Source organism: Stenella coeruleoalba, assembly GCF_951394435.1.
Source record: "Stenella coeruleoalba genome assembly, chromosome: 6".
NCBI lineage: Eukaryota > Metazoa > Chordata > Mammalia > Artiodactyla > Delphinidae > Stenella > Stenella coeruleoalba.
Window position 1 is genome coordinate 112,197,454 of NC_137151.1, and position 144,179 is coordinate 112,341,632.

The window sequence follows — 144,179 nt, forward strand, 5'->3', positions numbered from 1 at the left end:
TGCACCGTCCGGACACCTAAGCAGTGTGTTACGACATATGGAACAAACGGCACACCTGAGTAAGCTTACAGTCGCGAAAACACTATTATCTTTAATCACAAGGATATGTCAAAATGATTGCTCTATTTCTGTGCAGGCTTAAACCACCTGCTCCAAAACCACATTGTAGGTATTTGCTCACTCTTTTTTAGGATGCTGGGGACCTTGAAAGTGATTTTTTACTCATAAGTTAGTTCGAGAACATACCCACTAGAGTTTGGTCCAGATTCACAACTTCCGAATCAGGGACTTCCTCTGCCCAAGGAGACCCAAGGCTAAGAATCTTTGACCTCACCACCAAGTGTTCCTCTTTGCAGGCATGAGGTGGAAATTTCATATGAATCCTTTCACCACTGAGCAAACTTTCAGCTTTTTTACATAGAAATAATACAGAAATATCTAAAAATATAAGCATTTCAGAGGCTGGTGGATAATGGCTGTTCTTTTTTCATTAGTGACCACAAGCCCCTTGACAGTAGAGTATTCATTGAATAGTCGGTGATCATCCTCTAGAAATTTTCTGAACGCTTTGCTGAAGTCAATCAACTTAGAAATAATAACTAATTTCTAGAGCCATCTTGCCGATGTGGAGAAGTTTATTATTCATATGTGTTAGTTTACTAGAAGTAAATCTGGCGTAAGGACCAAGTCCAAATTCAGGGTATTTGTTTTTCTTGAAAGCAATTCTCCCTCTCCTTTAGAAAACGTTTATCAATTTACTCAGCCCCTCCATGCCTCAGGTTTCCTTCCACTCATTAATTAGCAAGTATTTGTTGAGTCTCCCATGTGCCAGACCGTAAGCTTTATAGATAAAATGGCAAAGAAATGGACCAAAAAAAAAAAACTTGCCTCACAGAGCTTACATTCAAGTGGAGGAAAGTGTACAATGAACAAACAAATATGTAAGTGTAATATATAGAATGTCAGATAGTGATAAATTCTATGAAAAATAAAACAGTAAAGAAAATAGAGAGTCCTAGTGTAGAAGGGCATGAAAGACATTATAATTTTAAATGGGGCTGTTCAAGACTTTTCCTAAGAAGGTGACATTTGAGCCAAGTTCTGAAGGAGTGAGAATGAGCCATGTGGATATCTGGAGGAAAGCATTCCAGAGGAAAAAGGAAATGCAAAGGCCCTGGGCTGCGAGGACACCCGGTGCATTCCAAAAATGGCAAGGTGACCAGTGGGGCTGGAGCTGAGTGAGCAAAGGGGAGGCATCAGGAGGCCAGATCTTGTCAGGCCTTTTAGGACCTTATAAGGACGTGGGTTTAAAGCACCAGACTTAGAGCATCAGAGTTTAGAGTGTTTGTTTTCAGCAGAGTGGCATGATGTGACTTGCACTTTAAAAGGATTATGCTAATTCCTGTGTGGGGATTAGATTATAGGGGAACATGAATGCAACTGCTTACTCAACAAAGGACATCAAGTAGCAGCCATTGCAATAATCAAGGCACAAGACAACTATGGCTTGGACTGAAATAAGACCGGTAAATATTGTTGAATTCTAGATATATTTTTGAGGTAGAGTCAACAGAATGTCAATGGAATGAATGTGGGATATGAAAGAAACAAAGGATGACTGCAAGATTTTGGCTCAAGGAAATAGAAGGATGGAGTTTCCCTTTCCTGAGATGAGGGAGATAGTGTGAAAAGCAGGTTGGCTAGGCAGCAGTGTGGGAGGAAACACTGTGGAAATCAGGAGTTCCAGTTGGGAAATGATGGGTATGGTCAGACATCCAAGTAGACATGATAAGTAGTTGGTTATATGACTCTGGAGGGCAGGGGACAGATCTGCACTGAGAATAGAACTCTGAGAGTCATCAGCATAGAGGTGACATTTTTAACTCTGAGACTAGATGAGGTCATCAAGGGGTAAGCCTCTAAAATTCAATCATCTATGCAATAATGAGGAAGCAGAGAAGGAGACTGAGGAAGAATTGCCAGTGATGTGGGAGCACTTTGAGCACTGATGACAGGGTGTCCAGGAGGAGGAACTGAAAAGCTCTGTCAAGCTCTGCTGAGGTCTCATGACATGAGGATGGAACTGACCACCAGGATCACAATGCTGAGATCACTGATGACCTTGGTGAGCGTCTTTTCTTCCAAAGAGAATAAGAAGAATTGAAAAGAGTACAGACAGTTCTTTCAAGAAGTTTTGCTCTGAATGGTCCCCAAGGAAAAGGACAATAGACAAAGAGGGATATGAAGTCAAGACAATTTTTTTTAAAATCAGCTTAATTGAGGTGTGACTTACATACAATGCAACTCATCAACTTCGGGTGTATAGTTCAATGAGTTTTGACAAATGTGTACATCTGTGTGAGTGTCACCACAATCCAGATGCAGAACAGTTTCATCACCTCAAAAACCTCTTAGGTGCCGCGTCCCATCAATCGGCCTCTCATCCCCAGACCCGGGAAGCCACTGATCTGTTTTCTGTCACTATAAATGAAATTTGTCTTTTTGAGTTTCACATAAATGGGATCATCCAGTGTGTCACCTTTCATGTCCAACTTGTTTTGCTCAGTATATTGTTTCTGAGAATTATCCATGTTGATCTGTGGATTGGTACGTACTTCCTTTCCATTGCTGAGTAGTATTCCACTGCATGGATATACGACAGCCTTTTTATCTATTTACCTATTGATGGACATGTAAGTTGTTTCTAGTCTGCGCTCTTATGAATAAAGCTGCTATAAACATTCATGTTTAAGTCTTTTGTGGATTTGTTTTTCATTCAAGCAGATGTTTTTGCTTAAGATCAAAGAAATTTGGGAATTACAATTTCAGTTATGGCAGTGTTGAGATTTTGAGTTTGTCATAAAATCTTAGTACTGGGATGATATAGCTCCTTGGACAATAAATAAGCATCCTTCACCCATAGTCATTTATTCAGTATTGTACTCTAGCAACTCATGAGGATATTGACTTTGCCCTCAAGTAACACATAATCTAGTGAAAAAAACGAAAGTGTAAATAAATTGAATGAGGGTAGGCCTATGAACAGAATGGGCAGTAAACTCAAGGGACTCATTCTCCAGAAAGACAAAACTGGCCACAACTATAACTTGGCTTAAGAAAATGTTTGTAGATAGTGATATCATGAGTTATCATATAAAGAATGGATATACCAATGTTAAGTAAAGTCAGGTATGCTTATGATACATTCCTAACCCTGAAGACCATCATCATCTTCCTCACCAACTGCACCCAGCATGATTTCTCAGAAAGCCACCATGGATGCATTATTAGCAAAGGGCAGCCTTCCCGTGATTTGATGACCAACCACTAGTGTGTGATCAGAGAAGCTTAGCATGTGTTGTTTCTAGTCCTGCCTGATTCACCTTTAGCATGATCTAGGATAACCCTCCTAAATCTCTACGCCCTTATTTCTTTTCTTGCGAGGTGTAAATACAACATCTGAGTGGGATTAATGGAGAAGTGTTATGGGATGTGTTGCCCGACAACAAAGTGAAGTGTGAGAACTGACAGCAAAATATTAGTGTGGGGACATGAGTTTCTCTGTGTTCCCAAAACTCTAACTATCAAAAATATACATATTAAACCTACTCCTTGCAACCTACTAGGAGCAGATGGGTCAAAGTAGACTGTCATCTGAGAACTGACCTGGCATGTACAACTAGGTTTAGGCATCGTTGAGAGCCGGCCTGATGCTCACAGCTGGGCATGGGGTTTCCTGTTTGACAATCTCCCAGAACACTGGCCTCAGACACAGTCACTCTGAGGCCATGAATAAGTGAGGCAAAAGAAAAGCACTTCCTAATTTTATCTAAGAACAGACAGAAATACAGTCATTATGCAATCCACAAAATACCAAACAATCCAGTTGCTCATAGCTAATATGATTGACTGCTCTTCCTTTACTAATTACAGTTTTGTGCTTGCTCTAGACTCTTCTCCCTATAGATAAGACTTATTGAGATGCCTAATCATTGAATTGTCCCTGCTTTCTAACAGAAGCCACTCTAGGCCCTCCCCCAAAGTCACCCAACCAAAGTCAAGAGCCTGTAATAAGTCATTTCTAATACCTTCTCACCAAGACATCCCACAGACCCCCATGCGGTGTGTTCTCCCTTATTGCAATGAGTAATCAATTCAGCATGTTAATTACATGTATGCCCCTGACGGTCTTTCACCAGAAGGCATTGACAACACATTTGCTCCAGAATTTTCAGTACAGGAAAAGGGAAGCAGGGCTTAAGATGTCACATCTCTCAGAAATATTAACACTTAGCAAATCTTACTCTTGTTTAAAAACCTTTCTGGGACAAAGAAGTGATTTCCTACCTGTAAATATCATGTTCCAGTAAGGAATGGGACGGAGGTGGCAATATTGGGACTGAGAATGTCGACACGAGTTCCTCCTCTGATTCCTCCCTCATGACCCCTGCCTTCCCAGTCCTGGGCAGTTATAGACACAGCCCTGCCCAGACTCTGATTCAATCAGCCCTGACCAGGGAAGGGATTAACACCAGTGTGTAGAGTCTGGAATTCATCTTGCTGCTGCAGGCCTGGTATCTGATGAGCCCCGAGCACCAGGCTGCAGCCCTGTTCTCTCACCAGATTTCAGCCTCAATTTCCTGCTTATTATTCCAGTCTACTGCTGGGTCTGGAGCTCTGCCTGGAACCTTCAGAGCCCACTGGGAAGGGATCCAACACCTTGTGGCACCCTTGCCCTTATCCCTCCCCTGGAGGTTGTAGCTTGTTCCCTCTATTCCCAGTTGCTGGCAGGGGTACCATTCCAAATGTGTTTATCCTCAGGAGCCAGGACGTGGCTGACCTTTCTGACACTGCAAATTGTACCACTGGCTCTGGAGCCCTTCAGCTGAGAAAGTTCCCCAGCCCTGGGCCCATCTGGTCCGAGGTTTCTCCAGCACTTCCTCTTGGCCAGTCGCAGCATTCCTGACCGTTAAGCCCACCCAAGTTATAACAGCCCCAGCTCACCAGACACAGTTTATTCATATGCAACAGGACACCTTCCTTGGCCATCACCCAACAGAGAAAGTTGCTACAAGAACCAGTCTGCTGAGTCTTTAGGGCTTCCAGACATAATTTTAGATTCAAGAAAACAGCAGGAGACAGGAGGGGGTTGCCTCTTACCACATGAAGGAGTGCAGAGCAAGAAGTAGAGTCATTATTCTATGTGCCTAAATCACTTTCCGGGAGCAAATAAATGCAACTTCAAAAACCCGATGACTTAAAAATACATAAGGACTTGATCAACACTTGACTATTGGGTACTAACTAGATATCGAACGACCTCATAAGTATTCCATAAATATTTGTTCAACTAATGAATAGATTTGACAGAGGGGAAAACTGAAGCCCAGTTTCCACTGCTTTTGCTCGGTATTGCTCAGCTAGAGAGCATAGAATTGGAACAGAACCAAGGTCTCTTAGCTCCAACTCAACACTCTACTAGAGTAAGGTCCTCATTAAATAGATATTGGTTAATGCATAACAGCACTAACTTCAAACCCTATTTTTACTGGTCTTTTGTCTCTAAAATCATTGAAGCTTTCCTAGCTTTTGGAAGCTAATATTGTCTGCCCAAGCTCTTGGTCAAGAAATAGGCCACATATGCACCTAAATTCTGTGGCAAACTTGGGATAGGAACCCATTCATTACCAAAAGTTTACAAACATTTTTATCATCCAAAGATATTTAAAGATTAAAAAATATTATAAAAACGTGTAGCATTTTCTTGTCCTTGAACCACAGAGTAGAAAGGGGGTATAGGAAACAACGCGCCACGGATGGAAGAGGTGGCGGTGGGCACAGAAAAGGGATGGAAAGTCAGAGAAACACCTTTGCAAATTTCCTAGTATTAACCCTATCCTCCCCCACATCACTTCAGAAAAGGAGCCTTAAAAGGAGGAGTACACGTCACACCACTGCTCTTCCTGATGTAATCAAGGGTTGCTGGAAAGAACACAACTCTTATTAAAACACAAACACCAGCTGTGTTAGACCTAACTCATTTACACTTCATTAGAAGTAACCCCTCTAATCAGATGATTTGATTGCCTTGCTACTCAAAGTGTGGTCCTCAAAGGACCAGCAGCTTCGGCATCACCCGGAAGTTTGTAAGAAACGCAGACTCTCAGGCACACCCCACTCCCCCCCGAAGCAGAATCTTCAGTCCGCCAAGATCCCCAGGTGATTCACATGCACTGTGATGTTTGAGAGGCTCTCTCGCAACACTTCTAAAGATGCAAACAAACTTGACTGGTTCAGGCAAGAGGTCATGTGGTTCCTAGACGTCTTTAAGGTGGGAAAGACTGCAGAGGATGGAGAAGGTGCCAAAGACAAACTGGCCTTCTTAGTATGTTCCATAAGGACCTGGTGGCCTGAAAATAGCTGCTTCCACTGGAAATCACCTGGTTGTATAATGGATTGCTAAGACCTGTGAGATTCAACTGATGGTGTTGACGTAAGAACCATATATGTTACATATGTACAAGAATTAACTCAGACCCTCGTGACTGGCCTGTCAGCTGCAGTATTGGGCAAGAGAGGTTATGGAACTCCCCAAGGCACCTGAATTACAGCGAAGGTACACCCAGGTATTAGGAGACCCTTATCATCATGCTCCTATGATCTGAGTCAGAGCTCTGATTCATGTGCAAAACCCTCCGAACTATGTAAAATGCAGACGTGTGCAATTAACTAGAGAATGAGAATCAAGAGCTGCTACTCTAATGAAATAAACCACTTGTTTTTGCTTATTCCACTGAAACCAAATCACCTAAGCAGTATATTTTTCAACATAATTACTTATGTTTAAGATGCAAATCAAAACAAGAACAGTACTCCAGCCTCTATAATACGTCTCTCTTCCTTTTTTTTAACCAACTTTCTACTCGGAAGGCTCACTGCACAAACATCTGAAAGTTTTAATTATCTGTTTTCTCTGGGGTGGAGTCTAAACCTCAAGAATTAACAAAAGTTACCTCTTTGGCCAGTAGGGAGCAGTGAAGGGCAGCAGAAGAGGAATTGGCTGCAGGCAACAGGCTTCTCCCTGCGGCAGATATAAGCAAACCAATCACAATTAGAGACCAAAAAATCAGCTGTTGGGCCTTGTAGGGAGGTAGAGTGCCCTAATTAAGGAGGGAGTGCCTCAGAAAGAGCAGAAAGCACCTATATGACCCCAGAAGAGGGAAGCTGCAGGAAGCAGGTAGAAAGGAAGACAAGAGGGAAACCAGCTGATTGCATCCTGGAGGGGACAGTTCTTGAAGTCCAAGCCCAGGCTGCAGGCTTGGCCTCATGGAGCTTCTTCAAACAGAGCTAGAATTCATTCCATTTGAGAGAATCACTCAGCAAGTAGCCACTACCTCCCACATCATTCTTGCAGATGAAGCCCCTATGTCCCCCAGAGGAATGCAGTGAGGGTTGAGGTCTTAAATTGCCAATTACCTACCCCACAATGACAAGAGCTGATGGAGTTTGGAGAGAGAGAAAGGGGTGGGGGGGCGAGGAGGAAATCACTCCTCAACCAATCAGAAAGCTTAAAAGCATGATGTCCATAATATATGCATTTAACCAACCCCCTCCTTTGTAAGACAACACACCCTTTAAATGTAGGAGTAAATTTGGACCCAGGCAGATCCACAGGGACCGGTCCCAGGGCACTACTTTTGTAAAGATGACAGGAGCCCAAGTACTTAAATTTGAATCTGGTTTTCCAAATACTGTTTAAGAATAAACTCCCCTCCCATTTAACTCCTCCCAACAAGTCTGTGCCTACAGTACCAAACTTTCTCAATTTTAAATATTCAGTCCTGCTGTACCATTAATACACACACACTTTTCAGGTAACTGAGTCAGTGGGAAAAATCTGGTCCCTATAAACACGCCTGTCTTCTAGAGAGATCCGATACCTCACAAGCAGTATATATGTGGTTTTTCATGTATACATGAAGTCAGAAAAAAAATTGAATTCTGAAGATATGCTTTTGAGGGACATTTATTATGATCTTACGAACTCCTAGTTGTTATTCCTATGTTCTCCACTGAATTTAACGTTCTTAGCCTTTTCAATGTTTTCTTTGTTTTAAGGCTTTCTGGTCAAAATATTCCAAAGTCTTTATAATAAAAATATCAACAGGGGCTTCCCTGGTGGCACAGTGGTTGAGAGTCTGCCTGCCAATGCAGGGGACACGGGTTCGAGCCCTGGTCTGGGAGGATCCCACATGCCACGGAGCGGCTGGGCCCGTGAGCCACAACTACTGAGCCTGCGTGTCTGGAGCCTGTGCTCCGCAACAAGAGAGGCCGCGATGGTGAGAGGCCCGCGCACCGTGATGAAGAGTGGCCTCCGCTTGCCACAACTAGAGAAAGCCCTCACACAGAAACGAAGACCCAACACAGCAAACATAAATAAATAAATAAACTCCTACCCCCAACATCTTAAAAAAAAAATCAACAGTACCTCAATCCAAATTTGTAACACATTTCACAATTGGCCTAGTTAATATGTGCTTAGACTCATAAGCAGTAATAATCACAATAGGTACAATTTCACGACTGCTTGCTCTGTGCCAGAAACTACAAGGTGCGTTAGCTGGTACTTCAACTACCACTCTGTCGGGCAGATACTCTCTGCATTAGAGATGAAGATAAGATTCACCAAGGTAAGTAAGTTATTTCTCTCGTAGGCCCCACGGCCTCCTTGGTTAATTCCACACGTAAACATTAAGAGAGAGGGCCACATCCACCACAGAGTTGTTGCCTGCCTACTGTGGACCAGCCTTCTTTCTAGATGTTCATAAACATTAGCTTATTTAATCCTCACAAAAACCTTGTGAGAGAAGTCTAATTTCTACAGAGATGTGGGTGAGAAAACCAAATGCCATAAATAAAATACATAGGGGTACAAAGAAAATCAATTATATTGAAAACAGCTATTTAAATGTTTTTAAAACTAAATTTATGACACGATACTATATTTGTTTCTTTATTATACCTGGCATCAGGTCTAATAATTACTATCCTTTATAAATGGTGAAGAACATATAAAATAATATGAAACTATCTGATTTCTTTTGGTGTCAAAGTTCCCAGATATTGCTAACACTACTGTGGTTTGCAGCCTACATTCTCAATTGAGGGAAATGCTAACTTTCAGATTCACAGTGCTGAAAATAAAGATGTAATTTTTTCCATCCAAGCTTGTGGATCCTTTGATTCTATTCTCTTCCTCTTGCTCAGACCTTCAGGACAGTTGTTTAACTTCAGAATTTTTTTGTATTGTTTACAGGTAAAAAAAAAAAAAACCCTCTCATTAACAGGATATTTTGAAATAGATGTGATTTTCCTCCTCAAATATCACTTGGTAGTTTTAATTCAGACAAGGTTGAAAACAGCAAAGTTCACAAATTTAAAATATGTTAAAGGGCTTGTTTGTTATCTGTGACTTTTAAGGGCTTCACTCTCTTTCCGTTTAGCCTTCATCAAAACTATTTAAAACTACTGCCGCATCACTTGATGTTCATTATGCAGTGAATAAATGGAGATATAAATTGCAGCCAGTCTTCTCTAGAAATCTATAGTTTGGCCTGATCGAACATTTCTCAGGCACTGCGGTTGCAAAAACCAGTTCTCCGTTTGCTGAAATTCTGTCTTTATCGTATAAAACCGCTAGATGGCACTGATGGTTTGATATTCATCTTTCCCCTGGCATATCACCTCCTCACCAACCTCCCCCCCCCAAAAAAAACCCTGATTTTGAAATGAAGAAGATTATGTGGCAACGTTATCCACAAACTCTAAGAGTTGACATCTTTTTCTGAAGTGAATTAAAGCTTTCTTCATTCTATTCGTATTTTATCTTTTAAAGACCATTACATCATTTAATTCCTTTGATTCTCCAGAAGCTTTTTCAAGTCCATTAGAACTTCAGTAATTCAAGATGTTTCACACCAATTAGAACTACCTTCTCTAAAACATTCTGTGTTTTTCCTGCAAAAACATAAGCCATGGGAAGCCTTGCTTCCTATCTGGGATGCTGGCAACAGAAGCATTTTTAGAGTAGTGAAACGATTCTGTGAAATGCCTTCCTGTCATAGGAGCTGAGATACTCGTCCTGCAGTGCTTGAGAGAAATCACATTTTGGGGCTGAAGCATCAGTCATGGGTCATAAATAGGACAAGGGCTGCACTTAATAAAAAATTGGACCAACACACTCTACAGTGATATGGGATTTGTGAGAAGTACTTTTAAGGGAGTAATAAAATGTAACTATGGTTTAAAACTGTCTCTCAAAATAAGCACAGTCATTATATTAGCAACTAAAGTAACATACCAGCCAGAAGCACTATCAAGATATATTCCTAGCAGTACTGAAGTCCTACTGTTGTATGCCCTTGGTGTAAAACATGATTGCTGTTAATTTTTCATAACTTTGCATACTGCATGTAAGATCACATGAAATAAATCAATGAGTGCCAGCTACTGTATTTATCATTTGGAACAAAAGGAGGAATCTGACTGGTTATCAGTGAGAAGGTGGTATTCTCATCCTCTCAGCCTCTGATAGGTACCGCCATTGGAGCCATGATTGACAAGCCCACATCTGAGTGTGTGGAATCTGGTAATTCGTTCCAAATATTTATACCTCAATTTACCATCAAAAGCCAGACTTGTGTTTAGCTTTTCCCAATTTAAAATTTCATCCCAAGACATAGCAACCTTCAAAATGTTTACTACATCTCCTAAAGTTAAGATTGCCATGAACACAAAAATAAGGGTTTTCCTTTCCAACAAGGAAGAGGAAAAGCAAAAAGGAATTAAACTCTCAAACCTGAAGAGGCCATTCTTAATGCTCGTTACCACTCCACTGCTTTGGGGCAAATACTTATGGGTCCATGCAGGGGAGGGCAGCCTTAGAAAGCAAGCTGGTATTAAATAAAACCCAAAGAAGCTTGAATGAATGAAATGAGAGTAGATCACAAAAGGAGTTTGTCTCATCTCTAGGTTTTCTTGTGGCTGCGTTTATGTGTTTACTTGAGAAGGGGTATTTATTTCCACATGGCATTCAAAATCATTTGGCTGCCATGTCTAATATTCCCAGCCAGCATGCCAGGTCCCAGAGCACCACAATTTGTACCGTTCACCATTGGTTGCAGGTAGTGACTCCAGGACTCTTCAGTATTGCTTTATGGGTTATGAGGGAGACGTTTTCTCCTGGGCAGCAAGGGGCTGAGGGGATCAGTCTAAGGATATATTGGGTGCTTTAGTAACAGTGGTTCCTTGCAGCATCTCAAGAGCAGTTTCCCCTAGAGTGAGAAGAAAGTAAGAAGCCAACCCAGTCCCTGGAATGGAATGTTAGGGAAAAAAATTATGCCTTCCGGTTCTAATACAAGTGTCTTGCTAAATGCTTCTAATTTGTACTTTTTTTTCTTTTTTCAAAATTATTACCTTTCGATCTGGATATGGGAGAACCACTTTCAAAGGTTCATTTAGTTAAGTGCTTTTTAAGCATTTGTTTTGACTTAAGTTGGCCACACTCTTTTCCTAAGATTGCCCTACAAATTAGCATGGAATTATTGCCTTTTGCCCAAAGAAAAAGAGGTGGCAAATAGTAATACTGGTAAGGCAAGTGTAGACCAGAACTCTGAATCTTGAAAGAGTTTACTTACTTTCCAGCAAAAGGGGTAGCGTATGGGCAATAGAATACACGTTCTGTATGTGTGTGTGTGTGTGTGTGTGTGTGTGTGTGTTATGCCACATAAGAATTCTTTCATGTGTCAATAATTTTGTTTCTTTGGGAAATCGACTTCATCGGAGGCAGACTCGCTTTGCCCAGTATTTTTGGACACATTCACTAGTCTCTCTGGGTTTTTTCATCTGACCTGTCTGCATGATTAGACTACAAATCAATCAATATACCTCTTGATCTTCTGCCATCTTTAACTTTGTACTTTATGATGATACAATGATCTCACCGTGGCTGGTTTCAGCCAGACCCCTGGGTCTGCCAGTTACCTTCGCATGTGCCAGGAGGTGAACATGAACTCATTTCAGGAAAAACAGACTGATTTGTTCAGGTGTGAGCAGTGGCTTTTTTAACTGCCAAAGCATTCCAGTTCAACAAGATGTTCCAAGAAAATATAATTTTGGAACCAGTCCGTTCAGCTCTAGGTAGGAGAGGCCGCTTAATTACTCTCAGGTGGTCAGAGCAGAAACAGCAAAAGCAGGGTCTTAGCTACACGGCAACCAAAGCCTGTCAGGAGCAGGTAGGTGGGCTCTGAGCCCTCCTGAAGGATCAGGTACAGAAAGTAAGGGAAGGAACTGCGCCTGGTCTCCTTCACGACAGAAGTGATTGGAAAGTGCCAAGGCCAAGTCATGGGCAGGGGGCAGAGAAGGCACAAGGTGGAGGGCATCTCGAGCCTGAATCCGATTTGTCTCAGATTCCCTGAGATCTTATCAGAGTCACTCTCTGCTGTTTTGCTGTCTGCATTCCTACGTCTCTCCTGCCACTTCTCATTACTTTATCTCCCACTTGAAAAGGTTTCATTGTTTAATAATCTGCAGCGTTTCTGCTAATGAATCCAGTCCAAATGTTTGAGCTGCAAGACAAGTCTGTCCTGAAACTGCTCTCTCCTTCATCCTGCTTCACATAAATGTGAACAAGGCAGAGAGACAGGGAAGAGAGATACCGTAAGGAAATAAATAGCACGTCAAGTTCTCTTTATTTAGACAGTGATTTTCCCCAAACTTAGTTAAATTCCAAAAATTTCACTGGGCTCCATTCTATCAAAACTCAGTTCCCTCCCAGGTGTGTTAACTAAAGTACATCCTACTCTGAAAAGGATCAAGGACCACTGATGGCTGAAGAGGAATGAAATTCAGTGCTCTGACTTGAAAGACTGGAAACCCTATTCCCATAAGCCTCAGGGGGAAGCCTAGTTTAAGTAGGTGCCAGTTTACAAGTTAACATGTTCGCATGATGGCAAAAGGGAGAAGCCACCTGACTTTATAAGCTAAGACAGCTTCACACTGAGATAATGTGAAAACACAGTTTTGGAAAGGCTGAACCTCAGACTGTCAAAAAATTTAAAATCTATGGTCTGGGGGCTTCCCTGGTGGTGCACCAGCTGAGAGTCGGTCTGCTGATGCAGGGGACATGGGTTCGAGCCCTGGTCCAGGAAGATCCCACGTGCTGTGGAGCAACTAAGCCCGTGCGCCACAACTACTGATTCTGTGCTCTAGAGCCCGCGAGCCACGACTGCTGAGCCCACGTGCCACAGCTGCTGAGGCCTGCACGCCTAGAGCCCGTGTTCTGCAACAAAGACAGGCCACCGCAATGAGAAGCCCGCACACCGCATCAAAGAGTGGCCCCCGCTCGCCGCAACTAGAGAGAGCCCGCGCAGAGCAACGAAGACCCAATGCAGCCAAAAATAAATAAAATAAATAAATTTATTTTTTTAAAAAAAGTCTATGGTCTGTGGCCAGGATTCCTCATAGAGATAAATTATAAATAAGGTTTCCTAGGGATCTGAGTTAGATCCCAATACGAAATATATCACTAAGGACAATCGGTCTGTCTGAGCTGGTGTCTGCATGCACGAACTAGTTTGGCTCTTTGATGCATATGAAAATCATTTTGGTTCTGAGAAGAGATTAAATTCACAAGTGCCTTTTCCTCCCCTACATATTGCCAGACTGGCTCAACTGATTTTTTTCCCACTATCTGGCATAGGATAAATAATCATATGTATATTCAAGACACAAAGGGAAAAGCAATAATGCCTGAAGAATTTGAGTAAGGCTAAGCCCGTGCCAGAAGCGCTGTTGCTATGAGAAAATAGTGAGAACCAGTGAGAAAATGTGACCAGTGCCATTTGCTATAACACAACAATTGGTCTAAATCATGGCACTAAGTACTAGTCATGTTATTTTCTTCATCTTTAAAACTGATTGATAGCATTTTGCATGTACCACACAGAAGCATTTTGAAGATTAAAGCGACACACTGGGTCCCTGAGTGAAAGGTGTTTTATAGTGCAAGATTTTATTATTACAACTATTTCTATATCAAGATTATTTTAACATAGTTTAGGTTTATAACCATCCTTCATCCAATGTGAAACTCCCCAAAAAAGAGGTAGAACATTTAGTCTGCTAAAAAATAAATAAATAAAAATAGCTAATTTTGCTAATAGTTATGAAATTCAAAATCAGTTTTAAAGCAAAGTAAATATTTTCACCAATTCAAATAGAAATATTCAATTCTAACAAGAGTGCAGTGAAACTGATACCGCCACGCATTATTGGGGATGCTGCAATTAGCTTCAGCCATTTGGTAAATCTATTTGGAAATATATACTGAAAGTTCTTAATAAAATAGCTTAAAATATAAAAGAAGATATTAGGACATGTTCAGCAAAGAACAATTTACAGCAATAGAAAAACTGGAGGCAATTCTAATATCTTCTAATAGTATGATTGAGCAAATTATAATACAAACTTAGAATCCTGATTATACAGTCAACATTGTGCTTACTTTCCAAGAAGCAATGGAGAAAGATACTTACAATATAATGTGAGTCTCAAAAGCAGAATACAATTCAAAGAATGCAAAATGACATATATAATACTACTCTAATGCTATTAAAAGAATATAAATAAAGAGAAAATGGAATATGTACAAATGATAATCGTTGCTCTGTTAGGAGAATGGATACTTGGCCTTTTTAAAGGAAGTTGAACTCCCAAATCAAAGAAAAAAGGAACAAAGATCTTGAACATCAGAAATAGGATAGAAGTCATTGCCTTATCAGAAACAAGTCAAAACCAAAAACAACGAGTCTTCGTGGAAAGCCCAGCTGCAAAAACACAAACCTAACTTCAAGTCTGTCGATTTATTCAGGTAAAGTCGCTGATGAATCTGGGCTGAAGTATCAGGCACTGGTTTTAGTTACTCAACTTGAAAACCACCTCCAGGTTGTAGGGAAATGAGAAAAGGGAAGCTCAGGCTTCTGAAGAAAGACTTGAAAAGTTAAATATGTTTCGTCTGGGAGGAAAGATGGAGAGGTGATCTCATTTCAGTGTTTGGATACCTGGAGCAGATATTGCAGGACCAAGGAGGTGACGTGCCCTGTTCACTCAGAAGCAGTAGGAAACGGCAGAAGGAAAGGGTTACATTAGAAAGATTTCCTCTCAAAGATAATTATATGTTTATTCCAGTTTTAGTCTGAATGACAGGATTACAGTCCCCTCCCCATCTGTAATCCAGGGAGAATAATGCTTGCCACAGAAGTTTTAATGGCTATAACATCTGTAAAATACTTTGAGCTCTTCAGATGAAACATGCCATGTGAATGGGGAGAATTATTGTTATTATTTTTGTCTCCTGCCTTCCCAATTGGTATGTTTCCTTGTGACATTTATGGGACCCCTCCAGCCAGCCAGCTGCTCTGTAACATGTCATCCCAGTGATATTTTAAATCCTTCACGTGGTTCTCATCTTACTCAGAACAAGAACAGCTGAAACGTTAATTGTTTGTCATGAAAAAGTAGAAGCCACAGTACCCCTTCAGGGCTTAGGGGTCAAAGTTTTTCCTAACATCCACTTGAAGGCCTATGTCCAGGCTTCCTAGTGAGGGTATGTTTGATGGGTTTTGTCTTTCTATTTCCTTTGAAGATCATCAACTGATGGGAGAGCCTTGGACATACAGCCTCCTTCCAAGATTTCTTTTATAAGAGTTCATTCAGATTCAACTAATGCCTATGAAATCCCTACTCAGTGTGTGCTTGGCACTGTTTGCAGACCTTTGACACACATTGTCTCATTGTTTAAAATAACCTTTTCCCCTATTGAGTAGCAATACATGCTTTTGATTGTTCAAAAAATGGAAAATGCAGGGAAGTTTAAAGAAGCAAAAATAAATAAATAAATATCCTATACTAATCCTAATACTCAGGAAGACAATCATTGTTGCTGTGTCTGTGTATTCTAAGATTGTGTGTGTGTGTGTCTGTGTGTGCATGTCTATTTACCCACTTAACGTTATTTCATAAACATTTTCCCACATTATTAAATTTTCTTCGCAAGCACAGTTGGTCAGGCTGGCACGATACTCCGACCTGTGTAGAGGCCATATGTTTTTATGCTTTACCTCACCTAATTTTCATACCATCTGCAATTCAAGTGAATTAATTGATGAAGAATTCATTCATTGATTGTTTGTATAAGTCGTTTATACTGGATCTTTTACAATATATTTGGTCTTCAAAATAACCCTAAGAGAGAGAAAGAACAGCTAGTCTTATCATTTGCTGGCTAAAAAACAACCCAGAGGGATAAAAGCTTCAGTCCAGGTTCACACATCCAGGAATCTGAAGAACAGAATCCAGGCCTCAGTGAATACCACCAAATCTTGAACTCCTAGATTATTCTATTGGTTTCCACAAAGGTTGTCCCTCTGAGATTATGCTGATAGACTGGTGGTCAAATCATAGCAGTTAAATAAGGAAGGTGGATAATTTGTAGAGTTTTTTAAAAGATGCCCTCTTGGTCGTTTCCTTGACACCTGCATTCAGACAACATATTTACTTCCCTTTATACTTACAAAGCACTTTCACACTCTCATAATTTCCCATCTGATTTTCACATTAACCTTCGGCATCAGGCAGGTCAGGAAATATGGTCCCTATTTTACTTATGATAAAACTGAGGCCCAGAAAGAGGTAGTGACTTGCTGAGGTCATGTCAATGGTCTTGAAACTCAATCTGCTGACCCCTAGCTCTTCCCATTGTATCACATTGCTTGTGACTTACATTTATTTCACTTTCCAGCATTTTGATTACTGTCCATTTTGTTTGTCCTTTCTTCTTTCCCCCTGCAATCATTTTCTGGCTCTTGCATCTACAAATATCTTCATCTCATTTCTGGCCCCAAATTCTTCCATACCTCCTAGTTACGGCACTATTGTTTCTTTTTTTAAATTTAATTTATTTTCTATACAGCAGGTTCTTATTAAAGGAACTGCTATTTTATAACTATTATAAAATAGTTATCTATTAGTGTACATGTGTCAATCCCAGTCTCCCAATTCATCCCCCCCCTCCACCCCCCACTTTCCCCCCTTGGTGTCCGTACGTTTGTGCTCTTCATCTGCAGCACTATTGGCTTGAATAGAAAAATAATTTTCCTTACTGAAAACTCTGCAGGTCACTATAAAAAGGGGTATCAGAGAAACTATAATGCTGAACAGTTTCTACGAGCCAGGTGCTGTGGTCCAGCTTGGTAGACACTATCTCATTTACTTCTCCTAACTGCTCTCAGGTACACTCTGTTATTTCACATTTCATTTTACAAATGAAACTAACAAAGCTTAGAAGGACAAATGACTTAAGGAGAAAGGAAGTTGGAACTTGAACTGAGACCATCTGACCCTACTTCTCCATAGCGCACTCACTCTTAAAATACTTCACTTGGCTTCACATAAGAAGTAAATAGAAAGAGAATTCTCATCTCACCCCCATTTTTAAAAGAAACTGAGGCAGGTCTGGATTTACAACCAAGTGGCTTTACTAAGAGAATCATGTGCCGCTATTACACGAACATGCACTTAATGATTGCAAACCAAAGGTCTAGCTGATAAAAGTGTATCACCAGGTGAAAGTAAATTCAGATTTTTGTGTCTCAGTAAAGTTATAGGACACATACAACTCTTTTCTCCCTCACCTCACCCCTTCCTCCCAGTTTCAATCACTGTAACAGTAACATTGACAGATACACATTCTCATAGTTTGTTTTAGACAAGTTCAGAAATCAGCAATAAAGAATAGAAGTGTCGGGCTTCCCTGGTGGCGCAGTGGTTGAGAGTCCGCCCGCCGATGCAGGGGACGCCGGTTCGTGCCCCGGTCCAGGACGATTCCATGTGCCGCGGAGCGGCTGGGCCCGTGAGCCACGGCCGCTGAGCCTGCGCGTCCGGAGCCTGTGCTCCACAACGGGAGAGGCCACAACGGTGAGAGGCCCGCGGACGGCAAAAAAAAAAAAAAGACTAAAACTGTACAGCTAAGGAATACAAGAATGTAGGATGTATTCTACAATGAAAAATATTTTTGATAGCCTTGCTTACTTCACAAATCAAAGTGCCTTACTTCCTGGGTTCTGCTGTAACAACTGGTATGAAACTTTAGCTGAAGTTTCTATTTTAGTTAAACAGGACTATACAAACAAAAACAATTGGAGGAGTTCAAAGAAGAGTAATTGCAAAAACAAAATTAAAAAGAAGATGAAGAAGAAGAATTCAGTCCTAAGGTAAGTGTAACGCAATTTGAAATCCGTATTTGCAAGGAGAACTAACCTTCACACCTTCTCTCCCTTCTCTTTCCAATGTTGACCCACACTGATTTAAGTCATGGACCTAAATGACTCAAAACTACCCTCCAAGTATTTCTCTGATCCAGACCTCACTCTCCTTTAATCAGTCCTGAGCATCAGGTACTAACTCATCTCCTGGTTCCTAACCTCTTGCCTGCCAAGTCATCCTTCCAGCTGTCCACAGAATTATTTTCACCAGATACAGAAGTGATTCTATCCCTCCCCAGGCTCAAAGTCTCCAATGCTTCCTCCGTTTTATAAATCCTGGCTGCCAAATGTCACCTCTGTAGGTCTCTGGCCAATCTCTCCAGACTCTTCTCCCAACAGATTGTTTCTCACAACCCTCCAACCCCCACACTTCCCCATCTTTATGAACTCCATTTTCTTTTTCTTCCTTTCTGTTTATTATTTTTTGTGAGAGTTATGTTTTATTTGGCAGCAATTTTTAGGATTTCAAGCCCTCGAGGTGGCCTCTCGGGTAACCCTGAGAGCTGCTCGGAGGAGGTGAGGGGGGGAGCTGGACGTATAGGAGTTTTGCAACAAAGGGCAGGTAGTAGGAACAAAAGATTCCTGTTAATTAAAGAAAACTAGAAATCTCAAGTTAAGGCATTTAGCGCTTTTCTATGTATGGGATGATGAAACCATTCACTGAAATCATTCCTTCGTTAGGCACCCCAAGCTATCTGGGGGCCAGTATTCTGTAGTATTTTCACATCCTGAGTTTCCGCAGGGCTTACTGTGGGGAGGGGCTGCAGTCTGATGGCTGCTAGATGGTAGGTAGTCTTTTCCTTCCTGGGTTCACTCAGGGCTCACCAGCTCACCATCAGCAGTGGCTGGGCTGTGGCTGCAATCACCGAACCCCATTTTCAAGTGTACAAATCTTACCAGGAGAAAGGAGGGAACGAAAGGAAGAGGTCCAACGCTTACAGAGCATCTCTCGTGTGCTGGAGTCCTCACTTGCCATCAGGGTCCCATTCCAGACCGTGGGCCTTGAGGCTGCATGGTTGAAACAAGCACGGAGACTGCAGATGAGAAGCCGCTCAGCCTGGTGACCACCAGTGATATGGGAAGAACTGACAAGGTAGGAAGGAGAAGCAGTGAGACTTGCAGACAGCAAGATTAGAGCCCACAGCAGGAACTGGTGAGCTCAGAGCAACACGGAACACACTGTGCTCTCCCTTCCTGGCATCCCTGGCTCCTTAACACCGCCAGGAGTGAGAATCACTGCCCTCCTTCTACTTGCTCCCCATTGCTGCTTTTAAACCATCATACAAAATCTTCACTTCGTTGAGATTTCACACATCTTCCTATTCCATCCTCTGTGCCTTTCTCCTCACAGTCACAACAGATTCCCCCCTTGAGAACTTTGAGGTCCAAATCCAGCTCTCAGCCTTTTGTCTCCATCTGACTGTCACCAGGAATGACCTTAACATCCACGGTGACAATCTATCTGACCTACTCTGCTCAACATTCTCTAATCTTCATGACTCTAACAGTCTTTTGTCACTCATCGACCACCCACTCCATGGCCACCCCCAAGACTTTGTCATTGTCCAGAGGTGTTTCTGCTTCACCTCTGACATGTTTAACTCCAACGTACCAATCCTTGACCACACTCTCTTGACCTCACGGCTCTTATATCTTCCCGTTTCTCCGTCCTTCCCTTTCATTCCATTCTGAGGCAGGAGATAGATGGGTCCCTGGCTGAGCAGCTAGAGTTTGTCCCCTGTGGACAGATAACTCCAAGATGAAGACGAGGAGGAACTGAGCCCCACCCAGATAAGAGACCACATATTTCTCACTCTCAAGGTCAATGACATCTTTCCGACTATACACTAGCAGAAAGGCTCCTTGGAAATCAAAAGGGAGTTATGTCGACCTACCCATAGGCCTCTTCACCAGAATACATCTTGGCTAAGAGATGCACATGCATACATGGGAGGACCCTGAGATAAACCAAATACAGACTCAGAACCAGGTAAAGCAAGACGAGTGGCCAAAGGAAACCCGGAAGAAATGCCACACATAAGTGATTCAAACTACCACGAGGGCGCGACTTTCTCTCTCAGCCCGCCTGTGTATCCACACGTACTATCTCTCCTCTTAATAAACGCTTTACTTGTTTCACTACTTTCCGTCTTGGTGGGAATTCATTTCTGCAAAGCCCTTTGGGCCAGGGCCTTGTCACTGGCCATTGGTCTAGTGGTTAGGATTCAGCACTCTCACTGCCACAGCCGGACCTCCATCTCTGGCTGGGAACTGAAATCCTGCTTCAAGCTGCTGCAGGCCAAGGCCACCCAAGATGAATTCCTTTACATATTCATGGACACATACTTTCCTATCCATCCCAGATCCCATGGACCCTCATTTTAACCACTTGCATTTCAATCAATTCACTCCTCTTTTTAAGAAGGTGTTTATGCCTCCAACTTTATAGAGGAAAAAACCGAAGCTGTTGGACATATACTTCCTCAGCTCTTCACCCCTACCTAAAAATCTATGTCTGCATAACCAGGATTTTCTTTTTCCCAGGTCAAATGGAGAGGTGTTCCTACTCTCAAACTAGGCTATTTTCTCCACTTAATTTCTTGATCTCACCTCTTATGTCCTTGCTCCATTGGTTATTCTTTCTTTCTCCTTTTTTTTCAGTCTTTCCCTTTCTACCGATTTCTTCCTCACAGACTATCAGTAAATTCAAGTGCCTCACATTTAAAAATTCCCTTCTGAAAAATAAATTAAAATTCCCTTCTGCTTCCCCCTGACTATCCCCTAATCCTCCCTCCTTTCATTCCCACGTAGCTTCCCACAAGGAATGGTCTAGACTCTCAACTTTCATTTATGGGCATCTTATTCAAATCAGATTATGATCCAGTAGGTCTAGGATGGAGACTGAGAGTTTGAACTTCTGATAAGCTCCTGGGTGAGGCCAGTACAAAGGGTCTCGAGACAATCCACTTCTTCAACTCAGATGTACTCTTCAATCCACTGTAATCTGGCTTCTGCCCCACCACTTCCACACCCTGGCATGGTCACCAATGACTTCTTATTTGTCAAATCAAATGAGTATGTGTCAAAATTTATGACCTCTTAGAGGGAAATCCGGTTTACTATTCCTATTGTGGAACTACAACCTTGACCTCCATGATGCCACTCTGTCTCTTTCTCCTTCTCTGATCATCCATTCTCAGGCTGCACAACTGGCTCCTTTTCTTAGTCTGCTTGGGCTGCCCCATACAAAGTTCCATAGCCTGGGTGGCTTTAACAGCAGAAAATGTTTTCTTACAGTTCTGGAGGTAGAAGCCCCAGATCAAGGTCCAACAGGGTCCGTTTCTGGTCAGAGCTCTCTTCCCCACTTGCAGATAGCAGACTCCTTGCTGTGTCCTCACATGGCCTTCTCTCAGTATTTATGTGTGGAAAGATCTCTCTCTCTCTTCCTCTTCTTATATGGCCACCAACCCCTTTGGATTAGGACCATAGCCATATGACTTCATTAACCTTAATTATCTCCTAAAAAGCCCTATTTCCCAAACAGTCATATTGAGGGTTAGCGTTTCAACATATGAATTTTATTTTATGAACAATTCAGTCCGTAGCATCTTCCTTTGTTCTATCTTCAAAAGTTCACATCCTGCAGAGTTCTGTCCTATGCCTTCTCTCTTCGTTCCTTATGCCTGGAGAGTTTCATTTACACTCTTGTCTTCAGCTACTCATACATAAGTGAGAGTGAAATCTTTATTGCAAGCCCTGTTGTGTGTATCCAGACACCTTCTGGATGTTTCCACTTGAGTGACCCTCAGAAATCTCAGACTCAATATCACCTGCCCTTCCTCTTGTTTCCTCATCTTCATAATCCATTAGTCACACCAGACAGAAGCTGGAGTACCCTCTCAGCAGCCCCATGGCTCCTGCCCACTGCCACCTCCTCTGCACTCAAGTCATTCAAGCTCCTTTATACCAGTCTGCTTTTAGACCTCAGGACCTTCCAAGCAGGAAGACAGAATGAGAAAGGATGTAGTCCTTACAGTCAGACTACCTGGATTTGAATTACAATTCCATCCCACCACTCACTAACGGTGCAACCTAAGGCAATATACTCACTGTGCCCCAGCTTCCCCATCTGTAAGATGAGGGTTATTATAATAATTCTACCTACATCATTATGTTGTTGTTATGAGGTGTAAGTGAAATAATCCATATAAAGCTCTTAGCTGGGTACGTAATGAAAATTCTACTAATTTTCTATTAATTAGTTAATATTGTAGTCGTTTGCTCATCCCTTCCAGTTTCCCTGGATTATCTTTCCCTTCCCTTGTCTCCCTATCAAATACCTATTCATCTTTCAAATTTCAGCCCAAAGGAAATGCTCTTCAACAGATGTATGTTGATACAAGTTGCACAACCTGATAAAGTTACTTTATAAACTTTGAATCGTACACTTGAAAGGGCTAAATTATATGATTGTAAAAAAATGCATCAAGTAAGTTTTATGTACACATTTTTTTTCTAGAGACTCGGGATTTACAGATGAGTAAAACCAGCAAATTGATATAACCAATTATTTATACCAAGAAATAATATTTACACACCAGAATAAAGAAATCAGGTTTATATAACGCAACAGCATAAAAACACTGTCCTACAACTAACAACTTAAGATGATTGATCAAGATCTAAGCCCTTAACACATCAGTGAGGGTCGTGAATTTGCCCAGACTCTCAGCTCCGCCTAGAGATGTGAGGGACTTAGGGATGGCATTCTGCTCCAGACGATAGCATCACATTTTGTGTTGAATCTAAAAGACTCTTTTCTGAGACAAGGAACCCAGCAGGGATTTTTCTCACTTGATTGGGAGGTGAGGTGTTAAAGTCAAATGCTCTTCATTCCACCCCCGACCCGGGCTCTGCCTTGTTGGGTCTTGTGGGTCGTGTGGCCGATGCCCCAGGTTCTGGGGCCTTTCAGGGACTCAGCCCTTCAGCGCTGCTACCCCAAGCCTAGCTCTTACTGTGAGCCGCTCCAGCCTGCTGGAGACAATGCCGCTTAAATATATCCCTTGCCAAAGGCAGGCACCGCCACTGGGCACATCGTGGCGGTCACTGGTGCAGCGGTGGATGTCCAATTTGATGAGGGACTGCCACCCATCCTAAATGCCCTGGAAGTGCAAGGCAGGGAGACCAGGTTTTGGAGGCGGCCCAGCATTTGGGTGAGAGCACAGCAAGGACCATTGCCATGGGTGGTACAGAAGGCTTGCTTAGAGGACAGAAAGTCCTGGATGCTGGTGCACCAGTCAAAATTCCTGTTGGCCCTGAGACCTTGGGCAGAATCATGAATGTCATTGGAGAATATATTGATGAGAGAGGTCCCATCAAAACCAAACGCTTTGCCAGTATTCATGCTGAGGCTCCTGGATTCGTGGAGATGAGCGCTGAGCAGCAGATTCTGGTTACTGGTATCAAGGTTGTGGATCTGCTGGTTTCCTAGGCCAAGGGTGGCAAAACTGGGCTCTTCGGTGGTGCTGGAGTTGGCAAGACAGTACTGATCGTGGAGTTAATCAACAACGATGCCAAAGCCCATGGCATCTGTGTGTGCTGGTGTTGGTGAGAGGACCCGTGAGGGCAATGACTTATACCATGAAATGATTGAGTCTGGTGTTATCAACTTAACAGATGCAACCTCTAAGGTAGTGCTGGGGTACAGTCAAATGAATGAACTGCCTGGTGTTCAGGCCTGGGTAGCTCTGACTGGATTAACTGTAGCTGAATACTTCAGAGACCAAGAAAAGGCCGAGATGCATTGCTGTTGATCAATGACGTCTTTCACTTCACCCAGGCTGGCTCAGAAGTGGCTGCTTTATTGGGCAGAATCCCTTCTGCTGTGGTTATCAGCCTACCCTGGCCACTGACGTGGGTACCATGCAGGAAAGAATCACCACCACCAAAAAGGGATCTATCATATCTGTGCAGACCATCTACATGCCTGCTGATGACGTGACTGCCCCTGCCCCTGCCACTACCTTGGCCCATTTGGATGCTGCCACTGTGCTGTCCCATGCTGTCGCTGAGCTGGGCATCTGTCCATCTATGGACTCCACCTCTCCCATCATGGATCCCAACATTGTTGGCAATGAGCATTATGATATTGCCTGTGGGGTGCAAAAGATCCTGCAGGAATACAAATCCCTCCAGGACGTCCCCGCCATCCTGGGTATGGATGAACTTTCTGAGGAAGACAAGTTAGTTGTGTTCTGTGCATGGAAAGCACAGTGCTCTTATCTCAGCTACTCCAGGTGGCTGTAAAATTAAGCTCAAGGATCAGCTCCAGCATGAATTCATTTTTTTAATTTTTCTCTCGGCCCCATGAATTAATGGTCCCTCTTTCCTCCACTATATCCAGTACCTACTTCTAACACAGTTTCTATATAATTTGTTTACATGTCTGCCTCCCTTTTTTAAATGATGATATTCTTAAGACAAGAAACTGTATCTTATGTCTTTGTATCTCTAGCTCCTAGCCCAGCAAAATGAATAAGTTAATGAATGAATGAATGGCAAGTTCTACTTGAATAATGGTCTGTGCAAGGCTCATGCATTTCATTTGATTGATATTAGTCTCTTTAAGAATTCTCCATCCTTCCCCACCATGCTATTTGTCCAAGAAACTGGACTATTTCTTCTGTAGAATTCCTACATTCTGAGTTTGCTGATTATATCCTCTTAATGTTGTTTACCCTGTCCTCTTTCCCTTATATTTCCTATAAACTCATTGTTAGATCTAGACTGTATAAAAAAATATGAAGAGTCTGAGATTTTATCCTACTTGTAAGCTAACAGGTCACTCTGCTTCAGTTCCATGAGCGCTGGGAGAAGGCACAAGACTCCTGGGACAGAGACGAAGGACAGTCATTACTCCCAACAATAACAGTAGCCAGATTATCAGCACTTGTGCTGGTGTCTGAGCCCCAATTCCCACAGAGTGACACAAGGATGGAATTTTACAAGCTCCTCGGGTGATTCTAATGTGCAACCAGATTTAAGAACCACTAAAAGGCCTGACTGGATTCAGTAAAGTCTAACTGCCCCGTTATTTATTCTTATATCCCAAATGTTTAACAGTGTGCCTGGCACCGAGTCGCTTCCCAATAAATAATAATAGCTAATATTTATTGAATATCTTTATATATTCTAAACATCTGATACATTTTACACTAAATCCTTTGAGTTACGTACTAGTGTCATGGTTCCCCCTTTACATCGAAGGTGATGAGGCACAAAGAGGCTAAGAAACTTGCCTAGAATCAGGGAGATGGCAAAGCCAGAATTCAAGCTCAGGCTCCCATGTCAGTGTTCTTATTCACTACACTCTAAGTCTAGGCAGGACTGTAGAATGAATAAGCGAGTGAATTTCCTAGTTTCCTTGAGCAAATGATTGCTTTGTTGTATTAAATAAACTCACAAGATATACGATGCTTGTTTTTCTTCCTTGATCGTTAGATCCGGAAAGACCTTAAACTACTCCAACCTTTTATTTATTTTTCACAAATAAGGAAGCTAGAGTCAAAAATTACATGAAACAAAATGACATGCCCAAGTTACACAGATAATTAGTGGCAAAGCTGGAATGCAAGTAGCAAAGTGCTACACACAGATGAGAACTTGGTAAATACTTTGATGTTGATGAAGTGTTGGAAAACAAATATAGCTTTTCTGCTTCCTTTGAAAAAAACGATTCCAACTTAACTGAAAAACACATGCTAGAGTTCAGAGAAAGGAAGACGTTTTCAGTGCAAATGACCCTTGACTCAATGTATTTTTCCCTCTTCCCCTCAGACGTGATCAGTACGTGAAAGAAAAGGCTTGGGCACCAGTCCTTGGAGATGGTCACACCACTGGCTTCTGTTGGTCAATCTCTTTGGTCCGAAAAGTAAAGGGAACTCAAGGGGAGCAGAATTTAGTCACCACCATCCAGCCTATGAGTGCTCACAGTGGGGAGACAGACGTCTCCTGCTTCCATGTATTCAAGTATAAAACATGTGCACTTTATTTTCCCAGACAATGTTCAAGAGCATTACAGGGCACGGGCCGTTTTTGAAGACATATTTTAAAAATTAAAACCTATGCTGTCTTCGTATTTGGGCTACCTGCTATTTCTTTTTTCATTTGCCCTTCCTCCATTACTTAGAATTACCCGTTGCATATGAGGCAGATTTTATTTCCTGGAGGAATATGGCTCAAAAAGGTACTTTTTCTTTTATTCATTCAGTCACTGAACAAATATTCTCTGAGCACCTAATACATCAAGTCCAACAATGAACAAAGATCTGGTATCTATCTTCATGAGGTTAGAGTTAGAGAGAAGACATTAGTTAAATAAACATACGTCTATAATTATAAATTATATGAGGTGCTATGAAAGAAAAAAAAGGGAAGAATGAGATAGTTTAATACAGGAAATCTAATGTAGATTGAAACCTAGAAAGAGGACCCTCTGACATTTACCCTGAGATCAACATTGGGGATCTTAGCCAGAGCAACTATAATAGAATGATGAGGGCAGAAATATTTGAGAGACTTCTGTGTACACTGAATTAAACTAGGTTGTCAGCAATGATAGGCAATTATGAAAATTAAGGATAACTGATAACTAAATAAGAAAGTAGGGGTAAGGTGAAAATGGAGCATGAGATTTATTCATATGACATTGGATTATTTTGAGTGAAGCAGTTAGGCATTGGGTTTGCTCTGAGGAGAGCAGTCAACCCACTGTGCCAAGCCTTGTGCTTGGTATTCAAGTACAGACTCAGAGTCCTCTGAATGGCACAGTGGCTCTGGGTCACCCGTTCAAGCATCTTGAGGGTCTTATCAGGGCGACAGCTACCCTAGGAAGACCATGTTATATGGCCAGCCCAAATTAATCCTGGGGAAACTAATGTGAATGCCAATTCTGTGCAAAATCCGGTAGTGCTCATGTAATTTCATTACATTATTCGCCACAGGAAAATAATAACAGTTTTCTGTGAAGTGTTGATTTGCGATACTAGGAAAGCATGTAACCTGAAATATTAACGTACAATTATTAAATAACTATGTTCATTCAGTCACAGATATATTCATTGATGTCAATATTCCAAAGCATACAGCATGATTAAATTGGCCATGGCTGGCTAACATGGTATTTTCAAATGTCTTCACAAGGGATTCTGTAAAGACAGACCAGCCAGTTCTTATGGTGGACATTTAATGATTAGTCTATCTAGGACTCCTCCTCTTTTCTGAAATCAGAACTTGCCATCTTTTGGAGGGGAACTGTTTCTCCCCAGTCTTTATGCCCCAGTTCCAATAATTAGCTTCAAAAGATTGCTGCCCTCTTCTTTCATGAACCCCCTCCTTGGACACAGTAATTGTCCTTAAGATTGGCCTATGACCCAATCTGAGCCAAGTCTAGTTTTTCACCCTCCTGGTCATAATAATTTGTCCAGGAATTGGACAGGTAATCCAAAACAAGGCCATCTAATGGTCCTGAGGTTTTTCAGTTGTTTCTGGGAGAAAAGTCCCTTCCTGTAGATGACAGTGCTAGTCAGATACGCTGCCAGGAGCTATTGGTAGCAGCCATGGTTCTAGCTTCATAGAGAAAGCTGGTCTATAGAAAAAAAATAAAGATGAGTCGTGAAGTCCTGAAAGCATGCTGGTCCCAGTTCCAATATCTGAATTCCCTGGAGAAGGCCTGGTTCCTGTACGCTTGAGGCTTGTGGTACAGCTGCTTTTCAATTCTGTGGACCTTCCAATCAACCAACATACACTCACAAATAAATGCTTATTTGACTTGAGTTAGAGTTGAAGTTCTGCCTCTGGAAACCAACGGGGGTCTGACTGAAACAGGATCTATCATTTCTTAAGTTGGCTGGGAATACCCCATCCAAGGTACTATACTCTCTTCTACTCACGTAGATATGAGTGACATTACACAACACTCCTGCCCTTACCAACTGCACAACAGACGTGAGAAATAGATCTCTTTCCCTGGCCCGTTTGAGCATCTTTGAAAGATTCTTTTAAGAGAAAATTGCAAAAAGGACCTCAGCACAATACAGCATGACTGCGACTACTTTAGGAGAGATGAACAGTGTCTCATGGAGCTGGGGGAGGTAACTTTTGCATCAAGAAGGATGAGTAGAAGTTTGCTAGATAGACAGCAATCTAGAGAGAGGAAAAGACATATGTAAAAACTTAAGGGTACATCATTTGTACAATTTCAAGAAAATAAACGTAAACAACATTTTTACAAACTATTTTCCATCTCCGGGTAGGTAAGTCAAAAACTGTTTAATTGATGAGAAAGTCTGCTTTACAATAAACAATGGAAATAGCAACAGTTAAAGCTGGGTCCCTTGATTATTAAAAACTATTCTGCATAAAAACAGCGTAATGAATTTGATCTAGTTCAAACCAGAAAGGATCCTTCTTAAGGCATTGTGTTCTTTCCCTACAGTAATAAAAATGTATATTAAGATTCAGTCCCTGGAGCTCACATGGAGACCATATAATGAGTACACAAATAGAGCCACACAAAGGAAGAGGTAATCCCATCTACGTGGGGAGGTCAGTTAGGATACTAGGGAGAAGAGAATTTAAGGTGGCACTTGAAATGTTGGGAGAATTTCCTCAAGTAAGAATGGATTAGAACAGAAGTTATCAAAGTGTGGCCTGGGGACCTATGGTGGTCCCTGGGACCCTTTCAGATGACCCATGAGGTAAAAAATTATTTTCCTAACAATCCTAAGACTTTATATGCCTTTTTTCTCATTCTCTCATACGGATACAGTGGAGTTTTCCACTGTAAATTTTGAAAATTTACATAATTCAGGAAACCAATATTTTTTAAATGATCATTGAGTGACGTTACAAAATCACGCACGGGTAAAAGAACTCTTCAAATTGCAAGAGATGCCAATGAATTTTGATGTAACAAGGTTTCAAAATTTTACTGCTCTGGTTTCAAATTTCACATAACAATAAACTTTACGAAACTATGATTTGTCAAGTTTCAGTATAGTATCATAGAAAATTATGCACAATTACCTTAAAAGGCTTTTAAAATAACTCTCCTTTTTCCAACTGTATTTTTGTGTGAGATCAGATTTTCTGCACATATTTCAACTAAAACAATAAACCCCAGCAAAGTGGAAAGATGCATTTAGTTATCTCCTATTAAATGAGATAGCAAAGAGATTTATAAAAATGCAAAGCAATGTCTATTTTCTCAATAAATTTTTTTATATTGGAAAATATCCTTATTTTCACAAAAAAATGTTTTTTGTTGTTGTTGTTAACTTGTGTTATGGGTTGAAATGTGTCTCCAAAAAAATCCTAACCCCCAATACCTGTGATGGTGATCTTACTTGAAAACAGGGTCGGGCTTCCCTGGTGGCGCAGTGGTTGAGAGTCCGCCTGCCGATGCAGGGGACACGGGTTCGTGCCCCGGTCCGGGAAGATCCCACATGCCGCGGAGCGGCTGGGCCCGTGAGCCGTGGCCACTGAGCCTGCGCATCCGGAGCCTGTGCTCCACAACGGGAGGGGCCACAGCAGTGAGAGGCCCGCGTACAGCAAAAAGAAAAAAAAAAAAAAAAAAAAAGAAAACAGGGTCTTTGTAGATGATCAAGTTAAGATGAAGTCATTAGGGTGAAACCAAATCCAGTGTGACTGGTGTCCTTATAAAAAGGAGAAATTTGGACACAAAGGCAGACAGATTTGCATTTCTTACATTTCCTACAGAGGTAGGAAGATGATGTGAAGATCCAGGGAGAATATCATCTGCAAGCCAAGGAACAACTGAGGCTCCCAGAAGTTAGAGAGAGACACGGAACAGAACTTCCTCACAGCCCTCGGAAGAAACCAAACTTACCTACACCTGGATTTCAGACTTCCATTCTCCAGGACTGTGAGACAACAAATTTCTGTTGTTAAACCATTCCTTCACACCAGCACCAAGGGACTAACAACCCACAATGGTTTATTATTTTTAATGAATTTATAAAAACATTCATAATTCCCCAATTTTAATTTCTAATATCATAAATACTGATACACATAATGCACACAAACAAAAGCTCTTTGTGTCCTCAATAATTTTCAAGAGTGAAAGAAAGGTCCTGAGACCATAAAGTTTGACGGCCACAAGATTAGAGGATTTCCAGGAAAGGGGCAACATAAGCCAATGCAGTGCTTCCCAAATACCGGTCTCCTGGCAGCTACATCAGAAAAGAACAACAGACTCCACGGCTGTCTCCGTACCATCGAATCAGAATCTCCAAAGTTCTGTTCCAGGAAACCATATTCTAACGAATTCCCCAGCTAATCCTTACATGTAATCGAAGGCTTCGAGGCAGAAATGCTCAAAATGAGTTCAGAAGTATTTCATCCAACTCCTCTGGTTTGCAGGGAAAGAGACACACTCAAGTTAGCTCAAGTAATAGGGGAGTTTATTGCAGAAATACCCTTGGCACCACCAGGGAATTAGATCTTTCACAAAACAGGTGCTGTAATAGGTCCCCACCTCAGAAAGAATTGGGAGATCACAATATCTCCAGGGACGCCAGCAAGCAAAAGTTCCTGGCTCTTTATGTTCTGCTAACAGTTTGACTGCTTTATGACTATAGGACTCTATACCCTCCACAGTCTGCTTCCTGCTGTCCTTCCTCCAAATATCTGCTTCTTCATACTTCTGGCTGCCCGTGACTTTCGCTTATGATGCCTAAGTTCACCTCAAAGCAACTTTTCAGCTTCTGCTTTATTGCCAACTGACAGATTCCTTTGTCTTTCTTCATTTCAGTCCCTGAGATGGAAACATCTAATTGGTCCAGTTTGTCTCCTAGCACCAGAACATGCTCAGATTTGCGAGAGAGCTTATGGTGCTGCTACCCTGGAATCAGATGCCCATATCTAGTTTAATAATCTGTGAGCACAGGGCCCAGACAAAGTATAAAACATGATAATCCATCTAACAGGCACTGTAGGCAGGGCATTTTCCCCTTAGATGGGGCTGCGAGCAAAACAGTTAAGCAATTATCATCTTCAGATAATCATCTTCAGAACAATTTTTGGTTTTGCTTTTACAATTCCAAAAACTTTGATTTAAATCTTTATCAAGATAGCCAATTATTAATATAATTGATTTGACCAACTCAAATGATTTTTTGACATAAGCATGACCGAAGCTAAACTGATGGATTGCTTGATGATAATAATGATGTTATGATGAGACTTAAAGATCCTGAAACTACTATCTATGCATTTTCCTCTGACCCTCTAATTTATTCATTATTCATTTGCTAAGTAACAATTCTAGTTCTCATTCTCTTCTTCCTGTGTCTTCAATCTTTCTTACCCTGTGAAGCCCTCTGTCTTCTTCCTCCTTTATTCTACCCCCTTGTGGTCTTACATTAAAAACAAACAAACAAACAAACAAACAAACAAAATGAAGTTCAAGGCACTTTATAATTCCATTAGTTTTACATTAGAGTTTGATTTGGTTCTTGAAAAATTTTATGAAATGGCTTTGTCCCTTGCTTTTTTAAAGAAGCAAAAAACATAAAAATATTACAGTATCATAAATTTAATAACCACTGGGTATTTCAAGTATTTGGGTTGTCACCTTAGAGCAAACTGTAATTGTTGAGATAAGGCAGATACCCTTTCTTTGTACATTGGTATCCATGGACTTCAGCATGTGAGATAGTTTAGTTTTGAGTTTAGGTAAATTATTTGTGTGTGTGTCATTGCAGAATTTCTTCTGTGTGCTTGTGTATATGTTTGTAGTTTTCTTGGTATGTGTGTGTGTGTCTCTCAATTGAACAAAATTGCATTGTTTTCTTATGTTGTACTGTATACTTTTCATTTGTTGCTCTGAACTGAAAGAAGACCGTTTCTATTTTGATTAAATTGTTGGATTGCTCAAAAAAACAAGCAGAAACATCTCCAAGATTTTGTTGAATCCAATTAGTTATATGCAACTTGTAGTACATCTGATTCTTATTATATGCTTTTGTGTTTTCTCCAGTAAATCAGTTGAAACTAAGTGACTGTGGCATTTGACCTACATAGTGAAGGTGTAGATTTAAATGTGCCTGTTTTACTGGGTTTTGTCCTTTGCATGTTAATATTCTTCTTAGGACACCTAAAAAAGTAATGTGCATTTTTGTATGTATGATAGCAAATAACAAAATAGTGTGTTAACTTCTCTTTAGGGAGTAACATTGATTCAAGTTCATTTAAATCAACTAATGTTTCCAACTCAAACAATTCATTTATTTGTAACAGAAATTACTGGCTCACAAAACTCAAAGTGGAGAGAAGCAAAAAACTTCAGGAGGTTACATCAAATTAAAAAGCTTCTGCACATCAAAGGAAACCATCAACAAAATGAAAAGGCAATCTACTGAACAGGAGATGATATTTGCAAATCACGTATCTGATAAAGGATGAATATCCAAAATGTTTAAAGAACTCGTACAACTCAATAACAAAAAAAAAATCTAATTAAAAAATGGCAGAGGATCTGAATAGACATTTTTCCAAAGAAGACATACAGAGGGCCAACAGGCACATGAAAAGATGCTCAACGTCACTAATCATCATGGAAAAGCAAATAAAAACCACAGTGAAATATCGCCTCACACTTGTCAGAATGGCTATTATCAAAAAGACAAGCAATGACAAGTGTCGCAAGACGTGGAGAAAAGGGGACCCTCACTCACTGTTAGTGGGGATGTAAATTGGTACAGCCACTATGTAAAGAGTATGCGGGTTCCTCAAAAAATTAAAAATAGAACTACCATATGATCTAGCAATTCCATTTCTACTGGTATCAATTACAAGAAAACAAAAGATTAATTCAAAAAGATATATGCACCCCATGTTCACTGCAGTATATTTTCAATAGCCAAGAGATGGAAACAACCTAAGTGTCCATCAAGGTATGAATGAATAAAGATGTGGCATATATATATATATACAATGAAGTACTACTCAGCCATAAAAGAAGAAACAAACCTTACGATTTGCAGCAAAATGGATGGAATTTGAGGGTATTGAGTGAAATAAGGCAAACAGAGAAAAACAAATATTGCATGATTTCACTTATATGTGGAATCTAAAAAACAAAACCAAAAAAATAAAACCCAGACTCATAGATATAGAGAACAAACTAGTGTTTGTCTCCTCCCTAAAAGAAGGAAAGTTGGGGGAGTACAAAAATGGGTGAAGGGGGTCAAGAAGTACAAACTTCTAGTTGTAAAATAAGTAAGTCATGTGGCTATAATGTACAGCATGGGATATTAAGTCACAAACATTGTTTTAACTTTGTATGGTAACAGATGGTGACTATACTTACTGTGGTGACCATTTCACCATGTATACAAATGTTGAATCACTATATTGTACACATGAAACTAATGTAATATTGTATGTCAAATATATTTCAATTAAAAAAACCTTCAGGAGAGGTTTGATCAAGGTGTCAGCCCCATTTTTCTACAGTTGTTCAGACTCTGCCTCCTCCGTGTGCTGAATCTGGCTTCAGGTCACCTTCCTCCACCTTCCTGAGGCAAAATGGCCTTAGATTCTCAAACCACATCACACATAGAAGTGAGAATTATGTCCTCTCAATCACTGAACAAATGTCATCATATTCTGCCTTAAGGACCAATTCTAATCCTGTGTCCACCTCTGAAGTAATCTCCGTGACCAAGAAAATAATATGCCTTGGTTGGCTTAGTCTTAGCTGGGTTGTATTCAAGCTGGCTTCCTCTCTCTTGGTAGCAAAACGGCTATAACAATTCCAGGCCTCACATCTATAGACCACCCATTTAGAAGATGCTTCTAATTCTACAACTGACCTCAACTTCACTCTATTTATAATATGTTCACCTGTGAACCATTCACTACAGCAGCCAGTGGTGCAGAATTACTCTGGGGTCAGGCCCTTCAATGTCCACCCAATAAACCAGAGCTGAAGATCAATCCTACATAAACCAAACGCAGCTCTACAGTAGGGCAGAGGTGGAGTGGATGTTAGGGAGCCAATGAGCCATGCCCTCCACACCAGGGGCCATCTCTCTGCCAGTGGATACTGCCTTCTCCCTCCTCTATCCCACGTGCACCTGTCCCAAAGATACATGCTCCCTTGAAGAAAAAACACATCCTTGCCAGATATACGGAACTATTTTTCAATCAAACCAACATGACCTTAAGTTGAGCTGACTGTAAAGAAATCTGCTGGATATGTCAATCCCAAAGAAGACATACAGAGGGCCAACAGGCACATGAAAAGATACCCCCCAGGTAACCATAAGTTTGTTTTCTACATCTGTGACTCTGTTTTGTAAAGAAGTTCATTTGCACCATTCGTTTTTTTGCGGTACGCAGGCTCAGCGGCCATGGCTCACGGGCCCAGCACTCTGCGGCATGTGGGATCTTCCCAGACCGGGGCACGAACCCACGTCCCCTGCATCGGCAGGCTGACTCCCAACCACTGTGCCACCAGGGAAGCCCTGAACCGTTCTTTTTAGATTCCACATATAAGCGATATCATATTTGTCTTTCTCTGTCTGACTTACTTAACTCAGTATGACTATCTCTAGGTCCATCCATGTTGCTACAAATGACACACTACTATATATAAAATAGATAACTAATAAGGACCTACTGTATAGCACAGGGAACTCTTCTCAATACTCTGTAATGACCTATATGGAAAAAGAATCTAAAAAAAAGTGGATATACGTATATGTACAACTGATTCACTTTGCTGTACACCTGAAACTAGAACAACATTTTAAACCAACTCTACTCCAATAAAATTAAAAAAAAAAAAAAGAATCTGCTGGAGAAACATCAGTATAAATGCATTTACTCTACTTTTCTCTTAAGCCCAGTAATTTTTTTTTTCCGAATCATAGAAGAAGACAGTCCAAGACACAATTCTCCACACATCCAATTACTTTCAACATTTTATTACTGCTTTTCAGATATTTTCTTTCTACCTATGCATGGCTCCATTTCGAACTTTTTATTTATTTGTGTGTCTAAAATGCGGGCCTTGCAAAACATAATAACACCTCAAAAACATTTCACAGTCAGGCAGTGCTCCAGCACCCATGTTTTTAAAATCAGGCTGTTGTGAATTCTCCAAGAAGTCCAAGAACAACTGTGAATTGCTTCCTTGAGCACTCTCACAGGTGCACAGGAAAGAGTCCCCGCCAGCAGAACAGGGTGCCAAATCGAGGACAAAAATTCAATCTCCAACCAAAAAGACATGCATGAGGGTGGGAGGGGCTGCTATCAGAAATGGCCTGGATAAAGCCTTCTTGACCTATACAACCAGAGAAGGCATTACCCCAATGTTTTCAGTCTCTGCTTTATTTTCCAGGGACTGAAAAGGTTTGCCAGGAGCACCGGAGAAAGAAAAATATTCTATCAGTTGCCATGTAAAATATTTATGAGAAAAGTCGAAGTTTTTGGAAACTCTTTCCATTCATACGTATCTTCATAATTGTAAGAAATGTTGAAACATTTGAAAAACAAGTGAAATTTCTGAAAATACACCTCTATTTCCAAAATGATTCCACCTTAATAAAGGTTAGACTTTTCAGGTCAACTTAAAGCTTCATGGAAAAAAATTTCTTCTAGGAGACCTTTATTAGCTGCCATTTTTCCTTAGTCGTCAAACAACCTCAGTATCACTAAAGTACAATACTGTATGGAAATTTTTTTGCCTCCGAAAGCTAACATTTAAAAGCAAAATCCATACATAGTATGGACGCTCCTGGAAGAATATTACAGAATGCCCTACACAAGCAGCTGGGCATGCAAGGATCACCTCTGAAACCCTGTCTCTCACTTGTCCGAGCCAGTTTTCTACCTATTCAATTCAACATCCACAATTCTGCGCACATCCATAGCTATTACATGCGCTCCTCCATGTTCCAGAGCCACGCTGTGTAATATCCCTTTTCGTGTTTGTTTTGAAAGCTAGAAATAGTGTTCTTTATACTCTGCATTTCCCACATGGCATGTGTGGGGTAGGATGTGTATTGAAAGTTTTCAACTAATCCCTACTGTGGTACAGGTGGGTAAGAAACAGAAAATGATTGCTGGAAAACTGCAGCCCCAAAGGACATATGTTTACTCACTTAAACATTCCTGAAAATTGAGGCTGGGTCATTATTCCTATTTCCATTTTAGGTGGAGATGATTAAATCATTCCATCCTGATGATTGTTATGTTGCTAAGTAAACTTCCCTAGCATCATTGTTATTTGTCTTAATTGATTCTGAAAGACTAATCTAGTTTCTATTTGTAAAAAGTTTCTGGAAGTTTCTTTCAGTCTAATAGAATCTTCTAAAAAGTGGAAAATGTAGGAGCAGAAGAAGCCATTCGTCTCCAAACTTAAGGGGACTGAGGGCCAAGCACCCCTCCAGAGTTCAGAGAAAACTGAAAGACACAGGAATCAGATACTTGGAGACCAATATATTAGGTTTATTACTTATGAAAAAGAAAAAGAGAAGAAGGAGGAGGAAGCAAGGCTATTTGGGAGGATGTGGCTTTAAAGTTATGACTGAAAGTGTTGATACTTCACCTTTGAATTTAACAGGATTGTGCATTTCTCTGGTCTCTGGAGCTGGGCAAATACAAACCCCCTAGCCAGCAGTAGACCAGAATGAATGCACGGTGTCTGCAGTATGATAGATGTATAAAAAGGAGAGACAGAGACAGAGAAACAGAGAGAGAGAGGAGGAAAGGGCTCTATCATGTTTTTTCTCCCAAACTAACCCATCAGAAAGCCCCTCTTTATGCCCTGGAGACCAATGAAAGTGGGACAGTGAACAATAGGGGTTTTCCTCTAACGCACAACTCCCACACCATGGAAACACGAGGCAGTGCAAAAGAAGGTTCTCATCTTAACATCTACAAGCTCATGAACATTACAAGAAATTTTCCTTGTCCTAAAGACCTGAATACAATCAACATGTCACCAAGACTACCAGTGTACTCACCGTGAGAAACTGCCAATAAAACAGAATTACAAAAACAGAAAAAGGCAAGAAGCAGTGAAACAAAATTGCCAAGCAGTCAAAGAACTGAGACGATTCCTCGATGTTCCCTAGAAAATTATTTAACTTGTCGTGCAACCTCCCATCGTGGTCTCTCTCCACCTGGATATTTAACCTCAGTGTTTCAAATAAGAGGGTGAAACTGATCCTGGGGAGCAGACATGCGTCAGAGGACGCTGATACTGGTGCTGGATCTCTTTCTCTCTTACACACAGAGAATGTGAAAACACGAATGTAGATGTTGGGAAAGTGGCCGACATGCAAGCAATCAGGAGGAAGTGGGGAAGTAACAGATTAAGTCAGGGAGCACAGGCATTTGGGGCACAGAGGTCCTCCCTTCTAATTACAGTAGGTGGGCTTTTTGGAATGGCTGAAACTAAGAGAAGTGGACTCTGGTTTCAGTAGAAGAACAGACCAACCTTGATGGTAATTAAGTCTCATAGATTACAATCCCATTTTCCTCCAACAGGAACTCAGTGTGAAGGCCATGTGGCCCCAATTTGGGAGAAATGGGAGAAGTAAACCATCTCTGGGTCCCGCTGAGAGCTGGTATAATGGGCTATCCAAAAAAAGCACAGGGAGATCAACACATATCTAAGAGTACTCTGAAATTCCTGCACGGCTTAAAAGTGTAGTGCGAGAGATAGTGAAATAATAATTTGAGGCTTTGGGTCTTTGGTTCCAAAAGATGCAATATTGAATATAAAAACGTGAAACATTTGCCAAAGTGAATTTCTTAATTATTTTTATTTACTTGGCCTTAAAGCCATTGAAAGGAACAATAACCTGGAAATAATTCTGGCATAAAAAATGTAGGGTCACAGAGCTTTCAGAACTCAAAATTCCCTTCAGACAAGAAAACTGAAGCCAGGAGAGAAGGTACGGCTTTCCTAATTTCACACAACTCCTTAACCCAGTGTCTTATTGAATATCCACGTCTACCCCCTCCCAGGATGGCGTTCTTTCTGCTGCAGGACTTCAGAAAAGCACCCACCTGTGTGGTGCCCGTATGAAGGCACAGCCTCCCCAAGGCCCCCAGTATGAAAGCCCAATTGTTTACGAGCATTGTTTCCATAATATCAGGCAGAGACCACACACTGACCATTACCACATGCCCAAGGAAGAAGTACTTGTGCAGGGAAGCAGGATATTGACTTGGTTAACCGGCGTTTTATTCATGTGTCTGCTTTTCCCGACAAATTTGTTTTGAGTAGTTGTGTTTCCTCTGATGTGGAGTTCAAGGTAATGAGACCAATTTCCAAAAGTCACATATTAAAGGTAGGCTCAGGACCTCGTTGGCCTGCCTTACACTTGCAGGTCTAATGGAAGTCGAACAGGTGGACTTTATTGTCCTTTTCAGAAAAGCCATCACAGATGGGGGCCGCATGCCAAGTCTCACAGTTTCGTGTCCATAAATGTGCATACATTCGTGTTTATGGTCCCCCTGCATGAATCAGGGATTATTTCATGCTGAAGCGCGTAACATTTCATGTGAATTCCACTTTTTTTGCGTCTTCAAATATATCATTCATAGAAGGTATATTTCTCATCTGATATCCACAGTGGAATTTATCTAGCACTTTAACAATTTTGTTACGATGGACTTTTAAAATTATTATGTTTCAGATGAGTCATAAATCAGAAGACTAGACTTTAGAGGATCCAAACGGTTGAGCCAGGATCTAATAAGACTGTACACTTCTCATCTTTATTAAGTTTGGTCTTTACAGCTGACATGATAAAAATTTGGAGAGTACTTGAAAGTAAAAAGTGCCAGTTGTCTAATTTTAAATAAAGATAAAACTTTGCAAACTCCTAATTATACCTTTTTAGTTCCGTGGACTTAGTGCATGTTAAATGTGCCGCATTCAGCACCTTCTGTGAACGGAACAGAATATGTCTGCTGGAAACCAGAGAAAACAAGCCCTGAGAATTCTGGTCATCCAAGGAGAGCGGCATCAATTTATGAAATAAACTGATGTAAAATGCGTGAAGTTTTAAAAAGTCAAGATACTTCTTCATTGCTGAAGGTCTCAGAACCATCTGCACGTCGGGGGTTGGGGGTGGGTGGGTATGTACATTGTAAATCTCCAAGATGAGTGTGTGGTGAGCAATTCCCCAAATTATCTAGAAATTTCCTTCCTACCACCTTTTTTTTTTGGAGCAACTATTAATCAGTGCCATGAAAATTCATGTAGAAAAACAGATATTTTTGAATTCAATTCAATCATAAAGGTTGTTTTCATGGTTTTAAACAATGCCCACCCAACCCTCCAGGGTTATCAACTCCTTGGGGGCAGCAGATGCACCTTATAATTCTTTGTATCCCCCGCTGTGGTTCTAGTGACCCCCCTAACCTCATTCATTTCCTCCACTCTCCCTCTCATTCACTCCCCTTAGCCCCCCTGAAGGGCACCAAGCCTACCCTTGGCTCAAGATTTTACATTTTCCATTCATGTGCTTTATACCTTCTGCCCAAAGACAGTCACATGACTATTACCCTCCTTTCATCCAAGGCTCTACTAAAATCACTCCCTCTATTATTAATATTCCCTTTCCCCTTTCCCTGTTTATTTTTTTTCTCATAGCACATAATACTACCGGACATAACATCATCTATCTACCTATCCCTTGATTGTCTCTATCCTCACACCCACCGCATGAGCACAGGGACTCTGCTTTGTTCCCTGCTGTTCTCCTTGTCCCTAAGGCCTTGCCCGTTACATACCTGGATATAAGTAAGTAGTTACTGAAGTAACAAACCAAAGAATCCTGCAAGAAAAAGAGGAAGTAGAGGAAGGCCCGATGTTTGACTGTATTATAATCAGTTCTATTAAAGGAGCTTCAGACTAAGGTCTCCCTAACCCTACTTCACAGATAAATATATAAATTTTTATCTATATAAAAATATAAATACAAAAATATATAAATTTTTAAATTAAAGATTAACCTTTGAAAACAAAAGATTATGGAAAAGAAGCATATTAGTAGAATAGCACGTACCCTACCAGCTGGATGTGAGAGGAGGTCTTTTGGAAGGCATCCTTTGTCAACTCATTGGCTGGAATTGATCATACATATTTCAACTTCATTTCTTTTCTTTTCTATTGGCTTTTGACAGTAGCTGGTGGCAACCCAAGGGAGCAGTGAAGAAAGAGGACTAGGGTGGCTGTCCAAAACTCTGTGTTCTACCCACCAACTTTGTCACTAAGTTGAACAAATCATTTAAACTCTCTGGATGTCCTTTTTCACCTTTCATCTATTAACAAGGTCCCTGGAACACAGATTGGAAAAATTCTGCTTTATAAATATGTTAATATCATTAGTCTTACTTAATTGTTGATGTGATCTAGGCTCAGGTGAGTTTAGAAGATCTTAGATTAAAGAGCTAACAGGTTGTTATTACAGAATTTCTCAGGGCCTTTAATATACTGACATATGTTATGACCTTCCAAGATGTGGGATACAGTAAATAGAGCTCTCCAAAGGAACTCTTAACCAAGGAACACTTTCAACAGCTCCTAAGACATTCCTCCCTGGAGCACCACTTTAGGAAACACTAGAAATGATCTCCAAGACCACTTAATGTATTAACATTATCTGACCATGACACCATCATTCAAGGGACAATTCTAATGCTATTGAAGAAAGCCACAAACAAAGGAACTTTTAAAATATTATACTCACTCAAAACTTAAAAAGACAAACAATCAAGTAAACATTGGGTTTTCATTCTACTAAAGAAGATATACAAATAACTAATAAGTGTATGAAAAGATGCTCAATGTCATTAATCATTAAGGAAATGAAAATTAAAACCAGAAGGAGACACTAGTACACACCCATTAGAATAGATATAATCAAAAAGATGAACAGTATACCAAGTGTTGGCAAAGATATGGAGAACTCAAAACACACAGGTTGCTGGTGTGAATGTAGAATGATGTGGCCACTTTGGAAAACAGGCAGGTTCTTAAAAAGTTAAACACACACTTACCATATACCCAGCAATTACACTACTGGTATCTACTTAAGAGAAGTGAAAATATATGTCCCCAGAAAACACTTTTACTCAAATTTTCGTAGGAGCACTATTTATAACGGCTAACTAAAACCCCAAAACAATCAAAATGTCCATCAATTAGTGAATGGATAAAAATGCAGTTTATCCACAAAATAAAAAGGAATAAACTACTGATATACGCAACAGCACAGCTGAACCCGAAAACATTGTGCCAAGTGGAAGAAACCAGACATAAAATACTACATGTAGTAAAATGTCATTTGTATGAAATTCCTAAAAAAGCAAAAGTATAGAGATACAGCAGATCAGCGGCTATCTGAGGCTAGAGGTAGAATGGGAATCCACTGTAAATGGGAATTAATAAGGACTCTTTATGGGGTGACAGAAATGCTCTAAAACTGGATGGTGGTGATGGTGTGCACTGTCTAAATTAACTAAAAATCACGGAACTGTATTTCACAATGTGTGAATTACATAGCATATAAATAATACCATAAAAAATCTGTTAAAAATAACAGTTCAAGGATGTCCATATGCAAGGACGAAATCAGAAAGATGACGGAAGATCTCGGTGAAGGACTTGTGTATTATTCTTGCCTTAGACCATTCCTCCTAGAGTGTAGATATACACACACAAACACACACGTCTCGGTGTATGACTTAATTAAAATAAGTTTTATTAGTGCTGATGACACCAGGACAGAAATGCTGCTCAATGACAAATATGCAAAACAGTAAAGTCAATTCCTATAAACAAACAACAAAGTCTTTCTACATATTTATATAACATATGCATATATAACATGTATATGTATATATAACATATTATAGCTGTAACAATCTATATCTATCTACCTAGCTTTATATCCCTGTATGTATATATGTCTGTGTGTATGTGTGTGTGTGTGTGTGTGTGTGTGTGTGTGTGTGTGTGTATTTATATTGGGTTGGCCAAAAAGTCCGTTCGAGTTTTTCTGTAAGATGTTACAGAAAAATAGGGACGAACTCTTTGGTCAACCCAATATATGTGAATTATACGTGTGTCTTATTTTCCCCTCTAGATAAAGCGAGAGGGAGCCACCAAAGACTCTCAGAAGTCTGTGAGTCTTACAGAAATCTGATTTGCTGTGTTCATAATATGGGCCATAGACCTTCTCTGAGGAGATGGCATCTAAGCTGAGATTGAAATGATAAAAAGGAGCCAGCCATACAAAGATCCAGGAGAAGAGCATCCCATGCTGCAGGAAGGGGCAGTGTGAAGACCCTAAGCATGAACAAGTGTAGGGGTTCGAGGACAGAAGGGAGGCCAAGCCAGTGCAACTGGAATGTAAGGAGCCAGCGTGAATGTGGCCTTGAACCTGAAGGGGAAAGGGGGCGGTTTAGATCATGCTGGGGCTTGCTATGGCTTTTGGATTTTATTCCAAGGGCAGTGAGAAATTAGTGGAGGAGAGAGACGTTACTTGGGTTTGTGTTTTTAAAAAACCACTCTAGCTGCCTTGTGGGAGGCAAGAGTGACCACTGAGAGAAGAGCTGGGAGACCACCGCAAGAGCCCAGATGAGATACCATAGGGATGGCACGACTGTGTTTGTCGAGTAGGACAATGGTTAAGAGCAAGGACGATGGCAACAAAATGATGGAGGTTCACATCTCAGCTCTGTCACTTCCCATCCAAGGGGCTTTGGAGAGCTTACTAAACCTCTGTGAGCCCCACTTTCTTCCTCAAATTAATAAAAACGGGTAATACTAATATTTATTCCATATGATTGCTAGGATAACTCAATGAAAGAGATTATCATACTAAGTGAAGTAAGTCAGACAAATACCACATGATATCACTTACATGTGGAATCTAAAAAAAAATGAGACAAATGAACTTATTTACAGAACAGAAACAGACTCACAGACACAGAAAACAAACGTATGGTTACCACACACTACTATATACAAAATACATAAAAAACAAGTTCCTGTGGCACGGGGAACTATATTCAATATCTTGTAATAGCTTATAATGGAAAAGAATTTGAAAAAGTATGTGTGTGTGTATGTGTGTGTGTATATATATATATATATATATATATACAGACATATGTTTATATGTATAACTGAATCACTTGGCTGTACACATGAAACTACACAACACTGTAACTCAACTATATTTCGATAAAAAGAAATACATATAAAACACTTGGAATATATTAAGTGCCCCCCAAATGATAGTGATTATGACCCTTCAAAATCCATTCTACTAAGTGTACCATCATCAACCATGTAGCAGATGCTGTTTATGCCCTGCCCCATATCTCCTGGAGACACCTGAGTTCACCAGCAGGTATGATGGACAGTTTCCAGCACAGTCAACTTCCCACCTTCAGCACCAGCATCTCTCCTCACTTCCTGAAGGGCTTCCTCTGGCATCACAAAGATTTGCTCAACAGCCAGCAGGAATTAAGTACCCAGCCAGAGGCAACCATCCACCAAGGGAGGATGGTAGTTGGTGGATAAATTAACCCGGCTCTCCAACCTCTGTCTGCACATCTCGAGGTACATTCCACGCAGTTTCTTGAGGGGTTTCCAGTGAGACTGAGCATGGGTAACTCACTCACTGACTCACCTTTTGTTGGGTTTCCTCCTGCCCTGTCACTTTTCCCATTTCCTCACATCTGCTTTCTCGGATCACTTCCCAAATCAGCTACTATGGCCAAATGCTTGTCTTAGAGTTTGTCTTAGGGGAAACCCAAACGAAGACACATCAGCTCTGTGTGTTTAGGCAATCTCACCATACCCTTTTATCTATAAAAGGGGTAACTGGGCTTCCCTGGTGGCTCAGTGGTTGAGAATCCGCCTGCCGATGCAGGGGACGTGGGTTCGTGCCCCGGTCCGGAAAGATCCCACATGCCATGGAGCGGCTGGGCCCGTGAGCCATGGCCGCTGAGCCTGCGCGTCTGGAGCCTGTGCTCCGCAACGGGAGAGGCCTCAACAGTGAGAGGCTCGCGTACCGCAGAAAAAAAAAAAAAGGGGGGGGTAATTAAGCAGTCAACTTCCATGATTCTAAACTTAGGCTACTTATTTTTGTCCACCTTTCCATCTAGCACATGATAAGTATAATATATATTAATCTATATTAAATCAGTAATTTTAAATGAACACTTAAATACGGCTACACATCTTCCTGTATAAAGAATGAATGGTTTCTGCATATTTAACAATAAGAAATGATATGCTATTTGGTTTTTGTGCTCACCAAATAGGGTATCATAAACTGAATACAGGGACTTCCCTGGTGGCGCAGTGGCTAAGAATCCGCCTGCCAATGCAGGGGACACGAGTTCAATCCCTGGTCCAGGAAAATCCCACGTGCTGAGGAGCAACTAAGCCCACGTGCTGCAACTACTAAAGCCCACGCACCTAGAGCCCATGCTCTGCAACAAGAGAAGCCACCGCAATGAGAAGCCCGTGCACCACAATGAAGAGTAGCCCCCGCTCGCTACAACTAGAGAAAGCCCACACACAGCAACGAAGACCCAACACAGCCAAAAAAAAAAAAAAAAAGGTTTGGTCAAAAAAATAAAGTATAAAAAAATTAAAATAAACTGAATACAGAAGCTTATAATGGCTGTTAAAATAAGGCTATGTTAAGCTAATTCAGCTTAAGAATGTAGCAGATTATATTTTCTAAAGATGGTCGCTCAACATCTTCCATCTCCCACATGTGTTTGCACTGGAAGTTTGTCATTCCCCCTTCCGTAGGCAGAATCTGTTTTCCCACCCCTTGAGCCTGGGTGGGTCCTGTGACTGACTTGTCCAATAGATATGATGGAAATGATGTCCCAGTCTTAGGGGAGACATTAACTAGACTTGCAGGGACAACTTCCTGTCCTTTGGAAGATAGCCAATGGGGAAGAAAGGAGAACTTCCTGAGATGTCCGTGCTGTGTGAAGCCCAAGCCATGTGGAATGACCACACACACAGAGAGAGTGGCATAAGAGTGAGTGAAGAAGCCATCTTGGAGGTGGGCCCTCCAGCCTCTGCTGCCCCAGCTGATGCCTGGTGGAGCAGAGACAAGTGACCAAGAGAGCCCGCCCTGAATTCCTGCCCCACAAAGTCACGAGCAAAATAAATGGCTGTTCTAAACCACTAACTGTTGGGGGTAGTTTATTACACAACAATAGAGAATTTTAAAGTATTTAGAATTAATAATTTGAAAATTCATAAAATGTTTTCTAGGATTAGACTGACTTCAGGAAGAAATTTGTAGATATGGTTTCCAAAAACGTGATGAAAGTTCTTGTGGGGAAACAGAAACAATGAAAGCAGAATCCTATTTGAAGTCTCACTCTTTTCATTAGCTGCAGAGTAATGAAAAACAGCCACCCTGAATATCCAATTTCCCCCAATACTTTAATTCTTTTCTTAGGCTGGAAGTTTTAACAATTCATCCTTTACTGTAAGTTGAAAAAAATACATAATGATTTTTTTAAACTTTTTCTATTTCTGGGCAGCAGATTTTGAAGGTGAAGCTTTAATCACATGCTAGTCTTATAATCACTGCTGGTTTTCAACTGAAGTATTACAAATTGGGCTTTAGTTCAATTTAAATTGCATGGGCCAAATCCAACCCTTGGTTATTACAGGCAACTCCCATTGAAATCATTAGTAGTTGTACATATGTAACTGAGGAGATAATTTGGCCACATGTGCTTTGTCTCCATGTGTCTCTACACAAGTGCAGGCACAGAGGCTGGGCTACATAGGGGAAACATCTTGCACTATTTGGAATAAGTTATCTTTTTGCCATACTGCATTCATGTCAACATGATGAAAAGAAAATGTAAATGTAAGGACAAGCAGCATTTCCTGCTGTAGCTTTCAATGTCCTGGTGGTTCCTGGCAACACTGACTCTATAAGCAGTTGCTGCTCCCATCAGTAACCATGGGAAGGGTCCTTTCTGTTCCCCTCCTCCCTCGCCCGCTCCTGGGAGACCCTGCTCCATTTACAGCTGATTGGAAGGGAAGTGCCTCAATGTCAGGTTTTGGCTCCAGCTCTGCTGTGGACAACTGCAAAATGTTCACTTTGACCAATCAAACAAATGTCCAATGCACACGTAATCTAAACCGCCGGCCAGATGACATTTTTTACAGAAGGTCCTGGGGGGATACACTTGGTTCATTCAACAGTCAACAAACTTCTTTGAGCATCTAGAACAGTGGTTCTTAATCTTCAGCATGCTTCAGAGAATTCACTTCTCTCAGTCCCCAGATGATGCTAATGCTGCTGGCCCAGGGACCGTACTCTGAGAACCACTGTGGTAGAATTTGGGTAACACTGTAGACATAGTGTCAACTAAGGTACGGTCATGCATGTACAATGCTGGATTCTAGCAGGGAAGATAAAAAGGCAAATCAACAATTGTGGTATGGTCTGATGAGTGCTATCACAGAGAAAATACGGGCCTCCTGGTAACACATGACCTGATTTCGGTTAAGAGGGAGAGGACAGCATAAAATATTTAGTGATAAGAGAAACCAGCCGTAGTGACCTTTGGCTTGTGCTTGCCAGCCAGTACCCCCTTTTCCTTCTGTATCAAAAGAGCTGTTTCCCTTTTGGAAATTGACTGTGCCTGGCTTACTATAGCCTTGTCAGCATCTGCTATCAATCACATGGCCTTACTTCTCTGCCACGGGGGACCACGTGATCCAGGCTGGCCAATCACAGCCCTTTTCTTGGGATTGACAATGAGACTGGGAGAGAGAAAGAATCTTTCTCCTTCTGAGATTCCCCAGCAATAAAGGACCATGTATGTCTGGAGCTCCTGGAACCATCTTTAGCACCATGTGGACAGAGCCAATCTGCGAATAAAGCTGCAGCAGATGTTTTTGCAAAGATGACCACAAAAATGTCTCCCATCCCACATGATCTTCTTTGACATGCCTCCTAGGAAAGAGTGGGGTCTATGTTTCCTCCTCTTCAATCTGGAAAACGGCAGAAGTGACACTGAAACTAAGACATAAAAGGCAAACCAGGATGATCTGATCCTCTTAGGACGCTTGCTCATGGAACCCAGCTATCATGCTGTGAGGAAGCCCAAGCAGCCACAGGAAGAGGATACGTGTCAGTGTTCTGGCCGACAGCTCCAGCTGAGGCCTGAGCCAACTGCTACCATCAATCACAGTTCATGAGCGTAAATGAGCCCGCAGACAATTCTGGCCCCCAGTCACCGCTCAGCTTCTTTTCAGCTGAGGCCTCAGACATTGTGTAGCAGAGAAAAGCCCTCCCTGTGCCCTCTCTGATTCCTGACCCACAGAACACCGTGAATGTACTGGGAGGTTTAGGGTGGTTTGTTTTGTGACAAGAGGAACTGGAACAGAAACCAGGCCAGAAGTAAACAAAGCTGAGACATGGAAGAGAAAAAGCGAGGAGGGAGAGAGAGAGAGAGAGAATGAACTTCAACTTCAACTTTACTTGAACCCCCTAGCTTAAACCTTGCCCGAATTAAGATGGACCTGACCTCAGCCATCCTAATTACACGAACTAACAAATTCTTACTTTTACCAAGGTTATTTTAAATTTGGGTTTCTGTCAACTCCAACCTAAACAGTCTGAGTACAACAACCTTTAACTATCATGCAGCAAAGGAAAATTAATAAAGGAATAGGAGACACAAAATATTGAGAGTTTGGTACTTGATGTCTCTTAGGATGCTATCAAAGATACTGTAATATCTTAAAATCCCTCAGAAAAGAAAATCATTAAGAGAAAAATAAATATTAGAATCAGAAAAATGTCAGGTATAGGTAAACATCTAAATCAGGCACATCTACAAATAAACCTGGACCCTGTAGTAGAATGGCTGGCCTCTTACCATAGATCCATGTTGTGTGATCCAGTCACATCTTTTCTATCTCAGTCAAACTATTGAATAAACAATAATACAAAGGATGGGATGCTTCTGAGAAAGAGCTACAAAAAAATCGAGGACAGAAAGTTTGTGAGCAAAAACGAAATAGGGCAAGGGAATTATTAAATGGATGGATAGTAAAGCAAGATTTGAGAAGTAATTACTTCCTAAGGAGTAATCTTTCCCACTTCATCCTTCTTCCTCCAGGTGCTTTCTGAGCCTAAAATATTTGAGGTTTTTTTTTTCCTTTTGAGTGTGATTATTTATTCCCAACCATAATCGACTAAGAAAGAAATACACCCAAACAAAAAGAAAGAATTTTAATTTCTTTGAGATTTTTGGCTATCATTGTATCATTCTTCTACAGGTACCCTGAGAAATAGGCAAAGAAATTATTTTTAAAGTTTACAAATGAAGATAGAAGATCTACAATGATTCTTTTCTCTATATTATGGGAAACACAAGGCTGTCAGTCTTCCTCAACATACAGCGTTAATTATTGTCATTAGTCAAAGAAAAATGCTCTGTTTCACAGTGAATTGGGCTTAAAGGACTGACTTAGTTCTCCACAAGTACAGGGTACTAGAAAGAACACCAAACTTGGAGTCATGGTACCTCCACTCAATAACAGATACATTGCTTTGGACAAACCATTTAACTTCTGAGGCAAAATGTCTTCATATGCAAAATCCTTCATTCCACCCATATGGATGCTTTGAGTCTCAAAACAAGTCATGTGAAATTTCTTTACCAACTCTAAGTGCTACATGCTGTGAAGGGCTATTCAAGTTCAACTAATACAAGGTAGGTCAAACATATTTAGATTAGGTGACCCTTAACACTGCCCACATCTGTATAACTGCTAACCTTCATCAACGGAAGAAGTATTTTAAGGTATATATTATATAAATTCCTATACCTAAAAGTCAACTTTAACAAAAATCCTAAAATAAGCTCTTGGCAGCATTAGTTCTTAGAGTCCTGACAGCATGGGAAGCACCTGGCCCAGAGTTGGAGACCCCATTAGATTTTAAGAGTTGAAGAATGAAGAACTACTGGTAAAAGAGCCCACTAATTACACTATTTTAGCCTGTTTCATCTGCAAATTATAGATATGACTGGAAATCTCTTTTTATGGCTAAAGGCACATATCTGATACAAGTGATTTGATAGAACAATTAGTGGATGTTAATTGATTGGGCAAGCAGGGTCAATAAGGAGCTTTCTCCTAAAATATGTTTGCCTTAGTTAATAAAGGAACATTGTAAGCATCAACCCAAGGGCTGGTGGCTAAGCTGGTTACACATGGAAGAACAGGAAGTGAACTAGGAGTTCTGGCTGCTTTCCCTTCTTTGAAACTAACATCCAGGAAGTGGTCAATTTTCCCAGTTATGACCATCATGACAAGACAGGACTTCCCATGATATTGATGACACCTCTTATTTACTCCATAGGCAGCAAAGGAGTCTAAGTTCCGTCGTGCTACTTTCCTCTTTCTGGAGCCACCCAAAGGACAGGGCTGTGTGTCAGGGGGAAAGTCTAGAGACAAAGGTCAAAATGGCCATTTGCCTCAATAGAGAACTTTTTCAATTAATTAAATTCCTACCTTAACTCTCCATTTACCTTTCTCAGTATACTCATAACACAGTCTACCATGATCCAGGCATTCAAGATATTTCATAGAATTATCAGATAGCCTCAACAAAACTTCCAAATGTCACACAACCCATCTCCTGTGGGCTGAATTATGCCCCCAAATATTCATATGTTTAAGTTCTAACCCCCAGTACCTCAGAATGTGACTGTATGTAGAGATAGGGTCTTTAAAGAGGTAATTAAGCTAAAATGAGGTCATTAAGGTGGGCTCTAGTCCAATATGACTGGTACATTTACAAGAAGAGGTGATCAGGACACAGACACACACAGAGGAAAAACCATGTGAAGACACAGAGAAAAGACAGCCATCTATTGGACAAGGAGAGAAGTCTCAGAAGACCTAACCCAGCCAACACTTTGATCTTGGACTTCTAGCCTCCAGAATTGTGAAAAAATAAATATCTGTCATTTAAGTCCCCCAGACTGTGGTACTTTATTATGGCAGCCCTAGCAAACTATTGCACTATCCATTTGCTTTTAGCCCAAACAATGATCTAATGGCTCAGCTGTTTTACAGATTTCTAGAGATAAAAAGCCCATATTATTCCATAAGAAATACTTCTTAAAGACTGGCCCATTTCTATGCTCACATAGATGCTTTTTATAGTCACCACGTTAATTTGATCAAAGTAGAAACCTGTTACACTCTCCTCCCCACATCCTACTCCTCCATCACTTTTCTCCTTGTTTTCAGCTTGAAAAGCATAGCCTGACCTGCTTTCCAAACAATTAAACTCTCTGTTTCCCTCTTCTAATTATGTTTCCATATGAGTGAAGACTCAAGTAAATTCAAATCAATCCTCAATATGTCAGTTGAGAATTCGACTCTGAAAGGAACTCTAAGATGAAGTTCAGTTTCAAATCTTAGTTTGGCTTTTCAACCTAACACCTACAAGCCAACATTTAGACTCAACATTGAGCATACACATCTAACTTATTCAAGATAGGTACATCACTTCCATTCTGATTTTCGTCTTCTCATTCTATTGACTCCATAGTCAAAGAGCTGAGAAAAATGCCTTCCCTCCATTCCTCCAGAGGAGAGAAATTAATTTTCCAGTCATGTAAATAGACACAGGTTTATGGCTTTCTGACTTCTAAGTCACAGATCAGAAAACAGACTAAGGATGCTATAAACTGTTATGATTATCGTTGTTGTTTAGATGTTTAGGAAATGCATTTAATTTTGCCCTTCATCTACTTCAAGCAGGGAAAATCAAAAATTCTATTTGTAATAATATGATATTTACCTCAGCTGAGTTTATTAGAATGTCATTCAACAAATTTTGTCCAGTAATTGCAATCAAATTACCTCCGATTGTGACTGAGGGCATGCAACATTTTCTCAGATTTCAGCATCCTGGTGGCAGGTGTCTTCGACTCTTGACTATTCCATGGATTTTAAAGGTAAATTAGATTAAATCATCAGTTACAGCTCTAAGTTTATTTTATCTTTCCTTGTTGAATTAAAGTCATCACCATATTTTTGTACCCTAATATGAGGTCCTTTGTTTTCCTGCTTACTTTATGGGATGTGGTGTTTGTTATTAGCATGTTGTATTTCAAATACTTCGTTCAGCCTTTAGAATCTTACAAAGGAAAAAAGAAGCCTATAATCCATTAAGGAATCCATTTCTAAAAAACACCACCATTGCATCAAAGAAATTTGCTACATTTGTTTGGAAAAGTTCTAACTACAATGCAGTCATCTTTTCTGACAAGAAGTCAGAAAACTTTGATAGTTATAAACATTGGTAGCTATTAAACCAAAGCAGACAGTGAGAGGTCTGTGGTGTACTAAGGGAATAATTTCCTCTTTGTGTGTTTTTGTTTATTACTGACCATGGGATAAATGATTCAATCCTTCTCCACACTATTACAGAGTTAATACATACTTATTCTCAGAAAGATAAATCTGTACTTTGTTTAGTTCTAGGTATGATATGTCTGTTGAGAATTAAAAATATGTTGGCACTCTTTGGGAAGAAACAAAGAAAGAGTGTTTACTGTGACTTTTAGCCTCATATTTCCTTTTGCCAATTGCCAACTCGGTCATTCTTCTGCAGCATCGCCCAGGTAGGACCGAAAGCTTTGCGCAAGTACCCTTTGCTAAATTAACAGCTCCTTCTCTTCTGTTTCTTCCAGCATTTTTTCCTAATGTGCATCGATCAAGGCTCCTCCTGTCACTGGCTGCTTTCTGGCAAAAGCTACTGCCACATGGCCCCACTTCAACTTGTAAAAATGGGTGGTTTAAAAGTCTGTAAAGTACTGAAATCTTCAGAAAAATGAGAGATTCATGTTAGAAATTTTTACTACTGTCTTGCACAGTAGCTGCCACAGTCAAAGAAATTTATGACTGCAATAGCTTCCACTGTGTGGAAAGGAATCCATCAACGGCTCTTAACTTTACATGATGACAGATATTAACGTTAATAAAAATTGTGATAGTCTGTTATCAACAAAGCAAGTATATCACCAAAATTATATTCAAGTTAAAGATAAGCCATTATCTCTATGAACTTGGTTAAATCACTTTTCTTCCATAAACCTCTATTACTTAATCTCTCTAAAGTTCATTTCCAGCATAGAATGTTAAGAGTCTATGGCCTACAGAGGAATTTTACATTTCTACACATAAACATCGCTGTTGGTATTTTAATTCTGGAATCTATCTTCTCTTTCCTTGGAAGGTAGGAGGTGCAAGCAGATCTGATCAAAATTAGTCACTGCCCAAGAACAAAGAAACAACCAGATGTGTAGCAGGGTCTGCCCTGCCAGAGTTCTTAAACTGAGACCTTATAATGAAAGGCAACCCTTAGAATGGTTTAATGCACATACCATACGCACAAGCATATAACCAAAATTTACCAAGCATTCAAATTAAGCATATACAACTCATTACAAATCTCTTATACAACCATATCTACAAATAAACTATGCATATGTGAGTTTCATTTAGATTACCCATACTTCCCCCAACTCAGAATTAGAAACAGAGTTGATACGGGTCTTTGTTCATCTCTCTGCTGTGCTCACAGGAGTCCAGCTAGTTGAATGTCAGATTCAGTCACTGAGCACTTCTTTGTGCTTAAGACACAAGCAAAGTATTTCTTTCGACAAGCCAGTTTAACAAATACGTGAGTTCACAGAACCACAAACAGCAATAATGTGGACCTGACCTCTCATTTATAAAATTGTTCAGCCTGTGAGATATGCAAAACACTTAAATTTGGGAAACATGAGTCATTCTCACAGATGCAAATTACAGACTAATTTAGAATAGCCTGGAATTTGGTGGGCCAGCAGCTAATGCTACCGAGTTTGCAACTCCCTTTCTAGACTCTGGCTTTCTTTCAATGCTAACCTCCTCAGCTCTCACCCACAGTGGGAAAGGCTGTTTAGTTAACCTCTCAGGAACCTCAGGTGTTGCCTTTGGTGGGGAAGGGCTATCCAGAAGATAATCCTCCCCCAGGAATCAAATTTTCCATCACTAGCACTTCCTAATTCCTGGCAGCAGTTCCTTCTAATAAGTTATTTTAAGCCTGAATATTGAGAATTAGTGCTGCCAATATCCTAAGCACGTCTGACACAGCCCACCCTGGAGGTTACCTGGAGCTTGGTAGACCCTTCTTGAATGTACTAGCAGCCTCTTACTTCAAACACCTACATCCATCTGTCAGAGTGCTCTGTCTGACCAAAGGAGAGCACACAGGGCAGGCTGGAAACGTCAGGAGTTAACACCCAGTTAACTACAAGCCTCAAGCCCCCAGGGATGTGAGTGGGTAAATACCCCAACCTTCGCACCTCATTAGTTGGATAATCCTGAGGTATTTCCCCATCTCTCATAGGGTCACGGGGGGCGGGGGGGGGGGGTTTGGATCTGTCTCCCACAGCAGTCATCCAATAATTAACAGACGCCTGTGTTTTCCTCTCCTCTCTGTCTCACTTTCCAACTCCCTCTCAGTGGCTCCTGAGATCACCTCCTGAGTTAATTTTGTTTCCAAATCTTTGTCTGAGATCTGCTGTGGGGTGGTTCAAGATAAGCAAAGAACAAAGATAAAACTCTAATTGATTACGGAATTATCAGAATTCAAGCAGAGGGAGGGAAGGAGGAGAAGGAGTCTGTTCCAGAACCCCAGTTGCTAAGTTAGGAGAGGGGAAAGTGGCCATTGGCAGTAAACATTTAGGCATGGTCAAACACACACGTGTGAGCACCACCAAGAAGCGAAAGAAATGGACCTTCCTACCACTTAATCAGGTGATCAAGGATCAGGACTGATGGATTTGAAGTAATTGCAGGAGACGGTTGGTCAACCACAGTTATAAGGGCCCGTTCTGAGCAGATGAGCCAGGCAGGAAAAAGCCAGAGGCAGAAGCTAATTTAGATGAGTTAATAGATCGGCTTAAGTCTACATGTCAGAAACTAATGACACTTCCAGGGAATTACAGTAGAATCTTAGCTGAAAATGGGGTCATAAAACTGGATTTTCCCTGGAAAGTCAAGCTGCACCAGAGAAACTGGATGCCTGATTCTACTTTGTCAGTGAGATGAAGCCAAGTTTCATGATTGCCCCTCTACCCAATGGGGCACGGTGGCTTCTAGGTTTAAGGAGTAGATTTAGAATCTCCGTCTCCCGATTTCTAAGTTAACGTATCTTGTTAACTTACCAGTAAATATTTGAGTCCTTTAAAATGAAAACACACACACACACACACACACACACACACACACACACACACAGAGAGAGAGAGAGAGAGAGAGAGAGAGAGAGAGAGAGACTCCTGTCATATCTTAGGTACCTAGGCACATATTTGATGATTGATTAAAATGAAATGAACAAGAAACAAGACCACTAGTGTGCATTTTCAAATCTCATTCATGTAAAAAAAAAAAATTGGCTTTTACTGCTGTAAGACTACTCTTATGTTTCTGTTATTGTTGAGTTTTGAAGATAATAAAATAAAGATCCTAATTCCAAAAGAGTGGAATCAACACATCAACTCTGCCGATTACATCATGGGTTTATTTCATCTTCCCAAGGCTTGCATTCTTTCTATTGAGTTTGATGTGCCAGGTCCCAAAATTGGGAATTGCATCAAGACAAATATTTTTCAAATAAAGTAAGTATTGTTGGTTTCAAGTATGATTGTCTCAAATATAAACAACTACACAAATTCGAAACATGTTGGATGAAATGGTAGAAGGAAAACAGAGGAAGAAGCAAAGTAAAAATAGAAGCCATGCACATAAGGGTATAGTGGATGAAGCAGAGGTTTTATTCTGGAATTGTACGAAGCCAGTGAAAAAGATACCATTTGGAACATAGTGTTGTGCAATTCTAGCCAATGTTAGAGGCAATCAAAATGTTTCAGGGGGGCTGAAATGTTTGAAACATGAGGACAAGTGTTGGCCCATTCAATACCTTAGAGAAAAGAAAACTATGGGAAAATTTTTTCCAAGGGTATCTACATGAGCCAAATTCTTCACTCACATACTTGTACGTGGGACTTAATTGTGCACTTGGATATTTGTGGCAACCCTGCATTCTGCAAACTTAGTGCTTGTGTGAAACAGGAGTTAAGCATATGGCAAACTTCAGCTTGCATGGCAATGCAATAGCTTCTGTTAGAATTAAACTGCTCATTAGTATACAATGGAACTTTTTAAAAGGAAAACAACATTAATGACTATGAGCCATTTGTAAGCTATTTTAAAAGCCATAATTCAAAATACAATTGAACATAAGGCAGATATGGGTGTAATCCACCACCTCCGTATATCAAGGTCCTCTACTAGAACCAGCCCACCTTAATCTCAGAAAATATAAACCCAATTTAGCAGCCTGTGACATGTTTCTGAGAGGCGCACCAGAGACATATGGGGAGACCCTACAACTCATAGCTATATCACCAGCCATCTTCCAGGTGGAGAGAGGAAGAGGAACTGCCTGGCGAGGTGATACTCTCAGCTTCCTACACCTTCCTAAGAAGTATTCAATAAATGCTTCCCAACCATTAGAAGAACAGCTCATTCTTATGCTACAAATCATGTCTTCTTCCTCATGTTTATACAGCCATAATCTTCAAACCACAGAACAGAGAAACAAGCTCTCACTTTAAAATCCAAAGGTTTTGAAAAGAAAGCAAACCACTTCTGTGAAGAGAACAAATGCAGTCACTGAATTTTCAGTATTACAATTTCCTAAATGGGTGGTTGTGGTGTTTCAAGCTACTGCACACCCATGGTCTCCTTCCTCTTCTTCATGTTTCACTGTACTTGACATTAACCTATAAAAACACATGTATCTGCTTGCGGGAGTTCCTTGGATCTTCCAGGTCTGTTCTTTCTTGGCAAAAATTTGATTTGACAACTATGGAGTATGCAGCAAGTGCTGGGCGGAAAAACTTAGAAGGGGAAAGCAATTAGCTTTAGCCCAAGTTCATTTGGGCTGGTATGGAACATAATGATAAAGGACAAGATGTTGAGAGAGAGAGAGAGAGGGGTTAGATTTGAAATGAAACCTAAAGAGACAACTGAAATATATTAAGGATGGAGGTTTTCACCTGTCTTTCTTTCTTTTTTTTTTTTTAACAACAGAATATAAAAGTACAGAGCATGATGCCATTCAACAGAAACATACCCCACACAGAGCGAACCAGGGAAATCACTTCATTTGGTGGAACCTCTGCCTGACTATAAATGGACAGAGTGTGAAATCAGAACAGAAGTCTGGGTCAAGGTGCTTACAGAAGGGTAGACAGGGAAAAGACAACTGTCCACTGGAGAACAATAAAACAAAACACTCTTAACTTCAGAAACTAAAGAAGAAACACATATCTACTAAGAACATGGTCCACAGAACACTGTAGCCAGAGGAAAAAAATTACCAAAGGAGTGCTAAGCTACTATAAAAGCCACGGAAAAGTTAGGTTATTTACTCAAGAAAAGAAGCTCAAGAGGGTCCACAGAAAATGCAGTGGGAACCAAGAAAGTCATTTCACATAAGCAGTAGCAATAAAATTTTAATACCCTAATTAATGGGGAAAAGAAGAAAATTATCAGTCAGCCAAGAAAAAGAATAGCTCTGCACATCTTCAGCTATTGGATTTTTGCATTCTTAAATACATGTCTGTGGTCTGTGATTCGCAAGTCCTTTTGTGAGCGTGAAAACTGACCTCCACTAACTTCTCACTAAGCCACTTTTCTCCTACCAAAATGTGGATAAGGTCTTTACTATCCTGACTCAGCTGCCGCACTCCATAGCATCATGGTATCATTGTTTACTGTGAGGTTCTTAAAGCTCTCTGATGGCTTAGTGGGCATTTTCCTTATTGCAAATAGGCCCTTCCTCTGGACTGTCAGGAGGGGAAGGAGTGAAGAAAGGAGTGAAGAAAGGAGTGAATCATTTGTCTGGGCTTTTAACTTAATCACAAAGGGAAGAACCTGGGAATAAAATGAGAGCCCCAAAAGGTATACTTCAACTTTGTCTGCAGAGTTTCATTTCAGTAAATAATATAATTTTAAAAGACTCAGCAAATGTGATTAAATATTAAGAAGTGTCAATGCTGGGTGGTGGAAACACCCATGTTTTGTAAATTATTATTCCCTTTATTTTTCTAAATACTCAGAAATTTTAAAGAAAAATTAGTCAAAAGTAAAATAAGGTAAATGGGAGATTTGTATAGTGCAAAGTTTAACAAAGAATGTCTGTGGTCTTATACTAACAAGAATTACAAAGTCTAAAAGAGAAATGCACAAAATTGCCTGATCTGTTATTCCAGTGAGCTTCAACCCCAGCTAAAAATTACCATTATGTGGGGGAAATTTTTATAAACTACTGCTCCTGTTCAATGTTCACCTCAGACCAAGGAAAAGTAAGAATCAGTGAGTGTACGGCCCATGCATCTGTATTTTTAAAAGCTTCTCTAATGGTTCTGAATGTGTAGCCAGCACAGAGGACAACTCATATCTCTTGGGACATTATTCTCTGTTCATCTGAGATGAAATCAGAAAGAGTGTGACAACAAAAAGAGCACTAGAGTATAAACCAAGAAATCCAAGTTCTAGACCCAATTTTGTTACAAGCTATGTAACCTTAAACAATTCCTTTAATCTCTTTGGAATCCATTTCCCTTTTCTGGACCATGAACGTACTGTACTACATAAATAAAAAGGTTTGTTTCTTTTCCAAGATTCTATTAATTAAATGTAAAAAGGAGAAAACTATTAGCACTGAGGTATTAACTGGAAATGTTTTCTACAACAGTATTTTCAATAGAATAATTGAGTGTGTGATCCTCATTGCAGCTAACTTGTATTTGCCTTGCTTAATTTATGAAAGATTCCTACACATGGCTAACTCTGGAGGATCTTTTTAAGCCACTGTTGGAAGACGGGATTCCATCTTTTCATTACCATGAATCAATGGACGCATGATTCAGCTGTGAATAAAGCTGCCTAACTGTGCTTAGTGGAAGTGCTTGCCTTCTATCAAATTAAAATGGATCTGGCATTTTCAAATGACAAAAGTAAAGGAATACTCTGCAGAGGGCTGAGGGAGAGCTAGAGGGGCCCTGGGAGTTATAATGGAATACCTTTTTCCATCTCCTCACTTTCAGTCTGTATGTGTCTCTAGATCTGAACTGAGTCTCTTGTAGACAGCATATATATGGGCCTTGGTTTTTTATCCATTCAGCCACTCTGTGTTTTGGTTGCAGCATTTAATCCGTTTACATTTAAGGAACTGATAATTATCGATCTGTATGTTCTTATTGCCATTGTGATAATTGTTTTGGATTTGTTTTTATAGGTCTTTTGTTCCTCTTTTTTCTTCTTTTGTTCTCTTCTCTTGTGATATGATGACTATCTTTATTGTTATGTTTGGATTCCTTTTCCTTTTTTGCTTGTATATCTATTACAGATTTTTGGTTTCTGATTACCATGAGGTTTGTGTACAGCAATCTATATATATATATATATATACATATAGTTGTTTTAAGTTGTTGATCTCTTAATTTCAAATGCATTTTAAAAACACTGCCTTTGTACTCTCACCTCCTCGCAATTGCTGTTTTGGATATTATATTTTACATCTAATTGTTTTGTCTATCCCTTAACTAACTGATCAATATGAATTTGATGATTTTACTACTTTTGTCTTTTAACTTCTCTACTGGCTTTGTTTGTGGATGATTTCCTGCCTTTAATATGTGTTTGCCTTTACTGGTGAGCTTTTTCATTTCATAATTTTCTTGTTTCTAGTAATGGCATTTCTTTTTCACCTAGAGGAGTTCCTTTAACATTTGTTGTAGAGCTGGTTTGGTGGTGCTGCACTCTTTTAGCTTTTGCTTGTCTGTAAAGCTTTTGATTTCTCCATCGAATCTGAATGAGAGCCTTGCTGGGTAGAGTATTCTTGATTGCAGGTTTTTCCCTTTCATTATTTTAAATATATTGTGATACTCCCTTCTGGCCTGCAGAGTTTCTGCTGAAAAATCAGCTGATAGCTTTATAGGAGTTCCTTTGTATGTGATTTGTTGCTTTTCCTTTGCTGCTTTTAATAGTCTTTCTTATCTTTAAATTTAAAATTTGTATGGAAACACAAAAGACATCGAATAGCCAAAGCAATCTTGAGAAAGAAGAACAGAGCTGGAAGAATCACACTCCCTAACTTCAGATTATACTACAAAGCTACAGCAATCAAGACATTATGGTACTGGCACAAAAACAGACACATAGATCAATGGAATAGGATAGAGAGCCCAGAAATAAACCCACACACTTATGGTCAATTAATCTATGATGAAGGAGGCAAGAATATACAATGGAGAAAAGACAGTCTCTTCAATAAGTGGTGCACAGAAAACTGGACAGCTACATGTAAAAGAATGAAATTAGAATATTTTTTAACACCATATACAAAAATAAACTCAAAATGGATTGAAGACCTAAATGTAAAACCGGATACTATAAAACTCCTAGAGGAAAACATAGGTAGAACACTCTTTGACATAAATTGCAGCAACATTTTTTGGATCTGTCTCCTAAAGTAAAGAAAATAAAAGCAAAAATAAACAAATGGGGAGTTTTGTTCAAGATGACGGAGTAGAATGACCTTTTTGCTAGAGCAACAGAATCACAACTAACTGCTGAACAATCACCGACAGGAAGACACTGGAACTCACCGAAAAACACACTCCACGTGCAAAGACAAAGGAGAAGCCACAATGAGACAGTAGGAGGGGCACAATCACAATAAAATCAAATCTCATTACCACTGGGTGGGTGACTAAAAAACTGGAGAACAATTATATCACAGAGGTCCACCCACTGGAGTGAAAGCTCTGAGCCCCACGTCAGGCTTCCCAACCTGGGGGTCTGGCAATGGGAGGAGGAATTCCCAGAGAATCAGACTTTAAAGGCTAGCAGGATTTGATTGCAGAACTTCTACAGGACTGGGGGAAACGAGACTCCAATCTTGGAAGGCACAAACAAATTAGTGTGCGCATCAGGACCCAGGGGAGGAGCACTGACCCCATAGGAGACTGAACCAGACCTACCTGCTAGTGTTGGAGGGTCTCTGTGGGGGCTGGCTGTGGCTCACCAGCCACAGGACAAGGACAAGGACAAGGACACTGGCAGCAGAAGCTCTGGGAAGTACTCCTTGGCATGAGCCCTCCCAGAGTCTGCCATTAGCCCCACCAAAGAGCATGTAGCCTCCAGTGCTGGGTCACCTCAGGCCAAACAACCAAAAGGGAAGTAACTCAGCCCCACCCATCAGCATACAAGCTGATTAAAGTTTTACTGAGCTCTGTCCACCAGAGCAACAGCCAGCTCTACCCACCACCACTCCCTGCCATCAGGAAACTTGCACAAGCCTCTTAGATAGCCTCATCCACCAGAGGGCAGACAGCAGAAGCAAGAAGAACTATAATCCGGCAGCCTGTGGAATGAAAACCACATTCACAGAAAGACAGACAAAATGAAAAGGTAGAGGACTCTGTGCCAGATGAAGGAACAAGATAAAACCCAAGAAAAACAACTAAATGAAGTGGAGATAGGCAACCTTCCAGAAAAAGAGTTCAGAATAATGATAGTGAAGATGATCCAGGACCTCGGATAAAGAATGGAGGCAAAGATGGAGAAAATGCAAGAAATGTTTAACAAAAACCTAGAAGAATTAAAGAACAAACAAACAGAGATGAACAATACAATAACTGAAATGAAACATACACTAGAAGGAATCAATAGCAGAATAACTGAGGCAGAAGAACGGATAAATGACCTGGAAGACAGAATGGTGGAATTCACTGCCACAGAACAAAATAAAGAAAAAGGAATGAAAAGATATGAAGACAGCCTAAGAGAACTCTGGGACAACATTCACATTATAGGGGTCCCAGAAGGAGAAGAGAGAGAAAAAGGACCTAAGAAAATATTTGAAGAGATTATATTTGAAAACTTCCCTAACATGGGAAAGCAAATAGCTACTCAAGTCCAGGAAGCTCAGAGAGTCACAGGCAGGATAAACCCAAGGAGAAACATGTCAAGACACATAGTTATCAAACTGACAAAAATTAAAGACAAAGAAAACTTATTAAAAGCAACAAGGGAAAAATGACAAATAACATACAAGGGAACTCCCATAAGGTTAACAGCTGATTTCTCAGCAGAAACTCAAAAAGCCAAAAGGAAGTGGCACAATATATTTAAAGTGATGAAAAAGAAGAAACTGCAACCAAGATTACTCTACCCAGCAAGGATCTCATTTAGATTCAATGGAGAAATCAAAAGCTTTATAGACAAGCAAAAGCTAAGAGAATTCAGCACCACCAAATCAGCTCTACAACAAATGCTAAAGGAACTTCTCTAAGTGGGAAACACAAGAGAAGAAAAGGACCTACAAAAACAAACCCATAACAATTAAGAAAATGGTAATAGGTACATACATATCGATAATTACCTTAAACATGAATGGATTAAATGCTCTAACCAAAAGACACAGGCTTGCTGAATGGATAAAAAACAAGGCCCATAACAATTAAGAAAATGGTAATAGGTACATACATATCGATAATTACCTTAAACATGAATGGATTAAATGCTCTAACCAAAAGACACAGGCTTGCTGAATGGATACAAAAACAAGACCCATCTATATACTGTCTATAAGAGACCCACTTCAGACCTAGGGATACATACAGACTGAAAGTGACAGGATGCAAAAAGATATTCCATGCAAATGGAAATCAAAAGAAAGCTGGAGTAGCAATACTTAGATAAAATAGAGTTTAAAATAAAGAATGTTACAAGAGACAAGGAAGGACACTACATAATGATCAAGGGATCAATCCAAGAAGAAGATATAACAATTTTAAATATATATACACCCAACATACAAGCACCTCAATACCTACGGCAAATGCTAAGAGCTATAAAAGAGGAAATCGACAGTAACACAATAATAGTGGGCAGCTTTAACATCTCACTTACACCAATGAACAGATCATCCAGACTGAAAATTAATAAGGAAACACAAGCTTTAAATGACACAATGGACCAGATAGATTCAATTCATATTTATAGGACATTCCATCCAAAAACAGCAGATTACACTTTCTTCGCAAGGGCACATGTAACATTCTCCAGGATAGATCCTATCTTGGGTCACAAATCAAGCCTTGGTAAATTTAAGAAAACTGAAATCATATCAAGCGTCTTTTCCGACCACAACACTATGAGATTAGAAATCAATTACAGGGGGAAAAAACGTAAAAAACACAAACACATGGAGGCTAAACTATACGTTACTAAATAACCAAGAGATCACTGAAGAAGTCAAAGAGGAAATCAAAAAATACCTAGAGACAAATGACAACGAAAATATGACCATCCAAAACGTATGGGATGGGGCTTCTGTGGTGGCGCAGTGATTAAGAATCCACCTGTCAATGCAGAGGACATGGGTTCAAGCCCTGGTCCGGGAAGATCCCACATGCTGCGAAGCAACAAGAGAAGCCAACGCAATGAGAAGCCCATGCACCACAACAAAGAGTAGCCCCCACCTGCCACAACTAGAGAAAGCCCACCTGCAGCAACGAAGACCTAACAGAGTCAAAAATAAATAAATAATAAATTTTAAAAACCTATGTGATGCAGCAAAAACAGTTCTAAGAGGGAAGTTTATAGCAACACCATCCTACCTCAAGAAACAAGAAAAAAATCTCAAAATTAACAATCTAAAGTTACACCCAAAGAAACTAGAGAAAGAAAAACAAACAAAACCCAAAGTTAGTAGAAGGAAAGAAATAATAAAGATCAGAGCAGAAATAAACGAAATAGAAAAAAAGAAAATAATAAAGATCAACAAAACTAAAAGCTGGTTCTTTGAGAAGATAAACAAAATTGATAAACCTTTAGCCAGACTCATCAAGAAAAAGGGGGAGAGGACTCAAATCAATAAAATGACAAATGAAAAAGAAGAAGTTACAATGGACAGCGCAGAAATACAAAGCATCAAAAGAGACTACTACAAGCAACTCTACACCAATAAAATGGACAACCTGGAAGAAATGGACAAATTCTTAGAAAGGTATAACCTTCCAAGACTGAACCAGGAAGAAGCAGAAAATATGAACAGACAAATGACAAAAATGACATTGAAACTGTGATTAAAAATCTTGCAACAAACAAAAGTCCAGGACCAGATGGCTTCATGGGTGAATTCTATCAAATATTTAGAGAAGAGCCAACACCCATCCTTCTCAAACGCTTCCAAAAAAATGCAGAGGAAGGAACACTCCCAAACTCATTCTACAAGGCCACCATCACCCTGATACCAAAACCAGACAAAGATACTACAAAAAAAGAAAATTACATACCAATATCACTGATGAATATAGATGTAAAAATTCTCAACAATATACTAGCAAACAGATGCAGAAAAAGCTTCTGACAAAATTCAACACCCATTTATGATAAAAACTCTCCAGAAAGTGGGCAAAGAGGGAACCCACCTCAACATAATAAAGGCCATAAATGACAAACCCACAGCAAACATCATTCTCAATGGTGAAAAACTGAAAACATTTCCTCTAAGATCAGGAACAAGACAAGGAGGTCCACACTCACCACTATTATTCAGCATAGTTCTGGAAGTCCTAGTCTCGGCAATCAGAGAAGGAAAAGAAATAAAAGGAATCCAACCTGGAAAAGGAGAAGTAAAACTGTCACTGTTTGCCAATGACATGATACTATACATAGAAATCCTAAAGATGCCACCAGAAAACTACTAGAACTAATCAATGAATTTGGTAAAGTTGTAGGATACAAAATTAATGCACAGAAACTTCTTGCATTCCTATACACTAACAATGAAACATCAGAAAGAGAAAGTAAGGAAACAATCCCATTCACCATTGCAACAAGAAGATTAAAATACCTTGGAATAAACCTACCTAAGCAGGTAAAAAAAACTGTACTCAGAAAATTCAAAGACACTGATGAAAGAAATCAAAGATGACACAAAAGGAGAGATATACCATGTTCTTGGATTGGAGGAATTAATATTGTGAAAAAGACTATACTCCCCAAAGCAATCTACAGGTTCAATGCAATCCCTATCAAACTACCAATGGCATTTTTCACAGAACTAGAACAAAATATTTCACAATTTGTATGGAAAAACAAAAGACCCCGAATAGCCAAAGCAATCTTGAGGGAAAAAAAAACGGAGCTGGAGGAATCAGACTCCTGACTTCAGACTACACAACAAAGCTACAATAATCAAGACAATATGGTACTGGCACAAAAACAGAAATATAGATCAATGGAACAGGATAGGAAGCCCAGAGATAAACCCACGCCCATATGGTCACCTTATTTTTGATAAAGGAGGCAAGAACATACAATGGAGAAAAGAGAGCCTCTTCAATAAGTGGTGCTGGGAAAACTGGACAGCTACATGTAAAAGAATGAAATTAGAACTCTCCCTAACTCCATACACAAAAATAAACTCAAAATGGATTAAAGACCTAAATGTAAGGCCAGACACTATAAAACTCTTAGAGAAAAACATGGGCAGAACACGCTACAACATAAATCACAGCAAGATCCTTTTTGACCCACCTCCTAGAGACATGGAAATAAAAACAAAAATAAACAGATGGGACCTATTGAAACTTAAAAGCCTTTGCACAGCAAAGGAAACTATAAACAAGATGAAAAGACAACCCTCAGAATGGGAGAAAATATTTGCAAATGAAGCAACTGACAAAGGATTAATCTCCAAAATATATAAACAGCTTATGCAGCTCCATATTAAAAATAAAACCCAGTCCAAAAATGGGCAGAAGATCTAAATAGACATTTCTCCAAAGAAGACATACAGATGGCAATGAAGCACATGAAAAGCTGCTCAACATCACTAATTATTAGAGAAATGCAAATCAAAACTACAATGAGGTATCACCTCACACCAGTTAGAATGGGCATCATCAGAAAATCTACAAACAATAAATGCTGGAGAGGGTATGGAGAAAAGGGAACCCTCTTGTACTGTTGGTGGGAATGTAAATTGATACAGCCACTATGGAGAAGAGTATGGAGGTTCCTTAAAAAACTAAAAATAGAACTACCATATGACCCAGCAATCACACTACTGGGCATATACCCTGAGAAAACCATAATTCAAAAAGAGTCATGTACCCCAATGTTCATTGCAGCACTATTTACAATAGCCAGGTCATGGAAGAAACTTAAAGGCCCATCAACAGACAAATGGATAAAGAAGATGTGGTACATATATAAAACGGAATATTACTCAGCTGTATAAAGGAATGAAATTGGGTCTTTTGTAGAGATGTGGATGGATCTAGAGACTATCATACAGAGTGAAGTAAGTCAGAAAGAGAAAAACAAATATCCTATATTAATGCATATATGTGGTATCTAGAAAAATGGTACAGATGAACACGTTTGCAAGGCAGACATATAGACACATGTAGAGAACAAACGTATGGATACCAAGGAGGGAAAGCAGGGGTGGGGGGTGGGGGTGGGAAGAATTGGGAGATTGTGATTGACATATATACACTCATATATATAAAATAGATAATAAGAACTTGCTGTATAAAAAAGTAAAATTAAATTCAAAACACAAGAAAATCAAAAAATAAAGAAATGGGACCTAGTCTTACAGGCTTTTGAACAGCAAAGGAAACCACTGACAAAATGAAAAGACAAGCTACTAAATGGGAGAGAATATTTGCAAATGGTATGACTGATAAGGGGTTAATATCCAACATATATAAACAGCTCGTGCAATTCAACATCAAAAAAAAAACCAAACAATTAAAAATGGGCAGAAGAACTGAACAGACATTTTTCCAAAGAGGAAATGAAGATGGCCAACAGGCAAATGAAAAGATGTTAAGCATCGCTGATCATCAGGGAAATACAAATTAAAACCACAATGAGATATCACCTCATACCTATCAGAAGGGCTATCATCAAAAAGAACACATATAACAAATGCTGGCAAGGATGTTGAGAAAAGGGAACCCGTGTACACTCTTGGTGGGAATGTAAATTGGTGGGCCATTCTGGAAAACAGTATGGAGTGTTCTCAAAAACCTAGAAAAACTAAAAATAGAACTACCATATCATCCAGCAATTCCAATCCTGGGTATATATCCCCCCAAAACAAAAATACTACTTCAAGAAGATACATGCACCTCAATGTTCATAGCAGCATTATTTAAACTCACCAAGATATGGAAGCAACCTAAGTGTCTATCAACAGATGAATGGATAAAGAAGATGAATGGAACACTATTTGGCCACAAAAAAGAATGAAATTGATACAGCCACTATGGAAACAGTATGGAGGTTCCTTAAAAAACTAAAAATGAACTACCATACGACCCAGCAATCCCACTACTGGGCATATACCCTGAGAAAACCATAATTCAAAAAGAGTCATGTACCACAATGTTCATTGCAGCTCTATTTACAAGAGCCGGGACATGGAAGCAACCTAAGTGTCCATCGACAGATGAACTGATAAAGAAGATGTGGCACATATATACAATGGAATATTACTCAGCCATAAAAAGAAATGAAATTGAGTTATTTGTAGTGAGGTGGATGTACCTAGAGTCTGTCATACAGAGTGAAGTAAGTCAGAAAGAGAAAAACAAATACCATATGCTAACACATATATATGGAATCTAAAAAAAAAAAAAAAATGGTCCTGAAGAACCTAGGGGCAGGACAGGAATAAAGATGCAGAGAATGGACTTGAGGACACAGGGAGGGTAAGGGTAAGCTGAGATGAAGTGAGAGAGTGGCATGGATATATATACACTACCAAATGTAAAATAGATAGCTAGTGGGAAGCAGCCGCATAGCACAGGGAGATCAGCTCAGTGCTTTGTGACCACCTAGAGGGGTGGGATAAGGAGGGTGGGAGGGAGACGCAAGAGGGAGGGGACATGGGGATATATGTATATGTATAGCTGATTCACTTTGTTATAAAGCAGAAACTAACACAGCATTGTAAAGCAATTATACTCCAATAAAGATGTTAAAAAACAAAAAGAACACACAAAAGAGAATGAAATTTTGACATCTGCATCAGCATAGATACCTTGGAGGGCATTATACTAAGTGAAATAAGTCAGACAGAGAAAGACAAATACTGTATGAAAGCACTTATAAGTGGAATCTAAAAACTACAACAAACGAATGTAACAAAAAAAGAAGCAGACTCACAGGTACAGAGAACAAACTAGTGGTTTCGAGTGGGGAGGTGGGAGGGGCAATATAGGGGTGGAGGAGGGAGGTGCAAACTACTGGGTGTAAGATAGACTCAAGGATATATTGTACAACATGGGAAATGTAGCCAATATTTTGTAGTAACTGTAAATGGAAAGTAACCTTTTAAAATTGCATATTTTTTTAATTTTTAAAAATTAAAAAAAAGTTAGAAATAAAAAATTAAAGCAAGTTTTTAGGATTAGGGAATTTAAATTACGTACTGTTCTCCATAGTGGCTGTATCAATTTACATTCCCACCAACAGTGCAAGAGGGTTCCCTTTCCTCCACACCCTCCCCAGCATTTTTCGTTTGTAGATTTTTTTTTTTTTGCGGTACGCGGGCCTCTCACTGTTGTGGCCTCTCCCGTTGCGGAGCACAGGCTCCAGACGCGCAGGCTCAGCAGCCATGGCTCATGGGCCGAGCCGCTCCGCAGCATGTGGGATCTTCCCAGACCGGGGCACGAACCCGTGTCCCCTGCATCGGCAGGCAGACTCTCAACCACTGCGCCACCAGGGAAGCCGGTATCATTTGTAGATTTTTTGATGATGGCCATTCTGACTGGTGTGAGGTGATACCTCATTGTAGTTTTGATTTGTATTTCTCTAATGATTAGTGATGCTGATCATCCTTTCATGTGTTTTTTGGCAATCTGTATATCTTCTTTGGAGAAATGTCTATTTAAGTCTTCTCCGCATTTTTGCATTGGGTTTTTGTTTTTTTGATATTGAGCTGCATTTGTATGGAAACACAAAAGACCCCGAATAGCCAAAGCAATCTTGAGAAAGAAAAATGGAGCTGGAGGAATCAGGCTCCCTGACTTCAGACTATACTACAAAGCTACAGTAATCAAGACAGTATGGTACTGGCACGAAAACAGAAATATAGATCAATGGAAGAGGATAGAAAGCCCAGAGATAAACCCACGCCCATATGGTCACCTTATTTTTGATAAAGGAGTCAAGAATATACAATGGAGAAAAGAGAGCCTCTTCAATAAGTGGTGCTGGGAAAACTGGACAGCTACATGTAAAAGAATGAAATTAGAACACTCCCTAACACCATACACAAAAATAAACTCAAAATGGATTAAAGACCTAAATGTAAGGCCAGACACTATAAAACTCTTAGAGGAAACCATAGGCAGAACACTCTATGACATACATCACAGCAAGATCCTTTTGACCCACCTCCTAGAGAAATGGAAATAAAAACAAAATAAACAAATGGGACCTAATGAAACTCAAAACCTTTTGTACAGCAAATGAAACCATAAACAAGACAAAAAGACAACCCTCAGAATGGGAGAAAATATTTGCAAATGAAGCAACTGACAAAGGATTAATCTCCAAACTTTACAAACAATAAGATTTATTGTAGAAACACTGCTTAAGCTCTCAGATAAGGGTGAAGAGGAGACAGAGCAAGGACTTTTAGGCTACAACTACCTTAGACCATCTCCTCATCAGTATCCGGATGTAGGTGTGGAATTGACGGGGATGGGGGTGGATCATCCTTCCATGACCACTGGTCTCTATAATAGCTTACATAGCCCTTGCCTTTCATCCAATATCTTAGATGTCCCACTAATTCTTTCATCAAGCCCAGAAACAATTCTGTTAAGGTCAGAAAGATTATAAAATTTCAAAATGCTTGTTATTTATATAAATGTTATGTTATTTAATGAGTCTGAGTAGTATGGATGGGTATGTGTGTTTGTTGCATGGTGGTTGTCAGAACACATTTAAACTTTTTATATTAGTTCTTATGGGAAAATAACCAACTCTCTAAATCTCCTCACTATAAGCTATATTTTCCTGGAATGTAAACTTGACGTATGACAGAGCCCTTCTTCACCCTGAGTGGTGCTGTCCCCATTTTGCCTGTCTGTGAGCAAGTCATCCTTCCTTGAGAGAACACTGAAAATTCGCTCAAGTTTAGATGGCACCTTTGCTGACCCCTTCTTTGTAGGGTTAAGTGTGACAATTTTTAAGCCCAAGTCCTTTCCCCCAGAACAGAGGAGTCCTCTCTGTAGAAGAGGGGAAGCATCCCTTCCTTAATGAATTTAATCAGCATTCCCAAAAGAGATGTGTATTTTCATTCTGCACCTCCACAGTGGTTCACCTCTAGAACTTTATCACGTGAAGGTAAAATAAAATTGGCATTGTTTGGAGAAGCCCATGGAACTTCATTTTAGAAAAACTGAAAGAGACCAAAAATAACAATTGAAATATACTTAAATCCAGTTTTTAAATTCCCTAATCCTAAAAACTTTCTAGCAGTCCACAAAATCTAGAAGACATAAAGAAAAAGTATGAAACATCTAAAGGAATATATATACCTATGTTTATGAGTGTATGTAAGTAAATAGCACACACACAAAAAATGAAAAACAGAAAAAGGCAAGATTTGCCATCGTGTACATAGGGCTTTAACAAATCAGTAAAAAGAGTAAAAGCCTGATAGAAAAATGAGCAAATACTATCAATGGGTAGTTCAAAGAAAATGAAATACAAATAGCTAATAAATATGTAAAAGATGCTTGATTTCACACATAATTAAATATATGCAAGTCAAAACAATGGGATGCTTTTACTTTCTCAATTATAAAATGAAAGTTTTTAATATTTAGAACTTTAATGAAAATCTGACATGCCTGATAGTTTTGTGGAAACAGGTTTTCTCATTGTTGATGAACATATAAAATAGTGCAACATTTTTGGAGAACAGTTTGGTAGTATCTATCAAAATTTTAAATATACATGCATTTGACCCAACAAATCCAATGAATATAGTCTCCTGAATAAACATATGTATCTATAACAAAAAACTTTTAAAAAATTAATTTGCACCAAGAAATTATGATACCTCCATACAATAGTGTACTGAGCAGTTGTTAAAAGAGAATTAGATTTACATACGTTATTTTAAAAGAATCTCCTAAGATCAAAGTACGAGAAATATATAGTCTGTAATCTCATTTGTACAAACAAAGAAAAGAACAAGTATAGAGAGAAATATAGGTATATGCATAGATATAGCTGGATATATTCACTAGCGTTTGCATAAACCTTTTCTGGAAGGACAAGCAAGAAACAGTTAAGAGGGTTATGGGACTCCTTCCACTCACGCCACTGTGGTTTCCTTTTGCATTTGGCAAGCTTTGAGTAAAAGAAGGCTTTCCTTGGCTTTTCTAGGTAAGTTAGTCTTTCCATGAGCCCAGAGATGGGGAAAGGTGTCTAGAAACTCCCACCATACTTTGTCCTTCCTGCTCATTGCCTAGAGGGAAACCACTGTAGTTTTACTTGAGTTGTCTTTCTGATGGTCCCTTTGTAAGACTCATTTCCATTGTGATCAACTCTTCACAGGCCACAAAGACCCCATTTATCACTGTCACTCACTAAGCCTCAGAGGTTCCAGCAGCTACTGTTATGGTCAGGTAGGAAGGCTGCTAAACCGACTTAGAGCATGACAGCGCAGAAGTGTGGTGAATGACTTTGCCAGCCATCATAGGCATAACTTCGTCGGGCCTGTACAAAGGCACAGAACCATAAGGACGACCTCTCAGTAGATGTGATTACTCTCTAGCATGAACCATTTTGAAATCCCAGCCTTTGACTGTAGGAGCTAAAGGTAGACAGACAAGAGAAGCTTCATTTCCTGAGAATTCCAGAGCTCCTTCTATGAATGTGAATTAGTATTTCCTTTGTCCTAGCTGGTTACTCATCTTTTCATTCATTGGTTTCTTTGCCATACCATTTCCCTCAACCCACAATCCCCTCCTAACTTATTTTTTTTAGGAAGAATGCTCTTTCATTGTGCACATGAGTGGATGAAGACTCGCTGGTGTATGGATGAATTTAATGACTTTCCAGATATAGAACCTTATGCAGTTGCTATATTCATTTTCTTGAAAAAGTAGGTTTATATCATGTTACATCATTATTTTCAGCCCTAGACTCTGTTAATTTCCCACTCAATGGTGTGGGAAAATAAAAACCATTGTTTTATGCATCTTAATTTATGCCCTGTAAAAACACTAATAGATAAAGAATTCTCCAAATTGGAACCGTGATGACTGAATTGGATTTTTTTAAGAGTATGGTTTTCCAAAGAGTTTATAGAGAAACATTCTTAAAAGGGCTGAGGATTTTTGCACAGCATTAATTTCATTGCACAAGTCTATTTTGGGTACATGTTGTCAACAGATCCTAGTGGCTAGTTTATTTCACATGCACAGTTCACATACTAGGATATAATGCCAAGAGAAATCATAACCAAGTCCATGGCCTCAAGTCTTGGTCTGCAGAACACAGAAAAGTCAAATGAGAATGCAGACACAGCCTGGTAGGCTTGTATACACGATTCTAGAAGCCTGTAGTCCTGGTTCTAGGCTTAGATTTGCTTCTACCTATAAGTAAGACCTAGGATAAACCATTTATACACTCCAGTTTCATCTGGACAATAAAGGAAACGGGCTTGATGATCTTGGAGGTCTCTCCCAACCTTCCAGTCTAGGGAAGAGAGGCAGAGATATCCTTATTAAAACTCCATTTTCCAATAAGACCTTTTGTTTCAAGAAGCTATCATTCCCTCCTTAGGCAGTTAAATTCGTTTCACCTGAAAACTAATTTCAAGGGAAGAAGTTAGTTGTCATGGAGGTTAAGTTCAGAGTGGGAGTCATGAAGGGAGAGATTGTGATTGGCTGAGACTTTTGGAATCTGACCTACTTGTTCTACTTCTGGCTTCCTTCTTCATATAATTTTCAAGGGCCAGAAGAGGTAGGCTTCAGACCATCCCCTTCCTCTAAGCCTTCCTGTCCTTCTACCCCAGAACAGCATACCTCAAGTCCAAACATCAAAGATAGAGGGCAGAAAAAGGAGTGTCCATCCTGAACTATAGAAGAAGCTGAGTCCTGGGTCTATGATCTGAGTCTTCCGGGCTTGATCTTGATATGTTAACAGAAGCTAAAAGAATCTAGAAAATCCTTTCTGTCTGGGATAAGCTTGGATTTCAAGATTATTGGCCTGCTGAAAAATCTAAGTTTTGTCTTTGCTTTGTATTCCTTTGTAGCAATCCTAAACCTCCCCAAGGCAAATAAATGGGCACGTCTGAAAGAATTAGGGAAGAGAAGGAACAGGAAATGCAAAGAAGAGAAGAACAGGAATATATTTCACAAAATAGTTTCCCTATTACATTAGCAATAGGTTATGTGGTATGAAAACAGAGACGAGAGGAAAAGGAAATGGGAAAAGCAAGAAAAGATCAAATGAGCTTACTTCTAATACATGGGTATAATGCCAACTCAACCTTAACTGATGTATTCGGGAGGATCTCTCACTCTCCCATTTGTCCTCTCTTGTAGTCTGGCTATAACATACAAAGATGTGAACTTAATTTGTGACAAAAGATCATGCCACACTATACATGTCTAAATAATATACATTTTCTTGAAATTATACCTATTACCTACCGTCCTGACCTAATTTCAGAGGTACCAATAATTTTAATGTAATTTATTGAAATACACATACAGAAAAAGACACATATTCTACCCTCAAGTCAATAACTATTCATGAAGTGGATATACCTATATAACCAGCAGCCAGATCAACAAACAGACCATTATCAGTACCCAGAAACTTCCTCGTACTCTCTCCCAATCACTACAGGCCCCCACCAACGATAAATCCTAGCCTGACTCTTAACACTACCAATTAATTATACCGGTCTCTGAACTGCATATACCCTATGTACTCCTTTGTGCTTGACTCTCTTACTGGACATTGTAAGATTCATCCATGTTGTTGATATAGTTGTAGTTCATTAATTCTCAGGCTATAAGTTATTCCACTGTATGATTATACCACAACTTTTTATTTATTACACTGGAGATGGACATTTCGGGTTTTTTTACAGTTTGGAGCTACTTTCAGTTTGAATAGTACTGCTATGAACATTTTTGTACAGACCTTTTGAGAAACATATGAACATATTGCTGTTGGGTTTATACCTAGAAGTGGAATTGCTGGGTCACAGAGAACATACATTTATAATGAATAAATTCTGCTAACAGTTTTCCAAAGTGATTACACTGTCACCAGCAGTACATGAGAGTTCCAGGTGATCCTATCCTCACTCACACATGACATTCTTAGTCTTTTTCACTAGAGCCATTCTAGTGGGTAAGTAGTGATATTGCGCTGTAATTTTAACTTGATGTGGGGAAGCAGTGTGCGTGTGTGTGTGTGTGTGTGTGTGTGTGTGTTTTCATCAAGTGATGCAACTCAAGGCTGAAGAATGTTTAGGTCCCAACACTGGATCTCACTTGGTGAAGTTTGACAGAGATTCATTTTCCTTATCTATTGAATGAGATAGCACTTGAAGAGAACCGTGTCCAACAGTAGCTAGCCATCTTAATTTATATCAATCTATACAAATACATACACACAGAGAGATAAAGAGAGAGAGATGGATAGATAGATGACAGGTGATGATAGATGACTGATAGATAGAGAAATAGATAGATGATAGACAGACACGTTTTCTTATATTTCCAGACAGAGTTAAGACGCGCATTACACAGATCACTTCCTGTGGAACACACCTCTGTTAAGGGAATCCAGAAACCGAGAGAATAGTCACCATTCAGGATGTTGGGAGACACAACAAAAGGAACAGCTTCATCCTCTCCTCAGGGAACACAATCATCTCAAACAGTACCCATCTTAAGGTAGAGTGCAAGGGGATGCCCAGGGAACTTTGGCAAAATGAAAGGATAAGAAATTTTGAGAACACAGTGTGTTCTAATGGTTCTTAAAAATATGATCTTCTTTGAAAACTAAAATTACTTTTGACTCTGAGCTATCACGTGTGTGTTGGGACATAGTATTCACAAGATCTGAAGCTGTTTATAATTCTGGTCCAACCACATCAAAATCTTTGAATTTGTAGTACACGATGGGTTTCAAGGAGCTTTCTTATCTATTGGTCTTTTCTCTCAATCTAATTAAAGTGTTTACCCAGGATAAATCCCTCTTTACCTGAAATTGCTAAATCCTGCTTTAGCCTGTTGAGTTTTACTGGAGGCCAGAAGACAGTCAGATCTCACAATTGGAGAGAGAGAAGCTTTGGCTCACTGGCCTTCATGTTGGAGAGTATTATTTCTGACCACTAAACTCTTCAAACATTATCTGCTTATTCTTGCCAATTCCCCAGCAACTTTCAGTGAATGAGTTGGAAAGCTGGGTTACCCTCTTCTAAAATAGGAAGGGCCTCAGGGGTGCCCTTCTATGCCTGAGGGCAATGGAAGCATGTCTCCTGCACTCATTTGCTGGGTGTGGTCCACACTGGAATTACCTGATTGATTTCCCAACTATCATCACATTTCATCTCCCTTTACCTTGTCTCAGGAGTGAGGTAATGCACACAACTTAGACAGAAACACTCGAACGCAGTACGTTTCTCCATGACAGCTAGCTTTTGTCACATCAGAAAATCTTGATCTTCATGATGCCAAAAAAATCTATTTTCTAGAAAATGTCTAGTCTTTCTCTGTCAGTTCATACCATTTCCTCAGTCTAATAGCTGGCCTCAGATCTGGACTAAAGCTGAGGGAAGGTGAATGCCTTTAACTCCTTAAATCAACACAACCACATCTTTCCATGGGAAATAGTAGGTGCTTTGGAGCCAAGCAGAAGTAGGTTAGAATCCTCCCTCTGGCACTTGCTAACTATGGGAGCTGAGGCTAGTTACCTAAGCCCTCTCAGATTCAGTTTTCCCATTTGTAAAGTGGGAAAACTAGGTTTGTTACTAGGTTTAAATTAGATACTTCAAGTAAAAAAAAAACTTACCCCAATCCTCAATAAATGTTAGGTATTACTATTATTACCATTTTTGTCCCATTAACCCCATCACAAACTGTAGCATTTGTTATTAAACTCGTCCCAAGGACGGAGGGGAAGATGGCGGAAGAGTAAGATGTGGAGATCACCTCCCTCCCCACAGATACACCAGAAATACATCTACACGTGGAACAACTCCTACAGAACACCTACTGAACGCTGGCAGAAGACCTCAGACCTCCCAAAAGGCAAGAAACTCCCCCACGTACCTGGACAGGGCAAAAGAAAAAAGAATAAACAGAGACAAAAGGATAGGGACGGGACCTGCACCAGTGGGAGGGAGCCGTGAAGGAGGAAAGGATTTCACACACTAGAAGCCCCTTCGCGGGTGGAGACTGCGGGTGGCAGAGGGGGGCGCTTCGGAGCCACGGAGGAGAGCACAGCAACAGGGGTGCGGAGGGCAAAGCAGAGAGATTCCCGCACAGAGGATCAGGGCCGATCGGCACTCACCAGGCCAAGAGGCTTGTCTGCTCACCTTCTGCTCACCTGCAGGCTCAGGCTTCGGTCGGTCGGAGCGCCGGGAGAGGACTGGGGTTGGCGGCGTGAACACAGCCTGCAGGGGGTTACTGCACCACGGTTAGCCGGGAGGGAGTCCGGGAAAAGTCTGGAGGTGCTGAAGAGGCAAGAGACTTTTTCTTCCCTCTTTGTTTCCTGGTGCGCGAGGGGAGAGGATTAAGAGCGCAGCTTAAAGGAGCTCCAGAGACGGGCGCGAGCCGCGGCTAAAAGCGCGGACCCCAGAGACGGGCCTGAGACGCTAAGGCTGCTGCTGCCGCCACCAAGAAGCCTGTGTGCGAGCACAGGCCACTCTCCACACCCCGCTTCTGGGGAGCCTGTCCACCTCACTACTGCCAGGGTCCCGGGATTCAGGAACAACTTCCCCGGGAGAACGCACGGTGCGCCTCAGGCTCGTGCAACGTCACGCCGGCCTCTGCCGCAGCAGGCCCGCCCCGCACTCCGTGCCCCTCCCTCCTCCCGGCCTGAATGACGCCGACCTACACGCAGAGGCGGGGCCAAATCCAAAGCTGAGCCCCGGGAGCTGTGAGAACAAAGAAGAGAAAGGGAAATCTCTCCCAGCAGCCTCAGAAGCAGCGGATTAAAGCTCCACAATCAACTTGATGTACCTGCATCTGTGGAATACCTGAATAGACAACGAATCATCCCAAATTAAGGAGGTGGACTTTGAGAGCAAGATTTATGATTTTTTCCCCTTTTCCGCTTTTTGTGAGTGTGTATCTGTATGCCTCTGTGTGAGATTTTTTCTGTATAGCTTTACTTCCACCATTTGTCCTAGGGTTCTATCCGTCCGTTTTTTTTTTAATTTTTTTTATTTTTCTTAATAATTATTTTTTATTTTAATAAATTTATTTTATTTTATCTTACTTTATTTTATTTTACTTCACCTTCCTTCTTTCTTTCTTTATTTCCTTCCTTCCCTACTTCCGTTCTTCCTTCCTCCCTCCTTTCTTTCTTTCTTTCTTTCTTTCTTTCTTCTTCTACTAATTATTTCTTTCTACTTTTTCTCCCTTTTCCTCTGAGCCGTGTGGATGAAAGGCTCTTGGTGCTGCAACCAGGAGTCAGTGCTGTGCCTCTGAGGTGGGAGAGCCAACTTCAGGACACTGGTCCACAAGATACCTCCCAGCTCCACGTATTATCAAACAGCAAACATCTCCCAGAGATCTCCATCTCAACACCAGCACCCAGCTTCACTCAACGACCAGCAAGCTACAGTGCTGGACATCCTATGCCAAACAACTAGCAAGACAGGAACACAACCCCACCCATTAGCAGAGAGGCTGCCTAAAATCATAATAAGTCCACAGACACCCCAACACACCACCAGACGTGGACCTGCCCACCAGAAAGATAAGATCCAGCCTCATCCACCAGAACACAGGCATTAGTCCCCTCCACCAGGAAGCCTACACAACACACTAAACCAACCTTAGCCACTGGGAACAGACACCAAAAACAATGGGAACTAGGAACCTGCAGCCTGCAAAAAGGAGACCCCAAACACAGTAAGATAAGCAAAATGAGAAGACAGAAAAACACACAGCAGATGAAGGAGCAAGATAAAAACCCACCAGACGTAACAAATGAAGAGGAAATGGGCAGTCTACCTGAAAAAGAATTCAGAATAATGATAGTAAAAATGATCCACAATCTTGGAAATAGAATAGACAAAATGCAAGAAACATTTAACAAGGACCTAGAAGAACTAAAGATGAAACAAGCAACGATGAACAACACATTAAATGAAATGAAAACTACTCTAGATGGGATCCGTAGCAGAATAACTGAGGCAGAAGAACGGATAAGTGACCTGGAAGATAGAATAGTGGAACTAACTACTGCAGAGCAGAATAAAGAAAAAAGAATGAAAAGAACTGAGGACAGTCTCAGAGACCTCTGGGACAACATTAAATGCACCAACATTCGAATTATAGGGGTTCCAGAAGCAGAAGAGAAAAAGAAAGGGACTGAGAAAATATTTGAAGAGATTATAGTTGAGAAGTTCCCTAATATGGGAAAAGAAATGGTTAATCAAGTCGAGGAAGCACAGAGAGTGCCATACAGGATAAATCCAAGGAGAAATATGTCAAGACACATATTAAACTGTCAAAAATTAAATATAAAGAAAACATATTAAAAGCAGCAAGGGAAAAACAACAAATAACACACAAGGGAATTCCCATAAGGTTAACAGCTGATCTTTCACCAGAAACTCTGCAAGGCAGAAGGGACTGGCAGGACATATTTAAAGTGATGAAGGAGAAAAACCTGCAACCAAGATTACTCTACCCAGCAAGGACCTCATTCAGATTTGATGGAGAAATTAAAATCTTTACAGACAAGCAAAAGCTGAGAGAGCTCAGCACCACAAAACCAGCTTTACAACAACTGCTAAAGGAACTTCTCTAGGCAAGAAACAAAAGAGAAGGAAAAGACCTACAATAATGAACCCAAAACAATTAAGAAAATGGGAATAGGAACATACATATCGATAATTACCTTGAATGTAAATGGACTAAATGCTCCCACCAAATGACACAGATTGGCTGAATGGATACAAAAATAAGACCCATATATTTGCTGTCTACAAGAGACCCACTTCAGACCTAGAGACACATACAGACTGAAAGTAAGGGGATGGAAAAAGATATTTCATGTAAATGGAAACCAAAAAAAAGCTGGAGTAGCAATTCTCATATCAGACAAAATAGACTTTAAAACAAACACTATTACAAGAGACAAAGAAGGACACTACATAATGATCAAGGGATCGATCCAAGAAGATATAACAATTGTAAATATTTATGCACCCAACATAGGAGCACCTCAATACATAAGGCAAATACTAACAGCCATAAAAGGGGAAATCGACAGTAACACATTCGTAGTAAGGGACTTTAACACCCCACTTTCACCCATGGACAGATCATCCAAAATGAAAATAAATAAGGAAACACAATCTTTAAATGATACATTAAACAAGATGGACTTAATTGATATCTATAGGACATTCCATCCAAAAACAACAGAATACACATTTTTCTCAAGTGCTCATGGAACATTCTCCAGGATAGATCATATCTTGGGTCACAAATCAAGCCTTGGTAAATTTCAGAAAATTGAAATTGTATCAAGTATCTTTTCCGACCACAACGCTATGAGACTAGATATCAATTACAGGAAACGATCTGTAAAAAATACAAACACATGGAGGCTAAACAATACACTACTTAATAACGAAGTGATCACTGAAGAAATCAAAGAGGAAATAAAAAATACCTAGAAACAAATGACAATGGAGACATGACGACCCTAAACTTTTGGGATGCAGCAAAAGCAGTTCTAAGAGGGAAGTTTATAGCAATACAATCCTACCTTAAGAAACAGGAAACATCACGAATAAACAACCTGACCTTGCACCTCAAGCAATTGGAGAAAGAACAACAAAAAAACCCAAAAGTTAGCAAAAGGAAAGAAATCATAAAAATCAGATCAGAAATAAATGAAAAAGAAATGAAGGAAACAGTAGCAAAGATCAATAAAACTAAAAGATGGTTCTTTAAGAAGATAAACAAAATTGATAAACCATTAGCCAGACTCATCAAGAAAAAAAGGGAGAAGACTCAAATCAATAGAATTAGAAATGAAGAAGGAGAAGTAACAACTGACACTGCAGAAATACAAAAGATCATGAGAGATTACTTCAAGCAACTCTGTGCCACTAAAATGGACAACCTGGAAGAAATGGACAAATTCTTAGAAATGCACAACGTGCCAAGACTGAATCAGGAAGAAATAGAAAATATAAACACACCAATCACAAACACTGAAATTGAAACTGTGATTAAAAATCTTCCAACAAACAAAAGCCCAGGACCAGATGGCTTCACAGGCAAATTCTATGAAACATTTAGAGAAGAGCTAACACCTATCCTTCTCAAACTCTTCCAAAATATAGCAGAGGGAGGAACACTCCCAAACTCATTCTACGAGGCCACCATCACCCTGATACCAAAACCAGACAAGGATGTCACAAAGAAAGAAAACTACAGGCCAATATCACGATGAACATAGATGCAAAAATCCTCAACAAAATATTAGCAAACAGAATCCAACAGCACATTAAAAGGATCATACACCATGATCAAGTGGGGTTTATTCCAGGAATGCAAAGATTCTTCAATATACACTAAACAATCAATGTGATAAACCATATTAACAAACTGAAGGAGAAAACCCATATGATCATCTCAATAGATGCAGAGAAAGCTTTTGACAAAATTCAACACCCATTTATGATAAAAACCCTGCAGAAAGTAGGCATAGAGGGAACTCTCCTCAACATAATAAAGGCCATATATGACAAACCCACAGCCAACATCATCCTCAATGGTGAAAAACTGAAAGCATTTCCACTAAGATCAGGAACAAGACAAGGTTGTCCACTCTCACCACTCTTGTTCAACATAGTTTTGGAAGTTTTAGCTACAGCAATCAGAGAAGAAAAGGAAATAAAAGGAATCCAAATTGGAAAAGAAGAAGTAAAGCTGTCACTGTTTGCAGATGACATGATACTCTACATAGAGAATCCTAAAGATGCTACCAGAAAACTACTAGAGCTAATCAATGAATTTGGTAAAGTAGCAGGATACAAAATTAATGCACAGAAATCTCTGGCATTCCTATACACTAATGATGAAAAATCTGAAAGTGAAATAAAGAAAACCCTCCCATTTATCATTGCAACAAAAAGAATAAAATATCTAGGAATAAACCTACCTAAGGAGACAAAAGACCTGTATGCAGAAAATTATAAGACACTGATGAAAGAAATTAAAGATGATACAAATAGATGGAGAGATATACCATGTTCTTGGATTGGAAGAATCAACATTGTGAAAATGACTCTACTACCCAAAGCATTCTACAGATCAATGCAATCCCTATCAAACTACCACTGGCATTTTTTACAGAACCAGAACAAAAAATCTCACAATTTGTATGGAAACACAAAAGACCCTGAATAGCCAAAGCAATCTTGAGAGCAAAATACGGAGCTGGAGGAATCAGGCTCCCTGACTTCAGACTATACTACAAAGCTACAGTAATCAAGACAGTATGGTACTGGCACAAAAACAGAAAGATAGATCAATGGAACAGGATAGAAACCCCAGAGATAAACCCACGGACATATGGTCACCTTATCTTTGATAAAGGAGGCAGGAATGTACAGTGGAGAAAGGACTGCCTCTTCAATAAGTGGTGCTGGGAAAACTGGACAGCTACATGTAAAAGTATGAGATTAGATCACTCCCTTACACCATACAAAAAAATAAGCTCAAAATGGATTAAAGACCTAAATGTAAGGCCAGAAACTATCAAACTCTTAGAGGAAAACATAGGCAGAACACTCTATGACATAAATCACAGCAAGATCCTTTTTGACCCATCTCCTAGGGAAATGGAAATAAAAACAAAAATAAACAAATGGGACCTAATGAAACTTCATAGCTTTTGCACAGTAATGGAAACCATAAACAAGACCAACCCTCAGAATGGGAGAAAATATTTGCAAATTAAGCAACTGACAAATGATTAATCTCCGAAATTTATAAGCAGCTTATGCAGCTCAATAACAAAAAACCAAACAACCCGATCCAAAAATGGGCAGAATACCTAAATAGAGATTTCTCCAAAGAAGATATACAAACTGCCAACAAACACATGAAAGAATGTTCAACATCATTCATCATTAGAGAAATGCAAATCACGACTACAATGAGATATCATCTCATACCAGTCAGAATGGCCATCATCAAAAAATCTGGAAACAATAAATGCTGGAGAGGGTGTGGAGAAAAGGGAACACTCTTGCACTGCTGGTGGGAATGTGAATTGGTACAGCCACTATGGAGAACAGTATGGAGGTTCCTTAAAAAACTAAAAATAGAACTACCATATGACCCAGCAATCCCACTATTGGGCATATACCCTGAGAAAACCATAATTCAGAAAGAGTCGTGTACCCCAATGTTCATTGCAGCTCTATTTACAATAGCCCAGAGATGGAAACAACCTAAGTGTCCACCACCAGATGAATGGATAAAGAAGATGTGGCACATATATACAATGGAGTATTACTCAGCCATAAAAAGAAACGAAACTGAGCTATTTGTAATGAGGTGGATAGACCTAGAGTCTGTCATACAGAGTGAAGTAAGTCAGAAAGAGAAAGACAAATACCATATGCTAACACATATATATGGAATTTAAGGAAAAAAATGTCATGAAGAACCTAGGCGTAAGACAGGAATAAAGACAAAGACCTACTAGAGAATAGACTTGAGGATATGAGGAGGGTGAAGGGTAAGCTGTGACAAACGAGAGAGAGGCATATATGTTGGTAGACATATATACACTACCAAACGTAAGGTAGATAGTCAGTGGAAAGCAGCCGCATAGCACAGGGAGATCAGCTCGGTGCTTTGTGACCGCCTGGAGGGGTGGGATAGGGAGGGTGGGAGGGAGAGAGACGCAAGAGGGAAGAGATATGGGAACATACGTATATGTATAACTGATTCACTTTGTTATAAAGCAGAAGCTAACACACCATTGTAAAGCAATTATACTCCAATAAAGATGTAAAAAAAAAAAAAAAAAAAAAACCTTGTCCCATATCTCCAGGCCCTTTCTGCTTCAGTGAATTTTGGCCTGATTCCCAACAGCCCAAACCTGCTTTCTCTGGGCACCAAAGACTACTTTGTCCACTCATGTGGCAGGTCAGATGTGAGAGGAATTAATCCTTCCTGGAAGCAGTTCTCAACAAGAACAGACAGGAGTTGGTATAAAAATACCTCAGCTCCCTCACTCCTAGGGTAGGATAAATTTCAAGGATATGTTCTATCGACAGTGACTCTCAGAAATGCCCCAGTGGGATTAAGCTCCAAAGGCCCAAGTCAGTAACTAACTAGCTTAGTGACCTACACTTTGTTGGCTGCCTTCCCTTCCCTGTCTCTCTTCCCCATTTCCCTCCTAGTATTTCATTCACCTCCCAAACCAACCACTTACACTGAATCCTCATCTTAGGCAGGGACAGCTTCCAAGGGAATACAAGCTAAGACACAAACCAATGGCGCCACAAAGGACAGAGCTATGTTGTGCTATGTATGATTTTGGAAATCTCACAGTTACTGAGTCAGAGTGACAATTTCAAGGGTGGCAGGGATGGGAGGTCGGCAAACACTGGGACCTGCCCTCTGAAGATTTGGGTTTGACGAGCTCTGCCATTTGCTAGCTGATAAAAATTGACAACTCGTGTGACTGTTATCAATCTATCTTGGTCGATTTAATATGAAGATAAAATGGCTGCTGTACTGCAAATTGTGTTGTGAGGACCCAATAAGAAAATAATCTTAAAACTACTACAACTGTGCCTTACTCAGTAAGTATTTATGGGCATTAAATGAAGAAGTGAATGACTTGTATGAAGGAATGAGATGTAAAAATTCCAAATGATACAAAAAAATAAGGTCTCCTGATATACTCACGTGAAAGAAAACTTCCCTAACAGCCACTGCCCTTACTCTGCACCCAGTTCCTACTCATCGTCATCTGTTCTCTAAAGAAAAAGAAACCACTATGTCTTCTCAACAAGGGCCAGGGCCAACACCAGCTCCATCACACTACATCAAATGATAACGGTAAATTCTACTCACTTTGGACCCCCAAAATTCAATTGTTTCACACCTTATAGACAAACTCCTTGACCATCTGTCTGAACCTATTGCTTTTTATTTGGATGCTTAGTATTATGAAACAGGTAATGAGCATGAATTTTTTTTCCAACCTTCAGGTGTAAGATGTATCACAAGTTTTCATGGTCCATGGGAGACTGAAGACTCCATGGACTGTATCCGTCTCTCTGGCCAATTTAGCAGCAGTGACATTTTGGAGGTTGCCAAGGCTAAAGCACTGGGTGTTCTGTCCCTCAGCAACTATGAGACCTTTTCAAAGATGCTGCTACTTTCCGAAGCATCGTGTTAAAGCAGGACTCAAGTGCTTACCTTTAGAGAACCCACCCTCTTCTTTCATCCTTTCATTCTCCTTTGAACAATCCAAATTGTTGCGTTCTCTCTTGGGGCAAGAGAATTCCTTCAATCTGACAAACATGACTATCTTCTTGACACCTAAAAAGGAAATACCTCTCTTTTGTTAGCAATGAACAAAGAGCAAAAAAACAAGAGTTGTTCATTTTTCCACTAGAAAATCTTTTCCTGTACACATAGTTTTGCTCATTACATCACAGCTCATTACATCATCACCTCCAAATAGTGCTGGGGGACAGATGCTGATGTCTGTTGGAAATAATTAAGCCATAGGAAGCAAAATAAACTGAGAGGCATTTGTGTTTCCCCAACTTATTTCCTCAACTTACTTAGTATTGGGGTACCAAACATGGCTCATGGTCACAAGACTCTGGCTATGGTAAGCAAAAGAGAATATCACTGAAGGGACATTAAGGATGCGAAATCGTCAAAAGGCCAGAAGACCCAACTTAGAAAGTGAACAACACACAGAGAAATCTAAAGACTTGGCAACTGGAGCCACAACAGACGTCTTGCAACAAGAACTGTCAGGTCCATACAATGTCCCATTGATGTTACGATGACTTCCAAGCCTCCCACATCTTTGCATCTCTCCCTCAGAGCCAAAGTTCCCAGAAAAAGGGAGTAATTGGCAAGGTCATTTGTCTTCCTTTGGCTGCAGTGCCACAGAGAAAGAGGGAAGCAGTCTCCTCCCAGACAGATTATCCACAAGGAAAGATTTCCCCCAAACGGTGAGGAAGGGGATCAATGTAAAAGGGGAGATTAAATAATGAAGGACAAAATTCCATCATTGACACTCACCAATTATTAATCTTTAGTAGGTCTCTTCTTTTCTAGGTCTGTTTCATCGTCTGTAAATGAGAGTGTTGGTCTCAATAATACTTGATTCCTTCCAGCCCTCAAAGATTCTATCACCTGCTCCCCACTTCTTCCTCTGATAGTTATATCTCTGGGGGTCAGCATTAGAGAGAGCTTAGAGATGGGTAGCATCTAACCAGGGGTGAGAACAAACAAATGTTTAGTGGAATTAAGTTCATCATAAAGAAAAAAAAATTGGTCTGATATTCCACTGACATGTCTCCCTGTTTGCCTATATAGTCCCAAGAACCACCATTTATTTTATTCAATCACAAGGGAAAAATGCTTCATTTCCTTCTTCCTGCCAAATGGCTTTCTCCATGCTGATTCTGCTCTTGGGTCTCTTTTAGACCGAAAACATTTGTTTCTCTGGACTGAAGGAATCTTCCTGAACTTTTCTCCAAATCCTCCACTTCACGGCCTTATGCACTTGAATTATCCAACTAACCAAATCTAGAAAGCTCATAATTTATTTATTAAACTACAATTTAATTGTTCCCAGTTGCCCGTGTAGTTTCTCCTTTGAAGAGCTAAACTGATTGTTTTTTAAAATCAATCATTTCAGCTATTTCAGGCTTTTATTCTCTGAAGCATGTCTTTCTGTTTTTGTTTTTGGTTTTTTAAATTCCTTTTTCATTCTGGATTAAAAATTGTTTTACCACCCTTTTTCCCAACCATCATCAATGACTAAAAATAACAAACTTTGATTCTTTCTGTCCATTATTTTTAGCGAGACCTTCAAAGAATACTCTGTATTCATTTCTCTTCTGTGCAGACCTCTCCAGCTCCCCTATCATTTCCGTTTAGCAAACAGGACAATTGGTCTGAAATGATTTGTTTCTCTCTCTCAGATCTTTACACAGCTCTCCTTGCTTTCTCCAGTGTATTAGGCACATACTATCTTTGTTAGGTTCCACATTCTTTTTTTCAGAAGGCCTGCGGTTCTTTGAGCTTTAATTATGGTGTCTTAAAAGATTCTTCAGCTGCTTTCATGCTCGTGAATTTTCTACTTCCTCTTACGGCACCTTATTCACCAGATTTCTTAATTCTCCAAAATTTACTTTCTTGAAATCCGATACCTTCGTACAGCCTCATTGTTCGAACCTACCTCTCATTATTCTCAATGTGAGTCATCTGTGGACATGGAAACCCTTTTGCCTGCCAGACTGCTATCTTCAAATAACAATGTTTTACTTCTCCTTCCACCCCACTGCAAAAAGCTACATATATTATTATTTCTCCCCAGAAATTTAGAATCTCTAAACCTAATCAAAATTCTAACATATCATTAAATCGAGATCTTTTATTTATGACCAAAATGCTATAATAATTCTCAGCTTTCCATTTATCTCTCAATCCAGTAAACACCTTTGTTAGAAGGATCAGGCCAGAATAACCTAGCACAGTGTCAGACTTTGTCTTCAACCATCAGTGATCAGTTTCTTAAAGAGATGCAACTAATCTAGAAAGAAGGAAATATTGTCTATGATCTCAATATCTGAATCAATTGAAAAGAATTACAAAGAAAGTTAAGGTTCTGGAGAAGCTGGAAGTATACATACTAAATGTAAGAGCATCTACCTTTTTAAAAGCAAGTTACACACATATATATGGAATCTAAAAAAAAAAAAGGGTTCTGAAGAACCTAGGGGCAGGACAGGAATAAAGACGCAGACGTAGAGAATGGACTTGAGGACATGGGGAGGGGGACGGGTAAGCTGGGACGAAGTGAGAGAGTGACATGGACATATATACACTACCAAATGTAAAACAGATAGCTAGTGGGAAGAAGCCGCATAGCACAGGGAGATCAGCTGGGTGCTTTGTGACCACCTAGGGGGGTGGGATAGGGAGGGTGGGAGGGAGACGCAAGAGGGAGGGGATATGGGGATATATGTATATGTATAGCTGATTCACTTTGTTATAAAGCAGAAACTAACACACCATTGTAAAGCAATTATACTCCAATAAAGATGTTAAAAAAAAAAAGCAAGATACAGATAAATACAGACTTTGAACATGGAAGAATGAAAGTTAAAACCACTTCCTGGAACCAAATTAGTTCTTGGAATTCTTTTGGCTCAAATGTAAGGTAATTATCATAAAAGTCATCACATACTGCAACCCTGTACTGACTTCAAAGTGAAGTATCAACAAAGATGATCACTTTTAAACATGAGAAAGAATATCTTGATGGAGGCAAGGCAAATAACATATGAATTCTGGTTCATTTGAGCAGAAAGAGAACCAGTAATTGAAGAAAAAGGGTTTAACCAAAAGGATTTGAGCCCATTTGATTAAAAGTATTTTTAAAAGTTTCACATATGCATCCCTGAATATTAGAGTTTCTGAGGTTTATCCATCACTAGTCATTTTCCAATTAACTGCACATCCTAATAGCCCCTGATCCTAGTTCAATGTCTTCAGTGACTGATAATTTTGTGTCTTTTCAGAACAAATATTTAAAGCTGAAGTCTTAGGATTGTGATTACAATCATTTTGTGGGTTTGGGTTGGCAATCCTGATTATTCAGAGAGTGTTTATTTCTTCTGGGTCATCATTTCGGCATCAGGTAGCTTCCACCAGGTAAACTGGGTACAGCACTGTAGACGTACTGGCTGGGATTTTCTCATAAAAGGAAAATTCAGTATCATACTAGTTCAGTTAATTTCTCTCTTTAACAAAAGTTATAAGAACATGTGAAATAATTATTAACTGTGACATTTGCGTCCATATGTTTAAAATGTTACACACATGATTTAGCAATAAAAATGAAAAAAACTGCAAAAAATACAGCATGGAAAAATCTTCAATAATGTTGAACCAAACAAACACAAAATGAGGAACATTCTATTTTAAAAGGAGTAGGGAAGTGCATGTATTACAAAAGTTATTATTATATAAAAAAAGGAAGAAAGGGTGAGGAATTATCCAGGATTAGAGGAAACTAAAGACATGACAAGTAAATGCAATAATTGATCCTAAACCGGGTCCTATACTAAAGAGAAACCTTCACTGAAAGGGGAAAATTGCTATAAAGGGTTATTTAATAAAATTGCATTATAGGCAGTAGATTGTACTGTATCAATATAAATTTATATATTGATCACTATACTATGGTGACGTAAGAGAATAACCTTATTCTTAGGAAATATACACTAAAGTGTTTATGGATAAAGTTCCATGATGTATATAACTTACTCTCAAATGGTTCAGAAAAATTATGTATATATGAGGAGAAAGAGCACACATAAATAATAAAACAAATGAGGTAGAATGTAAACGGTAGGTAAATCTGGACAAAAGGTAAATGGGAGTTCTTGGCACAATTTTATTTTTGTCATTTTTAAAAAATTTTAAATTGTTTCCAAATAAAAGTTTCTAATGATATACAATTAATCAAAATAAGCCAGATTGAACAGAAGGCCTTGTAAGTGATTCCATTTATACAAAGCTGCAAACCAGGCAAAATTAAACTATATCCTTAAGCCTGCATAATTAGGTAGTAAAACTATAAAGATAAGCAAGGAAATAAATACTATAATAGGTATGGAGGTAGCATAATCCCATAATAGGATACCACAATAGGGTAGTGGTTATGTCTGGCAGGGAGGGAGGATACTACTTAGGGTAGGAACCTGCTGGGGACTTTGGAGTGCTAGTAACATTCTCTCGCATTCTGAGTGAAGATTGCGTGAATATTTGCTTTATAATTACTACGCAGAATATTTATATTTTATGAGTTTCCCTGTCCATGTTTTCTCAAGGAAGAAAGGAAGAGAAAGGGGGAGGGGGAGAGGAGAGGAAAGAGAGTTAGGAGAGAGATGAGAGGGAGTCAGAGAGGAAAGATACCAAGGTACAATTTATTATCTGCCTTTATACTCTTACTGATGAGTGATTTGCACTACTCTAGTCGTCCTTGTTAAAATAAGACGAAAATAGCTACTTAATCTTATTTCAGAGCAGAAGCCCACTATTGCTTCCAGGTTCCTGACTTAGCACAAGCCTGAGCTTTAGAGCTGTCATGTATCAGGTATAAATAGATGTGGTCCAGGTAACTACAGAAAGAGGTAATTGACAGAAGCAAGATCTGTAAGGTTCAATTGCAGACTTGGAGAACACCCAGGGCAACAGGGAGACAGCAGTGTCAAAAGGATGAGAGAAGAAACCAACAATAACCATTGTCAGCCCTCCCACATCTTAACACTTTTGATCCTCTCCCAGTGACATACGACTTGGCATATAAGTGAATGAGCATTGTGTGGCTGAGAACCCATCCATGAGGCTGTGTAATCACCTGCTAGCCTCAGCTCTACCCCTGTCTCCCACACCCGCAGCCTCTGAACAAATGATGCTTGTCAGTACCTGAAGCAGGCTGTCCTGTTTTCTGCATCTACTTCACAAGTGGTCCCTTCCCCACTCCTTGCCTAACCACTGCACATCCTTCAGGTCTCAGCTGAAAGTTTACTTCTTGGAGAAGCCTCTTTTAATTCCCCAATCTAAATCGAGTCTCCTTGTAATACTCTCTCATGGCATTCCATCCTTTTCCTTCATAGCATTTATCATACTTTACAATTATATATGTATTTGTGAAACTATTTACTTTCCCACCAGCTTGGAGTTCCTGAGAGCAGTATCATATCTATCGGATACCAGCTGTTTTCCCAGTTTCTAGCACAGTATCAGGAACAGAGCACTCAAATGTATTTGCTTATTCATGAATGAATGAATGATTTGTCAACCAGCCCCTCTAAAAATTTCTACTCTCTCTCCCAACAGGTAGAAACATGACAGAAAAATTGGTTAAATAAATCATCACATATAGAAAACAAACTAGTTGTTACCAGTGGGAAGAAGGAAGGGGGAGGGACAAGATATGGGTATGGAATTAAGAGATGCAAACGACTATGTATAAAATAGATAAGCAACAAGGAGATATTGAACAGCATGGGGAAATATAGCCATTATTCTGTAATAACTTTAAATGGAGCATAACCTAAAAAATATTGAATCACTCTGATATATACCTGAAACTAATATATTAGAAATCAAATATACTTAAATTTAAAAAATAATAATATCATCATAAACCCTCCCATAACCATAAAAGATTTTCTATAACATTGGCAGATAAAGGAGATCATGTTTGTGAAAATATTTTATATATAGACATCAATTATTTTTTTCTGAATGTTTGGAGTTCCATATAGGAGACTGACTCATTTTTCCATCTCTTGGTAACGCCTATCATGAACCCAAACACAAACTGGATGCACAACTAATCTTTGTCATATGCGTGAAAATCCAGTTTCATAAAGTGATTACACTTCTTAAAGAATATTTTAATACATCTGTGAACAAAAAAGAAGTTATATAGAGAAAGTGAAGCAGGGAAAATATCTAAACAAAACATAGTTCACTAATTGTTCCCCTTTAAGAATTACTAAAGAACATACATGTCCATCTGTTAAATGCCATTATTAGAGGAAACAGCAAGGACAGCGAGAAGTAACTAGTCTTAGATGCAGGAGACCGGGGTGTAACTGATGACTAAGTTCATTTTCACCTAACCTCCCAACTTTTGATTTCCTCACTGTAAGTTGAGGCCACTGGAGTTGATTTCTTTGGTTCATTATTTAGCTGTTAGAAAGCTTTCTGAGATCAATAAATTCTTCAAAGTTTGTTAAAATATAAGATTAAAATATTCTCACCAAGAATTGGCTTTCCTTTTAAAAAGATTAAAGTTAAGAATCATTTCTTCGATGTTTGGATGAGAAATCTCCCACTGCCCATGAGAAGTTTATGTTCACTCTTAGAAGAATTCTACAGAAAATTTTCTAACGATTTTGCAAAATTGGATATACAGGACTTGTCACTGGGGCAAACTGATACAGCATGGTTAACTTACAATTCAGGCATTAGTCTTGTGACATTGACATACACACATAAAGGAATTCAACTGTACAATAACAACATATAGAAGAAACTGGACTGTTTCTGAAAACAGCTGTCTGACTGGCTCAGCATATAGAACTAATTGAAGAAAGAGGTTCAAAAAACCAAGTGAGGGATTATATTTTAATTTGTGCAAATGCATATAGAAACCATGAAATTAATCTGTTCTGCATTTGGGTGGTGCCCAACTCCCTAAAATTTTAAGTAATATATGACCAACATTTCTTTAAACTATACAAATACAACAACAGCTGGATTATAATGTTCTGTTTACTGACTAGTTTTGGAAATATTTCCTGCCTTAAGTTTAAAGTAATAATTATGGATTTTTCTTAAGATACAATCTACCCTAAGTTTGTTTTCTACATCTGTAACTCTATTTGTTTTGTAGATAAGTTCAATTGTCCCCCCCTCTTTTCTTTAGATTCCACATATAAGTGATATCATAAGATAGTTGTCTTTCTCTGTCTGACTTACTTCACTCAGTATGAAAATCTCTAGGTCCATCCATGTTGCTGCAAATGACATTATTTTGTTCTTTTTTGTGGCTGAGTAATATTCCATTGTATATAGGTACCACATCTTCTTTATCTATTCCTCCAATAAGAAAAAGAAAAAGATACAATCTACCCTACAAGGAAGGGTGACACATCTTCTTTATCTATTCCTCCAATAAGAAAAAGAAAAAGATACAATCTACCCTACAAGGAAGGGTGACGTATTTGTTCTGGTCCTAAAAATACCCCCATGTGCGGTCAAGCCAAACAGCAGAGTGCTAGTTAACAACTGTACTCCAATAAAAATTAATTTAAAAAAACATTTCTGACCTTCCTTTTTTTTTTTTTTTTTTTTTTGACCTTCCATTTTTATTGTGAGGGGCGGCTGTCCTCTGTCTCCTTGAAGCATACTCATTAGGGACCCTAGAAACCAACATGTTTTACACAGGAATGGTCCTCTTGGGCCCCACTTAATATGGAAAAGCAGTTTAGAGGAACATCTCTTTAAGGTCTTATACTTGTGAATTTCTAATGTGGAGCACTGAGGTTGATAAGAAACCTTTAGCCAATGAGATGTGATTCAGAATCCAAAATGAGAAAGAAACAATTTTTGCAGAGAAATGGTGTGTCTACAATTGTTTGTCTGCCCAAGGCTGATCCACAGAATTTGAGCTGTTCTTCCCTCCTCTACACTCACCCCACACTCATTCCAAAACTCAGAACCCAGGGAGCCAAATCCCACCACGCCTGAAAGAAATTGAGTCCCAGGATGTTTGCCAGCATAAAGCCTTGGTCCAAGTGTTGTCCTTCTGCAAGCCTAATTCTTAATAAATATCCCTTTAACACTTGTAATTTGTAAAACATTGGGCTAGACTTGAGGCTTGAGGAATAGACAAACATCTGTGTGTGCGTGTGTGTGTGTGTGTGTGTGTGTGTGTGTGTGTCTTTAGTTCCTTGACCACTGCTGGCTCACAAACTTAATTAAACTTTAAAAAACCTATTTTTTAGAAGTAAAACATATATTGTCTGATTTGAATCATTTAAGAGATGTTTGCAAGATGCAATGTGAAAGATCAAAAAGGCAGATTAAAAAGATTCCACCTGAAAAAGAAAAATCATACTCTTCTTAAAAGAATTCCAAAATACATTAGCCCCTCCCTAGTTAAAGCACAGCCAGGGATTTCAAAGATTCAGATGCACTGCGGGCCAAACCATGGTCACCTAGGGGACTGTCTCTATAGAGTGATTGTCTCCTTTCGTCTCATGGCCACAAATCTCATCTCCCAACTCCGGTATTTTAAAGGCGGTTCCAAGGGGCACCATCCTTTAAAAAGCAGTCGGTCTAATGGCCAAGTATTGAGGTCAGCCCTCTGGAATGACACTCTGTGTCACCACGGGAGCTTGCTTAATCTCACAGTATCTCAGTTTTCCAATGGATAAAGTGACTATTATAATAACCACTTTATTCTCTCAGGGACACTGTAAAGACAGTTTTAAATTCTCATAGCAAGACTTATTATGCCAAATGAGGCATCTTCTGGTTTCAGTCATATCTTTTTTTTTTAAGTTTTTAAATTTTTATTTATTTATTTTTTATTTTTTGCTGCATTGGGTCTTCGTTGCTGTGCACGGGCTTTCTCTAGTTGCGGCGAGAAGGGGCTACTCTTTTTTTTTTTTTTTTTTTTTTTGCGGTACGCGGGCCTCTTACTGTTGTGGCCTCTCCCGTTGCGGAGCACAGACTCCGGACGCGCAGGCTCATCGGCCGTAGCTCACGGGCCCAGCCGCTCCGCAACATGTGGGATCCTCCTGGACCAGGGCACGAACCCGTGTCGCCAGCATCGGCAGGCGGACTCCCAACCACTGCGCCACCAGGGAAGCCCGGGGGCTACTCTTTGTTGCAGTGCGCGGGCTTCTCATTGCGGTGTCTTCTCTTGTTGTGGGACACGGGCTCTAGGGGCACGGGCTTCAGTAGTTGTGGCACTCAGGCTGAGTAGTTGTGGCTCACGGGCTCTAGAGAGCAGGCTAAGTAGTTGTGGCGCACGGGCTTAGTTGCTCTGCAGCATGTGGGATCTTCCCGGACTAGGGCTCGAACCCGTGTCCCCTGCATTGGCAGGCAGGTTCTTAACCACTGTGCCACCAGGGAAGCCCAGTCATGTATTTTCCAAATATATAAACACGTGGTCCGTTTATCAGCTAATAATAATAATAGCTTAATAATAACAATAAGCCTCTAATATGTCAAGCAATAAACTAGGTTTTTTGGGTGTTTTTTTTTTTTTGCGGTATGCGGGCCTCTCACTGTTGTGGCCTCTCCCGTTGCAGAGCACAGCCTCCGGACGCGCAGGCTCAGCGGCCATGGCTCACGAGCCCAGCCGCTCCGCGGCATGTGGGATCTTCCCGGACCGGGGCACGAACCCGTGTCCCCTGCATCGGCAGGCGCACTCTCAACCACTGCGCCACCAGGGAAGCCCTAAACTAGGTATTTTTAAAGACACCATTTTATTTAATCCTAACAACCCTTCTAGTTAAAGTCAGTATCATTATTACCCATTTTTTACACGCGAGGGATCTGAGATTCGAAGATGTCAAGAGACTTTCCCAAGACCATACAACTAATCATGGTGTAAACAGAATGCAAACCCAGGTCTGTCTTTAGGATTCAAATTATAGTGTTATTTCCTCTAGGTCAGGATTATTGTTTCCAATAAAATTATAATTTATGAAGCAGTTCTATAAAAGTTCCAAAAGATAAAAATTACTAGGTTATCATGATATTTATGATTGAAAATAATAAAATTAGTAGTATATTTGGTATATGTGGCTAAGTCCATATAGTCAGTAATTACAAAGTACCAAAAAAAGCTGATTAAGCTCATCAAATAAATCAATTCAGTCAGGCAAATTAGACACTTTTATTAAGAAAGTCAGTCAAATTGTTTATGCTTTTTATCGAATTTTTTATTTCCCTGTGACTTACACCAATGGGTAGAATATACTCACAAACAGGGTAAGATCTTTTCTGTTCTCAAAGGCAGTCATATAATGGGGTGGCATGGGGTCAGGGGAAGGTCTAGAGACTATTTTTAGCATTTCAAAGAGTCTAACAGATATCAAATATGTCTACTAAATTAGGCAGAACAGGCTAACTAAATAATCACATTCTTAAGTTTCTGACCAAAATTACTTCAGCTCAATGCAATAATATTCATGATCTCATCTTGATCAGAAAGACTGATTGGGAGCTGCCTGTGTCTTTGGTTAATAAAAAAGTGTCAAAAAACATAATGATTACTTAATGTCATAAAGGTATATGTGCCAAGATGTTTATGCTTCTTACAGCACTGTAGTTATGGTATCAAAAGGGGTGGGAGCTGGAAACTGGATGCCCAACCATAAAGGAATAACTAACTAAACTATAGCTTATTCACACAACAGAACACTATGTAACTGTACATAGGCCAGGCCAGGCATCACTTCAAGAAATGTTATAGAAAAAAATACAGAAAAATATAGAATAAAATAAGCTGGTCACAGAACAGCACTTACTACATGGATACTACATGACTTATGCTCTCACCTAGGTTAAGAAGATATGGATAGAGATATGTATTACATGGATAGCAATATGCATATTCTCTATGTACTCAACACGTTAATAGAAAAGTGCAAAATTGCTTTAATAGAAAAGGAAGTGGAGAGAAGTAACCTGAACTGGTAACAGCAGTAATTTCCAGGAAGGGGAAGAAAACAGCGACAGATAAACAGGCTCTTTCACTTTCTACTCTCAACCTTTATATGCCTTGAATTTGGACGATGAGTGTCAATTGTGTTGTAATTTTTTAAATTCATTAATAAATGCAAGGGGGTCCTTTTGTTTGGTAAACCTTTCCAAACAAGGACTCCATATGGAAACAAAAAAGAAAATGAGTCCATGGTAGTGAACACTAGATGACCCGCTAGTGCAGAAATACCCTTCCATTGCACACACATAACACACACACCCACTCTACCAGGGAGAGATCAGGAGTGAAGCATTTATAAAGAAAGCTCTGTTTCCCGTTGCCAGAAATCTCATTGTCGTGCAACGACTCTTCTCTGCAACCTTGAAAATACTGCAAGCTGGTAGCTAAGCATAGTAAACAAGGGGAGGACCAGCACAAAGACACTTCAGGATCGCTGCCACCTTCCCGAGACCTGTCCTGCTCCCAACTGGACACAGGTGTGCCTGAGAGGGAAGCTGCCGTGTAAGCCCACCCTGTGAGAGGCAGGACGAGCCTCGCCATTCCCCCTAAAGTAAACATGCACCGGACCTGCTCCATCAGCCGTGGCAACGAGGGACGTGCCATCTGCCCAGCTCCAGCTCTGGCACAACAGCTCAGCCCATAATAAGAGACTTGGTGTGTGCCAGGAGTACGCCTAAAGTTCTGCTAAACATTGAGACTCTCTAAAAGATAAGAAATGGACTTCACACGGCCTTGGAAATACGCACTTCTTAGGATATTCCAGTGTGACTATTTCAGAGTGAGTTCAAAGTAGGTCTCAACTGCACTGAGATTGATCAGGAGAAAAGAGGGGGGCTTATCAGGACCTCTTCTCACAGCTGTTTCACATTCAATCCAAATCTTTTACTCTAAGTTTCTTAGTTTGCCTCAGACGGGCCTAACCACCACGTACTTTTGTGCTCTCTCGGCCTAGACTTTGCCAGGAACTAAACAAGTATGAGTCTCTGCCAACGCCAAGGTATTCGGTGGAAGGGGCAGACACCATCAGATAAAGTCCATGGAGGGCGTGGGGAGAGACGAATTGAGTAAGGAGGAAAGAAGAGAACTTGCAGCACAACTTCTGGACAGTTTTGCTGACAGCCACCCCTCCCTGCTCGTGGATAGGATGCTATGGGATGGGAGACAGTCTCTTCCCCGTCTCTGGTAAGGCTGCGGTAATGAGACCAAAGACGTGGTTGTTACAGGGAGCAGGTAAGCCTGTGTGGCAATTAAAGAGCCAGACTTGCCAAGGTCAGCGCAAGCAGGTGTGGTCCGAGCCAAAGGAGACACCAGTCAAGTGGGGCTCTTCCAAGTGACGGGAGGAAAACCAAAACAAAACGCTGCAAGAAAGAAAGAATGAAGGAGGGTGGGGCATCTTAAAAGGTATAAACCCAAAGACTTATCAGGTCCTTATTTGTACTGTCAGTGGTGCCTCTTCAGCATCTTCACCTTCAATACCATGAAAGAGCCTTTTAAAAGATTTGAACAAGGCGCAGAGGGAGCCCTGCCCGGGCAGGAGCGTGTGCGGCCCTCCTCCCGCGCTTGTCTCCGACCCCAGCTCCACCTCCGGGACAGGTGAGCAAGCACTGACTCTCCAACGATGATCAGAGTTTGGAACTGAGCAGGGGAACACGCTCTCCGGAGCAGGTTCAGCTCAACAGCTAAGGGGAGCCTCAGATGATCTCAGAAAGGGGGAGAAAATGACTGTGACGGCTCACCTCTCCTCTTCTTGGATCCACATCAATGAGAGGACATGCGTTACCAGGAAACAGCTTCATTCTTTATTGAAGACCTATAACATCTTTTATAGGAACCAGAAAAATCTGCATATCTTATATGGACAGACTGACGATGGTAAACTAATGGCTGAAGTAACGCTGGACATTTTCTGGGGAGTAAAGCAGCCTATACAACGGAAAACACAAGATGAGAAGCAAATCCCTTCTTTCACTGTGCTGAAGTCACCAGATGTCTTTTCCAAAAGGGGAACGACACGCTGGGGAGAATTTCATGATCTTTACTGTATTAGTGATTTGGACAGGACTCAGATTCCAGTGTCTGGACCAACAGATTCCCAGGAAGATTATTTATCTTATCACAGTAGCACTCTGAAGCTTCATGCAGATGAAGAACCTGAATCCCCATTGCTCTATAGAACCAAGAGTGGAGCAACCCTGGTGAGAAAAAGGATGAAGCCTCCGATGATGGACAGAAAGGACAGACAGAAGCATAGGGCCTCTATGAACGGACACTTTTATAACCATGAAACATCAATTTTCACTCCAGCCATTGGATCAGAAACTAAGGTCAGAATAAACAGTGATATGAGAACTGAAGAAGTAATAAAGCAAATTCTCCAAAAATTTAAGATTGAAAATAGTGCCCGGGATTTTGCACTTTACATTATTTTTGCGACAGGAGAGCAGAGACGGCTAAAGAAAACAGACATTCCGCTACTGCATAGACGGCTACAGGCACCATCCAAAAAGAATGCTCTCATTTTCCTCATGAATAAAGATGCAGAAGAAATTAGCAGTGATGTGGCTCAGTATATTAACTTTCATTTTTCTCTCCTGGAATCCATCCTTCAAAGATTAGATGAAGAAGAGAAAAGAGAGATTCAAAGAACAATAACAAAATTCAGTACAGAAAAGGCTATCATACTGAAATGTCTTCGAAGTAAATAGGAAATAGAAAATTTATGATTAAAAGGTTGCCAACAAAAAAGTAGGAAGTATATGCAAGCACAGAGTTTTACTAGATGCAAAAAAAATTCAAATAAATTATGCAAGTGAGATGTTAACATCACTACCGTGGTAGTTTTAAGATATATGTGTGAAGTCTTTGATACGCCTCCTCTCAAGATATGGGCTGGACTTAGTAACTCGCTTCTAAGGAACAGAGAAAAGCAGAAGTGCCAGGGCGTGGCTTTGGAGACTAGGTCATAAAAGGCACTGCGGTGTCCTCCTTGCTTGTTCTCTTGGATCGCTGGCTCTGGGGGGAGCCAGCTGCCACATCCAGAGTAGCCCTAGGGAAAGGCCTTTATAACAGGAGCTGAGACCTTCTTCCAAAAGCCCAAAAGCCAACAAGGAACTGAGGCACCCTGTCCACAGCCCACAGCCGTGGGAGTGCGCCATCGGCCAGCCCCCGTCAAGCCTTCAATGACTGCAACCCTGCAAAGAGCTTGAGTACAACCTCATGAGAGACCTGAGCCAAAAATCCCAGCTAAACCACTCCTGGATTCCTGATCCTCGGAAAATGTGTGAGGTACGAAATGTTTGTTGTAGTATGCTGCTACGTTTTAGGATAATTTGTTACATCACAATAGATAACTGATATAATTTCTGAGGCAAAAATCTGTTCACTTCAGAGTCATCTCTACATAATACAAGAATATAAACTTTTGTCACAAAACCGTTCATCCTTGTTTTAGGTAGTCCAAATATTTCACTACCAGTTACATATTAGTTCAAATTCAGTTCTAGATAATGTTATACTTATTAATGGCAGAGGACCTGTCACATTCATCTTTGTATACTTTGTTGTACTTAATATGGTGTCCCGTGTATTGGATGTGCTCAATAAAAATCAATTGAATAAAAAAAAAGATTTGGACAGAAAAAAAACAAAGGCACACTCTTAGCAGCCTTTTTTTTTTTCTTTTGAAAGCCCTTGAGAGTGTATACACCAGGCTGTCCACTGAAAGCTGGTGGTTTGCCAGACAGACAACGGGGCTCAGTGGGGCCCACAGCAGCCTGCCAGGCTCTCCGAGAGGGTCCATCCATGATGGCTCTTCCTTCTCTGTCCCCGACACCCCAGGGCCCTCAGCCTCAGGGTGTTCCACTCTCCGTGGCCTCCAGCAGGATGTTCTCCTCTTAAATATCCATTCCTATTTCCACCTGTCACGTCCCTGAAGTCTCAGACTTGATCACCCTCCTCACCAAACCCAAAGCCATCCGGCCCCAGGACCCATTCTCACTCACCCAAGCTCTTCACTAGCACTTCTCAGCAGCTGACTTTCACTGGACAGCCTCAGCCCTGACACTCAGTCTGAAAAGCTGCACTACACACCCGGTATCTTCCCCCAAAATGTTGATGATCCTGAGCTAGAAGGCATGGGTTTACTTCTTCCGCTCACTCATTGCTGTTTACTATCTTACTCTTGCACTGGAGGGCAAACTTCATGTCGCCAGAGAGCTTGTCTTAGATGCCTCCCCATCCTTGTCCCTGGAGAGGTGCTGCCCAAAACCACAACCTCAAAACACAACACTTGAATAGTTGCTTTTCTTAATTGGGAGGTACTGTGATATTTGATTTCAAAGACTCTGTAGAAAGAAAAGAATAGAATGTATCTTATGAATAATTTTTATATTAATTACTTGTTGAAATGATAATATTTTCAATCTATAATGTTAAAAAATATTTAAATTAATTTTACCTGTTTATTTTTTGTTTAATGTGACAACTAGAAAACTTTAAATTACCTAGGCAGCTTACATTCTATTTCTGTTGAGCACCACTGACCTTGACTTATGCCTGGCACATTTTAGGTGGCCAATACTTATTAAATCCATCCATCCATATATACATATATAAGTACTGCGGCTCCTTGGACCCACCATTAAACTGTCTAAGCCTCTTTTCATTTTTACTCTTTGATCCCACAGGACTTCCAATGAAGACTAAATGAAATAATGTTGCCCAAAGTTTAAAATATTACCTAAAGATATGTTATTTGTATTTAAAGAATGAGAATGCTTGAAGAATGAGAAATGAAGTGTAATTGGATAATCCCCTAATTATTTAGACAGCCCTATTATCAGAACATGTAAACACTGAGAACAACTACTGTGAAAGGGATAGGATTAATACTCTGAAACCACATTCATTATCAATCTTACAATCAGAAATCAGACTTCAGCAGAAAATCAAGGGTTTGCCAAAATTATGGCAGAAAATAGATTTCTTTGACAGCTTAGGGAAAACATAGATACCTAATTATTTTGCGTTCCAGATTTCAGCTTGGGTAGGGTGTTTCCCCTTTGGGTAATTAACTGTTCTGTTTGGTAAAGTACATTTTATAAGTCAAGTAGAAAATGGTTTCAAAGGGAAAAATAAGATGGGATAATGAATGAAAAAAAGTCAGGTTAACTCAGGAAGAGACAAATCACAGCCATTGTGACCTGGGCATCCCTGAATGTCTATCAGTAACAACCGTATTCTCAACTCTCACTAATATGATTGAAATACACAATGTGGGCGGAAAAGCAGAACCAAAATATCCCGGATTTTCTTCTTTATCACAGAACAGGTGATTCAAATATAAGTGCTTAAGGTGGATAAAAATTCACCTAATTTGCAATCCAGTGAGTATCTCATACATTTAAGGGAAAGGTGGCTATTGACCTAATTTCATGCTCCACATTTAAGCAAATGAAATCCACTTTTAAGAATTGACATACTCAGCTTCTTCAAAAGATACCTGTGAATAGGAAGTGTGTGTTTTGTTGTAGAGATAGAAGTCTTTGTTCTTTTTTCTCTCTCCATTACTACATGTTTGTAATTCTCCACTGGAGGTGGTGGGAGAGTCTGCTCCTCAGGGGACACCTGGCTATGGCTGGAGACATTTTTGTCACATCGTGGGAGGGGTTACCAGCATCTAGTGGGTATAGCCATGGATGCTGCTAAATATCCTGCCAAGACAGCCCCCAGTAACAAAAAGTTGTCCAGACCAAAAGGTCAATGGTGCCACTGGTGAGAAATCCTGTACCAAAGGAACAGATGCCTATAAGATGTTTCAGGATTTTTTTAAGATCAAATGAAGTTGAGCACAGATGCCTATAAGATGTTTCAGGAATTTTTTTAAGATCAAATGAAGTTGAGCACATCCTTGATGGCCTCAGGCAACCATCAATGCTTGAATACAAGGCCAAGGAAACGACGAAAAAGTTAACTGGTTATAACTCATTATAGAAAAACTTAGGGATTAACCACTAGTCTATAAGAACTGATCCAGGAAAAGAACAATGCTAACAAAATACTTAATGTAACTGAGGCACAGTTTATAAGGATGAAAGACTTTTCCTTGACACACTTCATTCAACATTAACTCATTGAGTCTTTGGTATCCAAGAGGGCTGTACTAGGGAATTCGGAGGATGTAAAAGCAGAAAATCCCAAAGTTTACCATCAGCAAACATACTATAGACTAAAGTTAAGACAGCCTTTGAAGAAATATCTCTGGAATTAAAGAAAATCTGGGAGGCATTGCACCAGAGAAAATAAGAATCCTGGCTTTGGAATCATCAAAGGACAAATAAGGACTGGAATCAAGACATACCCTGGGAGAGACACTTAATCCCTCTGAGCTTCAGATTTCTCATCTACAAAATGGGGATAATAACACCTACTCAGTGGGGTAGGTGTGAGGATTATGTGCAATTATGTATGTAAATTGTCTGGCATGAAGCCTCTGCCATGGTGGTTACTCAATACATGTTTCTTGATTACACTATTAGTGTTCTCAACTTAACTATACCTAAGTAATCATAGTGAGGTGATGTGAAAAGGAAGGCTTCTGGCAGGTGTTGTGGAAACACTGGGTTTTTTGAGAAAAAGCTAACTCAAAACAAACAAACAAAAACTCTGAACTCCAAAAAACTATTATAAAAGAAAAAGGTAGTAAAGGAATCAGGAAACCTGGTTATAACAATACTGATGACAAATCCTAGAAGACACAGGAGTCTGTTAATGATGGAACATTCTCAGGTGAAAGGCAACTGCTCCAGAACACAGTACAATTTATGTTATTTCAATAAAATAAGATGGAACCTGGACTTTGAGAAAAAATCTGATATCTATAGCTAAGTAGAAATAATGAACTGGTTGCAGACATTCTCAGATCAAAGTTTATCTGCAAAAATCTTTTAGGATCTGTATGACAGCTCCTGGATGTTGAAAGGGTTTGAATCATAGGCTAAGTTAAAAACTAGTAAATATGTATTTTTTGTATTGGACATATTTTAAAACGTTCCATAGAAATCCCTGTTAACATCTTCGGTACTGTCACCAACAACAGATTTCTCAACAATTTTCAAGTATTTTCATATCTGTATTTTAAGTTTTTATTTGTCACCATCCTAAAAGATATATAAGGCAGGTATTAATATTCCCATTTTGTTGGTGAGTATATAGAGACTGTGAGGTTAAATAATTGGGGAAACTTTGCCACAAATGGGTGGAAAATATCTAGCACTCTCACTCTCTCTTCAGCCTTCTTTTCATATAATAAGTGTTTCTTGTCACATACATAATTAAATTTAATGTATTTTTGAGCTTCTAATCAACAAAAATAAGTAGTTCACAGTTAGCCTCAAAGACCTACAATCCATTATGTACATAATTATAACACAGGGTTGACATCATGACATAAGGAATGTGCAAAAAACATGCTCTGTGAATTGAAAGGAGGGAGAGATCATATCAAAAAGGCAGGAAAGACAGGAGGTAACATTCCAAGGGGGCACAGATGTATGGGTGGCATTTTTACAGAAGATGCAGAGAAAGAGGTTGCACAGAAGAAGAGGAGAGAAGAATACTTCAAGGTATTTTCAGGGATCAGAGAGGGAAAATTTGGCTGGAGCATAGGGTACCACATGCACAGGAAAAGTGGGAGTTGGAAAGTTAAATTGATGCCATATTGTAGAAGCACTTGAATGCCTGGGTGAGGAGTTTGTATTTAATTGTGCAAACACTGTGGAAACTTCCTAAAGCAGGGGAAATTAATTTAAATTTCTACAAACCTCTTAGCCGCCCTGCCTCTATCTCCCACTGAATTGTGAGTATAGCTCTTTATATACGGGTCACTCTAGCTACTCTCTAAACTCCTAAAGAATAAAAAGTCTTAATAATCTTTAAATTTCAGTGGCTAGGTTACTCTGCAAAGCACACACTAACACTCTAAAGGTTTTCAGAATAAATAAGTAAGTATGAGTGAATTAATGGCTGAATCAATGAGCTAAAGAGGGGACATGGAAAGGAAGGGTATAAATATAGGAAATAATGTGGAAGAGACCCTACTATTTGGACTGGATTGACTCAGCAGGAAGCTGTGGAGAGAAAAGGGTAGACATGAGTTTGAGTCTTTGCTTCAGAGTGGCTGGGAGAATGGTAGGTTTCAAAAACAAGAAGGATGAGACTGGTCCATTAGGTGTTTGACTCATACTACCTATCACGCAATCCCTAATGTTCTGGGGGATCCTCAGCCCCCTCTAGTCAGAGTCACAGAGCAGTGGCTCCTCACCCCAGAGGTCCGAACAGCCGTGTGGCTGACAGGGTCTTGGTGCTCCAGCCTGGTGTCAGGCCTGAGCCTCTGAGGTAGAAGAGCCGAGTTCAGGACACTGGGCCACCAGAGACCTCCCAGCCCCACGTAATATCAATCGACGAGAGTGCTCTCAGAGATCTCCATCTCAGCGCTAAGACCCAGCTCCACCCAACGGCCAGCAAGCTCCAGTGCTGGACACCCCATGCCAAACAATAAGCAAGACAGGAACACAACCCCACCCATTAGTAGAGAGGCTGCTTAAAATCATACTAAGTTCACAGATACCCCAAAACACATCACCAGATGTGGCCCTGCTCACCAGAAAGACAAGATCCAGCCACGCCCACCAGAACACAGGCACTAGTCCCCTACACCAGGAAGCCTACACAACCCACTGAACCAAGCTTAGCCACTGGAGACAGACACCAAAAACAACGGGAACTACGAACCTGCAGCCTGCGAAAAGGAGACCCTAAACACAGTAAGTTAAGCAAAATGAGAAGACAGAGAAATATGAGGCAGATGAAGAAGCAATATAAAAACCCACCAGACTAAACAAATGAAGAGGAAATAGGCAGTCTACCTGAAAAAGAATTCAGAATAATGATAGTAAAGATGATCCAAAATCTTGGAAATAGAATGGGGAAAATACAAGAAATGTTTAAAAGAAGCTAGAAGAACTAAACAGCAAAGAAACAATGAGGAACAACACAATAAATGAAATTAAAAATTCTCTAGAAGGAATCAATAGCAGAATCACTGAGGCAGAAGAATGGATAAGTGAGCTGGAAGATAAAATAGTGAAAATAACTACCACAGAGCAGAAAAAAGAAAAAAGAATGAAAAGAATTGAGGACAGACTCAGAGACCTCTCGGACAACATTAAATGCACCAACATTCGAATAATAGGGGTCCCACAAGAAGAAGAGGAAAAGAAAGGGTCTAAGAAATTATTTGAAGAGATTAGAGTTGAAAACTTCCCTAACATGGAAAAGGAAATAGTCAATCAAATCCAGGAAGTGTAGAGAGTCTCATACAGGAAAAATCCAAGGAGAAACATACCAAGATACATATTAATCAAACTATCAAAAATTAAATACAAAGAGAAAATATTAAAAGCAGCAAGGGAAAAGCAACAAATAACATACAAGGGAATCCCCATTATGTTAACAGCTAATCTTTCAGCAGAAACTCTGCAAGGCAGAAGGGAGTGGCAGGACATATTTAAAGTGATTAAAGAGAAAAACCTACAACCAATATTACTCTACCCAGCAAAGATCTCATTCAGATTCTATGGAGAAATTAAAACCTTTACAGAGAAGCAAAAGCTAGGAAAATTCAGCAGCACCAAACTAGCTTTACAACAAATGCTAAAGGAACTTCTCTAGGCAGGAAACACAAGAGAAAGAAAAGGTCTACAAAAACAAACCCAAAACAATTAAGAAAATGGGAATAGGAACATATATATCAATAACTACCTTAAATGTGAATGGATTAAATGCTCCAACCAAAGGAAATACATAGGCTGAATGGATACAAAAACAAGAACAGTATAAATGCTGTCTACAAGAGACGCACTTCAGACCTAGGGACACATACAGACTGAAAGTGAGGGGATGGAAAAAGATATTCCATGCAAATGGAAATCAAAAGAAAGCTGGAGTAGCAATTCTCATATCAGACAAAATAGACTTTAAAATAAAGACTATTAAAAGAGACAAAGAAGGACACCACATAATGATCAGGGATCAATCCAAGAAGACATAACAATTGTAAATACTTATGCACCCAACATTGGAGCACCTCAATACATAAGGCAAATACTAACAGCCATAGAAGGGGAAATTGACAGTAACACAATAAGAGTACGGGACTTTAACACCCCACTTTTACCAGTGGACAGATCATCCAAAATGAAAATAAATAAGGAAACACAAGCTTTAAATGACACATTAAACAAGATGAACTTAATTGATATTTATAGGACATTCCATCCAAAAACAGCAGAATACACATTCTTCTCAAGCACTCATGGAACACTTTCCAGGATAAATCATATCTTGGGTTACAAATCAAGCCTTGGTAAATTTAAGAAAATTGAAATCGTACCAAGTATCTTTTCCTACCACAATGCTATGAGACTAGATATCAATTACAGGGGAAAAAACTGTAAAAAAATACAAATATATCAAGGCTAAACAATACTCTACTAAATAACCAAGAGATCAGTGAAAAATCAAAGAGGAACTCAAAAACTACCTAGAAACAAATGACCATGAAAACACAACGACCCAAAACCTATGGGATGCAGCAAAAGCAGTCCTAAGAGGGAAGTTTATAGCAATACAATCCTACCTCAAGAAACAAGAAAAATCTCAAAAAAAAACAACCTAACCTTACACCTAAAACAATTAGAGGAAGAACAAAAAATGCGAAAGTTAGCAGAAGGAAAGAAATCATAAAGATCAGATCAGAAATAGATGAAAAAGAAATGAAGGAAACAATAGCAAAGATCAATAAAACTAAAAGCTGGTTCTTTGAGAAGATAAACCAAATTGATAAACCATTAGCCTGACTTATCAAGAAAAAAAGGGAGAACACGCAAATCAATAGAATTAGAAATGAAAAAGAAGTAACAACTGACACTGCAGAAATACAAGGAATCATGAGAGATTATTACAAGCAACTCTACACCAATAAAATGAACAACCTGGAAGAAATGGACAAATTCTTAGAAAAGAATGGACAACCTTCCAAGACTGAACCAGGAAGAAATAGAAAATATAAACAGACCAATCACAAGCACTGAAATTGAAACTGTGATTAAAAATCTTCCAACAAACAAAAGCCCAGGACCAGATGGCTTCACAGGCGAAAACTATCAAACATTTAGAGAAGAGCTAACACCTATCCTTCTCAAACTCTTCCAAAATACAGCCGAGGGAGGAACACTCCCAAATGCATTCTATGAGGCGACCATCACCCTGATACCAAAACTAGACAAAGATGTCATAAAAAAAGAAAATTAGAGGCCAATATCACTGATGAACATAGATGCAGAAAATCCCCAACAAAATACTAGCAGACAGAATCCAACAGCACATTCGAAGGATCATACACTATGATAAAGTGGGGTTTATCCCAGGAATGCAAGGATCAATCACTGTGATACACCACATTAACAAATTGAAGGATAAAACCATATGATCATCTCAATAGATGCAGAAAAAGCTTTCAACAAAATTTAACACCCATTCTTGATAAAAACTCCAGAAAGTAGGCATAGAGGGAACCTACCTCAACAAAATAAAGGCCATATATGACAAACCCACAGCCAACATCATTCTCAATGGTGAAAAATTGAAACCATTTCCTCTAAGACCAGGGACAAGACAAGGTTGTCCACTCTCACCACTATTATTCAACATAGTTTTGGAAGTTTTAGCCACAGCAATCAGAGAAGAAAAAGAAATAAAAGGAATACAAATCGGAAGAGAAGAGGAAGAAGTGTCACTGTTTGCAGATGACATGATACTCTACATAGAGAATCCTAAAGATGCTACCAGAAAACTACTAGAGCTCATCAATGAATTTGGTAAAGTTGCAGGATACAAAAATAATGCACAGAAATATCTGGCATTCCTGTACACTAATGATGAAAAATCTGAAAGAGAAATTAAGGAAACACTCCTATTTACCTCTGCAACAAAAAGAATAAAATACCTAGGGATAAACCGACCTAAGGAGACAAAAGAATTGCATGCAGAAAACTATATGACACTGATGAAAGAAATTAAAAGTGATACAAACAAATGGAGAGATATACCATGTTCCTGGGTTGGAAGAATCAATATTGTGAAAATGACTATATTACCCAAAGTAACCTACAGATTGAATGCAATCCCTGTCAAATTACCAATGGTGTTTTTCACAGAACTAGAACAAAAAATGTCACAATTTGTATGGAAACACAAACGACCCCAAAAAAGCCAAAGCACTCTTGAGAAAGAAAAACGGAGTTGGAGGAATCAGGCTCCCTGACTTCAGACTATATTAAAAAGCTACAGCAATCAAGACAGTATGGTACTGGCACAAAAATAGAAATATAGATCAATGGAACAGGATAGAAAGCCCAGAGATAAACCCACGCACATATGGTCACCTTATCTTTGATAAAGGAGGCAAGAATATACAATGGAGAAAAGACAGCCTCTTCAATAAGTGGTGCTGGGAAAACCTGACAGCTACATGTAAAAGAATGAAATTAGAACACTCCCTAACACCGTATAAAAAATAAACTCCAAATGGATTAAAGACCTAAATGTAAGGCCAGAAACTATCAAATTCTTAGAGGAAAACATAGGCAGAACACTCTAGGACATAAATCACAAGATCCTTTTTGACCCACCTCCTAGAGAAATGGAAATAAAAACAAAAATAAACAAATGGGACCTGATGAAACTTAAAAGCTTTTGCACTGCAAAGGAAACCATACCAAGACAAAAAGACAACCCTCAGAATGGGAGAAAATATTTGCAAATGAAGCATCTGACATAGGATTAATCTCCAAAATATAAGAGCAGCTCATGCAGCCCAATATCAAAAAAAAAAAAAAAATCCAATCCAAAAATGGGCAGAAGACCTAAACAGCATTTCTCCAAAGAAGATATTCAGACTGCCAACAAACTCATGAATGGATGCTCAACATCACTAACCATTAGAGAAATGCAAATCAAAACTACAATGAGGTATCACCTCACACTGGTCAGAATGGCCATCATCAAAAAATCTACAAACAATAAATGCTGGAGAGGGTGTGGAGAAAAGGGTACCCTTTTGCACTGTTGGTGGGAATGTAAATTGATACAGCCACTATGGAGAACAGTATGGAGGTTCCTTAAAAAACTACAAATAGAACTACCCTATGACCCAGCAATCCCACTACTGGGCATATACCCTGAGAAAACCATAATTCAAAAAGAGTCATGTACCAAAATGCTCATTGCAGCTCTATTTACAATAGCCTGGAGATGGAAACAACCTAAGTGCCCATCATCAGATGAATGGATAAAGAAGATGTGGCATATATATACAATGGAATATTACTCAGCCATGAAAAGAAACGAAATTGAGTTATTTGTAGTGAGGTGGATGGATCTAGAGTCTGTTATACAGAGTGAAGTAAGTCAGAAAGAGAAAAACAAATACAGTATGCTAACACATATATATGGAATCTAAAAAACAAAACAAAAAAAGTAGTTCTGAAGAACGTAAGGGCAGGACAGGAATAAAGATGTAGATGTAGAGAATGGACTTGAGGACATGGGGAGGGGTACGGATAAGCTGGGACGAAGTGAGAGAGTTGCATTGACATATATACACTAATAAATGTAAAATAGCTAGCTAGTGGGAAGCAGCTGCATCACACAGGGAGATCAGCTCGGTGCTTTGTGACCACCTAGAGGGGTGGGATAGAAAGGGTGAGAGAGAGATGCAAGAGGGAGGGGATATGGGGATATATGTATACATATAGCTGATTCACTTTGTTATACAGCAGAAACTAACACAACGTTGTAAAGCAATTATACTCCAAAAAAGATTTTTTAAAAAATGCAACCAAGAAATATGGGACATCGAGTTTATTTGAGGTCCGTAGGCGATGATGAGGGTAGATAATCAATAGGGTATCACACAAAGTTAGTTGGGAAGCCCCAGCTGCATTTCTACATTTTAGTGCATATGTAATGTGAATTGTACCCTTTGGCAGAAATTTTACAGAGCATATTGTATACCCTCTCAATGAAAGAAAAGTGTGGTTGTCTGAAAATTCTATGTTTATGAAAGTGGACGCTTTAAAGTTCATGGTAAATTTTACACACTACTATATATAAAATAGATAAGTAATAAGGACTTACTGTTTAACACAGGGAACTCTACTCAGTACTTTGTAATGGCCTATATTGGAAAAGAATCTAAAAAAGAGTGGATATATGTATAACTGATTCACTTTGCTGTACACATGAAACTAATACAACATTGTAAATCAACTGCACTCCAATAAAAATTTTTTTAATACATTATAGATTTTTACTTTCATATAATCCATTTGCAAAGGTTTCTATGTAATAGGGTACCCCATATCAATAGATCTTTTTTACATGAAAAAATCATAAATAAATAAAGATTGTGGTAATTAATTACTTTTGATATTAATGAACCTTGAGAAGAACACTAGATATCAGATTACTGACTCAGGAAATCTGTTTAATTTATCTTTGCACAATCCCAACACTGGAAGAGTTCAGAGACTAGCAGAGGTGACCACTGCACAAATAGCATTGCTTAATGCAGTAAGTGTATAAAAGAGGCATAATCACATGACAATAATAAGCACAGCACCTCAAACATTTTCGCGATGTTTTTCAGCGAATGAGTGGATCAATTTGTGTATGAGTGAGTGAATGTTGGCTCTACAAAGCCTGCAGAATGCAAAACTGTTTTCTGTTTTGTGCATCGGCATTTGATGTATTCTATATCAACCATAGTTCTTAAAAATATCTTTATACAATTGAAATAGATATATGAGAAGTGTTGATTCATTTCCAGGTATTCTAAGGCATTGCACTTTACTATGACAGCCTTCTTCTCCCATCAGGGAATTGGATAACAGGTAAGTTTGGCAAAGGCTGGATAAATGTGCAAATGGGTCATTTCTTACACAGGATTACACAGAGCAAATAAGCCCCATGACCATCATACACACACACACACACACACACACACACACACACACACACACACACACACACACACACAAACTAGGGCCAGCTGAGAGCCAAAAGCTTGAAACCAATGAAAGAAGCCACAGCAGCCCTCAATGACGTATGGCAAAGCAGACAGGGTGGTTCCAAAAGGTACAGGCAAGTGCAATAAAAGAGAACAGACAGAATTATTCTGGTACCTAGTAATCGTTAGTAGAGGACAATTCTTACAGGCAGATGTTTAGAGTTTCTGTATTCAAGAAATACCACCTGCAACCTTACACTAAAGTTTGTTTCAAGTTGTTTTCTTTTATATGAACATGGACTTAGAGATATTTTTTTAACTTTTGAGAATATAATACATTCAAATATGCTTTGATAATGATCTATTAGTTTAAGAAGGTTCCAGTCTAGAAAAAAATTGAGCATTAAAAAGTATAGAAAAGCATCAAAAAAGCTCAGAAAACAATTGAGCATTACCATTTCTGGTGTGCATGTCATGATTCTCCCCCACCAACCCCGGACAGAAGAGGCCCAATCCAAGAGTCCCTCCAACTGGCCTGTACCCGGGAGACTCTTAGTACCAAGTCCCCTGGCAGGACGGCAGAGGACTCGGGTCTGAAGAGTTCGATTCTGCACATGTGTCAGAAAGACATGTGATGGGAGCGTGTTGCAGTCACACAAAATGCAGTGATTTCATCAGCAGTGCAGTGTAGCCAAGGGGAGGGTGAGTGGAAAGAACAAGACGGTTGCATGGATGAGGTGATGGTTTATGCTGGCAACATGACCGCCTCATAGATGACAGCAATGTTCAGGCAGGTCTCCTGACTCCGGCTGAGTTCAACACCTATGGTGTTTTCTGGCTTAGTTACCTCCAAATTGGTTTTGGCTCAAGACTCCTTCCTGGTGAAATTATGTATCTTACCCCCTGCCTGCCCAGCTCTTAATGGTCACAGAAAAAGCCAACAACCACAAGGTACAAATCTCAAGGGACTCTAGGAAGCAACTGACATGAGAACCCAGGAACTTTTCTGGAGAAGTACTAATTTTAAACCATTTTTTAAATGCAATAATAAAAAGCCTCACTAGGAAAAAAAAATTTCTGCTGTGGTGATAATTTTAATTTCTTTGAATGAGATACATATAACTGGTGCTTTTGTAATTAAGGATTCCAAATAGCAGAAATGTTCAGCTGTGATTTTATATATTGTAGATATTATTAGTATCTCAACTTAATTTTCCTTTAATTTTATGTCATTAGATATGGCAGTAGGCTATGTGACATTCTTGTCTGATGGGTAATCTTACCATGGTTGAAAAGTTGGCACTGCATCTACCTGGAGACATATAGCTCAATAGAAACTATGAAGCAACAAAACTAAGAAAGGCATGTGTATTGTTCAATGGTAAGATGGCATTTCACATCACAAAGAATTTGTGATACGTTATTTGGCTTTATGAAAACAGCTATTGCAGAAGTGTAGAGACAGACGGAGAAGAAGATAAATTATGGAGGAATATAAAGAGAGTGTGGATTGGGGATAACCAAAGTACTTTAAATTGGTCTGAAAATCTCAGAGTAAGTTACTTGGAGCCACTGTTAGGGACTTTGGAACTCAGGTGGATGTCTATCCTGGCAATAACATTTGGAACAAGCTCCACTGCGACCAATGTGAAGGAGATGATCAAATAATTTGGTCAAACTGGGATTCCATTAAATCAGTCAGTGATTTCTCATCTGGAAACAAGGCAAGTCATCAAATACCCCTGGGGCTTCTGTTATTATTTTGTAACTGTAAGGGAGAGGGCAAGCTGATCTCTCGAATTCATTTCGATTCATTTCATGATTCTACAACGCTTCCCCCATCAACCGTGGTGGGAAATATCTGTCCTACTCCTAGACAGTTGTCTGATCTAAAGAAGGGCCCTTTGTCCCATCAAAGAGGCTCCTCACCATTTTATTTCTTAACACTTAGAACTTTCATGAAAGATCTAATCAAGGAGACACCAGATGTCAAAGCATCCTAATTGCTGTAGATAATGATCAAGAGTTTAAAGGCACTGTACATGCATGTGAAACATTTGCTGGGGGAGTGAATCCCAGGCAAGAACATGGAAACAGCTGTCTCACTTGAGTTTAAGTTTTTATGGTTAAGGAGATATGCTATTTCCAAATCAGATCACATGAATTAACTTTTAAAATAAAGATTGTCCTTCTGTAGTTACACAAAGCATATGCTAGTTTTAATCAAACCAAATGCTGGGGACAGAGGACCTCACTCAAATTAATTAAAGTGTGTGTGTGTGTGTGTGTGTGTGTGTGTTATGAAGGAGAGAGAGATTGAAAATGCGTGTATGCCTGTGTGTATGAGCTGGGGAAAACAGAAAAGTCTCAAGTTCAGTCGTTACTTTTAACATTTTCCCTTTATCACTGGTTTTAAGCACATCAATTGTTTTGTGTTTTGTTGTAATTTTCGTCATGTTTCTTGGCTTGGAATTTGTTGATCTGTTTGTAGCTATGAATTTATAATTTTCATGAAATTTAGAAAGTTTCCAGCCATCATTTCTTCAAATATATTTTCTGCCCTCCCTCATCCCATATCCTCTCCTATGGGCACTACAATTACATGTATGCTTGTCCATTTGAAATTGTACCACTGATCACTGATGATCTGTTCTTTTTTTCATCTTTTTTCTCTGTGTATGTTCTTGAGTAGTTTCTACGGCTATGTCATCAAATTTATTAATCTTTTCTTCTGCAGTATCTTATCTGTGATTAATCTCATCTCATGTACCTTTTTCATCTCAGACACTATGGTTTCTATCTCTAGAATATTGATTTGGGTGATATGTATATCTTCCATGTCTCTACTTAACATAGTCAGTCTTTCTTCTAGCTTCTTGAATATATGCAATACAGTGATAATGATTGTTTTCATGTCCTTGTCTACTGATTCTGTCATCTGTGTCATTTCTGCATCAGTTTTGATGGATTTTTTCTCCTCATTATTGGCAGTATTTGCCTGCTTCTTTGCATTTTGGTAATTTTTTTAGGGGTGCCGACATTTTGAACTTCACTTTGCTGGGTGTTAGTTATTTTTGTATTCCTAGAAGTATTTTTGAACTTTATTCTGCTAACAGATAAATTACCTGAAAAGAGTTTGAGGCCTTCAGATCTTGCTTAGTTACGCAGAACCAGAGCAGTGTTTAGTCTAGGCTTTATTTTCCCTGATACTCAGGAAAGACCCTTCTTAGTCCTCTGATATCCCATGAATTATGAGATTTGTCCCTCTGGCCATTGGGAACAGGCACTATTCCTGGCCTTGTGTGACCTTCAGGCATCATTTCTTCTAATCCTCTTGAGTGGTTCCCAGCATCAAGGAATTTTCTCATACACATGTGCTAATCTCTAGCATTCTCTCCCTGTAAAGCTCTCCCATGGTTGGTGTTCTGCCCTTCCCACTCTAGCTGGCTTGTCTTCCCCAGACTGTCTCTTCAACTCAGATTGTGTACATCTTCTTGTGTTCTACTTTGTGTATTGCAATCTAGAAACTTCCTAAAGGAAATAAGCTGGGGCAATTCCAAAGATCACCTCATTTGTTTTCTATCTGTCAGGGATTGCTGGCCTTGGTTGCCCGATGTCCAGTATCTTGAGTGTTGGCATTTGACTGTCCAGTGTTTAGTTGTTTCAGGTGGGAGGGCAAATCCAATCCCTATTACTTCATCTTGATTGGAAGGAGAAGTCCTCAAGTCCAATCATTACTAAACTATTTTAAAGTCTATAAAGCAACAAACATCAAGGCATAATGCAGAGTTTGGAGGTGATATTCATGAGTAAAAAGAGAGAAAGACTAAGTGAATAGAGGAAAGAGAATCTACTGAAAAACTTAAATCTTCTAAAAAATTTCATTGGCAAAAATTGACAAATATTTATGTTTAAAAAAAAACCCAAAAACTTAGAGATAGATCATTCTGCAAATTTTGTGAAAGATCTGCTTAAGTTCACAATAATCTGAAAATCTGAGACTTGGAGCTTAGCAGAAGAAATCACATTTATAAAAATTTGATCTTTTAATCATGGGAAGAATGCTATACTTAGGAGTGTCTTTATGAAGTGACAGAGCCATGCCTGCACAGTGCCTAACATACACACAATAAATTCTTGTGCAATAATAAATATTACTGCAGGAGAATACAGAAGAGAATGGCCAATACCAATACCAGGTCATAAAATAGTCTGAGATAGTTATGACACAGTGAGAAACTAGTAGATATAAAAAAAAATTGTACTGATTTGCTAAAAATATATGTATTCAAAGATTCTACGAAGACATGGGACTTCTGGGGTCACTCAAAATGTTATTTCTTGACCTGGATAGGGATTACACAAGTATTCATTTTACATCAACTTATTAAGCTCTTCCTTTATATTTTATGCATTTTTCTAAATGTTGACTATAGTACACAATTACAAAAGTTTTTTTTAAGATCACATAGAAACCGTAAAAGAGCCAGTTTCAATTGTCAGCTTTGAAACTAAAAAGCTGAGTAATTCTACTCTTCATAAGAAGTCATCATAAGGTCATTATAATATACTGTCTATTTACAAGTTTAAATAAAAATTGAAGAGTTTTTTTTGATAAACGGCTTTCAAATACATAATCTTCTTATGACCCTGAGGAATAGGTATAATTAATTATTCACCTCCATTTTCCAGATAGAAAAACTGGGGCTTGAAAAGCTAAATGACTTGTCCAAGATCATGTACAATAAGGAATTGGTGGAGCCATGTTATTGCCACTGTACCATAATCCTGCATCTTTCTTGATTTTATAATAATGTAGTATGTAAAGGGCAGTATGGTAGACACTGTTGGTAATCTCCAAGCAAGCATTTCTCCATGTTTTCCTTGTTAATATCTTTTGCTCAGTAATCAGGTAGCCACTTCCTAGAAAGGAGTACAGTAATCCTTCCCAGGCCCAGAATATAATACCTGATTAATTTAAACCAATCACAGTAATCACATTCCCTTCCCAATAATTGTTTTATGAAATAGGCACGTGATGCATCTTGACCAGGGAGATGCAAGAGAAGACCCGCTGTGGAGCCTTACTGTGTAAGGACATGATATTTGAAGCTGTTTGGACATCTTGACAAGTCTGAGGATAAAAGCAACCTGATGAGAATGCTAAGGCAGAAAGATGAAAAACAACCTGGACCTCTGATGACATGGTTGAATCCTATAAGTCAAACCCTAAAATATCCCTACTTCCGAACGTATTATTCTGTGGGATAACAAACCTCCCTATTATATGACCTATTTTGACTTAGATCTTTCTGTTACCTGCAGCTAAAGGCATTCCTACTAATATGCTAAGTACTGAACTGCATCATCTTATTTAATTTGCATTAGAAATTCTTTGAGACAGATATTACTACTGCCATTTTTCAGAGGACTTACAGCTTCAAAATCAGTTAGTAATTTACAGCAGTTCATGAAGTTAAAACAATGATTCAAACCTATTATGCTTGACTCCCGACATGTCACATGATAAACCCTGCAGTAGACTCTTTTTCAAAAGATGATGACTCAGTCACATGGGATCATTAAACGTTACTTTGTTGCCATCATTTTAGTTGTGGCTACAGTGAGAATCAATGTTGTTTTCTCTTTTCTCCAGTCCTCAAACAGAGCCCTTCAGGGCAAAATTCTTGCCTCCTGGTACTCTGCAACCATTCTTCCATAAAGATTTCCTAAAAGTCAGGGGAGGGCAACAGTTCCTCATTCTGAGCAAGTGCTTCCTACCAATACAATGATTACAAAAAAATGTCTCAGGAAGTAGTCAGTTCCCGGCCATAGGGCTTTAAAGCTAGGTGGCCATACAGTAAAAATGTGGCATTAATCTGGAAGGTAGCTGGGCAAAATAATATATTCTTAATTTACAATTATAAGGTTTCATGAAACTCGTAAGTTTTCTATGGAATAACTTATCTGTACCCATCTGACAAACTTATCTATCTGTCATCTTTCTTATTCTTATCTTAATTTCTGAAGAGTAAAAGGATGAATGAAGTAAAAACCCAAATAACTTACAACTTCTCTAGGAAAAGATTTTCAAACAGTGCACCATGAACATTTTATAGCCTGTCATTTCTTTCAATCTGCAAATACTAAGTTTCTGCTCTGTGCATGTCACCTTGCAAGGCATATTCTAAATACAAAAAAAAAAAAAGTATAAGACACAGTTCTTCCCTTGAAGAATTTGTAACAACTTACTTGATCATAGGTATGCACATTAAAGTTTAAACAAAAATATAAAACAAATCAAGTAGTGCTATTTGACAGAATATAATTACAAGCAAAATGGAGTAAACTTTAAATGGGGCCTGGGTCTTATAAAAGAGAGCTGTCCTTCTTGCACTTTCTAAAAAATAACCTCAAGCCAACAATAAACCATTTGCCAGTTGTTGGATTTTTTGTTTTTTACATTCTTGGAGTAAATACCCATAAGGTAAACACTACTCACTTGCTAAGATGACCAAAATACTAGTCTAAATCTTAACCAAAGTCAAGCCCATGGAATAATACATTTCTGGCCATGGCCTTTCATTTTATATTTAGAGGAGGGCTTCCTAACTTAGTGCCCACAGATCTGTCGGAGTTCTTTAATAGATCTCAGGGAGGTCTGTGAAACTGAATGGAAAGAAATTATATCTTCAGTTTCACTAACCTCTAACTGAAATCTAGCATTTCCTTCAACAAAATACAGTATTATTAGTAGTTTCTATGATATTGCCACCAATAGAAATCAGATATTTTTGTATCACTCTATAATTTTGCAAATATCTCAATGCAGTATTTATGCTCATCGCTACTTCAAAATAACATTTGTTATCAATCCTCTTACTAACTTATGTTATTCAATGCATTAATAAAACACAAATATTAGAAAGAGAAATTAAGAAAACAATCTCATTTACAATCACATCAAAAAGAGTTAAATACCTAGGAATAAACCTAACTGAGAAGGTAAAAGACCTGTACTCAGAAAACTGTAAGATGCACGGAGATCAGCTCAGTGCTTTGTGTCGACCTAGAGGGGAGGGATAGGGAGAGTGGGAGGGAGAGGCAAGAGGGAGGAGATATGGGGATATATGTATATGTATAGCTGATTCACTTTGTTATACAGCACAAACTAACACACCATTGTAAAGCAATTATACTCCAATAAAGATGTTAAAAAAAAAAAAGAAAAAGAAAACTGTAAGATGCAGATGAAAGAAATTGAAGATGACACAAAAAAGATGGAAGGAAATATCAGGTCCATGGATTGGAAGAATTTATATTGTAAAAATGACCATATTACCCAAGGCAATCTACAGATTCAATGCAATTCCTAACAAAATGCCAAGGGCATTTTTCAAAGAGCTAGAACAAATAATTTTAAATTTTGTATGGAAGCACAGAAGACTCTAAATAGGGAAAACAATCTTGAAAAGGGGAAACAGAGCTGGAGGAATCATGCTCCCTGACTTCAAACAATACTATGAAGCTATAGTCATCAAAACAGCATGGTACTGGCACAAAAACAGACACATAGCTCAATGGAACAGAAAAGAGAGTCCAGAAATAAACCCAGGCACTTATGGTCAATTAATCTATGACAAAGGAGGCAAGAATGTCAATGGAGAAAAGGCAGTCTCTTCAATAAGTGGTGCTGAAAAAAAAACAGACAGCTCTATGTAAAAGAATGAAATTAGAGGACTTCCCTGGTGGCACAGTGGTTAAGAATCTGTCTGCCAATGCAGGGGACATGGGTTCGATCCCTGGTCTGGGAAGATCCCACATGCAGTGGAACAACTGAGCCCATGCATCACAACTACTGAGCCTGTGCTCTAGAGCTCGCAAGCCACAACTACTGAGCCCTCGTGCCACGACTACTGAAGGCCAGGTGCCTAGAGCCCATGTTCCACAACAAGAGAAGCCACCACAATGACAAGCCCACACACCACAATGAAGAGTAGCCCCCACTCGCCGCAACTAGAGAAAGCCCATGCAAAGCAATGAAGACCCAATGCACCCAAAAATAAATAAATTAAATAAATGTATTAAAAAATGAAAGTAGAAACAACTCCTACAGAACATCTACTGAACGCTGGCAGAAGAGCTCAGACCTCCCAAAAGGCAAGAAACCCCCCACGTACCTGAGTAGGGCAAAAGAAAAAAGAATAAACAAAGACAAAAGGATAGGGACGGGACCTGCACCAGTGGGAGGGAGCTGTGAAGGAGGAAAAGTGTCCACACACTAGTAAGCCCCTTCGCGGGCGGAGACTGCGGGTGGAGGAGGGGGAAGGCTTCGGAGCCGCGGAGGAGAGCGCAGCAACAGGAGTGCGGAGGACAAGGCGGAGAGATTCCCGCACAGAGGATCGGTGCCGACCGGCACTCACCAGCCCGAGAGGCTTGTCTGCTCACCCGCCGGGGCGGGCGGGGCTGCGAGCTGAGGCTCGGGCTTCGGTCGGAGCGCCGGGAGAGGACTGGGGTTGGCGGCGTGAACACAGCCTGCAGGGGGTTAGCGCAACACGGCTAGCCGGGAGAGGGTCCGGGAAAAGTCTGGACCTGCCGAAGAGGCAAGACACTTTTTCTTACCTCTTTGTTTCCTGGTGCGCGAGGGGAGGGGATTAAGAGCGCTGCTTAAAGGAGCTCCAGAGACGGGCGCGAGCCGCGGCTAAAAGCGCGGACCCCAGAGACGGGCCTGAGACGCTAAGGCTGCTGCTGCCGCCACCAAGAAGCCTGTGTGCGAGCACAGGTCACTATCCACACACCCCTTCCGGGGAGCCTGTGCAGCCCGCCACTGCCAGAGTCCCGGGATCCGGGGACAACTTCCCCAGAAGAACGCACTGCACGCCTCAGGCTGGTGCAACGTCACGCCGGCCTCTGCCGCCGCAGGCCCGCCCCGCACTCCGAGCCCTTCCCTCCCCCGGCCTGAGTGAGCCGGAGCCCCCGAATCAGCGGCTCCTTTAACCCCGTCCTGTCTGAGCGAAGAACAGACGCCCTCCGCCGACCTACACGCAGAGGCGGGGCCAAATCCAAAGCTGAGCCCCTGGGAGCTGTGAGTACAAAGAAGAGAAAGGGAAATCTCTCCCAGCAGCCTCAGAAGCAGCGGATTAAAGTTCCACAATCAACTTGATGTACCTGCGTCTGTGGAATACATGAATAGACAACGAGTCATCCCAAATTAGGGAGGTGGGCTTTAATGGGAAGATTTATGATTTTTTCCCTCTTCCTCTTTTTGTGAGTGTGTATGCATATGCTTCTGTGTGAGATTTTGTCTGTATAGCGTTGCTTCCACAATTTGTCCTAGGGTTCTATCCGTCTGTTTTTCTTTTTGTTTTTAATTTTTTTAATAATTACTTTTTATTTTAATAAGTTTATTTTATTTTATCTTTTTTCTTTCTTTCTTTCTTTCTTACCCTCTTTCCCTCCTTTAGACAACGAATCATCCCAAATTGAGGAGGTGGACTTTGAGAGCAAGAGTTATGATTTTTTCCCCTTTTCCTCTTTCTGTGAGTGTGTATGTTTCTGTGTGAGAGTTTGTCTGTATAGCTTTGCTTCCACCATTTGTCCTAGGGTTCTATCCGTCCGTTTTTTTGTTTTGTTTTGTTTTGTTTTTTCTCCTAATAATTACATTTTTATTTTAATAAATTTATTATATTTTATTTTACTTTATCTTCTTTCTTTCTTTTATTCCTTCCTTCCTCCCTCCCTCCCTCCTTTCTTTCTTTCTACTTATACTAATTCTTTCTTTCTACTTTTTCTTCCTTTTATTCTGAGCCATGTGGATGAAAGGTTCCTGGTGCTGCAGCCAGGAGTCAGTGCTGTGCCTCTGAGGTGGGAGAGCCAACTTCAGGACACTGGTCCACAAGAGACCTCCCAGCTCCACATAATATCAAAAGGCAAAAATCTCCCAGAGATCTCCATCTCAACACCAGCACCCAGCTTCACTCAACGACCAGCAAGCTACAGTGCTTGACATCCTATGCCAAACAACTAGCAAGACAGGAACACAACCCCACCCATTAGCAGAGAGCCTGCCTAAACTCATAATAAGTCCACAGACACCCCAAAACACACCACCAGACGTGCACTTGCCCACCAGAAAGACAAGATCCAGCCTCATCCACCAGAACACAGGCACTAGTCCCCTCCACCAGGAAGCCTACACAACACACTGAACCAACCTTAGCCACTGGGAACAGACACCAAAAACAATGGGAACTACGAACCTGCAGCCTGCAAAAAGGAGACCCCAAACACAGTAAGATAAGCAAAATGAGAAGACAGAAAAACACACAGCAGATGAAGGAGCAAGATAAAAACCCACCAGACGTAACAAATGAAGAGGAAATGGGCAGTCTACCTGAAAAAGAATTCAGAATAATGATAGTAAAAATGATCCAAAATCTTGGAAATAGAATAGACAAAATGCAAGAAACATTTAACAAGGACCTAGAAGAACTAAAGATGAAACAAGCAATGATGAACAACACAATAAATGAAATTAAAAATACTCTACATGGGATCAATAGCAGAATAACTGAGGCAGAAGAACGGGTAAGTGACCTGGAACACAGAAGAGTGGAAATAACTACTGCAGAGCAGAATAAAGAAAAAAGAATGAAAAGAACTGAGGACAGTCTCAGAGACCTCTGGGACAACATTAAACGCACCAACATTCAAATTATAGGGGTTCCAGAAGCAGAAGAGAAAAAGAAAGGGACTGAGAAAACATTTGAAGAGATTATAGTTGAAAACTTCCCTAATATGGGAAAGGAAATAGTTAATCAAGTCCAGGAAGCACACAGAGTCCCATACAGGATAAATTCAAGGAGAAATATGCCAAGACACATATTAATCAAACTGCCAAAAATTAAATACAAAGAAAATATATTAAAAGCAGCAAGGGAAAAACAACAAATAACACACAAGGGAATCCCCATAAGGTTAACAGCTGATCCTTCAGCAGAAACTCTGCAAGCCAGAAGGGACTGGCAGGACATATTTAAAGTGATGAAGGAGAAAAACCTGCAACCAAGATTACTCTACCCAGGAAGGATCTCATTCAGATTTGATGGAAAAATTAAAACCTTTACAGACAAGCAAAAGCTGAGAGAGTTCAGCACCACCAAACCAACTTTACAACAACTGCTAAAGGAACTTCTCTAGGCAAGAAACACAAGAGAAGGAAAAGACCTACAGTAACGAACCCAAAACAATTAAGAAAATGGGAATAAGAACATACATATCGATAATTACCTTAAATGTAAATGGACTAAATGTTCCACCAAAAGACACAGATGGGCTGAATGGATACAAAAACAAGACCCATATATATGCTGTCTACAAGAGACCCACTTCAGACCTAGAGACACATACAAACTGAAAGTAAGGGGATGGAAAAAGATATTTCATGCAAATGGAAACCAAAAGAAAGCTGGAGTAGCAATTCTCATATCAGAAAAAATAGACTTTAAAAAAAGAATATTAGAAGAGACAAAGAAGGACACTACATAATGATCAAGGGATCAATCCAAGAAGAAGATATAACAATTGTAAATATTTATGCACCCAACATAGAAGCACCTCAATACATAAGGCATATACTAACAGCCATAAAAGGAGAAATCGACAGTAACACATTCATAGTAAGGGACTTTAACACCCCACTTTCCCCAATGGATAGATCATCCAAAATGAAAATAAATAAGGAAACACAAGCTTTAAATGATACATTAAACAAGATGGACTTAATTGATATTTATAGGACATTCCATCCCAAAACAACAGAATACACATTTTTCTCAAGTGCTCATGGAACATTCACCAGGATAGATCATATCTTGGGTCACAAATCAAGCCTTGGTGAACTTAAGAAAATTGAAATTGTATCAAGTATCTTTTCTGACCACAATGCTATGAGACTAGATACCAATTACAGGAAACGATCTGTAAAAAATACAAACACATGGAGGCTAAACAATACACTACTTAATAACAAAGTGATCACTGAAGAAATCAAAGAGGAAATTAAAAAATACCTAGAAACAAATGACAATGGAGACACGACAACCCACAGTCTATGGGATGCAACAAAAGCAGTTCTAAGAGGGAAGTTTATAGCAATACAATCCTACCTTAAGAAACAGGAAACATCACGAATAAACAACCTAACCTTGCACCTAAAGCAATTAGAGTAAGAAGAACAAAAAAACCCCAAAGTTAGCAGAAGGAAAGAAATCATAAAGATCAGATCAGAAATAAACGAAAAAGAAATGAAGGAAACAGTAGCAAAGATCAATAAAACTAAAAACTGGTTCTTTGAGAAGATAAACAAAATTGATAAACCGTTAGCCAGACTCATCAAGAAAAAAAGGGAGAAGACTCAAATCAATAGAATTAGAAATGAAAAAGGAGAAGTAACAACTGACACTGCAGAAATACAAAAGATCATGAGAGATTACTACAAGCAACTCTATGCCACAAAAATGGACAACCTGGAAGAAATGGACAAATTCTTAGAAATGCACAACCTGCCAAGACTGAATCAGGAAGAAATAGAAAATATGAACAGACCAATCACAAGCACTGAAATTGACACTGTGATTAAAAATCTTCCAACAAACAAAAGCCCAGGACCAGATGGCTTCACAGGCGAAAACTATCAAACATTGAGAGAAGAGCTAACACCTATCCTTCTCAAACTCCTCCAAAATATAGCAGAGGGAGGAACACTCCCAAACTCATTCTACGAGGCCACCATCACTCTGATACCAAAACCAGACAAGGATGTCTCAAAGAAAGAAACCTACAGGCCAATATCACTGATGAACATAGATGCAAAAGTCCTCAATAAAATACTAGCAAACAGAATCCAACAGCACACTAAAAGGATCATACACCATGATCAACTGGGGTTTATTTCAGGAATGCAAGGATTCTTCAATATATGCAAATCAATCAACGTGATACATCATATTAACAAACTGAAGGAGAAAAACCATATGATCATCTCAATAGATGCAGAGAGAGCTTTTGACAAAATTCAACACCCATTCTTGATAAAAACTCCAGAAAGTAGGCATAGAGGGAACTTTCCTCAACATAATAAAGGTCATATATGACAAACCCACAGCCAACATCGTCCTCAATGGTGAAAAACTGAAAGCATTTCCACTAAGATCAGGAACAAGACAAGGTTGCCCACTCTCACCACTCTTATTCAACATAGTTTTGGAAGTTTTAGCCACAGCAATCAGAGAAGAAAAAGAAATAAAAGGAATCCAAATCGGAAAAGAAGAAGTAAAGCTGTCACTGTTTGCAGATGACATGATACTCTACATAGAGAATCCTAAAGATGCTACCAGAAAACTACTAGAGCTAATCAATGAATTTGGTAAAGTAGCAGGATACAAAATTAATGCACAGAAATCTCTGGCATTCCTATACTCTAATGATGAAAAATCTGAAAGTGAAATAAAGAAAACTCTCCCATTTACCATTGCAACAAAAAGAATAAAATATCTAGGAATAAACCTACCTAAGGAGACAAAAGACCTGTATGCAGAAAATTATAAGACACTGATGAAAGAAATTAAAGATGATACAAATAGATGGAGAGATATACCATGTTCTTGGATTGGAAGAATCAACATTGTGAAAATGACTCTACTACTCAAAGCAATCTACAGATTCAATGCAATCCCTATAAAATTAATACTGGCATTTTTCACAGAACCAGAACAAAAAATTTCACGATTTGTATGGAAGCACAAAAGACCCTGAATAGCCAAAGCAATCTTGAGAGCGAAAAATGGAGCTGGAGGAATCAGGCTCCCTGACTTCAGACTATATTACAAAGCTACAGTAATCAAGAGAGAATGGTACTGGCACAAAAACAGAAAGATAGATCAATGGAACAGGATAGAAAGCCCAGAGATAAACCCACGCACATATGGTCACCTTATCTTTGATAAAGGAGGCAGGAATGTACAGTGGAGAAAGGACTGCCTCTTCAATAATTGGGGCTGGGAAAACTGGACAGGTACATGTAAAAGTATGAGACTAGATCACTCCCTTACACCATACACAAAAATAAGCTCAGAATGGATTAAAGATCTAAATATAAGGCCAGAAACTGTCAAATTCTTAGAGGAAAACATAGGCAGAACACTCTATGACATAAATCACAGCAAGATCCTTTCTGACCCATCTCCTAGGGAAATGGAAATACAAACAAAAATAAAGAAATGGGACCAAATGAAACTTCAAAGCTTTTGTACAGCAAAGGAAACCATAAACAAGACCAAAAGACAACCCTCAGAATGGGAGAATATAGTTGCAAATGAAGCAACAGACAAAGGATTAATCTTCAAAATTTATAAGCAGCTCATGCAGCTCAATAACAGAAAAACAAACAACCCGATCCAAAAATGGGCAGAAGACCTAAATAGACATTTCTCCAAAGAAGATATACAGACTGCCAACAAACACATGAAAGAATGCTCAACATCATTCATTATTAGAGAAATGCAAATCAAAACTACAATGACATATCATCACACACCAGTCAGAATGGCCATCATCAAAAAATCTGGAAACAATAAATGCTGGAGAGGGTGTGGAGAAAAGGGAACACTCTTGCACTGCTGGTGGGAATGTGAATTGGTACAGCCACTATGGAGAACAGTATGGAGGTTCCTTAAAAAACTAAAAATAGAACTACCATATGACCCAGCAATCCCACTATTGGGCATATACTCTGAGAAAACCATAATTCAAAAAGAGTCATGTACCAAAATGTTCATTGCAGCTCTACTTACAATAGCCCAGAGATGGAAACAACCTAAGTGCCCATCATCGGATGAATGGATAAAGAAGATGTGGCACATATATACAATGGAGTATTACTCAGCCATATAAAGAAACGGAATTGAGCTATTTGTAATGAGGTGGATAGACCTAGAGTCTGTCATACAGAGTGAAGTAAGTCAGAAAGAGAAAGACAAGTACCGTATGCTAACACATATATATGGAATTTAAGGGGAAAAAATGTCATGAAGAACCTAGGGGTAAGAGAGGAATAAAGACACAGACCTACTAGAGAACGGACTTGAGGATACGGGGAGGGGGAAGTGTGAGCTGTGACAAAGCGAGAGAGGCATGGACATATATACACTACCAAACGTAAGGTAGATAGCTAGTAGGAAGCAGCCGCATAGCACAAGGAGATCAGCTCGGTGCTTTGTGACCGCCTGGAGGGATGGAATAGGGAGGGTGGGAGGGAAGGAGACACAAGAGGGAAGAGATATGGGAACATATATATATGTATAATTGATTCACTTTGTTATAAAGCAGAAACTAACACACCATTGTAAAGCAATTATACTCCAATAAAGATGTAAAAAAAAAATAGAAATTAGAACATTTTTTAACACCATATAAAAAATAAACTCAAAATGGATTAAAGATCTAAATGTAAGACCAAATACTGTAAAACTCCTAGAAGAAAACATAGGTAGAAAACTCTTTGACATAAATCACAGCAATATTTCTTTGAATCCATCTCCTAAAGTAAATAAAAGCAAAAATAAACAAATGGGGCCTAGTTAAACCTAAAAACTCTTGCTCAGCAAAGAAACCATCAGCAAAATGAAAAGACAATTACTGAATGGGAGAAAATATTTGCAAATGATGTGACTGATAACGGGTTAATATCCAAAATATATAAACAGTTCACGCAACTCAACATCCAAAAAAAAAAAAAATTTATAAAACGGGCAGAAGGCCCAAATAGACATTTTTCCGAAGAAGACACACAGATGGCCATCTTTCATCTTGAGATGAAAAGATGCTCAATATCGCTAATCATCAAGGAAACACAAATCAAAACCATGATAAGATGTTACCTCACACCTGTAAGAATGGTTATTATCTAGAAGACAACAAATAACAAGTGTTGGCAAGGATGGAAAGAAAAAGGAACCCTTATACACCGTTGGTGAAAATGTAAATTTGTGCAGCCATTGTGTAAAACAGTATGGAGGTTTCTCAAAAAACTAACAATAGAACTACCATATGAACCAGCAATGCCACTCCTGGGTATACATCTGAACAAAATGAAAACAGTAATTGGAAAGGATACATTCACCCCAATGTTCATAGCAGTATTGTTTACAATTGCCAAGATATAGAAGCAACCTAAGTGTCCACCAACAGATGAATGGATGAAGAACATGTGGTGTATATACACAATAGGACATTACTCAGCCATAAAAAAGAATGAAATTTTGTTATTTGCAACAACATGGATGGATTTGGAGGTTATTATGCTAAGTGAAATAAGTCAGACAAAGACGAATACTATATGATATCACTATGTGGAATCTAAAAAATAAAACAAACTAGTGAATATAACAAAAAAGAAATACACTCACAGGTATAGAGAACAAACTAGTGGTTACCAGTGAGGAGATGGAGGGAGGAGGGGCAATACAGGCATAGGAGATTAAGAAGCACAAACTACTACATATAAAATAAATAAGCTACAAGGATATATTATACAACACAGTGAATATAGCCAACATTTTATAATAACTATAAATGGAATATAACTTTTAAAAGTTGTGAATCTCTATGTTGTACAACCAGAACTTACATAATATTGTACATCAACTATACCTCAATTAAAAAAAAATTTCACATACAGAACACAAAAAACACACAAATATTACAATGTCACAAATTTGGCATTTTTTTTACATATTTTTATCAACACTTTATTTCAACATAATTGATCTTTTTTGTAATCCTATGTATTTTGTTTCATGCGTTTAGAAACAATATTCTGAGAAAGGGACCATTTACCTGACTGTCAAAGTGTCCATGGCATGAAAGAGCTTAAGAACCCCTGGTTCAGGTATTTTACTTCCTTCTTGCATATTAATGAATGTTTTGCTACTGGCTTAGCAGATATTCATCAGTGTTCTGTGTTTCTGGGTCTGTCCCACATTGCAGCTTTGGGTTTTCAATATTTCATAGATTGGATGTATAAAAGGAGATCATTAGGGTTAAATAGAACAGAATTTTAGTTACTTTAATTTTTAAACTTGTCTTTCACATATACTTTGGACATTTTTATCCCTAATCAATATGAAAGGAAATCGGTCCCAAGCCTTTCTATAGCAGAAGTGTCCAGATAGGGTGCATGAGCTCACCAAGACTTGGATCTGGAACATATTTTATGGATTTCAGGAGTTTCTACCCTGGAAATGAGCTTTTTCCTGCCATAAGAAGAGGTATAATCTCTTTCTTCTTTCTTTTTTCCCTTAAACTCTCTGAGCACAATTTAACCTCAATGAACTCTGTTCTTAAGGATCAGATGCTTGCTGTTTGAAGAGTTTATATTTCTTTTATATACAGAGCAAGTTAATTCATATTATATAAATATTTTTTATGTTAAAACCCTGTCATACAAATTTGCATTATTACTTTAGACTAGGTTTGATAGCTCTGAAATTAAATGTGAGGTGCTTTTATTTCCAAGAAATAAACATGAAAAGGTGATCTTTTTTGCCATTTAAACTCAGATGGTGAACTTATATGGCTCCATTCATGATGTTACCTAGTATTATAAGTCAAGATCAATAAAAATTAAGCATAAGATACAATATTACAAAGAGATAGCTCTTATGCTGCTTTATTTTATGTGGATTTGGGAGAAGAATTTTAGGATGACACATTCAGAAAGAATTTTGTATGTGTGGGGTGTTTTAAATTTATGAATTTCTTAAAATTCTCCCATTACAAACAGCCTCTGGGCATATGTTCACACTGAAGAAAGAAAAACAAGAAACGGGCCATGAATGGCAGACCCATAGGAAGTCATGGTCCAACCATGACATTTTTGGCCAGAATCTTGGTCTACAGTCTGCTAATTCCCATGGAATTCCAAGTAATAATTTAAGCATTTCTGTGTATATCGATTTGTTCCTCTAGCCATCTGGAAACATGTTTTTATGGAATAATTGGGGAAATGGGGGTCCCCAATAAAACTCATCTCTATCCATTTTGTTTTCCATGTGAGAAGTCATATGAATCAACATAGGGAAACAGTACTTAGCTCTTAACTCTTTTTTTTCCTTTTTTGGCTGCACTGGGTCTTCGTTGCTGCATGCGGGCTTTTTTTTCTCTAGCTCCTCTTCCTTGCGGTACGTGGGCTTCTCATAGCGGTGGCTTCTCTTGTTGCGGAGCACAGGCCCTAGAGTATGCAGGCTTAAGTAGTTGTGGTGCGTGGGCTCAGTAGTTGTGGCGCACGGCTTTGTTGCTCCACGGCATGTGGGATACTCCCAGACCAGGGATCGAACCTGTGTCCCCTGCCCTGGCAGGTGGATTCTTAACCACTGCGCCACCAGGGAAGTCCTCAAGTACTTATTCTTTAAAGTAAATGAGAATGGTTTCAGCCATGAGCAAATTTCACAGAAGACACGTTCTTGCAGCAGTTGCTCCAGTGAGATTCATTTTTATGGCTCACACAGTTTCATATCTATAATTAGATAAATTTATTTCATTTTCAAAGAACTATACTTTGCCTCAACTTACATGCTTTTTTTTTTTTTTTTTTTTTTTGCCGTACGCGGGCCTCTCACTGTTGTGGCCTCTCCCGTTGTGGAGCACAGGCTTCGGACGCGCAGGCTCAGCGGCCATGGCTCACGGGCCCAGCCGCTCTGCGGCATGTGGGATCTTCCCGGACCGGGGCACTAACCCGTGTCCCCTGCACCGGCAGGCGGACTCTCAACCACTGCGCCACCAGGGAAGCCCAACTTACATGCTTTTTGATCCTATGTACCCTCACAAGAGATCCAGTATGAAAATTAAGGATAGTTCAGACAACTTAAGTTCTCAAGATACATGGATGATACCAGTTTGGGTATCTCCTTCATGTTTTCAAACACATGTACACAATAAAAACCAGTTAATTTCCATTTTTAAACCCTACAGAACCTACTGGAGAGATTATGAGATTGTTTTTATGCCTTAGTGTTTCATCTAAAAACAAAAAATTGGGTTTGCCTTGAAATCATCAAGACCTGGGTGGAGGTGTGTGTCACCGGATTAGGAAGATTGTGACATCTGATATGCTAATGACACGGAGCGACGATGGAAGGTGCAGAATGAGTGGAGCATCAGAGTTCCAGTAATTCATGCACACTTAATTTATCTGGAATGTGTGTGGCCTGTGGTCATGGCCATGAAATTCTCCGAGGCTGAGTAATTTCCACAACAACGCTCTTCAAGCTTGCAGATGATTTCACATTTTGAGGAGGTGGGGAATAGTAGAGAAAAGACCTAAGGTTCTTGTTTTCCAAAATAAAAACTATTTATATTGAGGAAACCGGGAATGAATGGCAGACTTTTGAAGGAGAAAAAGACACATCCTCTTCGTGAGACTCTTGTAGCCCTAAAGATCTTATTAATTAAAGCTCATGGCTCAGAGGATGGAAAAAACTTTTCACACTTGGATTTGGAATATCTAACTAAATGTGTTCTGATATAGAGATCCCCAGATAAAAATACTACATAGCATCCTTCTGAAAGCCATCATGTAGCTTGTGATTGCTTCCTTCCAGGTCTAGGAAGTCACCACTTGATTCACATATTAAATTAAGGATGAACTTTAGCTTTCCCAACGATGAAGATACTAACTATATAACCAAGACTGATTTTGAAATATTTCCTAAGAGAAATTAAATGATCTATTTTGACAGATGTATAAAAACTTTTTCGTAAGATTTTTTTGATGTGAACGATTTTTAAAGTCTTTCCTGAGTTTGTTACAATAGTGCTTCTGTTTTATGTTTTGGTTTTTTGGTTGTGAGGCCAAAAACCTTCTTGAGAGCATCCTGAAACGTTTAACTTCCATTCTTATATATGTTTTATGATGCACAGAAAGTACATGCATAAAAAATTAAAGCAGTAGGTAACTTTAGGTAATTTATAAATAAATATATTTATTACTACTAGGGGTTTAGGTTAAAAAAAAAAGAGAGAGAGGTAGAGAACTCCATTCCAGTGAGTATTTCTTAAAATGTGGTCCATGAGCTACCCGCCTCTGGGTCACCTAGGGTGTTTGTTAAAAATAAAAATTCCTGAATTTCACCCCAGAACTACTGATTCATAATCTCTAGAGGTGCAGTTTAGTGTTCTTGTGCATGCTACAGTTTGCAAACCAGGGCCTCTGGACAAGAAAATCATGCCTGACTCTAAGCTATTATATACATTCCCTGTGCCCAGAGACCAAAGGTTGAGTATAAAGGATCCATCCCCTTGGTTGACAATGATAAGCCCATTAGCCCATTCTCAGGTTTACTAAGAATAATTGTCAGGGAAAGTAGCAGCTATATGTCCAGGAGAAAGAGAATGCATCACACATACCTGCCTGAAAGAGAAAAGAACTGAGTTTATTAGGAAATTTTTAACTTTTCTAAAACTTTTCGTCTCTAGAGCTCATGTTAATTTATGGATGTTAACTTCTTCAACCATACAGATTCCTATGGGCTAGTCAGAAGACAAGACTGTGAGATTCTGAACATAAAACAAAATAAAATAAAAAAATCTAAAGGATAATACAGTAAAGAAATGTACATACTAAAATAGGCATTTAAAACAATAGTAGTTTATCTCCAAGTAAAATTACAAAGAAATAAAGTGTATTTTATGGCAAAAATAGTGAGCATCTTGTAAATACATATTTTCCTCCATTTTAAAAATAAATAGGACTTTGCTTCAGTAATACAGAACCAAGCATAACAGTTCTGGTGCTTCCTGAGTCCCTCTTTGGCCTTATAACCACAAAGTCATGTGCTTTGGGGATCTTACCTTACAATTCGAAGGCACATCTCAGCTTTCCTCGTCAAGCAAAAACTTTCTGCATGTACTTAGTCCTGTTCTGTGTCATCTGCCTGTCAAGAAAGCAGTTGCCTGTTTGATTGTTAATTGCCCTTGTTTTTTATTATAGAACACATTCGGATTTTGGTAAGTAACATGTTCTTCTTTGTAATTAGATATAGTAGTTACAGCATCTTTCAATTCACCATGCCATTTTCCTTTAATCAGCACATCAGCCAGGCTTTATGATGATGGAAGCGTATCTGTATTTTTGCCACAGCAGTACAACTCAAAGAAAATTGTGTTGTGCATACAAGTTGTAATTGGAACGAAATTCAAAGGTAGGGGTGTTTTTATTTTACAGGCCTGAAATGTGTCAATACACGAAAGTAAAATATGGATACTTCAATCATTTGTATCACCAAGATTCAGAGATTTTCTACAGGCCTTAGGACGTCGATAGCTGTAGTTATCTAGTGACCATGTACGAGGTACGTGTGAGAGGATATATCAGTGAGAATTCTCCAGAACCTACTTGGTAGGGCAGATGGGCAGGCTAGAAATTCAGGCAGGAGTCAATGCTGTTAAACGAGAATTGCTTCTTCTCCAGGAAACCTCACCTTTTGTTCTTAAGACCTTCAACTGATTGGAAGGAACCCGCTTACATTATCAAGGGTGGTCTCCTTCACCTAAGGTCAACTGATTGCAGATGTTGACAATCTCTAGAAAATATATTCACACCAACACCTTGATTAATGTTTGATTAAATCTCAGGGTCCCATAGCCTAGCTAAGCTGACATAGAACACAGACAACTAAGCATCATAGAAGATAAGAATGTTTTAAACACTTCTCATTAAATTCCCTTCCAAGAAGGTTGTATTAGCTGCATTGTACAGATAAAGAAATTGAGGATTAGAGAGGTTAACTGATTTGTCCAAGATCAACAACAAAAAAATAATCAGGTCAGCTAAGCTTCCCTGACTCAGTCTCAGGATCCATGGGGCACACCCACCCTGTGTGGTTCGCCCTCTCCTCTGTTGATCAGGAAACGTAGGAACAGGGCTCTATCATCCTCCTTTCCTGTGTTTATCTGGTGGTGAACTACACCCACCTCCTCCCTTTACCTTGCAACCAACTCATTCATGAATGAGGGCTCAATCCCAGTGACAAACCAGAAAATGGGAACTGTTGGGTACAAGAAATGATGGAAAAACGTTCTGGAGTCAGACTCCCGAAGTTCAAATCTCAGTTTTGCCATTTACTACCTGTGTGATCCTGGGCAAGAAACAAAATCTTTCTAATATTGAAAAAGCAGAATGTTAAGAGCTTAGATGCTAGAGCACAGACTGCCTGGGTTTGAATCCCAGCTCTGCCTTTTACCAGCTGAGCAACCCTGGGCAGCTCCTTACTTCTTTTTACCTCAGTTTTCACATCTACAAAATGAGGATAATAGTACCAACCACATAAGGGTTGGGTTTAAATGAGAAAATGTATGTGAGGCACTTAGATCCAAGTCTTGCACAGACTAAGTACCCAGTTTTCATTAACCATTACTCTGACATTCTACTTCCGGTCTATAAAATGAGAATAAAAATAGGACATCAAGGAATTCTTGTGGGAACTAAGTATGATGTTGAGAGTGGAGTGTTTAGCCTAGTCATGGCTCACTGGTAGATGTCTAGCAAATGTTGGCTGTCCAGCTGTCCACTCAAACGCAAGTTCCTAAGAGTAGGACCTCTCACCCCTTCTCACCACTGTATCCCCACCACCTGACATGTGTCAGGCCGTTGAAAACATTGAGAAAGGGATTTAGTATTATCTACAACCAAAGGCCATGCCTAGCAGAAGGGTGAACTGGGATTAACACTGGGAAAAAAGGGAGCTAGAATCTATCACTGTGAGCAAATGCAGAGAGCACCATATTTCTTGAATTAAAAAACAAAAAAAAAAATTGGAAAAGAACTATTATTTTCCTTCATACATACACATTTTAAACATATGTCCTTCTCTACTATTGTTATGCCTCCTCAGACAGCAGAAATAAATCCAAACGCAGCACTTAGAGAGAGTGCCTAGGATGGGTTCTCTTAGCAAATGGCCCGACGGCCAAATCCAGCCTGCCACCTGTTTGCATATGCACACCCCCAGTCAAGAATGGCTCTGACAGATGAACGTTTACAAATGATTTGATGATGGCCAGCTAACTTTGAAGCCCAATTAAATAAAATGTTACCCCCCCCAAAAAACCTCATTCTTCTCATTAGTAGATCTGCATGACAAAGATTATACACAATAACTGTGGTGATTATTACATTTTTAATCTTGTCAATTAAAAATCTGTGGAAAATGTTTTCTCTCTTTTGACATGAGTACCTACATAATATCCTTAATTTTGCCTGTTAGCTAGCAAAACCTAAAATGTTTATTCTCTGACCCTTCACAAGAAAAACTTTGCTGTCAGAGAATCTGTCTTGTGACTCTTTGTTCCCAACAGCTGGTTACCGTGAACTACAAGCTCCTTGCTGACAGCACATCCGCTTTGCAAAGGAGGAGTATATTGGGGTCTCAGAACACTTCTTAAACCACAGGAGAAAACAAGTTCTATGCCGTGGCAGTTTTAAACTAAGGAAACTTTACCCATCCAATTCCAGTCCCACGCACTTAGGCGTGAAATATATTTATAAAGCCATGTGATCAGAAACATTGCGTAGTGTTTTATGATCGTGGGAAACAGGGTCGCCTTGTTGCCTAAATGGACCCATTCTTTGGGAAGAAGTTAACTCATATCACATGGTTAAAAGTTGGCTTCCAGGAACCTCTATTGAGGTTCAGGAAGCTATCATCTTCTAATTTATTTCACTTATTTATTTAAATGTCACCTTTTCCCAAGAGCACTTAAAAGTACACTATACTTCAGTTTCATGCTGGATTAAGACGTTTTGGCTGTTGACAGTTCTTAAATGATGAAAGCTCTTAATTTCAACCAGCTTCAAACATTGAAAGTCTATTAAAGAAAAACATGAGCTGATTCTCTGTGAGGGAAGACAGCTCTTGCCCAATAGACAGAAAGTTAAATTTTTGGAGCTCTGGAGCCTGAAGGAAAGAGAAATTACAGAGACAAAGTCCTTTATCAAGATCCTTATGATTCAAACGAGGTTCTTCCTGGAAACTCAAAAATCAGGATCTATGCCAAATGTGAAAAAAAAAACCCACCACCAAAATGAGCTAGAAATTTTTAGCAGTTTCCAGTGAAGTGGCACAGATGATAGATAGATAGATGATAGATAGATATGTATATATGTGTATATGTATACATATATGCATATTAACAAAATATCCTAAAACATGTCAGAATATGAGAGAAACAGGAATGCAGAAGTGCAGAAAGAGAAAGGCAGTACCAGATGGGTCTTGCTTGTGTTTTGTCTCTAGAAAGTCAGTAGGAAAATGAGGTTGGAGGCCAATTGTGACACCCCAAGCTGTCGGATCTGCAGATAATAAGGGAACATCGCAAGCACTGCTCTCCCAAAATAGAAACTCTTCACTTATAGAAGCCACAGGTCATGACCTCCCGGGTTTCAGCCTCCTTATGTATCATCCATTCCTAAAATTACCCTCCGCTTCTGCCTGCAGGGTCCACGCTGGGAAAAGAAACAAAGAGGTTTTTACAATTCTTAAAAAGTAGAAAAAGAAAGAAGCAATGTCTTTGCGAATTTTTTTTTTCTTTTCACCCATTTGGACAGGGAACCTCGGATTCTACACGTAGATAGTTACAGATAATTTATTAATACATCCAAGTGTTTAAACAGTTTTGGGGGGCTTAACATGTCACAAGCACTCATATAACATCTCTTTAAAAAGGCAAATATGTATAATTTCTCACCACAAAAATTCAAAATACACATTTGAACTAAATATTGTAAACTGTCAAAAGGCCTTTAATGGTGCCTTTCACTGACTTGAAGCTCTCATAGAAGGCTCCACATAACTCTCTCACCTCTGTAACAAGTTTTACTACAGAAAGAAACAAAATCAAAGAGGAACCACAGAACCGCAAGTGGTAAAGATGAAATTGACCTTGAGACATTAATTCCTCCCTCCCTCAGCTGCTCCTGCCGCCTCCACCTTTACCCCACACCACAGCCCAAAGGATATTTTTCCTTTTAAGCCTCAAAATATGAGATACCACAAATTCCCAACACGAGCAATTGCCTCTTACAGAAAATTTGACTTGCAAGTGACCTACATATGTATAAATGGCCACTTCCTGCCCCTTTTGATTCCACACTCACAAGTAGCAAAGCTAAACCCTCTTAAGGAACCCCTCAGCCCCCTCACCCTTGCTGGGCAGAGCCCCCCATCCCACAACCCAGCCCCTGCCATTAATGTACCAATTCTCATGGGAGCATCTTCCTAGGAGAAGTCACTGGAGTCCCCGACTCTGCTCCCAGTAGACAAACCTCTGCCTCACTCCTTCTTCAAGCCCCCGACTTTGTCTAAATAAAACAAAAGTAGGATGGGAAAATCACCAAAGTTAAAAGGCATGTGTTTATAAACATACAAATGCACAACATATACATATGCATATGTACAAAGGTTCATAGGTATACCTTTACGTGTGTTATATGCACATGAAATTTATAGATACAGATAAACATATGTATAGGAAAGAAAAATTCTTGACATGTGAAACCAGATAGAAAATGTAGTAGGCACAGTTGGTGCCCCACCAAGATCCTTGTTACTGAACTGGTGCTCCCAAACCCTGGTTGAGATGAGGGCTAATAGTTCAGGGCTGTACCCTTCCCCATCAAAGTACCCCGAGCTAGAGGAGAGGCATTGCCCAAAGATGTTAGGCTGTTAGAGTCCCAGACAAAGGGTCTGCACCACATCCTCAAGGTAGGACAACTCTTGGTGTCTTTCATACCCCAGAGTTCCATGTGGGATCAGACTGAGGCTGGGCTTCAGCTAACGCCACATTTTGCCTGGCTTCTGTCTCAGTCTGCGACACTTACTCCCTGCCAGTGTCCACTTGAGAGAACTGCTTCAATAAATCTGTTGCTCGAGAATTCCTGTCTCTGGTTTGGCATCTAAGGAATTCAATCAAAGCCAGGGAGCAGCAGAGGAAATGACCAAATATAAAATCAGAAGAAAGGACATGAGTTCATACATACAAAGTCATCTGTTACTTTGGGAGTTTACTAAAGAACATGTCAACTTAATTGACAGGAACTGGTATTCCTGTCAACTCAGGAATACCACTGAGAGGTATTCTGCTGTTCTTCCCGAGAGGGAATTGGACCTAGGATGGAATTGTAGAGGAAACACAAGTGCTAGATTTGGGGGAGGGGTGGTGTCATGACATGCTGGGCTGCAAAGGACAGAAACACACCCAAGCTGGTTAAAATTAATGGAAGTGGTGGTGGTGGAAATGAAGGTACAGATTTATGAAATCCAAAGAAAAGCTTTTTAATCAACCTCAAAAAGAATAAAGAAAAGGAGAGCACTAGGACCTCAGCAGGATTTTGTGGACCTTCCCTTTCATGCACCACCTGAACAGATGAAAGGAACAGATGGTGTTCCTTTCATTTTTAATAATAAAACTCAGGCATTTAACGTCTCAAGTAAAACCCCATAGAATTCTAGGAAGATGGCTGAAGTGGCAGCGGCAGTTTGGGGATCTTCCTGAATCCCTACACAGAAGCTAACAGAGCAACTGGAAAGCAAAACTAAAAGCCCATGGACATTTACAATAAAACTAAGTGACAGAATGAATGAATAAACAAATCATGATACGTATTTACAATGGAATATTACTCAGCCATAAAAAGAAATGAAGTAAGGATACATGCTGCAAAGTGGATGAACTTGAAAACATTACGCTAGGTGAAAGAAGCCAGACACAAAAGGTCATATAGTGTATGATTCCATTCACATGAAATGTCCAAAATAGGCAAATTTGTAGAGATAGAAGGCAAACCGGTAGCTGCCTCTAGAGGCTGAAGTCCAGGGAGAATAGGGAAAGATTGCTTAATGGCTATGGGATTTTCTTTTGGAGTGATGAAAATGTCTTGGAAGTAGATAGCAGTGCTGGTTTCCCAACATGGTGAGTATACTAAATGACACTGGACTGTACACTTTAAAGTGGTTAATTTTATGTTATATGAATTTCACCTCAATTAGAAACAAAACATTCCCAGCCAAAGCACTAAAATAAATAAATATTTTTTAAAAAAGAAAAGAAAAAAACAAAACTATGTGACGAGGCGGTCCTACATGTCAAAATATAAGTGGATAGGGCCAAATTGCCAACAGCCTCTAGATCTGTAAGTTACTGGTGTCTGAATAAATGAAAGCAAAGGGAAGCAATAGGGCATTTGACAAACCTGAGAAGAGGAAACTATCACAAAAGTAGACAGATTTCCCTGGGAAATGTGAAGGGTCCATTTGAAATCCACAGCTGGAAGGGGTCATGCCTACTCCAGCAGTGGATGCAAACAAGGAGCCGTCCAAGGAGTCCTGAAGAGGCTGGGGCAGTGTAGCCCCTGTGAACTCTCACAGCTGGCCCCCAGGCTACCTTCCAGAACAGAGGTCCAGCCTGAAGAGAAACTACTAGAAGAAAAACAAAACTAAACAGAACAGGAGCAACAGAGATGAAGGAAAGAGATGGTTCAGATAAAAAGGTGCAAGAGGAACAACAGCCTGGAAATCTCAGAAAACAAGCCTCCATTTTATGGAACATGTGAAAAAAGAAAGGAGAAGGAGTGTTGTGAAGTTGAAAAGCTTTCTGAGCTCAGTGTTTGTCTAAATTTCAGGAAAACTAAATTCATGTAAAAATGAGTCACTGAAAATATTAAGGTCAAATCTACAAAAGTGCCACAAGAAAAAAGAGAATGGGAGAACAGTAACATCCAGCATGACAGAAATATGTGCTCAAAAACCAGATCAAAACTGTAATGGACGGTTTCAAAATGGGCTGGAAGATATTATGAAAACAACCAAGACATAAATCAGCATTAGAAAAACTCAAAAGTTATGTGGCAGAATTCAAGAAAGAATTAGAAATAAAAGGAAAAAATCACTTTAAACATGAAGACTAAACTGGATGAATACAAGAGACAATGCACATAATAACTAATGCCTTATGAGAACTAGAAGGTGAAAAGGAGAAAATATTTTTTAACTTTTTTAGTCTTTTGATTTGTGTTTTGGTTTTGGGAGGGGTTTTCTTCACCCATTTTGCTTACTCTCACCCACCCCATAGAAAATATTTTAAATTAAAGGTAAGTGAAGTAAGAGAGAAAAAAGGATTGAAGAGAACATGACAGATATTGAAGACAGGCAAAGTCCAATTTACAGATATAGAAATTTCCTTTAAAAATAACTAAATAAAGGAATAGAATACTTAGAAACTTTATCTCTAGAAAATTTTCCTGAAATTTAAAAAATGTATAATTCTTGGGCTTCCCTGGTGGCGCACTGGTTGAGAGTCCGCCTGCCGATGCAGGGGACGCGGGCTCGTGCCCCGGTCTGGGAGGATCCCACGTGCTGCGGAGCGGCTGGACCCGTGGGTCATGGCCGCTGGGCCTGCGCGTCCGGAGCCTGTGCTCCGCAACGGGGGAGGCCACAATAGTGAGAGGCCCGCGTAACGCAAAAAAAAAAAAAAAAAAGTATAATTCTCAAGTTCATGAGAACATTGGACCAGAACAACTGACACTAAAATGTATTCTAGTAAAATTATTAGGCTTTAAAGAAAAAGAAAAAACTTGAGGAATATCTAGGCAAAAAAAAGAGCACATGATTTATAAGAGAAAAAAATCAGATTATCTTCAGAGTTTTTAACAGCAACATTTTATGGGAGAAGAAAATAGACTAATATATTTAAGCTTCCCAAGAAAAGAAAATGTGAGCTAAGGATTTTGTATCCTGCAAAGCTGTTTTCAAGTACAAAAGGCACACAACAACTATTATCAACATTTCAGGGAGTACTGTTCCCATGAGCCCTTCCTGTGGAATCTACTAAAAACAAGCTTGAGACAGCCAAAACGACAAAAAAGACATAAACATGAGGACTACTAGTGAGCAAACATAGAATAACTTATAGAACACAGACTAAATGAGCATTCAAAGGGAAAAAGTCTAAGGAGTAAATGGCTATATATCTGACAATGACGACATAGTGCAGCCATAAAAAAGTGGGAGAGTGAGGACAGCATGTACTAAATAAAACTAGCAATAACTGTTTTCAGTAATCAGGATGGTGAAAGTATCATTGGCGTTGTTATTCTGAGATTACATTACATGAATAATGTAGGATAAAGTTAATGTAGAATTCTAATTCTACATCCCCTGTGCCCTTAAGAAAAAGAAAGAAGGGGACTTCCCTGGTGGCACAGTGGTTAAGAATCTGCCTGCCAATGCAGAGGACGTGGGTTTGAGCCCTGGCCTGGGAAGAACTCACATGCCACTGAGCAACAGAGCCCATGTGCCGCAGTTACTGAACCTGCCCTCTAGAGCCCGCGAGCCACAACTACTCAGCCTGTGCGCCACAACTGCTAAAGCTTGCCCGCCTAGAGCTCATGCTCCGCAACAAGAGAAGCCACCGCAGTGAGAAGCCCACGCACCGTAAGGAGGAGCAGCCCCCGCTCGCCGCAACTAGAGAAAGCCCACGTGCAGCAATGGAAATCCAATGCAGCCAAAAATAAATAAATAAATTTATTTTAAAAACTGAGTAAATAAAAGGAAAGAATCACATATTTTTCTTGTCTTTTCTATACGAACTGTACCCCTGGATAGAGGAGGGCAAGCAAGCATCTCTTCATAAAATTATTCTAGCTACTAAATGAAAACAAAATAATAAAATTAGAGTTACCACGATTTTTCAATCCTCAGTGAATTAACGCAACTAGGCATTGCATATCAATATCTCCTAAATCAAAAAAGCAAAATAAATGTGATAGCCCTTTTTTGTAAATGAAACGCCAACACTTATGCTGTTTTCAAAGGGAAGGAACCTGAGCCTAATCTAGCACCTGCATCCTGCTGCTAATTTTCCGAAAAGACAGAGGACTGATGAACATGCAATCAGCAAAATTCAGATGGAGGAAAAAGCCTACAGGTTAAACACCCTGGGTTCTTCAAAAGATAAATTACAAGCAAAAGAAAGAGTTTAAGGGATTACCTGTAAACAGACTCTGAGACAGAGACTTGTATGCAGAAGGGTTCATTGGGGAGTGAACTAAGGAACAATATCTGTAAGGAGGTGAGGGAAGCAGCATCTGGCAGAGGGGGAAGTTGAGCTACGGGTTAGTCATAACAGACACACAGCTGATGCCACAGCAGAGCACAGGAGCTAGGTGGCCCTTCACAGTTATTCAAATTGACAGAAGAGGACCAAACCAGGCAGGCAGAGTTTCTTTCCACATGAGCTTCCCCAGTAGGGTCACTTACTTCAGCAAACCAGAAAGGAGAATCTCTACAATGAATCTGCTAACAAAACAGTCTTCTATAATGTAACAATCACAGAAGTGACACTCCGTCACCGTTGCCATATTCTATGCGTTCGAAGCAAGTCATAGGTGTCCACTGAAGGGGACAGAATTATGCAAAGGCACGGACGCAAGGATCCACAGTGCCCCTGGCAGCTGGAGGTATGAGTGCCTCAGTCCTGAGTAAGGAATGGAGGGGTCACCACAGTATCTATTTTAAGGAGCAAACTGTAGATTAGAAGAGACTTCTAGATCTGAGAGGCTTCTAAGTTTTTTGGTTTGGTTTGGTTTTGCTTTGTTTTAATGAGCAAGACTAAACCACAGGGTCTAGCATGCACAGTTTAGTAATAAAAGAAGAAAGAAGCTCAAGAAAGTGTTAAATGTAAAAGTCAGGATAGTTATTGGGATTGGACAAATGAAGGGGCTTCAGAGTTGGCTGACAAAGTTCTATTACATGATCTGGAAGGTAGTTATAAAGGTATTTGCCTGATTATAATTCATTAAGCTATGCATTTGTGTTCTTTTTTTTTTTTTTTTGTATCTGTATTTTATTTTAAAACGAAAAGGTTAAGGGGGACTTCCCTGGTGGCGCAGTGGTTAAGAACTCGCCTGTCAATGCAGGGGACATGGGTTTGAGCCCTGGTCCAGGAAGATCCCACATGCTGCAGAGCAACTAAGCCTATGCGCCACAACTGCTGAGCCCACGTGCCACAACTACTGAAGCCTGCACACCTAGAGCCCATGCTCCGCACGAGAGAAGCCACCGCAATGAGAAGCCGGCTCACCACAGTGAAGAGTAGACCCCGCTCAACGCAATTAGAGAAAGCCCGCACACAGCAACAAAGACCCAATGCAGCCAAAAATTAATTAATTCATTCACTAAAAAAAAAAAAACAAAACAAAACTGAAAGGTTAAGGGAAAAAAATCCTAGGATATAAATATGATTAATCCAGTTGAGACAATTGTCCAGCCTCTTGAGTCAAGTGGTAGCTAAAGAATGTAACAAGATCCTTGAAAAACATGACCACCCAAGCCCACCCCTTTAGCAGGGCTATAGCAAATGGCCAATTTCAATAAAGGATGAGTGAGCAAGAAAAAATGAGCAAGACCTCTTACAACTCCAAACATTTTATTTTTGGTAGAGACAAGATGAAAAAAGTGGTGTCCAATGGTATCACTTCCAACTTAGAAGCCCTGTTCATTTAGAGTAATTGAGGTCAAAAACGTGGATATTTCCTAATATTACCCAAGCAGCCATGTGGATGATGGAATAAAGCTGTGTCAAAATTTTCAGTACCATGGAAATAAGAGGTTATACCACTGAGAATGTTATTTGGCTATAAGCAACAGAACCGATCTCAAACTGGCTTAAACAAAAAAGAACTTTAATCCCACATAACAGAATGTCTGAAGCTGAATAAAGCTTCAGTGTTGGTTGATTCAGCAGACCGATGATATCAAGAGGAATCCAGGTTCTTTCCTCTCCTCTCTTGTGCCCATATCTGAATCCTCCCAAAGCTGGATCAAAATGGCCAAATTAGCACCAAACAAACATCACACCATGAAACAGTGTCAGGAGGAAGAAGATGTGTCTGTCTCTTCCTTTGACTTTTTCTTGGGAGGCAAAACTTTCCTTGGAAACCAGCTGATAGACTCCCTTTCGCTGAGTCACATGATTAGTTTTAAATGAATCATCATCAAGGGGCATTAGATTCCCTCTAGACCAATCACACCCACCCTGGAGCTGGTAAGGGGAGGGATCAACATTTCCTGACCACACAGCTGTACGGGGTTGACTAAATACCCAAATAATATCACAGTTCTATTAGGAAGGAAGGAGGAAATGGGTGCTGAGGAGGCATTAACAGTGTAACTAACAAGCAACCAGCAAGTGCACCACATAAATAAATCCTCCATCTGTGAGCTTTGTCCCTTAAAAGGTTCAATTACTGGCCACAAAACCTTAGCAGACATGTAGGGAAAAAAAGTAAATGTTTTACTAACTCCCTATAGGGTCCCTGTCTTTAGAGCCTTCCTTCATCCACAATTGGGTCAGCAGACCCCCCCCCCCCGCCATCGTTCCCATCTCTTCCCATATGTCCATCCCTGCCTCAGCCCCTGGAATGTCTCTTTCCAGTAATCAGGGAGAATTTAAGGACCATAACACAATGCCCAAGTTTAGTCAGCCCTGATATTCATCTGCCATTCTCTGAACTCTCACAAACTTCCTTTCTTCAGTAAGTCCTAATGAGCCAGGCATAAGGCCTTTCTACTAATGGTAAAAATTATGAGCTTTGGAGTCAGACAAATATGGGTTCAAAATATAGATGACCTTTACTTACCATCTGTGTAACATTGCACAAATTTCTTTTATTTTTTGCTGAATTATAATTACCATAAATATTATATTAGTTCCAGCTGTATAACATAGTGATTCAGTACTCTTATACATTATGAAATGATCACCACAATAAGTCTAGTTGCCATCTGTCAACATACAAGGTTACTACAATATTATTGACTATATTCCCTATGTGTACATTACCAGCTGGTGACTTATTTATTTTATAACTGGAAGCTTGTACCTCTTAATTCATTTCACCTATTTCGCCCATCCTCCACAGCCACAAGTTTGGTCTCTGTATCTATGAGCCTGTTTCTCTTTTGTTTGTCCATTTGTTTTGTTTTTTAGATTCCACATATAAGTGAAATCATGCAGCATTTGTCTTTCTCTGTCTGACTTATTTCACTTAACATAATACCATTCAGGTCCATCCATTTTGTTGCAAATAGCAAGACTGCATTCTTTTTCATGGCTGAGTAATATTCCATTGTATATATAAACTACATCTTTTTATCCATTCGCCTATTGATGGGCATTTAGGTTGCTTCTATATCTTGGCTATTGTAAATAATAGTGCAACAAGCACAGGGGTGCATATATCTTTTCAAATTAATGTTTTTGTTTCCTTCAGATAAATATCTAGAAGTGGAATTGTGGAACATATGTTAGTTCTATTTTTTAATTTTTTGAGAAAACTCCATGCTGTTTTTTGTAGTGGTGCACCAATTTACAATTCTATGAACAGTGCACAGGGTTTTTTTCTCCACATTCTTGCCAACATTTGTTATTTCTTGACTTTTTGATAATAACCATCCTGACAGGTGTGAGGTGATATCTC

At 39.6% G+C, this 144,179-nt stretch overlaps 1 protein-coding gene, 1 long non-coding RNA gene and 1 pseudogene across 4 annotated transcripts; 2 read left to right on the plus strand and 1 right to left on the minus strand.

Annotated features, from left to right (window-relative positions):
* The first annotated feature begins 19,392 nt into the window (after positions 1-19,392).
* Positions 19,393-29,119, plus strand: LOC307187844 (ATP synthase subunit beta, mitochondrial-like; annotated as a pseudogene). The gene is made up of 2 exons: positions 19,393-19,473; positions 23,260-29,119. The product of its transcript is annotated as an ATP synthase subunit beta, mitochondrial-like (transcript).
* Positions 29,120-40,504: 11,385 nt separating this feature from the next.
* On the minus strand, positions 40,505-119,426 carry LOC307188275. 2 transcript variants are annotated; one of them, XR_013828880.1, is made up of 4 exons: positions 119,213-119,426; positions 85,212-85,400; positions 84,369-84,491; positions 40,505-40,769 (listed from the first exon to the last, which is right to left on the minus strand). It is a non-coding gene; the product is annotated as an uncharacterized lncRNA (long non-coding RNA). The 2 variants fall into 2 exon arrangements; XR_013828881.1 differs by lacking the exon at positions 40,505-40,769 and adding an exon at positions 64,031-64,278.
* Positions 97,158-98,168, plus strand: LOC307187739 (ras association domain-containing protein 6-like; the record flags this gene model as incomplete). The annotated part of the gene is made up of 1 exon (XM_079924208.1): positions 97,158-98,168. Exon 1 carries the CDS (start codon positions 97,182-97,184, stop codon positions 98,166-98,168), a length of 987 nt encoding a protein of 328 aa, XP_079780334.1. The 5' UTR covers positions 97,158-97,181.
* Positions 119,427-144,179: the final 24,753 nt, after the last annotated feature.